Source organism: Hemiscyllium ocellatum, chromosome 5 (assembly GCF_020745735.1).
Source record: "Hemiscyllium ocellatum isolate sHemOce1 chromosome 5, sHemOce1.pat.X.cur, whole genome shotgun sequence".
Classification (NCBI taxonomy): domain Eukaryota; kingdom Metazoa; phylum Chordata; class Chondrichthyes; order Orectolobiformes; family Hemiscylliidae; genus Hemiscyllium; species Hemiscyllium ocellatum.
In genome coordinates this window covers 34,085,007-34,229,185 of record NC_083405.1, presented here as the reverse complement: position 1 = coordinate 34,229,185, position 144,179 = coordinate 34,085,007, and the positions used below count along the sequence as shown (strand labels likewise).

The following is a 144,179-nucleotide window of genomic DNA, read 5'->3' as shown; positions in this document are numbered from 1 at the left end:
ATACTCGATCTTTCTTTTGTTTATTGCTCTTTTTGTGGCTTTCTGTATACCTGTAAGGTTTTCCCAATCCTCTAGATTCCGGCTGTTTTTGGCCACTTTGATTGCCTTCTCTTTCACTTTGATAGTCTGCCTCAGTTCCTTAGATACCCATGGCAGATTACCTCTCCTCTTGCAGTCCTTCCTTCCCATCGGAATAGACTTTTGCGGAGCACTTTGGAAAATTTCTTTGAAGGTCCTCCACTGCTGCTGAACTGTCGCACTTGTTTCCAGTCTACTTAGCCAGGTCCTCCCTCATCATATCACAGTCCCCTGGTATTGGATTTTATCTTCACACTATCCAGCTGTACTGTAAATTCAACCATATTGTGATCACTCCTACCAAGAGGAACCCTGACTATCAGGTCATTAATTATTCCTGTCTCATTGCATAGAACCAGATCTAGGATAGCTTGCTCCTCAGTGGTTCCATTACATGCTGTTCAAGAAAACTATCACGGATACACTCAACGAACTCCTCTTCAATGCCAACCTGACTGAGCTGGCTCGACCGTTCTACATGCAGAATACAATGCCCATAATAGTTTTACCTTTTTTGCAGGCATTAATTATTTCCTTGTGTATTTCCCACTCCAATGTGATGTTATTATTTGGTGGCCTATAGACTACCCTATCAGGTGACTTTCGGAGTCATAGAGATGTACAGCATGGAAACAGACCCTTCAGTCCAACCTGTCCATGCCGACCAGATATCCTAACCCAATCTAGTCCCACCTGCCAGCAACCGGCCTATATCCCTCCAAATGCTTCCTATTCATATACCCATCCAGATGCCTTTTAAATGTTGCAATTGTACCAGCCTCCACCAGTTCCTCTGGCAGCTCATTCCATATACGCGCCATTCTCTGCGTGAAAACGTTGCCTCTTCGGTCTCTTTTATATCTTTCCCCTCTCACCCTAAATCTATGCCCTCGAGGGCTGGACTCCCTGACCCCGGGAAAAGACTATCTATTTATCCTATCCTTGCCCCTCAATTTTTGAAACCTCTATAAGGTCACCCCTCAGCCTCCGACGCTCCAGGAAAACCAGCCCCAACCTGTTCAGCCTCTCCCTATAGCTCAAAGCCTCCAACACTGGCAACATCCTTTTAAATCTTTTCTGAAACCTTCCAAGTTTCACAACATCCTTCTGAAAGAACAGAATTGCATGCAATATTCCAACAGAGACCTAACCAACATGACCTCCCAACTCCTGTACTCAATACTCTGAGACCAATAAAGGAAAGCATACCAAATGCTTTCTTCACTGTCCTATCTACCTGTGACTCCACTTTCGAGGAGTTATAAACCTGCACTCCAAGGTCTCTTTGTTCAGCAACACTCTATAAGACCTTACTGTTAAATGAATATGTCCTGCTAAGATTTGGTTTTCCAAAATGCAGCACATAGTAACTCCATCTGCCACTTCTCAGCCCACTGGCCCATCTGGTCAAGATCCTGTTGTAAACGGAGGCATCCTTCTTCGCTGGATTCCTGAAGAAGGGCTCATGCCTGAAACGTCGATTCTCCTGCTCCTTGGATGCTGCCTGACCTGCAGCGCTTTTCCAGCAACACATTTTCAGCATCCTTCTTCACTGTCCACTACATCTCCAATTTTGGTGTCATCTGCAAACTTACTAACTATACCTCTTAAGCTTGCATCCAAATCATCTATGTAGTGACAAAAAGTAGAGGACCCAGCACCGATCCTTGTGGCACTCCACTGGTCACAGGCCTCCAGTCTGAAAAACAACCCTCCACCACCACCCTCTGTCTTCTCCCTTTGAGCCAGTTCTGTATCCAAATGGCTAGTTCTCCCTGTATTCCGTGAGATCTATCTTGCTAACCAGTCTCCCATGGGGAACCTTGTCAAATGCTTTACTGAAGTCCACATAGATCACATCTACCGCTCTGCCCTCATCAATACTCTTTCTTACTTCTTCAAAAATCTCAGTCAAGTTTGAGAGACATGATTTTCCAGGCACAAAGCCACGTTGACTATTCCTAATCAGTTCTTGTCTTTCCAAATACATGTACATCCTGTCCCTCAGGATTCTCTCCAACAACTTGTCCACTACCGACATTAGGCTCCTGGTCTATAGTTTCCTGGCTTGTCCTTACCGCCCTTCTTAAACAGTGGCACCACGTGAGCCAACCTCCAGTTTTCCGGCACCTCACTTGTGACTATCGATGATACAAATATCTCAGCAAGAGGCCCAGCAATCACTTCCCTACTTTCCCACAGAGTTCTAGGGTACACCTGATCAGGTCCTGGGGATTTATCCACATTTATGCTTTTCAAGACATCCAGCACTTCCTACTCTGTAACATGGACATTTTGCAAGGTGTCTCCATCTATTTTCCTACATTCTATATCTTCCATGTACTTTTCCACAGTAAATACTGATGCAAAATATTTGTTTGGTATCTTCCCCATTTTCTGCGGCTCCACACAAAGGCCGCCTTGATGATCTTTGAGGGGCCCTATTCTCTCCCTAGTTACCCTTTTGTCCTTAATATATTGGTAAAAACCCTTTGGATTCTCCTTAGTTCTATTTGCCAAAGTGATGGTCACGTCCCCTTTTTACCTTCCTGATTTCCCTCTTAAGTATACTCCTACTGCCTTTATACTCTAAGGATTCACTCGATCTATCCTGTCTATACCTGACATATGCTTCCTTCTTTTTCTTAACCAAACCCTCAATTTCTTTAGTCTTCCAGCATTCCCTATACATGCCAGCCTTTCCTTTCACCCTAACAGGAATATACTTTCTCTGAATTCTCGTTATCTCATTTCTGAAGGTTTCCCATTTTCCAGCCTTCCCTTTAACTACGAACATCTGCCTAACACCATCAAAATTGGCCTTTCTCCAATTTAGAACTTCAACTTTTAGATCTGGTCTATCCTTTTCCATCACTATTTTAAATCTAATAGAATTATGGTCACTGGCCCCAAAGTGCGCCCCCACTGACATCTCAGTCACCTGCCCTGTCTTATTTCCCAAGAGTAGGTTAAGCTCTGCCCCTTCTCTAGTAGGTACACCTACATACTGAGTCAGAAAATTTTCTTGTACACACTTAACAAATTCCTCTCCATCTAAACCCTTAACACTTTGGCAGTCCCAATCGATGTTTGGAAAGTTAAAAGCCCCTACCGTAACCACCCTATTATTCTTACAGATAGCTGAAATCTCCTTACAAATTTGTTTCTCAATTTCCCTCTGACTATTAGGGGGTCCATAATACAATCCCAATAAGGTGATCATCCCTTTCTTATTTCTCAGTTCCACCCAAATAACTTCCCTGGATGTACTGCCAGGAATATCCTCCCTCAGTACAGCTGTAATGCTATTCCCTTATTAAAAACGTCACTGCCCCTCCTCTCTTTCTATCCTTCCTGTAGCATTTGCATCCTGGAACATTAAGCTGCCAGTCCTATCCATCCCTGAGCCATGTTTCTGTAATTCCTATGATATCCCAGTCCCATGTTCCTAATCATGCCCTGAATTCATCTGCCTTCCCTGTTAGGCCCCTGCATTGAAATACACGCAGTTTAATTTATTAGTCCTACCTTGTCCCTGCCTGTCCTGACTGTTTGACTCGCTTCTTTTCTCAACTGTACCAGTCTCAGACTGATCTCTTTCCTCACTGTCTCCCTGGGTCCCACACCCCCACCTTATTAGTTTAAATACTCCCAAGCAGCTCTAGCAAATCTCCCTGCCAGTATATTAGTCCCCTTCCAATTTAGATGCAATCCACCCTTCTTGTACAGGTCACTTCTACCCCAAAAGAGATTCCAAAGACCCAAAAATGTGAATCCTTCTTCCATACACCACCTCCGCAGCCATGCATTCATCTGCTCTATCCTCCTATTCCTGCCCTTACTAGCTCGTAGCACTGGGAGTAATCCAGATATCACCACTCTCAAGGACCTCCTTTTTAAATTCTTGCCTAACTCTCTGTAATCTCCCTTCAGAATCTCAACCTTTTCCCTTCCTATGTCGTTGGTTCTAATGTGGACAATGATCTCTTGCTGGCCCCTCTTCCCCCTTGAGAATGTTCTGCACCCTCTCTGAGACATCCTTGATCCTGGCACCAGGGAAGCAACACACCATTCTGGTTTTTCGCTGCAGGACACAAACGTCTGTCTGTACCTTGGACCAGAGTGTCCCCTAACACAACTGACCTCTTGGAACCAGACGTACCCCTCGTTGCATTAGAGCCAGTCTCAATACCAGAAACTTGGCTCTTCGTGCTACATTCCCTTGTGAATCCATCGCCCCCTACATTTTCCAAAACAGCATACCTGTTTGAAATGGCGATCGCCACAGAAGACTCCTGCACTAGCTGCCTACCTCTCTCACTTTTCCTGGAGTTAATCCATCTATACGACTGTATCTGAGAATCACCCCCCCACTTCCTATAACTGCCATCCTTCATATAATGTTGCGGTTGCAAATTCCTCATTGCCTCTAACTGTCCCTCCAATCGATCCATTCAGTCTGATAGGATTTGCAGCTAACAGCATTTATTGCAGATATAATCCGCAGTAACCCTTAAACTCTCTTTAAACCCCCACATCTGACAAGAAGCGCATATTACTCTACTAAAGGCCATTTTTGCTCCTTCACAATCTCGACCCAGAAAATAACAACGTCTTATTCCTCTACAAAACACTGCCCCAGGTTAAATTAATAGTTATGGCTTATATTTTAAGTTTAATCGAGAGACATTTCTCAAAAAACATATAGTCAGGAATGAACCCATTCTATCACTACTGCAGACTTTCTGTAGGCCACACTTAAAACAATTCACTTACCTGTTTCTGTGCTGTGAACTTCGCCCAAACAGTTCCTCCAAGATCAGTTTCCTTCCTTGGAATTCCTAATTTCCACACAACTTCATGCTCCATAGAACCTGTAGCATCTCTCAGCACAGCGCTGATGTCGTCCTTGAATATCAGAGCTCCACCACCACCCCTTGCATTCCTGTCTGTCCTTCCGAAGAGTCTGGTACCCCTGAATATTTAATTCCCAGTCATGACCATTTTGCAGCCACGTCTCAGTGATGGCTACCAAGTCATATGCGTTCACGATAATTTGTGCCGTTAACTCACCAACCTTGTTACGAATGCTATGAGCATTCAGGTCAAGTGCATTTATGCAAGCTTTCTTACCGTCGTGATTCACAACATCTCTAATATCCCCTGAATTATCCTTCATTTTTGCTACTTTCATAGTCTGCCTTGAACTTAAACTCTCCTGCACACATGCAAACCTGCTGCTTACCTTTTCATCTATCACCATACTTCCTGTTGCTTTCCCTTTCCCCCTGAACTGTGTTTGCAAAGATTCCAGACACAACTGTCAATGTTGTGCAGACAGGTGCTACCCAGGCCAGAATGTCAGGCCAAGGCCATCTGAATATTTCAAACCTTACTGTTGCCTTCAACAGCTAGCCATCAAAAATAAAGTTCTTGAAAAATGAGAGAGAAAAAGCGAGCGTGCACGCGTGTATACATGAGCGAATGAGTGAGAGAGACACAGTTATTTGGAGAGGTAAACATTTATGATATTTTATTATAAATTGTTTAGGGTAACTAGTTCTGCATCATCACAGATAAGTTCTTTTTAATAATAAAATCAATAATTTTCAAGGTCTTAAAAAGAAACCTGGCTACTGGATCTTTTTAATCCAAATTAAAATGGAGCAATCATTCAATTGCCTACATTGGGAACTTGAGAAAAAAATTAAATTTGTGAACAGTGGGACTAAACAAAGACAATGTCCTCCATCAGTCTCAGTCGTAAAAGCCTAAAGAAGCGAATAAACTTTTACAGTTATCAACGACAGCTGTCACTGCCACCATTGCTCAGGCAATCTTGTATTCCAGGTATTTTCCCCTATTAAACTTAAATTCCACCAGCTCCTATGGTGGAATCTGAATTGATGCGCCAAGGGCATTTGGCTTGATACTCTGGATTACTAGTTCAGAAACATTACCAATATGCCATTACCATCCCAATGGAATTCAATAACCTCAGTATCATTGAATCCTCCCAATATCCACAACCTATGGTTTACCACTGACTAGAACTAAACTAGACAAGACATCCAAATTCTGTCATCTTAACAATAGATTAGAGACCAGGAATCCTGTAGCAACTAACTCTCCTCCTGTCTTTCCAATACCTGCCCACCATCTACAATTCAGGAGTGTGCTTCCCACTTGCCTACATAAGCGCAGCTCCAAAAACACCCACCCAAAAATCCTTGACATCATCCAGGGCAAAGCAACCTGCTTTAGATCAGTACGTATTCACCACCTTAAACATTCACTGTCTTCACCACTGTTGCATAGTAGCAGCAGCGTGGATCAGCTAATGGAAGCAGTCCATCAACGCACCAAATCTGCTTTGCCAACACCTTCCAAACCCATGTCCTCTATCACCTACATGGTTAAACACAGCAAACATATTGGAAACCATCACCTGCAAACTCCTCTCAAAGCCACAGACCATCACAACTACGGACTATCACTGTCACAAACAAAACTCTGGATTTCTCTTTCAACAACATTATGAGTGTACCAAACGATGAACACTTCAACTTCCCCCTCCCATTCCATCAAGAACATGCAAGTCTTGGGCCTCCTCCACCACCACCAAACCATTACCACCTGATGCCTGGAGGACAACCACCTCATATTTTGCCTTGGGACCCTGCAACCACATGGGATAAATACGAATTCAACAGCTCCTTATTTCCCCTCTTCCCACAATATCCCAGCCCCAAGCCTCCAACTCGACATAGCCCTCCAGACCAGTCCATCACTGCCCCCTTTGATATATCACCTTCTCCCTCATCTTTATCCACCTACCAAGCTATCTCCCCCAACCTCACCCCCTTCCCATTTACCTCTTAGCCTGACTCACAACCCTCATTACTGATGAAGGGCTTATGCCCAAAACATTGACTCTCCTGCTCCTTGGACGCTGCCTGACTTGACTGCTTTTTCAGCACCACACTCTCAACTCTGATCTCCAGCATCTGCAGTCCTCACTTCCTCCCACCAATAGTTGCAATAGTTCAAGTAGGTTCACCACCATTTCCACAATAGCAATTCGGGATGAGTAACAAATTCTAGCATTGACAGTGATACTCATGACATCAATAAGAAAAGAAAAAGCTTTTAAGTACATCAATGATCAGGGAAGAGCAAAAGACCACAAACAGAAACTTAATGGTGAAGTGGTAAAACTCGCTTAGAAACCATTGGATGTTTGTACTTAACCACGTATCGCCCCCTTACCCTAAAATTGCATAAGTAACAGTGAAAACAATTAATCTTATCATTATTTTGAAAACAAAATTTTGGCCTCAATGAAGATGATTTAAACTGACACAACTGAAAATAAATCACACAACATTCCACAAGAAATCCTGCTTGCAAGTAGGAAAAACACTAAAATCCATTGTATTTAAAAAGCTAAAAAATGATCAGAAAAAGGAAATTACAGTTGTCAAATGACCACTGTCATTTACGTCTTTTTTTTTTAAAGTGTGTCAAAAAAAAATCAAGTGTTGTTCACAGCAGTTAATGGAGTGTAGTTTGACAAGAATAATTAATCTTGCTTACCAATTGCCCTTAGCTTCAGGCTGCTGAATTCTGATTTACTCTTCCAATAATTTCAACTATCAAATAAACCAACTCTGTTCTCTCTACTTGGACAGAGCCATCAAGGCAACAGATGCTTATTCACTGTAGTAAGAGAAAATATACCCTTACAAGATATATGTATAATGCTTCTATTTAAATAATCATTAAATGTCCTCTTGAATGCCTCAACTGAACCTACTTCCTCCACATTTCTTGACCTTAACTAATTGCTGTATTGAAAAAAATTCTCTTTTCATATTTGTTTCTTCTGCAGAACATTTTAAAACTCTGATCTCTCAAATCATTTTCTCCCAATCCATTCTTTCTACTGTGCTCATGATTTTGGAAATGCCCGTCAATTCTCCTTGTAGTCTTCTCTCAAAGGAAAATAGTTCCAATTTCTCCAGTATTTCCTCTTAACTAAAGTTTCTTGCATCTGGAAGCACTCTCAGAAACCACTTCTACACTGACTCCAATATTCACATGCTTCTTATAACTTGGTACCCATAACTGTAAACAATACTGCAGGTGAGGTCAAAATAATATCATGTTCATCTTAACATCCCAGCTCTTGCCCCTATTAATGAATCCTAGAATACAAATACAGTTTATTAATAGCTCTGTCTGCCAATGTTCCCTCTCGACTGTACACATGCACAGCCACTCCACAGGTTTCCACATACAGCAATTAGTGTTGGCACACCAATCAAGTCATTGGCTTCCAGTTGTGGAAGTTGCTACCATCCACACGGGTCAGAAATCGATGTAGTTTCTGTACCACATTCAATGAGTTACGCACATATGACTTTCGTACATACATACCCAGATGTCTCTGCTCCTGCATATCCTTTAGAATAGCCCTCGTTTTATTGTTGCCCCATGTTCTTTGGACCAAAGTAAATATTTCCCCATTGAACTTGATTTGCCCGCAACCCACCAATACGTAAATATCCTTCTGAAGTTCTACACTGTCGTTCTCTCAGTTTACAATTCTCCCTAGATTTGCGTCACTTGCCAACTTGATAATTGGAAATTTACATACCAAGATTTGGAACAGTTTCAAAATGCCTTTTGGAAGTCATCAACTGGTCTTGCCTTCATTAACCCTCTCTGTTACCTCTTCAAAAAACTCCAGCCTGTTAGTTCGTCACAATTTTCCCTTAAATCCATGCTGACCCGTACAGGTGAAGCAAGCCTCCATACTATTTACAATCCACCTGACAAGTTTATTTCAAAGAGGATCAAATATCAACTAAACAGAAAACTCTATCCTGAATTTGTGAATCATGACAATGTTGCTGCTCACTCAGCACCAGGTTTGCAAGGCACTCTCACTCTGATCGATGTTGCACACAAAAGATTCAGCCTGTCCTCAAATGTCACCAAAATAAAACTCTCATCAACCAAACCCAGTCAACTAAATATACATGTTGAAGAAAGAATCTTTGGAATAAGTTGAACACTTCCTATTCTTTGGCAGCCCCCTCTTACAAAAGGCCACCATTAATAATTTGTCATTTATATACATGATTTGGATAAGAGTAAGTGGAATGGTTAGTACATTTGTGAATGACACCAAAACTGGACAGTGAAGGTGGTTATCTAAGATTACAAAGGGATCTTGATCAATTGGGCCAATGGGCTGAGGATTGGCAGATAGAATTTAATTTAGATAAACTTGAGGTGTTGCATTTTGGTAAGACGAACAAGACTTGCACAGTTAATGGGGAGTGTTGTTGAACCGAAACACCTAGGGGTTCAAGTACATAGTTTTTCTGAAAGGTGCATCACAGGTAGACAGGGTGGTTAAAAAGTCAAAAAGTGTGGCGCGGCAAAAGCGCATTCAAGGAGCAGAAGAGTCAACGTTAAGCCTAAGCTCTTCATTAGGAAGAGCTTATGCTCGAAATGTCCTCACTTTCTCCCAGGGTGGTTAAAAAGGCGTATAGTATGGTTGCCATCATTGCTCAGACTATTGAATATAGGAGTTGGGTTATCATACTAAAGTTGCACAGGACATTGGTAAGGCCACTTTTGGAGTACTGTGTATAGTTCTGGTCTCCCTGCTATAGAAAGATATTATTAGATTGGAGACGGTGTAAAATGATTTACAAGGATGTTGTTGAGATAGGAGGGTTTGAGTTACAAGACGAGGCTGGATAGGCTGAGACTTCTTTCATTGGAGTGTAGGGGCAACCTTATAGAGGTTTATAAAATCATGAGCAGCATGAATAGTGTGTATATCAGAGGTCTTTTCCCTAGGGTGTGGAGGTCAAAACGAGAGGGCATAATTGTAAGAGGAGAGGAGAAATGGGACCTTAGGGACAACACTTTCACACAAAGGGTGGTTCATATGTAGAATGAAATGTCAGAGGAATTGGTAGATGCAGGTACAGTTACATTTAAAAGACATTTGGGGAGGTACACAAATAGAATATGGACCAAATGCAGGCACGAGGAATTAGTTTAGTTTGGGAAATTTGGTTGGCCTGGATGAACTGGACTGAAGAGTCTGCTTCCATGCTGTATGACTCTATGGAGATCTACATTAGCTGAGTCTTTTATAAACTATGGCAACAAGTGTCAGTAACCAAGATCTCCAGAAGCCTTAACAGTTGTCAGCACTGTACTCCTGAACTGCAGCACGACCTGGACTGTGTAGCAGGAGCTTGCAAGAAAGAGAGAAACTCCACCAGCTGTGCTTCTGCCACATTCTCGATATTCAACGAGAAGACAGTCAGACAAATATCAGCATTCTTCACAACACATTCAGGCCAACCTCCTACAAAAACTAATTCAACAGACTGCACATTGCACCCTTTAATCTTTCATGAGTTATAGATGCACTGGCAAGACATGAATTTGTAGCCCAAAATCATTGCCCAAGAATGGAATTTCTCACTGAACCTTTTTAGTACATAATTAAAAGTCACCTATATTGTTTTGGGTCTGGTGTTACCTACATGTGACTCAAGGGAAGAGGGCATATTTCACTCTGTAAAGAATGTAAGTAAATCTGGTGAATATTTATAATAATTAATTAATGGTCACTGAAACTAGTTTTCAATTCTAGATGTATTGCGAATTCAATTGTGGTAGGAAATGAAGACATGCCCTCAGAGCACAAGCTTGACTATCTGAATTACCAGGCCAGTGATATGAACATGACGCCATTTCCAATAAATGCTTTGATGTTCAAAAAATTTTGCTGCCAGTTTCTGTTCTCTCAACTATTGAACTATCAACATTAATGGGGAGGAAAAAAAAGCACTTCAAAGACATTTGAAAGCTCTCTCTGAATATCAAGACAGATAGTAAGAGCTTCTTTAAATATATCAAAAAAGGAAGAGAGAAGCTAAAGTGAACATGGACCCCTTGGAGAACAAGGCTGGGGAAATAATAAATAGTAAACCTAGAAATGGCAGAGCAGTCGATGAACAGTTTTCATCAATATACACAATAGAAGACACTAATAGCACTCCAAAATTACTAAATATTCAACGGGCAAAAAGGAGGAGAGGAAATAAAGACAGTAACTATCATTACAGAGAAAGTGCTTGAGAAACTCATAAGGCTAAACAATGATAAGTCCCCTGGACTTGATGGGATGCATCCTCAGATGCTAAACAAATAAGCTGCAGAGATAATGGATGCACTGGTAATAATCTTCCAAGAATCCTTGGATTATAGAAAAGTCTTTTAGGAGAAAGTGAGGACTGTTGTGGTTCTGTTCGCCGAGCTGGAAGTTTTTGCTGCAAATGTTTCATTCCCTGGCTAGGGAACATCATCAGTGCTATTGGAGCCTCCTGTGAAGCGCTGCTTTGATGTTTCTTCCGGTATTTATAGTGGTTTGTTCTTGCCGCTTCCGGGTGTCAGTTTCAGCTGTAGTAGTTTGTATGTGGGGTCCAGGTCGATGTGTCTGTTGATGGATGTTCTTGCCGCTTCCGGGTGTCAGTTTCAGCTGTAGTGGTTTGTATATGGGGTCCAGGTCCATGTGTCTGTTAATGGAGTTTGTGGATGAATGCCATGCCTCTAGGAATTCCCTGGCTGTTCTCTGTCTGGCTTGTCCTATGATGGTAGTGTTTTCCCAGTCAAATTCATGTTCCTGGTTGTCTGAGCGTATGGCTACTAGGGATAGCTGGTCGTGTCGTTTTGTGGCTAGCTGATGTTCATGGATGCGGATTGTTAGCTGTCTTCCTGTTTGTCCTATATAGTGTTTTGTGCAGTCCTTGCATGGTATTTTGTAAACTACATTAGTTTGGCTCGTGCTGGCTATTGGGTCCTTTGTTCTAGTGAGTTGTTGTCTGAGTGTGGAAGTTGGCTTTTGTGCTGTTATGAGTCCTAAGGGTCGCAGTAGTCTGGCTGTCAGTTCTGAGACGCTCCTGACGTATGGTAGTGTGGCTAGTCCTTTTGGTTGTGGCATGTCCTCGTTCCGTGGTCTATCTCTTAGGCATCTGGTGATAAAGTTGCGTGGGTATCCATTTTTGGACTAATCAGGAGTGATCCGGACCATAAAACAGGCCATCACTATAGGACAGAACAGGACAACACTTCGCAAAAAAACGGCACTAAAAGAAAAAATGGACAAACTAACCCACAAACAGGAGGACACTACAACACACACCTGGGTTAAAAACCTCTCCCACAGACAGCTCACAGACATGGAAAGAACTATACTGGCCAAGGGACTCAAATACAACTACAGGGATGCCAACACAGCAGACTTCCTAGCAGCACTAGAATGCACACTCAGGAACAATGGACTGACAGAAGAGACACAACAAACAGTGAGACAAACGGTCGTACCTATGATGATAAGAAAACGACATACACATAACCTCAACACCAAGGAAAGGGAAGCACTGAAAGCACTGAAAATTGACAAGAACATAATCATACTACCGGCAGATAAAGGCAGAATGACGGTCATCTTAGATAAATCAGACTACATCAATAAAGCACAACTACTACTCGCAGACACCAACACCTACCAAATGAAGGATTCCGACCCCACACCACAACTCACCAATAGAATAATCAACACACTAAGGAATCTACAAAAGAACGGACAGATAACTAAAGCGGACCAGCAAAGAATGAAACCCGAAAGCAACAACACCCACAGATTCTACTGACTACCCAAAGTACACAAACCAGACATCCCACTCAGACCCATAGTATCACTACCAGGGACACCAGCATACAAACTGGCCAAAGAACTACAACAAAAACTGAAACACCAAGTCAGCGGATCCAAACACTCCATACAATCAACACAGGAATTCTTGGACATCATCAGGAATACACACATAGACAAAGAAGAAACCATGGTATCATTCGACGTGACGGCACTGTTCACATCAATTGACAAAACCCTAGCCAGAGAAACAATAGCCAACCTACTGGACATACATAACAGAACACAGGAGGCCGAACCTATCAACAAGGACGGCATACTACTAGACCTGTGCCTCACCACACACTTTATATTCAACAATCAGATATACGAACAAATCAACGGAACACCCATGGGATCACCAATCTCGGGACTCATAGCAGAGGCAGTTATGCAAAGGTTAGAACATACAGCCCTACCACAAATCCAACCCAAACTCTGGGTCAGATACGTCGATGACACCTTTGTAATCATCAAAAACACAGAAATAGAAAAAACACACCGAATCATCAACGCCACACTCACAGGAATACGATTCACGAGAGAAGAGGAAAAGGATAGCCAACTCCCATTCCTAGACGTGTTAGTAGAGAGAACACCCAACGGAGAATTCACCACAAGGGTACACAGGAAACCAACACACACAGACCAAGTCCTAAACTATGAAAGTAACCACCCCAACACACACAAACGAAGCTGCATCAGGACACTATTCAAAAGAGCCACAACACACTGCAGTACACCAGAACTGCGAAAAGAGGAAGAGGAACACCTATACAAGGTATTCGCCAAAAACGGATACCCACGCAACTTTATCACCAGATGCCTAAGAGATAGATCACGGAACGAGGACATGCCACAACCAAAAGGACTAGCCACACTACCATACGTCAGGAGCGTCTCAGAACTGACAGCCAGACTACTGCGACCCTTAGGACTCATAACAGCACACAAGCCAACTTCCACACTCAGACAACAACTCACTAGAACAAAGGACCCAATAGCCAGCATGAGCCAAACTAACGTAGTTTACAAAATACCATGCAAGGACTGCACAAAACACTATATAGGACAAACAGGAAGACAGCTAACAATCCGCATCCATGAACATCAGCTAGCCACAAAACGACACGACCAGCTATCCCTAGTAGCCATACACTCAGACAACCAGGAACATGAATTTGACTGGGAAAACACTACCATCATAGGACAAGCCAGACAGAGAACAGCCAGGGAATTCCTAGAGGCATGGCATTCATCCACAAACTCCATTAACAGACACATGGACCTGGACCCCATATACAAACCACTACAGCTGAAACTGACACCCGGAAGCGGCAAGAACAAACCACTATAAATACCGGAAGAAACATCAAAGCAGCACTTCACAGGAGGCTCCAATAGCACTGATGATGTTCCCTAGCCAGGGAATGAAACGTTTGCAGCAAAAACTTCCAGCTCGGCGAACAGAACCACAACAACGGACACCCGAGTTACAAATCTTCAACCAGACTTTAAAGTGAGGACTGCAGATGCTGGAGATCAGAGCTGAAAATGTGTTGCTGGAAAAGCACAGCAGGTCAGGCAGCATCCAAGGAGCAGGAGAGTCAACGTTGCGGGCATGAGCCGTTCTTCAGGATTCCTGAAGAAGGGCTCATGCCCAAAACGTAGACTCTCCTGCTCCTTGGATGCTGCCTGACCTGCTGCGCTTTTCCAGCAACACATTATAGAAAAGTCCCAGAGTATTATAAAACTTAAGAAGAAAAGAACTGGGAAGAAGAAAAAGATAATCACAAGCTAGTTGTTAGCTTAAATAGCTATCATTGGGAACATTTAGTCTATTATAAAGAATGTAAAAGCAGAGCTTTTAGAAATACATAACACGATCAAGCAGATTCAGCATGGTTTCCAGAAATGGGTGGGATGCAATCAAGTGGAATGCTTTGTCCTGGATGGTGTTGAGCTTAAGAGTGTTTTGAAGCTGCACTCATCAAACAGGTGAACAGTATTCTATTATATGCTCGAAACGTCAAATTCCCTATTCCTGAGATGCTGCCTGGCCTGCTGTGCTTTGACCAGCAACACATTTTCATCTATTATACTCCTGGCTTGCGCCTTCTGGTCAGTGGATAGAATTTGGGGAGGTAGAAGGTGATTGAATCTTGTCAGAATTCCCATCCACTGAACTTCTTTTGTGGTCACAACACTCATCTGGTTTGATCTAGTTCAGTTTATGGTCAATAGCATTCCCGAGGGTTTCAAAGTGGTCTCCATCCAAAGGAAAATTTCTCCTTTTGATTCCTATTTATTTCAATTTCTCAAGGGCTTCTTGATGAGATGCTTAGACAAATGCTGCCTTGATATAAAATCAGTGACTTATGCCTTCCCTCTGGAATTCAGTACTTTTGTCCATAAAGCCATACAAATATAGGAGCAGAAGTAGGTCTTCCAGCCCATCAAGTCTGCTCTACCAATGAGATCATGTCTGATATTATCATCCTTTACTCCACTTTCCTGTCGTCTCTAAACAGCATCCAATACCAATATATCTTTCTTGAATAAGTGGCCCAAAACTATTTACTGTATGCTAGGGGTCTAGTTTTAGCAAAACTTCCCTATTTTTACACTCCGTTCTCTTTGCGGGGGGGGGGGGAGAAGGCCATCATTCCATGTACTTCACTATTACCGGTTGAACTTGGATGTTATCTTTGTGACTCCCAAACTTCTCTATGCTGTCATTTTCTGTCTGTTTCCTCCATTTAAATAATATTCAGCTGGTCTATTCTTCCTAGTAGACAAGCAGGAGGCTGGAAGAACACAGCAAGCCAGGCAGCATCAGGAAATAGAGAAGTCAATGTTTCAGGTGTAACCTTTCTTCAGTCCTGAGGAAGAGTTACAGCCGAAACGTTGACTTCTCCACCTACTGATGCTACCTGGCTTGCTGCATTCTTCTAGCCTCCTGCTAGTCTACCTTGGATTCTAGCATCTATGGTTTTTTTTTCGCTCTATTCTTCCTGACAAAGTACATAACCTCACATATTCCTTCTGCAAAGCTTTCTACTCACTCACTAAACCTATCTATAATCCCTCTACAGATTCTTTGTATCACACTCATCACTAGCTTTCCCATCTATTTTACTCATCAGCAAATGTGGCTATTGTGCAATTACTTTCCTCATTCAAGTTGTGAATATATATTGAAAATAACTGGGACCCTGATGCCTGTGGCACTTCATTAGTTAATGTTTGGACCAAGACTGCAATGAGGTCAGGAGCTGAGTGGTTCTGGAAGAGCCCAAACTGAATCTTAGCTTGGCCCAGATGAAAATTGAATAAACTCAGAAAAGAGAGACGTGATTTCTTTGAAGCATTCTTAGGGTACTTTATATTTTAGATGCTTGAAAGATGTCTGACTGGGGAATCTGGAACTAGAGAGTCTCAGTTTCAGAAAAAAACAACTTGATCAATAAAGGCAGAGAGGAGAAGAAATTTCTCCTAACTTGGAAGTATAACAGACGTTTGAAACACTATTCTGGAAGCTATGGCTCATCAGTGGTATTTTGGTACTAAGGGAATAACTCATTTTTTAATAATTTGCTCATTGCATGTTGATATAATCGCTGACTGGACAAGCATTTATTGCCTGTCCTAGAGAAGGTGGTAGTGAGCTGCGTTCTCGAACTGCTGCATTCCTTTCTTTCTGTTAGAGATATATCCACAACACTGTTGGGAACTTAGTCCCAAGATTTTTACACAGTGGTTATGAAGTATTGGTGATACAGATTAAAATCAGGACAGTGTACAGCTTAGACAGAAACTTACAAGTTAATGATATTGCCAAAGGACTCAATGTAAGAAGTTTTGAAACATAAAATGGATTTCTGTGCTATTAAAAATTAATTGCAACTTTATTTACCAAAAATTACTGTGTGGTTAAGAAACGCAGTGATAAACCCATGAACTGAGTATGATGCAATAAATTTTGGCATAGAAAAGTTGCAGAGCATGAGACCAGACCAGCCTTCATTTTTGTTCGTTATACTTCATAAAAATTTTCATTTTGTGAGGTAGCCTGTAGGTCCCAATTAATAGGAACTGCTCATAAACTAGACACTGTGTCACTATTAGATCAAGACTAGGGTCAGAGTGAAGGTCTCTAGGACCTACTCCTTATTCTATCTTTTGCTTGTTCTTTTTTCTCCTGGTCCTTTACCCCATGAAGAATACAGTTGCTAAGTGATTCTAAAAGTAAGATCAGGAATTTGCTTGGAGTTAAATCACACTTAGACTACTTTATTCTCAGAAAAGAAAATCAAACATTTTGAAAGGCCAATCTGTATTCATTCTGCAAAGAATGTAATTTTTCAAAAAAATGGTTTTCATAGATTTACAACAATCCCACAGGCGTGTGTTTTGGGCAAGTTCTTGTACATAATTTAATGTTAGTATCTTTTTTCTTGCCCTTCCTCAGTTGTCACTGCTTTTGAATAATAGTTGGCCAATATGTTCACCATTTTTAATTTTCACCTTTCCCTCAAATCCACCTTCTGTAGCTTTCTGCAGTCTTTGTCCATTTAAAAATATTTATCTCCTCTATTCTTCCGACCAAAGTACATACTCTCTCATATTTTCCCACATTATATTTCATCTGCCAAGATATTGTCATCTTACTGGACCTTAGTCTGCGAAGGCACATAGTCTTTTTCACCACTTGCCCTCCCACCTATTTTTGTGTCCTCTGCAAAACTGGCCATTGTATGTTCATTTTCATCATCCAAGTAATCAACAGATATTGTAAATAACTTTGGCCCCAGCACTGATCCCTGTGGCACTCTCAAGAGTTACAGATTGCCATCCTGAAAATGCTTTTTTCCCTACTCTCTGTATTAATCAGCCAATCTTCTATCTATGCAAATATATTACTTCCAACGCTATGGGTTCTTATCATAAGCCTAATGTATAGCTAGAGAAGAATAAAATGGGAAGTCACATTTGTGGGACTTAAATATATTGAAATAGATATTAAGCAAAGTAGGTTTAATTTGAAATCAATTCTATTCAGGGAGTGTTACAACCATCCCAGTTAATTGTACTACATCACAGAAAGATGACATTTTACTGAAAGAGATAGAGTAACTGAAAAACTTGATTGTGCACAGCCAGTTCAATTGACCAATGACCAGGCTGGACGCTTGTTTTAGTGATGTTTAGTTCCTCACTAAAATATAGTTAAGTAGACGTTTTAAGGACAAGCAAACCATTTTAAAAATTAAATCCAGAGAAATGTATATTTAAGTTCCCATCCTTAGGTGACCAAAAGGAGCATGAAGCTCATCATTTTTAGCAGTGATTCAAATATTAATCTTCCTCATGAGTATTCTTGTACATTATAAGGATGAAAGTACAAAATGTCCTTTAGTTTGTGAGGCTGATTAAGTGTCGTTAAAATCACTCTCACTGCTAGAGCACAAGATCTCATGGAGCCACAAGATATGGGATTCTATTTGCCAAATATTTTTGAGACATTCTGGGAAAATGGGTCTTACTTACAATAGTTTACACATCAAACATAATGCAGATAACCTTTCTTCGTAGCAGAATATCCAGCTATAACAAATGAGAGTCAGAAAAGTGGCATGGTGACTCTGTGGTTAACACTGCTGTCTCATAAAGCCAGGGGCCTGAGTTCGATTCCAGCCTCAGGCAACTGTGTAGGTTATGTGCATTAGTCAGAGGCAAATGTAGAGTAATGGGGAATGGGTTAGGGTGGGATACTCTGAGGGTCAGTGTGGACTTGCTGGGCTGAAGGGCCTGTTTCCACACTGTAGGGACTCTATGATTCAAAACCTGGAATCCTCACAACTCTGGGACATCTCTGCAGGAGTTCTTCAAGGTAATGTCTGGACCGCAATCATCTTCAAATGTTTCAATGGCATCCCCTCCGTCATAATGTCAGAAGTGGAGATATTCACTGATGACCTACACAATATTCAGCACCACAGACAACTGCTCAGATACTGAAGCAACCCATACCAAAATACAGTAAGACCTCAACATTATTCAGGTTTGAACTGATACGTCAAGTAACATTCACCCTACACAAGTGCTAGGCAATGACCATCTCAAACGAGATAATTTATCCACATTTAATGGCATCACCTCACTGAATCCCTCATCATTAACATCCTGGGGGTAGCACTGACGAGAAACTAAACTGGACTAGTCATTAGTACACACTCGTGCTGTTCATATCTACAAGATACACTGCAGAAATTCAAAGGTTTCTTACACAATACCTTACAAATACAACCATTGCCACCGAGGGGAGTAGATACATGAAGACACCACCAATAAGTGCATCTCTAAGTAAATGCACCATCCAGGAAATATACCACTGCTCCTTCAGTACCTCCAGTCACAATTCAGGAACTTGCAGCTCAACAATACTGAGTGTCTACCAACAGTAAATAGACTGCAGTGGTCCAAGAAGGCAGCTCACCACCACTTTCTCAAGGGAAACTGGGGTCAGCAATAAGCGAGCCTTGCTCACATCCCAAGAATGAATGAATTAAATAAAATATAATTCAGAGGTAAAGATACCCCAAAGCTCATTTTCTTTCATTGCTTTTCTATTCCTGCAGCGCTGTCTACCAACCAGAGACTCTCAATGTGGGGAATAGCACAGCAAGTTGCAGAGCTCTGAAGACTGGTGTTCAAGTGTTATAGTGCTTGGGATCATAGTTCTGCTTTAAACATTTTTTTTACAGTTAATTTTGCACTAAATATAGAAAATTATGTATTTTATACTATGAAAGCAATTCGTGAATGATTTCAATGCCAGAGAATCTGAAATGGTGAAAAGAGCAATAACATGTAGAAGTTTCACTAAGTTTCCTTACTTGATGGATGTGTGCTTCTACCAACTGATCTCTATCCAATAGGTATTTTGTCATTGCTGTGAAAATCTGAGCTCATTTCAGCAGCAATATTATAAATTCTGTAGGACGTAACCATTTCAAAACCAACACTCCCTAGGACCTTACCATTAAGTGTATAAGTCCTGCTAAGATTTGCTTTCCCAAAATGTACCACCTCGCAATTAAACTCCACCTGCCACTTCTCGGCCCATTGGCCCATCTGATCAAGATCCAGTTGTAATCGGAGATAACCTTCTTTGCTGTCCACTACACCTCCAATTTTGGTGTCATCTGCAAACTTACTAACTATACTTCTTATGCTCACATCCAAATCATTTATATAAATGACAAAAAGTAGAGAACCCAGCACCGATCCTTGTGGCACTCCACTGGTCACAGGCCTCCAGTCTAAAAAACAACATTCCACCACCACCCTCGGTCTTCTACCTTTGAGCCAGTTCTGTATCCAAATAGCTAGTTCTCCCTGTATTCCAGACTCTAAAACCACCACCCACCCAAAGATCTTTTCAACCTACTTCTGGAAAAAACTTTTTTCATGTCATCAACTCAAACAAACATCAGGAAAATATATGTTTCCTGACCCACCAGAGACCCACACATCTTTGACCATTGCTACACAACCAAGACACCTAATGCTCCATCCCCTGCCCGCATTTTGGAAAAATCAAACCACAAGACTGAGCTCCTCGCCCGGCTTACAAGCAGAAACGGAAGCAAGAGAATCCAGAATAGAAAGTCATACAGTGTTAGTCTAAAGTAATGTATGACCTCCTACGTGACTGCATATTCAAGAACTCAGCAGCCAACCTAAATGAGTATGCCACTACTGACACAGGCTTCAAAAGCAAGTGCGCAGAGGATTCTGCTCCAAAGAAATTAATCAGAGTGCTTCCCAACCAGAACATCTACTCCCTACTGAATTCCAGGTCTGAAGCGTACAACTCAAGTGACCCTGACCTACACAGGAAATCTAGATACGACCTTTGCAAAGTTATCAGGAACACCAAGAGACAATACCACACGTAATCTGTAGCAAGGTTGTCATGCTACATAAAACATGCTACAAAGCAAAGTCAAGCAGAATCTCTGAAAACAATGCATCCCTCCCCATTGAGCTCAACATATTTGCTGATCATTTTAACAGAAGCTCAATGAAATAATGTTGCCTGCTCTGACAGCTTCAGGTGCACCTGTATCTGCAGTCACCACCACTGACATCAAATTGGCCTTCTTGAGACTGAACCCACAGAAAACAACTGGCCCGGATGGAATCCACAGCTGTGCACCCAAATCCCACGCCGGCCAGCTGGGGGGAATATTTGCAGACATCTTCAATTTCTCCTTAATCCAATGAGTTTCTCACCTGCTTCAAGACCATCATCATCCTGATGCCAAAGAAAAATCAGGCAGCATACTTTAAGGACTACAGCCTAGTGGCTCTGACATCCATCATTATGAAGTGTTTCAAGACATCAGTAATGGCATACATCAACTCCAGCCTCCCAGACTGCCTTGATCCACTACAATTCGCCTACCGTCACAACCCATACAGACTCATATTCAGGGCAGATGCAGATTATAAGTAGAAGGGATGGCACACCCATCTGTATCAATGGACTGATGTCCTCCCGTTTTCCCCCTCTCAGTCAAAGCAAAACGTTTCATCTTTATCCTAAGCCCGAAGGGAGAGAGAACAGTCACCCATGTGCACAGAAACAGGAGTTCAGTCTTCTCTGGAATAGCAGTTTCTCAATGAATTATATAGTCATTTTACAGGAAGGAGCATCCAGACAAGGCAACATACGTATTAATTGAGTGACCATTACAATCAAGGAGTATCAACAGCAGAGACCAAGTCCTTTACTGTTATACAATGAATGCTCTTAACCTTGTTAACTGGATGCATACAATGGATACTCTGCCCCTTGTTAGCTGACCTGGCATACTGAATGCTTCCAATATTGTTAAATGGCTCTACATAATGACTGCTTTTCCACCTTATTAACTCATTACCCTTGCCTCCAGCACCCTATTGTTAACTGTAAGTTCTTAATCTGATCTGAGTCATGCTCAGCTGAACTTGTTTCACAAAACTCAGAACTTCACTCTTTCCCTGCCCTGCTTATACCCCAGACACATTCTCACTGAGGTGGAGATGGTCAAGTGCTTCAGGTTCTTAAGAGTAAATATCACTAACAAGCTGTCCTGGTCCATATGACTTAATGCTCCGGTCAAGAAAAAGTGTACCAATGCCACCACTTCCTCAGAAGGTTAAGGAAATTTGGCATGTCCACAATAACCCTTACCAATCTTTATCAGTCCACCAAAGAAAGCATGCGATCCGGATATATCACAGTTTGGCATAGCAAATGCTTGCCCAAAATTGCATGAAATTATTGGGAGTTGCGTACGTAATCCAGTCCATCATACAAACTAACCTTCCATTCGTTGACTTACTTCATACTGCCTTGGAAAAGCAGCCAATATAATCAAATACCCCTCCCACCCTGGTTTATACCCTCATCCACCTTCCTGTTAGACAGAGGATATAGAAGGTTTAAAACACATCAACAGATTAAAGAACAGCTTCTTCCCCATTTATCAGATTTTTGACCAGATCTCCCATATTAAAGTTGATCGTTCTCTGCACCTTGTCTGTAGCTATAAAACTAAATTCTGCATTCAGTTCTAAATATCCTGATATACTTCTGATTTGCCTGGATAGCACACAAATCTTTTCACTGTATCGTGGTACATGTAACAACAATAAAATCAAATCATTAGACATCCAGAATATCTTATTTTAGTAATCCAAATAACAATGGCAATAGCACACATTTTACTTTCTATTCATTTTTGCAAAAGACTAAGTGAACTGGCCTATTATTCAAAGTCCAGTAAATATAATGGACACGCCATGTGTAGACTACACCAGTTTGAATAAATTCCCCAAAGACATCAGTGAACCAGGTACTTCAGGCAGATCCACGCTCACTTTTGCTCATGCTAGCCCACAAATCACCGAAGTTATTCGATTCAATTCTTCAAATTACTATGTTGAAATCAGAAACAGTTCTAATGCTAGATCATAACTACATGTTTGAGTATTTAGTCCATTCAGTACTTTAAGCAATTAAGATGCACAATGCATACTCTAAGGCATCTGCCCAATACAGGTAGTGACATTTCTACTTCAGATTATTCCACAATCCAAGCAGCATTCATCCAAATAGATACTGCGCTTCTTTCAAAGAACAGAGAACACAGAAAATTTACAGCCCAGGAACAGGCGCTTCGGCCCTCCAAGCCTGAGCTGATCCAAATCCACTGTCCAAACCTATTGCCCAATTCCTAAGCATCTGCATCCCTCTGCTCCCCACCTACTCATGTATCTGACCAGACACATCTTAAATGAATCTACCATGCCTGCATCTGCTGGCAATGTGTTCCAGGCACCTTCCACCCCATATAAAGTATATCCTCCTCAAACTTTCCACCTCTCACCTTGAACACATGACCTCTCGTTATTGAATCTTTCACCCTGGGAAAAAGCTTCTCTCTATCTACCCTGCCTATACCCTTCATGATTTTGTAGACCTCAATCAGGTCCCCCCCTCCAAATCTCCTTTTGTCGAATGAAAATAATCCTAACCTACTCAACCTGTCTTCATAGCTAACACCTTCCATACCAGGTAACAGCCTCGTAAACCTTCTTTGCACCCTCTCCAAAGCCTTTTGGTAATGTGGCAGCCAGAACTCTACACAATATTCTAAATGCGGCCAAACCAAAGTCTTGTACAATTTTCACGTGACCTGCCAGCTTTTATAGTCGACACCCCGTCTGATGAAGGCAAACATACCATATGCCTTCTTGACCACTCTATCCACCTGTGCAGCCACCTTAAGGATACAATGGACCCTTTCCATTCCCTTATTTAAGTCACTTTTGTTACTAGTTATGCTGTCACAATATACAACTGGAATTAAAGAAGCATTGGGTATTGTCTACATGGCAGTATCATTATCACAATGTTTTCTTTACACGCTGGTAACCAGTTTGTCACATCTGTGTCAGCTCTCTGCAACATCAACTCGACTGGTTCTTCTCTGCTGCCTTTTCCCTCTAAATGCATACCTTTTCTTTCTTCAGAGAATTTCCTTTGAAAGACAGAAGTAAATCAGCCTCCATCATACTGTCAAGCACAGTGCATTACAGGTCCTAATCACTGTCTGAATAAAATACTTATTCCTTGGATCACCACTCCATTTACCAGAGTCCTCTTGTTCCTTCTACCAATAGGAATAGTTTCTTAATATCTAACTACATTGTCTAGACTCCTTATGACATGGAACATCTCTATCAAATTTCAGCTTAAGCTTCTCTTCTCGAAGATTTGAAAAGCTGAGGCTGTTCTCCTATCGACATAACTGAACCTCTCCATCCCTGTGAATGTTTTCTGCACACTCCCTTCACATTATTTCTAATAAGTGACTGAGAACTGGAAGTAATACTCCAATTGAGACTGAACCAGTATTTTAAAAATGATCATAACTTCCTTATTTTTGAAATCTATACCACTACTTATGAAAGCTGAGGATCCCATATGTTTAATTAAATTACTATCTTAATTTGGTCTTCCACGTTCAATGATTTGTAGACATATATCCACAGGTCCCTCAGCTCCTGCATTCCAAGTATTACAGCACTCCGTTTTAGATCACTTCCTCTCATTCAAATGAAATAAATAATTTCACACGTGTCAAATTTCACCTGCCAGTTGTCCACCCTTCCCAACAAACTATGCTTTTGAAAATTAACATTAAAATTAGTGCATCTTCCAATGCAACAATACACCCTCTCATAACTAATAACTTGGAATCATTGGCTCAACAACCACTTTTCTAATAAGGAATATTTGTATTTACGTTAATAAAAAGTCAGCTAGCAAATCACTGAGTATATGAAAATGAATACAGCTGTGTACATTAAAGTGAAGTTATAAACCTAGGATTGAAAAATCCAAAGAAACAGACGTGGAAAAAGGAGCACTCTGTTTCATATGTAGCATAATTTAAGATGTACATCACCTAAATAAGTAGAACAGAGAACAAGTTTAAAATCTAAAACAAAAGCAAACGTTAATTCGACTTTGAAGAGAAAGTGAGGTCTGCAGATGCTGGAGATCAGAGCTGAAAATGTGTTGCTGGAAAAATGCAGCAGGTCAGGCAGCATCCAAGGAGCAGGAGAGTCGACGGAAGGGCTTATGCCCGAAACATCGATTCTCCTGTTCCTTGGATGCTGCCTGACCTGCTGCATTTTTCCAGCAACACATTTTCAGCTCAGGTTAATTCGACTTTCCCTAGGTCTCCATAAACAAAAAGGTTGAATTTTGAGACACTAAAGTATAAGCCGCCTCAGTGTCTCAAAATTCAACCCTTTTGTTTATAGAGACCTAGGAAAAATGTAATTAATGTTTGCTTTTGTTTTAGATTTTAAACTTGTTCGATTTTGTTGCAGCTTATGCTTTAGTCAGCTAGAAAGTTTAGTTCTTCCCTCCAGTAGTTTGTAAGTTCTCATTAGCATCAAAGAAATTAGGTTTCCTCCACTCCTGCCAAAGTTAACTGAGAGCAGGAATAGAGCAAGACAATGTGGATATCAAATAAAAGACATCCTCAGACACAGTGAAAGGATGAATGTGGCACAAAAAAAACTTTATCTATTTATGAAGTTGTTTTCTGGAAAACAGTAGAATAGCCAGACAACAAAAGCCGTGTTGTCAAATTGTTCCATCCATCCCAGCCAGATGTTATGGACTGAGTGCTCTCGCCGGCCTGTGCAGGCTCAGCCTCGGCAGCAGTGAATCCTGAGGGGTGGGAGATCTCCACGGTGCTTTTTCACGACCCCCACCCACCCAACCCTTCCTCAATGAAATGCCTCTGCTCACAGCGCACACTTACCACCCAAGTCAAGCCCCCGGACTCTCCGTCTCCCTTGGACATCTTTGCGAAGGTTCCCTTTCCCCCTACCCCGAGGGATTCACTGAGCTTGCTGCGGCTCGGGGATCTGGCGGTTGTGCTCTGAACAAGGGTATCGTCACTCTCCGGGAAGGGGGCTCGGCGACTCCTCCGAACCGTCGGTGCTTCCGAGGCCTTCGGCCGTTACATAGATCCCGTCCTGCCACCCGTTTCTCGACGGATCCGGGAGGGCCCCCTCGGTTTAAAAGGCCGAGTTAATTTAAAAATCCTGGAGGAAGAGAAAGGATGGCGGCGGCGGCGGCGACGGCTCCTCCCGCACAAGGAGAGGCCTCCCGTCTGTCTGCCTGCCTGCCTGCGCCGGCTCTCCTGGTCCTCGGTGGTTTGCACTACCACCTCGGGCCGGCCGGTGACTCGGAGCAGGACGGCGAGGAAGCGGCTCCGCTTTCTTCTCGCTCCGAGCTCTTCGTCGTCGTCTTCCAGGCCGAGGTCTTGCAAACACGTAAACAAAATGCCCGTATTGAGATCCTACTGCCGCTACCGCCTCCTCACACTGAAACGAAGCATCGTTAAGCGCGGCGTTTTGTTTCGAAAACCCACGAACCTCCGGAGCGAGACAGCCGTTGACTTTCAATATTGAGACGGTTAGGGCTCGCAGTTCCCCCCCCCGACCGCGCGCCCGCTCGCGCACCGGCCACAAACAATAGGAGAGCGAGGAAACTGCCTCCGACTGACAACCAGCCGCCCCTCCCCCGTCCTCCAATCACCTCCTCCCGTCTTCACAGCCCGACACGTCCACCAATCGGCGGGGCCGTTCCGGCCTGACGTCGCCCTCTTCGCTTTCAAAAATGATCCGGAGTTGAGAGTGACGGCATTCGTTGCTCGCTGCTGTGGAGGAAACCGAAGGTTAGGGGGTTTTTGGCCACCTTTCTTCCTATCCAGCTTCACAGGAACCCCGCTCAGAGCGTATTAGAATCTCAGGGAGGCTCGGGATGTTCAATTCGTGAGAAGTTAATCGGCCCGTTGTCGACTTTGTATGTGAGCAACTGGGTCACCTTTTCTCCCAGCTGATCATCCAGCTCCTTTTTGAATGCTACAATTGAATCTGTTTACACCACAGTCAGACAGTTCTTTGTGAACCCTAACCACTTGAAAATGTTACCTCCTGTCAGTTTTTTTTTACTTCTGCTAATTGTCTTTTATCCGAGTCCTTTGCCACCTGGAACAGTTTCTTGCTGCCTATTCTATTGAAATGATTTTGTACACCTCCTTTGAACGGTCTCTTAAAAAGTAACTACTCCACTCCATGTAACCAAAATCCCTCCACCACGAAGGCATTCTCATACAGAGTCATAGAATTATACAGCATGGAAACAGACCCTTCAATCCAACTCGTCCATACCAATCAGGTATCTAGTCCATATTGCCAGCATTTGACCCATGTCCCTCTATACCCTTCATATTCATGTACACATCCAGCTGCCTTTTAAAACGGTGTAATTGTACCAACCTCCACCACTTCCTCTGGTAGCTCATTCCAAACACAAAATACCCGCTGCATGAAAAAGTTACCTTTAAGCCCCTTTTAAATCTTTCCCCTCTCACCTTAAACCTACATCCACTAGTTTTGGACTCTTCTATTCTGGGAAAATAGGTTATAAACCATAATCTATGCACCTCATGATTTTATAAACCTCTTTAAAGTCACCCCTCTGCCTCTGATACTCTAGGGAAAACAGCTCCAGCCTATTCAGCCTCTCCTTACAGCTCTAAGCCTCGCAACACCCTTGTAATTCTTTTCTGAACCCTTTCAAGTTTCACAACCTCCTTCCAATAGGAGGGAGATTAGAATTGCACACAATATTCCAAAATCAGTATCCTATATAGCCACAACATGACATCCCAACTCCTATAGTCAACGCACATTCCAACAAAGGCAAGCATACCTAAACACCTTTTTCACTATTCTATCTGCTAGCAACTCCATTTTCAAGGAACTATGCACTTGCACTTCGAGATCTCGGTGTTCAGCAACACTTGCCAGGACCTTATCATTAAGTGTAAAAGTCCTGCCCTGATTTGCCCTACCAAAATACAGCACCTCACATTTGTCTAAAATTAAACTACATTTGCCATCCTTGGCCTATTGGGCCCATTTGATCAAGGTCCTGTTGTATTATGATATAACCTGTACACTACACCATCAATTTTGGTGTCATCTGCAAGCTAACTAACCTTACCTCCTCTATCCACATCCAAAGCATTTACATAAATTACAAAAAGCAGTGGTGGACCCAACATCAATCCTTGCAGCACACTGCTGGTCACAGGCCTCCAGTCAATCTTTTCTATATCCTCGTTAAAGATTTCACATTCTTCTTAGTGGTATGTCCAATTCTGGTCATTATTCATTGTGTAATAAAGATTCAATTTAACTTGTTTGCCTTAAAACTTGTCTTTTTAAAGACAAGTATCCTGTCCATTCCTAATCACTATCTATTGCACTCTGAACATTTGAATACATAACCCCAGTCTCTCTTGCAGCTCCTTTAGAATTTTACCCATTATGTTTTCTCCCCTTGATCTTTCAGCAAAATGTAGCACTTCACCTTTCATTAAATTTCAACTGCTACAACCAACCATGTTTTTCCAACATCCTTTTGACATTTTATCACAGTAATTTTCCCTCATGTTGATTTTGCTTTTATTTTATTATCACATGTACTGAGACACAGTGAAAAGTAGTATTCTGCATGCTATCCAGACAAATCATACCATAAGTGCATCAGGGTAATAGAAAAGAATGCAGAATATAGCGACTTCAAAATATGCCTTTCATACCCATATCAAGAATAGCACTGTTGTGAGTGTATCTATAGCTGAGGGACCCTACTAGATAAGGTTCTCCAGTCCTCAACAACCATATACCACAACTCTCGTTCATATAATTCCCTCAGACAGTCCCTCAGAGTCAAGGATAACTTGCTTCTGCTCCTAGTTGAGGGATTCAGAAATGGCTGGTAAGTCCAATATATGATCTGCAGACTCTTATGTACTTAGTAAGTAAGTGATAATTGAATGGTTAGGCTGTTGGGTTGCTTGGTGATTAATATACTGCTTTGAATATCTCTAGTTTATCTCTGCACATTTTAGACAAATATTTTTGATGTGGTCGGTGTCTTGCTGAATGAGTCTTCTTCACTTTTGTGATCAACCAAAGATCTGCTATAAATTCTTAAGTCTGTTTCACTACTTCAGGAATACTTTGAGAACATCCCTGCGGTGTTGTCTTCTTGAGAGTCTCCTGCTGTTATTAAGTAGAGTTCCAGGTAGAGCAGATGCTTTGATGAAAATTCTGTTGGCAGAATTAGTTTTGAATGATTTGCAGTTTGATGCTAGTTAAGTCATAGCGGTATACACCATGGAAACAGGCCCTGTAGCTCAATTTGTCCATAGCAACCAGGTTTTTTTGAACTGAACTAGTCCCATTTGCCTGTGTTTGGTCCATATCCCTCTAAACATTTTCTATTATGTAGCTGTTTTAATTAAATCCAGCTGCTTGGGAGCATGACCTTTATATCCTGAGGTGGAACCTGAACTCAGATTTTCTGGCTCAGAGGTAGGGATGTTACATGGTACTATGTCATGAGACCTTTTCCTAAGTCCCTTTATTTGAATTTATCATAAACACCAGCTAACTGAAATTTGAACTTGGATCTTCTAGTCCAAAGGGAAGATCATTACCATGGAGGCACAAGAACCCTCTAGTGGTGATGGTGAATGTGTTCTGATCTGGTCTTACAATTAAGCCAGGCAGCAAATGCATTATTTCAAGGAGAAAATGCATTCAAGACTAAACAGCAAAGACAGCCTTCCCAGCACCATCAACATAGCAGGGAGAAGGAACATGAAAGTGAAATAACTCCAAAGAGGCCAGTTTTCCATCACCAAGACGCCTTTTATTTACATATGAAAAGTCCTTGACTTGAGTACTGCCTCTTCAGAGTCAGCATCTCTGACACTCTTATTTTATTAAGCAATTACAAATACAAAAAAAAGAGTCAACATTTACAGCTGCATACAACAGCAATTTTACAAGAGAGAGGAGCAGCAAAGCTAGGCCCCAAACCATACCGTTCATGCAGTTTACAGGGAAATGAGGACAAACCCCACATCCCAGTTTCAAATATGAAAAGACAGTAACAATGACAATTGCACACAAGACAATCCTATTACATAAAAAGTGCAGACAGACCCAGCAAGCCGCCATCCCTCCCACCTTCCGGCCACTTTAAGGCAGCCCACCCCTATACACTTTCCAGCTCTGTCCACCTCATGCCCCTTCCAGTTCTCAGTCCGCCCTGACACACCTTCTGGCCACCTCTAGGAAAGCCTGTCCCCTTCCCCAGGGACGACAGCATGCAGGGTAGCCCACAAGCCTTCCAGATCTCAGCCTGCCCCTACGCGCTTTCTGGCTCTCAGCTGCTCCGAGACCTTCAGACCACTTCTAGGACAGCCCGTCATGATCACCCCTTCTCAGGACGACAGCTCTCAGAACGGCCTACCCACCTTCTGGCTCTTGGGACAACTGGCATCAGGGTGGCCTACCCACCCCCTGGCTTTCAGGACAGCCTACCAACCTTCAGGTTCACAGGATAGCCTACCCACCCTCCAGCTTTCAGGACGACACGTGAGCCTCCCAGCTCACAGTAAGACCTGCCAGACTCAGGGACACAAGACAGTGCAGGTGATAGACCCAACACACACAATACACTTAATTACCAAAAAAAAAATGAGTCCTTTCTCGTACACAGTCCAAATACAGAGTCTTCAAAATATAGAGTCCATTCCCTGGAATGGAGTCCAGTCCAGTCTTTGAGGTGCATTGTCCAAAATGGAGTCCACACCTAACTGCAGTGTCCATTTCTGAAGGCAGCAAATGCACTGCACGTGTTCAGTCTCCATGGAGTCCTGGCCTAGCCTCAGAAAACCAGGCCCACTCACAGGAACACAGTACATTGTACAGGTGCAGTTAATTCACAAGGGTTTGATCCGTTCCCGAAGGCAAGGTCTTCACCCAAACCCTAGGATACAGCAAGTGCTCACCATCAGCACACACCCAGGTGTTCAATCTTCATATGCCCAGGCCCAGGGCTAGGCCTCCCCACAGGAGCAGCTCCTCTGGTAAAATGTATGTCTTCCGCAAGGACTCAGTCCAAACACCAAAACCAGTGAGAACACATACATAAAACAAAGGAAACTAGAGAGTCCAAGGGCTAAGCCCTACCACAAGATTAACATAATCTTTTCTCAAAAAAGTAAAAAGAGTAACATACAGGCTGTAACCAGCCAGTGAAACAACAATCCCCTAATGAGAACTGAATTACACCTGAAACACATTATGTGCATCAGGAGTTTAACAATCAGTCCTAACTAAAAGGAATGCAGTTAACAAACTGGCTAAATAATTCAGCCAGTTCAGGAATCAGGTTTCCCCCTCCAAAAATAAAAAGGGAAGCAGAAACTAACAGTAACACACTGACTATAACACTAGCCAGCACAGTCCCCTAAACTGAGGAGATGCTGAACGTCCTTTTTCCTGTTTTTTTTATTTAATTAAATAATTACAAAACAGTTTACCAAAAACAGTTAATATTTACAACTGTATACAACAGCAATTTTACAAGGGAGAGGAGCAGCAAAGCCAGGCCCCGAACCCTACCGTTCAGCCAGTTTACAGGGAAATGAGGACAAACCCCAAATCTCAGTTTCACATATGACAAGACAGCAACAATGACATTTTTACATAAAAAGCTAATCTAGTTACATAACCAGTGCATACAATACAGACCCAGCAATCCCCCGTCCCTCCCACCTTCCGACCACTCTAAGGCAGCCCGCCCCATACACATTCCAGCTCTGTCCACCCCAAGCCCCTTCCAGTTCTCAGTCCACCCTGACAACCTCGAGGACAGCCCACCCCGTTACCCGCCTGGAGTGACAGCAGTCAGGTCGGCCTACCCACCTTCTAGCTCTCGGTCTGCCCCTATGTACCATTGGGCTCTCACCCACCCTGATGCACCGTCTGGCCAGTGGGCTATCCTGACACCTTCTGACCACCTCTAGGATAGCCTGTTCCCTGGGACGAAAGCATGCAGTGTAGCCCACAAGCCTTCCGGACCTCAGCCTGCCCCTACGCACCTTCTGGTGCTCAGCTGCTCTGACACCTTTCGACCACCTCTAGGATAGCCCGTCCCGATTACCCCTTCTCAGGGCGACAGCATTCAGAACAGCCTACCCACCATCTGGTTCTCGGGGTGACTGGCATCAGGTTGGCCTACCCACCCTCCTGCTTTCAGAACAGCCTACCAACCTTCAAGTTCACAAGATGGCCTACCCACCCTCCGGCTCTCGGGGTGACAGCTTTCAGGATGGCCCATGAGCTCCCCAGCTCACAGCAAGGCCTGCCAGATCCAGGGATACGCAAGACAGTGCAGGTGATAGACCCAACAAACGTCATAATACAGTTAATTATCAAAAAACCACACAGAGTCCTTTCTGCTACACAGAATCCAGATATAGAGTCCACTCTCAGGAACGGAGTAAGAAGTGAGGTCTGCAGATGCTGGAGATCAGAGCTGAAAATGTGTTGCTGGTTAAAGCACAGCAGGTTAGGCAGCCTTGGATGCTGCCTAACCTGCTGTGCTTTAACCAGCAACACATTTTCAGCTCCACTCCAGTTTGCGGCATGCATCGTCAGAAGTGGAATCCACTCCAAATTGCAGAGTCCACTCCCAAAGGCAGCAGATGCCCAGCACACAGGTGTCCAGTCTCCATGGAGTCCTGGCCAGCCTTGGAAAACCAGGCCCACACACAGGAACACAGTACATTGTACAGGTACAGTTAACTCACAGGGGTTTGATCCAGTCCTGAAGGCAAGGTCTTCACCCAAACTCTAGGATACAGCAAGTGCTCACCTCCCAGCACACACACAGGTGTTCAATCTTCATATACCCAGTCCCAGGGCTAGGCCTCCCCACAGGAACAGCTCCTCTGGTAAAATGTATGTCTTCCACAAAGGCTCAGTTGAAACACCAAAAACAGTGAAGACACATACAAAAAAAACCAAAGGAAACTAGAGTCTAAGGGCTAAGCCCTACCACAAAATTAACATTATCCTTTTCTCAAAAAGTAAAAAGAGAAAAGAGTAACACACAGGCTGTAACCAGCCAGTGAATCAACAATCCCCTAATGAGAACTGAGTTACACCTGAAACACATTATGTGCATCAGGAGTTTAACAATCAGTCCTCACTAAGAGGAATGCCAGTTCAGGAATCAGGTATCCCCCCTCTTAAAAAAAGGGAAACAGAAACTATCTGTAACACCAGCCAGCACAGAGTCAATCCCCTAAACTAAGGAGACTCTGAATCTCCTCTTTTTATCCGTCAGCCAGGGCTCCCTGGTTGGACTACATTAACAGCTCCAACCAGGGAACTCATTCTATGATATCCAGCTGGCTGACCTTGTTACAGTCACTACATGCCTCCTTGTTCGAGTCTGAGGATATAGACTCATACCTGGTCCTTTTTCTTGGAGACCTTCCTGGGGCATTTTAGCGCCGGGTCAGTTTCCTCTGACTTGCTGTCTGATATGGATGATGTGTAATGCACAGGAGCTTGCCAATTACGCCAGGAATGCTCATTAGAATTTCACTCTCCTCGACCAGCCACAAAGGTATCAATGCAGCTACATACTTTATGTCCGTCTTTGATTCTGAGGACTCGTCAATGCTTGATAGAAAGGGTGAACCCACAGGATTTGGCAAACTTTCTAACTGTTCAGATGAGCAAGGGACATTTTACTCCTGCACTACTCGTGAATTTGTGACTTTCATATGTTCTACATGCTTGTTCAGGACAGTTGCATCTACCTGAGGTTTATACGTTACTAGTCCTGACCTTACGTCAACCATGCCTCTTACCCATGTGGGGCCATTTCTATGATTCTTACACCAAAGTTCATCTCCCCTCTCTCTCTCTCTCTCTCTCTCTCACACTTGGTGGAGTCTTGTGTCTGGCATTGGCATTCCCGATGCATCCCCACATCTGGGAGGAACATTCTTAATCTGGTGCAAAACCTTCCAACCATTAGCAACTCTGCCAGTGCTATGCCTGTAGTTGCATGTGGGATGGTTCCATATTCAAATAAGAACCGTGACAGCTTAGTATCCAGCGAGACTGGAGGCTATTTCTTCAGACCATCCTTCAAAGTTTAGTCTGTTCTTTCTACCAGGCCACTGGATAGTGGATGATATGGAGCTGTCCTTATATCAAATCCCATTCGAATTTGGGAAATACCCAAATTCACTTCTGATAGACAATGGCCCCTTATTTGTGACCAACTCTTCCGGGACTCTGTGTATTGAAAAGGATGTATACAGTTTCCCTATGGTCATCCCTGTGTTTGTCAACTGGACTCTATGCACGTCCAGCCACTTTGAGAGGGCATCCACAATCTTGACTAAGAACATTGAGCCCATGAAAGGACTTGCATAGTTGATGTGCAACCAAGTCCAAGATTTACCTGGCCATTTCCACAGATGTGGGGGAGCTATTGGCAGTAATTTTTGTCCTTGTTGGCACTCTGGGCACTGCCCCACCAACATGGTTATTGTCTCCATCAAGGTCTAGCCACCAGACATACCTTCTCACCAACATCTGCCCTGGAGATGCTTGGAAGGCCCTGATAAAGTTCAGCCAGTATTTACTGCAACCCTTGCTCAGACAATCGTTCCTGCTCTCCAAAACAGTATGCTGTCCTCTATTGTGACCTGGTCTCTCTGGGTCCAAAAAGTTTCAGTTTTAGTTGTGATGGCCCTTTGGTTTCTCCATTCACCACCAGATGTTTCAGTTTTAACTGGACTGGACCTTTCTGCGTCCAAAGTCTGATATGGTCAGCTGTGACTGCGAATGTGTGCAGAAAATATAATACCATTACAGGGAGATACTGCCGGTGGTGTATCTGCTAATAGGAGACAGCTCTCCATGCATCTGCTTTCACTACTCAGCTTCCTGGACTGTGGTTACATATTAGAGCCCACCGCTGAATGCGGCCCGAAGCTTTGGGTCACACTGCCTTATCCTCTTTAAGCTGACCAAGAAGGAGTTTGTGGTCCATTATTAACACACTTTTTCATCCATAAAGGTAATGGTGGAATTCCTGACTCTAAACGTTTCTGCCTATTCTCTTTTCTCTATTCTGGCCATATTACACTCTGCATTAGCCAAAGTCCTGGATGCAAATGCTATTGGGCATTCCTCTCCATTAGGCCACCTATGAGCTAATACTACCCAAAGCTGACTTGGGAGGGAATGCTGCTTTTTTTTTAAACCCCCACACTACCGCCTAACTGTGGTAGTGCTTATTTTTTCCCCAGCACCCATGTTGTGTGTGTGCAGGGGTGTGAGACACAGTGAGAGACACAGGGTGTATGAATCTTTATTCAATTTCCACCACCAGGAAGAAAGAAAACATCCGAGTGAGAATGCTGCTATTTTACCAACTTTACTGCCACTGGATTGGATGATCTTACGAAGTGATCAGCAGTGGGTTTTTTTCCAAATCGTGTCCAGTTAGTTAAATAACCCAAAAAGTGTTTGGAGTTTGAGATACGCTCATGGGACATCTGCAGTTCCTTATTCTTGACAGTGGCAGTCCGTTAGCTATTCATAACAGCATAAAACGTAGGAACAATGCTAGGGATTTCAGCCCCTGACTCTGCTCCACCATTCAATATGATCTAACTACATCTGAAACTACACTATATAACTGTAAACCTCACAGAAGCCCAAAGTGTTCTAAAACCCGGACCTCGAGCTGCTTGAGCTGATAACGCTTCCTAGGCGCATGGTTGTTCAGGACATCAGAAACATCCCAGAGATCCCACATGGAACAGGATATGCACTCCATGGGATTGAGATGTCCTGCCATTCATCTATTTATTTGACTAAATTTAACAGAACTACAAAAAAGTATTACTGAATACTTACCTTAAAAAAAACACCAGATACCCAACGATCAGCACTGTCCCTTGCTTTAACATCATACTTCAATTTTGTAACATCACTCCTGGTGTTCTTCTGACTGAACTGTCCTCAGATACTTTTACATCTGCACTCTTACTTTGACTTCTCGAAAAGAAATCACCTCTGCTGCGTTGGTGCAAGCAGCTGGGGCCAAATGGCTGCATTCTGCACGATTACAATTCTGTGATCTGTAATGACCCTCCATGAGGTTTTTCTTTCGTTAATTTGTTTCCAGTATTCTGTCACTACCACTATCTCATTGCCACTAGCTTTACCTGTTGGTCTCTGATACTGTTTCGCCTCAGATTCTCTCCCTCTCAAATCAGCTACCGCTTAATGTACACAAAACGAAGTGTTGTATATGTGTCAGTACATAACTGTCATCTGACTCATCATCCTCCCCAGCTGTCACCTGAAACTTCTGCTTTATTCTAACCCTAGTTTCCTGTACTTTTTTTTTATATTTCAAAAACATACTTTATTCATAAAATATTTTGATGATCTGTACAATTGATCGTGCCATACATCCATAAACATTCCATTTCTTTGCATACAGTGACAGAGTAATCATTCATATATATAGGTTTGTACGATTACTATCCACATATTTAGCTGGGGAGGGGGGGGTGGTGAGCGGAGCCCCCTTACTGCATCAGCCCCCTGTGCTTAGGAAGGTAGACGTTACACGGTGATCTTTCCCCACTCACCTTTGTGGCAGCTGCCCCAAGCTTCAGCTCGTCCCTCAACACGTAGTCCTGGACCTTGGAATGTGACAGTCTGCAATACTCAGTGGGGGTCAAATCCTTCAGCTGGAAGATCAACAGGTTTCAGACTGCCCAGAGAGCGTCCTTCACCGAGCTGATGATCCCCCAGGCACAGTTGATGTTCGTCTCGGTGTGCATCCCAGGGAACAGATGGTAGAGCATGGAGTCCTGCGACACGGCGCTGCTTGGGATGAACCTCAACAAACAACACTGCATTCCTCTCCAGACTACCTCTGCATAGGCACATTCCAGAAGCAGGTGTGTCACAGTCTCGCCCCCCACAGCCGCTTCGAGGGAAGCGTGTGGTGCAGCTGAGAGTCCAGGCGTGCATAAAGGATCTCACAGGCAGAGCCCTTCTCACCACCAGCCAAGCCATGTCTTGGTGCTTGTTGGAAAATTCTGGCGATGAGGCATTCTGCCAAATGGCTTTGACAGTCTGCTCAGGGAAACGTTCGATAGGATCCGCCCTCTCCTTCTCCTGAAGGGTCTCAAGGACAGTACGTGCTGACCACTTCCTGATGGATTTGTGGTCAAAAAGGTGTTTTTCTTCACGAAGGACAAGTGATACGGAACGGTCCAACTACTCGGAGCGTTCCGCGGCAGCGAGGCCAGGCCAATCCTTCGCAACACCGGGGACAGGTAGAACCGCAGTACGTAGTGGCACTTGGTGTTTGCGTACCGGGGATCCACGCACAGCTTGATGCAGCCACACACAAAGGTGGCCATCAGGGTGAGGGTGGCATTGGGTGTATTTTTTACCCGGTTGTCCAGATCTTTATACAGCGAGTCCCTTCGAACCCGGTCCATCTTTGACCTCCATATAAATTGGAAGATGGCCCGGGTGACTACAGCAGCACAGGTTCTGTGAATAGGCCAGACCTGTGCCACATCTAACAGCAATGACAGTGCCTCACACCTGATGACCAGGTTTTTTCCCATGATGGAGCGAGACCGTAGCTTCCATCTGCCCAGTTTCTGTCTCACTTTGCTGATACGCTCCTCCCAAGACTTGGCACATGCCCCAGCCCCCCGAACCAAATACTCAGCACCTTCAGGTGGTCGGTCCTGACGGTGAAGGGGATCGAGGATTGGTTGGCCCAGTTCCCAAAGAGCATGGCCTCGCTCTTGCCTCGGTTTACCTTGGCCCCCGAGGCCCGATCGAACAGGTCACATATGCACATGAGTCTGCGCACGGACAGCGGATCCGAGCAGAAAACAGCGACGTCATCCATGTACAGGGAGGCCTTGACCTGCAGGGCCCTGCTGCCAGGAATAGTCACCCCTCTTAGGCTCGCATCCTTCCTGATGGACTCGGCAAATGGCTCTATGCAGCACACAAACAAGGCAGGAGAGAGAGAGCAGCCCTGCCTGACTCCAGATCTGACTGGGAAGCTATCTGATTTCCCACCCATTGATTGTGACTGCACTGATAATGGTGTAGAGCAGTCTGATCCAATTGCAGATTCCCTCCCCAAAGCCCATTTTGGAGAGAACATCTCTCAAATACGTGTGTGATATCCTGTCAAAGGCTTTCTCCTGATCCAGGCTGATGAGGCAGGTGTCCAACCCTCTGTCCTGCACATAGGCGATCGTGTCCCTGAGGAGTGTGAGACTTTCAGCGATCTTTCTGTCCGGTACAGCACAGGTTTGGTCAGGGTGAATCACCGACCCCAGAGCAGACCTGACCTGGTTGGCGAAAACCTTTGACAGAATTTTGTAATCCACATTCAACAGTGAGATTGGTCTCCCATTTTTGAGTTCCTCCCTCTCCCCCTTCCGCTTGTAGATGAGGGTGATGATGCCTTTGCTCATGGATTCACTCATGGTACCTGCCCGAGGCATACTGACGTACACCTCCAGCAGGTCCTGGCCAATCAAGTCCCACAGAGCAGAATAGAGCTCAACTGATAAGCCGTCGCTTCCGGGAGTTTTATTCATTTCGAAGGACTCGAGGGCCTTGGTCAGCTTATCCAGAGATAGTGGCTGGTCCAGCCTCTCGTGTGTTCTGTCGTCTAAGACCTCCGTGATGGAGGACAGGAACGACTGGGAGAGTGCGCAGTCAGTTGGCTTTGCCTCATACAGACTGGCATAGAAGGATTTGCTGATCCTTATGACGTCAGCCTGAGATGACGTTATCGAGCTATCTTCTTCCTTCAGGCTGCTGAGCACAGAGCTCTCTTTGTGCACCTTCTGGACGAAGAAACGTGAACACGTCTCGTCCTGCTCCACCGAGCGGACCCTGGACCGGAAGATTATCTTGGTGGCCTCTGAGGCAAAGAGCGAGGCTTGCTGGCCCATCACCTCCTTGAGGTCTTCCATGACATCGACCCCCATCGTCTGCAGCAGGAGCAGGTTCTGCATACTTTCCTGGAGCTGGGACAGTTTTCCCCACCTCTCTCTTGCCTCCTAAACACCTTTGAGGATTCAGAACCTCTTGATGTTCCCTTTTACTGTTTCCCACCAGTCTGCTGGGGACTCAAAGAGGGGCTTCACGGTTCTCCAACCTGCGTAGTCCATCTTGAGCTCCAAGAATGTTTCCTGGGGTCAACAGCTTTGTGTTCAGCTTCCACATTCCCTTACCAAGCCGCTGCTCATCCTGTAGGTGACAGTCGGCCAGCAGGAGGCAGTGGTCAGAGAAGAACACCGGTTTGACGTCGGATCTGACCGAGAGCGTTCGGGACAGAAACAGGTAATCTATCCTTGAGCGGATAGACCCCTCTGCCCGTGACCAGGTGTAAATACGCTGCGTTCCGTCTGCAGGGGTGCTAAAGACGTCGTGCAGCTTGGCATTTTTTACCATGTCCATCAGGGCTCTGGACGTGGCGTCCAGTTTACTGTCCCCCCCGCCGGATTGTCCATCTGCATCAATGATACAATTGAAGTCTCCGGCCAGAATGACCGGCCTGAACGTAGCCAGCAACAGTGGAAGCTGCTGCAGGACAGCCAACCGTTCACTCTTACCCACTGGGGTGTACACATTAATCAGTCTCAGGGAAGTATTCCTGTACATGACGTCGGTGACAAGGAGGTGCCCGCCCACCACCTCCTTAACCTCGGAGATGGTGAAGTTGCCTCCTCGCGACAGGATACCCAGGCCGGAGGCGCAGCTATCGTTGCCCCCTGGCCAAACTGACGGGGGGCAACGATAGCCTTTCTCCTTTCTCCCATGGGCCCACAAGCTCAACCATCACCTGTAGCTGCTGAGGTGCAGAAACAGGATGTCGGCTTTAACATTGGCCAGGAAGGCCATCATAGAAACACATCGCATAGCCAATTTGATGTTACGCACATTGATGCTGGCAATTTTTAACCCCATTTTAACAGTTTACGAGGTTACCAGTGTCCATTTGCTGCTGGTCTTGCTCTCTGGGGTAGCTGTGTGCATCCCCGTGGTGACGGCAAACTGCTGGACCCTCCCAGGGCTGAGGTAGCTGTCTGGCTCCATGTTGGGGCCATTTCCCTGCTCGGGTGTCTTCGGGTCAGGCCCAGGGTCCGCACAGTCCAGTTCTCCATCTGACAGCGGGGCTGTCACAGGACCGCTGCTTCCAGTTACCTGGAGCTGTGGGGCGGTGGGTACCTCTTGGTTCTCACGGGGTGGGGAGAGGCCTTTACCTATCGCCTCAGAGGGATCGTCTTTTCCTGTTTGGACGGTGCTGCCCTCCTTTCTCTCCGCGGCGCTCTGTCTCATCCTCTAGTGCCGAACCTCCTTGCGCCCATCCTCACTGTTGGAAGAGCTGCCTGTACCCTCGTCGTGTAGGTGTCACTTCCCCCTTTGCTGGGTGACTTTGGGGGCCTGGTGAGGTTTTCTCTTCCTGCTTGACAGTAATCCAATCCTCTGCCTCCTTTGTTCCCTCCTCTTCCATTTCCTCCGTCTGTCTTGAAGGAGTTTGGATCGGCTGCTGCACCTCCCCGCTGTCTGCAGTCTGCTCCGCTACAGCCTGCCCTTCCTTCTGGGTGCCTCCAGATACTGTTCCCGTGCTGTTTTGTGGTACCTTGCTGATCTTAGGCGGTCCACAGCTCATGTTGCCACCTCCGGTCGTCTGTGGGTAGGTGGCGGCTCCTCGTCTTGGGCAGGCCTTGTACATGTGGCCCGCCTCTCTGCACAGATTACAGTTCTTGGCCTCTTTACATTCCTGAGTTGGATGGCCTTCCTTCTTGCGGTTTCGACAGACGGCCACCTGACAATCCGCCACCATGTGGCCTGACCTCCCGCAGGTTTGGCACACTTTCGGCTGCCCTGCGTATGCAGGTAACCTCTGCTTCCTCCGATGGCAAAGCTGGAGGGTGGGTGGAGGATGTTCCCATTGGCGTCGACCCTTAGGGCTACCCTGACCTGTCGTTTGCTGGTGCAGAACCCAAAAGGATCGTCCACATCGGTGCTTTCTCCCTCAACCTGGACATATCTTCTCAGGAAGGTCAGGATGCTGCTGGGATGTGGGGGTTGTACATATAGATTGTTACAACCCAACTCCTTTGCGCAGGAAGCACCCACAACGGGACCGCTGACAAGATGGAGAACAGAGGTTCCCCTTCCTCCTTGAAGACCTTCAGGACTTGTGGTCAAAAGGTGTTTTTCTTCCTTGATGCTTGTTCACAACTCAGACTCCAGCTTACCAACTCTAAGCCAAAGTTCTTTGAGCAGCCAACACTTGTTAGATGTGTTCACCATGAATCACACCTGTGTCCACCAGTTGCCACATAGTTTAGCTGCAAAATATCACCAGCCAAGCTATCTAAAACTAGCTGATTTATTAATTTAGATGTTAAATATTTTAAAAATGTATCTCTTAACTGCAGTCTTCAGCTATAATAACATTTCCGCATTAAAGCCCCTTGGCTAATCAAAAGACACATTGCAGCAATACTCACCAATCACCTCCATGTTTTCATGTGATGTCACACTTCAGCTCTGACAGGTAGAAGTAGATTAGTAGGCTCCAAACAGCCGGTTCTTCTTTCCCGCTGTTGTCTGCTCTTTTCTTTGTGGTCTGCTGTCTTTTTCTGTTTCACAAATGTGCTGTGAATCTATTCCAGTCTGCTTCACAGTGATGTTGACCTGCTGCACACTCCTCCTAGTCCAAAACATAACTTGTGCCTTTGTACTCCATGCTCCAATTTACAAAGCCTATGAATCCAAATACTTTATTAACTGCACTCTAACTATCCTGTCAATTTCCAATGATTTGTGCACAGATTTCTGTATTCCCAAACACACTTTAAGATTTTACTCTATATTCTATATTGTCTTTCCTCATTCTGCTAACCAAAACAAATCACTTCACACATTTGTCTATATTTAGCCACCTATCCGATTCCATTTTGTCTTTGTCTTCTTGAAGTTTAACACTATATTCCTCAAAATTTACAATACTTTCAAGTTTTGAAATGATGCATCACAGAGTCAAGTCTGCATCATTAACATAGTCAGGAAAAGCAGGGATCCAAACACTGCTACCTGGATAATCTCATTTCAAATGTTCTTTCAGACTAAAAACTGTTCATCATCATATTCTATTTCCTGTAACTCAGCCAATTTTGTATCCATGCCACTACTGACTATTTTATTCTACGAGTTCTAACTTTATCATTAGCCTCTTATGAGGCCACTACTTTATGAAGACCACCACATCAATTACAATATCCTGATCACCTGTCACATCAACATGAACCTCGAACAAAGCCTTTCAGGCCTTCTTCAATACATATTTACCCAAGTGAATATTAATTTTTTTCTGAACTATTGTTAGAAAAACCTGCCCAGCTGACTTGGCTTATAGTTTCTGGCTTATTTAAGCCCTTTTGGAATAGGGTTATGATATTTGCAATTCTGAAGTCATCTGACACCACCCTGATATCTAAGGATAATTGGAAAGTATTGGCTAGTGCCTGTACAGTTTCCATCCTCAATTCAGTATCTTTGAATGTTTCTCATCTAGTTGCAGTTTAACCTATTAAAGTTAACTACAACCAGCCTATCCAATGTTTACTACTCTTTAACAATGTTTCGCCTGTGAAGTATCTAGACCATATCCTTCTTCACACTACTTATGTTGCATCATCTTCCCTATTAAAGACAGATGTAAAGTACTCAGTTAATACTTCAGATATGTGCACGACTTAATTGCATAAATCCTTTTTTATGTTCCCAATAGCCCCATTTCACCTTTTACTATTGCTTTACAATTTAGATACCTACAGAATATTTTTAAAATCCATTTTTGTTAGCTGCTAGTCTCTACATTATTATCTCTTTGCTTCTCATATTTATTTATTTCACTTCCCCTTTTATTCTTCAATATTGAGCCTTGTTCACAATTGTATTATTTATCTGACACTTATCATCCAGGGAACTCTGGATTTGTTTGGCCAACCTATCCCCCTCATGGTAACGTGCTTTGACCATAGCTGAATTATTCTTTCTTTAAAGGTAGCCTGTTCTTCTGCTACCTATTTGCTTGCCAATTGTGATTCCAATGTGTCTTTGCTAGATTAATTTACAACCCACCCTCAATTAATTCTTATTCTAAATTGACCTCTACCCTTTTCCAAGCCAATCTAAACTTTTTGGCACATCAGTTATTATTCATTAAACGTTCTTTTGCTGATACTTGATCCTCGACTCACTTCTCAATGTCTCATTTGCTATTGCACTGCAAACCTACTGATGAAGAAAATTCTTCTGAGCGCACTTTCAAAACACTTTCCCTTTGCATGATTTTCATCTTGTGTCTAGAATTATTCTATAATTCTTGTACTTCTCTGTAATTTAATTGCAAATATGTTCCCTATAACTCTCACTAGTTGCTGGCCTATAAGATATACCCAGCAATATAATTGTACTTAGGTTGTTTCTTAGCTTTAACAAAATAGTTTCAGCCCTTAATCCCTTTTGAACGTCCTGTTTCTCTCGCACTATAATGTTATCCATAATCAATACTGTTTACTCCTTTCATCCCTTGTATCCAGGAATAGTCACCAGTCCTCTTTTTCTTTGAGACATGTCTATTATTACCACAGTATCATATTTCTATGTAGCCATCTGTCTCCTGATTCCCACACCACTAAATTATAGTCTTCTTTCTTGGACATGTAATCTCAGCTCACAGAATATACGTATGTACTTTTAATCTTTTGTATGCTTGTTCATAAAATGGAGAGACTAGCAGAGTATGCAAATATTTTTGATCGTTGAATGTGCTCGTTCCTTGCTTTCTGCTTATTTATTAACTGCAAAATGCTGTGCAAGATGGGTGAAAGCACCAGTAACATTACATGGAGTGGTGAGTTGTGTTTATGATCAGCTCAACTAATCTGACTAATTGCTATAATACCAGTAGCAAAAAAGTCTCACTAATAATAAGTAGCTGCTGCAGGATATTCATGGGAAACATTAAGCAGCACCGGGTTAGTATTGATTAAGGGCAAAGCTGAAGAATGACTTTGGTACAAGAAAACGGAAATGATGGAATTTCTTTCAAAATATTTACATTGCTTGATGCAGCAGTGGAGATTAGGGAAACATTGCTTAATGAATAGAACAGTTGTTGAAAATGAAGACTTCACTTTAGCTTTTTTGCGCAATGTGGTTTGCCGAGCATATGACAGATAATTCGCAAATAATTATTCTGAAATTAACAGAAAATTTACAGTGATTCGAAGGATGGTCTGGCATTTTTCAACTGGAATCAATATCCAGTTAGCATAAAAAAGTTCTAGAGTACTTTCTGTGGCTATAAACCTGCTTGAATTCTCATCCAGAAAGGATGGAGGAGTGATGAAGAGAAGGTCAATATACTGGATAACTACCACCTGAAAACTACATGCTGCAGAAATTTAAAAAGTAATTGATCCATCTATATTTTTAGCATTTTCTGGATCTTTTTGACAGAATCAAATCTCAGCTAAAAGCTAAACTAAATGATTCCCTTGCATTTTCGTTTGCACAAAATGAATCCTGCAGCCCAGCAGTTAGTGTTCTGGTTATTATTTATAAAATATAGTCAGAAGGGAATTTCCCTTGGAGAGCTCAACATGGACTCTGGACCCCATGAAGTATCATGGCATCAAGTCAAAGATGGGCAGCTGATGAATCAGTATTCCTCCATGTTGAACATCATTTGGAGGAAAAACAGGGTGGCAAGGGCACAGAATGTATGTTGGCTGGGAGACTTTGATGTCCAGCATCAAGGCAGGCAGCACAACTGATTGAGCTCGCTGACTCCTAAAGTACATTGCTACATGACTGGGTCTGCGGCATATGGTGAGAGAACCAACAAGGGAGGAAAACATACTTGAACTGATCATCATCAGTCTATTTGCTGCAGATGTATTTGTTCATGAGAGCATTAGCAAGACTGAGCATCAGACAGTCCTTGTATAGCAGTATCCCCACGCTATCCCGACCATCAAGATAGAGTGATCAACCCTGGTTCAATGAAGAATGCAGGAGGACATGCCAGAAGGAGCACTAGACTCACCCAAAAACTGACTGAAGCTTCAAAACAGGACAACTTGCAATCCAAAGAGTATAAACAGTGAGTGAGAGACAAAACTATGATTCCACAACAAATGGATCAGATCTAATCTCTGTAGGCCTGCCACATCCAGTTGTAAATGGCAGTGGACAATTAAACAACTCAATTTAAGTAGGCATTCCATAAATATTCCTGCATCCTTAATGAAGCATTTGCAACAATCTTCACCCAGAAGTGCTGAGTGCATGATCCATCTCAACCTCTTCCAGCAGTTCCCAAAATTCAGTTTTCAGCAAATTAAATTCACTTCATGTCATGTCATGTCATAACTGGAAACACTGGATACTTCAAAGCTATGGGTGCTGACAATAATGCTGAAGACGTGCCCCAGGACGTGCTACACCCTGAGCCACGTTGTTCCATTACAGCTACAACACTGGCATCCACCTGTCCAGATATGTCCTGTACACAAAAAGCAGGACAAATCCAACCCATCCAATTGGTACCTTATCAGTCTACTCTCTATTATCAGTAAAATAATGGAATATGTCATCAACAGTGCATTCAAGCAGCATTTACATCACAGTAACATGCTAACTGATACCCAGTTAATTCCACCAGGGCCACTCAGCTCCTGACCTCATTAAAGCCTTTGTTCAAACACGAACCAAAGAGCTGAATTCCAGACATAAGATGAGAGTGACAGTCCTTGAAATTAAGGCTGCATTTGACTGAGTGTAGTATCAAGGAGCCCTAATAAAACTGGAATCAATGGGAATCAGTTGAAAACTCTCCACTTGTTAGAGTCATACAAAGGAAAGTAGTTGTGAATCTTGGAGGTCAGTCATCTCAACTCAAGGACACTTTTGCATGAGTTCCTCAGTGTCCTTGGTGCAACCAATTTCAGTTGCTTCATCAGCCACCTTCTCTCCATTATAAGGTCAGAAGTGGGGATACTCACTGATGAATGCACAATGTTCAACAGCATTTTGTGGCTCCTCAGATAATGAAGCAGCCCATGTCCAAATGTAGTAAGACCTAGACAATATTGCGGCTTGGGCTAAGACGTGGCAAATAACATTTATGCCATGCAAATGCTGGGCATTAAATATCTCCAACAAGAGAGAATCTATCATTCCTTGACATTCAGTGATATTACCTTCACTGAATCCCAATTCCTACTATCAACATTCTGGGGGCTACCATTGGCCAGAAACTGAACTGCACTAGCCATATAATAAATAAAAGTAGCTACAAGAATAGATCTGACACTAGAAATCATGTGCAGAGTACAAAACTTAGGTAAAGTACAAGTCAAGATTGTGATGGAATACTCCCCAACAGCCTGGATGGGTGCAGCTCCAACAACACTCAAGAAGCTTGACACCATCCAGGATAAAGGAGTCTGTTTGATTGGCACAAACATCAAATCCCTCCACTATTGATTACCTGTGGCAGCAATGTGTACCATCTACAAGATGGACTGTGGAAATTCACCAAGACTCCTTAGGTAGCATCTTCCAAGTCTATTCCACCATTCAATGAGATCATAGCTGATCTGATAATCCTGAACCTCATTTTCTGCCTTTCCCCACAGCCCTTGATTCCCTGACTGATTAAAAATGAGTCTATCTCAGCCTTCAATATATTCAACAACCCAGCCTCTACTGCTGTCTATGATAAAGACATCCAGAAATTCACTACCCTCAGAAGAAATTTCCGCTGATCTGTTTTCAAATGGCGACTCCTTATTCTGATATTATGCCCTCTGGTCCTAGACTCTCCCATAACAATAAACCAACTTCATGAATTTAACCTTTTAAGTCCTCGAAGAATCCAGTAAGGCTCATTATTCTTCTAAACTCCTACTGAAGCTGTCCGCATAAGACAATCCCTCCATATGTGGTATCAGCCTAGTGAGCCTTCTTCTATTAAACTGCCTCTACTGCCAGTAAATCACGGCTTACATAAGTGACCCAAACCTGATCACTATATTACAGTTGTGATCTGTCTAGAGCCTTGTATAGTTTAAGCAAGACTTCCCTATTTTTATACTCCATTCCCTTAAAGTAAAGGCCAATATTCCATTTGCCTTCCCTATTACCTGCTGAACTTGCATGCTACATTTTTGAGATTTATGCATGAGAAACCACAAATCTCTCTGTTCTGTAATTTCTGCAGTCTTTCACCATTTAAATAATATTTGGCTCCTTTATTCTTTCTGTCAAAGTGCAGAATTTAAATTTTGCCAAATAATATTTCATTTGCCAGGTTTTGCCCAGGTGCTTAACCTATTTATATCCCTCTGCAGACATTTCCTACCATCCTCACCACTTGCCTTTTCATTTATTTTTTCATCTGCAAATGTGGCTATAGCGCATTCACTTAATATTCATGAATTGATATGTAATTTATTGTCACCTTAGCACTGATCCCCATGGCTGTCCACTAGTTACAGGATTGCCATCCTGAAAATGCAGACTTTATTCCAACTCTCTGTCAACTATGGTATAGCTAGTCCATGCCAATATACTACCTCCAACACCATGGGCTCCTATCTCATTAAGAAGTTAATGTCTAAAGTATTATTAACATGGCTTCTGAAAATTTATAACAAGCACTGCTCTCTTTTAACTATCCTGCTTGGTACCTCCTGAAAGAATTGTAAATTTGTCAGGCATGATTTTCAATTTGTGAAGCCATACTAACTGCTTCATCATATTATGTACTTCTAAATGCCCTTCTGTCAGCTCCTTTATAATAAATTCTAACATTTTCCCAAAATAGTCATTAAGCTAACTGGCTTAAAGTTACCTATTTTTATCTTCATCCCCTTTTATATAAAAAATATGCTACATTGGCAGCTTGATAATTATCTGGGACTTATCCACAATTTAAGGATACTTGGAATATTACTACCAGCACATCCATTATCTCTGCAGCTACTTTGTTTCACATCCAAGGATATATTCCATCAGGTCCAGGAGACTTACTTGTCTTTAGCCTCATTAGTTTCCAGATTGCATTTTTTCTATTGATAGTTATTGCATTTATTTCCTTTTGCCCCTCATTTAGTAATTTTGGAATGCTAATAGTGTATTTTACTGTGATGACTTATGCAAGGTATTTATTCAACTCCTTTGCCATTTCCTGGTTCCCCATTATTATTTCCTTGTTCTTTAAAATGCTGAAATAACTCAAGGTTGTTAATGTATCACCAATTCACCCTTTATTTACATATGAACAGTTTTTGACTTGAGTCAGGTACCACAGAGTCAGTATCTCTGACACTCCCCTTTTTTATCTGTCAGCCAGGGCTCTCTGATTGGATCAGATTAACATCCCAGTCTGAGAAATCATATTCTATGAGATCCAGCTGGCTGATCTCGTCAGAATCACTATATCCTTCCCCCTCTCAGTTCAAGTATAGTCCTTTTCTTTGGAGGTTAGTTATTTTGATTGGAGAGCTTCCTGGGATGTTTTAGCACTGATCAGGTTCCTCTGACTTGGTGCTTGATATGAGTAGTGTATAATGCACGGGAGCTTGCCTTTTGTGCCAGGAGCATTTCAGAAGAATTTCATCCTCTTCTTCTGGCAGCAAAGGTATCAAGGTGGCTACATCTGTATGTCCATCTCTGATTCTGAGGACTTGTCAATGCTTGACAGAGAGAGTGAGCTCACGTGTGACAGCAGCCTTTCCGACTGTTCCAAGGGGCAGAGTACATTTTTCCCCTCGAAACCATTTGTGAATTTGTAGGTTTCATATGGTCTATGTACTTATTCAGGACCATCACACCTGCCTAAACTTTCAACGTCAGTGTTCCTGGCCCATACTTCGACCATGCCTCTTAACCCACAGGGTCATTCTCATAGTTCAAAATGTGTTGCTGGTCAAAGCACAGCAGGCCAGGCAGCATCTCAGGAATAGGGAATTTGACGTTGAGCATAAGCCCTTCATCAGGAATGAGAGAGAGTAGCCAAGCAGCCTTTTATCTTAGCCTGCTTGGCAACTCTCTCTCATTCCTGATGAAGGGCTTATGCTCGAAACATCGAATTCCCTATTCCTGAGATGCTGCCTGGCCTGCTGTGCTTTGACCAGCAACACATTTTCAGCTGTGATCTCTAGCATCTGCAGACCTCATTTTTTACATTCTCATAGTTCCTATAGTAAACTTCATACCTGTATCAAACTGTCTCTCTCGCGTGGTGGAGGTTTGTGTCTGGCATTGGCATTCCTGATGGCATTTCATGCTTTCCCTCCAGGTTGGGAAGATCAAACTTAACCTGGTGTAGACTCTTTTACCCATTAGCAACTAATTCAATGCTATCCCCCAGTTGCATGTAGGGGAAGTCCTATAATCAAATAAGAACTGTGACAGCTTGGTATCTCATGAGGCTGTAGGCTGTTTCTTCAGGTCAGTCTTCAAAGTTTGGATAACTGGGTATGCCAGGCCATTGAATGATGGGTGGTGTGGAGCTTATGTCGAATCCCATTTGACTTAAGGAAATAGTCATATTCCCTGCTGGTAAGTAATGGTGCGTTATCATGGATGTGGGGAAGCTGCTGATGGTCATTTCTGTCCTTGTTGGCACTCTGGGCACTGCCTCAGCAATAAATAAATGTGTCTACATTCATGCCTGGCATTAGACATTTCTATTCATCAACATCTTCATTGTAGAGACTCTGATGGCTGTGGTAGAGTTCAGCCAGGATTTGGCAGTGACCTTTGCTCAGGACAATCACTCTGGTTCACTGTAATAATACGCCATCCTCTACTGCAGGCTGAGCTGGTCTCTCTCGGTTCAGAAAGGTTTCAGTTGTTGTGTCACGGCCTTTGGTTTCCCCCATCACCTCCAATCATTTCAGTTTTGAAATACCTGGATCTTTCTGCATCCAAAGTCTGATATTGTCAGCTGTGAGTGTATCCAGAAAATTTAATTTCATTATAGGCTCTTCCACTGAAGGTACCACCGCTGGTATATCTGCTAATGGGAGGTGGCTCAATGCATCTGCATTCATCACTCGGCCTCCTGACGGAGTTTTCATGTGTATTTGTAAACATGTGGTATTAAAGCCCACGCTGATCATGGTTGAAGCCATGGGCAGCACACCTTATCCTCTTTAAGTAGACCAAGTAGGGTTTGTGGTTAGTGATTATCTCACATTTTTATTCATAAAAGGTATTGGTGGAATTTCCTAACTCCAAATATGATAGCCTATCTGGGCATATTTACACTCTGAATTAGCCAAAATATTGTATGCATACATTGTTGGGCACATCTCTCCATTGGGCCATCTATCGCCAATACAAGGAGACCAGGATAAAAGCCAGGTTATGTATGAACTTTTCAGAATAATTCACCAGCCCAAAAAAATGACCTGAGCTCCTGGACAGACGTGGGAGCCATGCCATCTTTTATCGCCCTCACTTTATCTTCCAACGGGTGCAGTCTAGTCAACTTGGGGTGACGGAAAACACATTTTTCCCTTCTTAGGCCTATATGCACATTGGAAAATGCCTTAGGATTATATCCAAGTTCTCGGAGTGTTCCTCATCAGTTTTTCCTGTTATTACAACATCATCTAGCTTAATGGCGACCTGAGGTAGACCTTGCCAAATGTTCTCTATCCTCTGCTGAAAAATTGAATATGCTGATGATACCCCACATGGCAGTCTCATATCAGTACAAGCCCTTATGGGTATTACTGGTAGCATACATGTGGGAACACTCATCTCAATGCAATTGCAAGCAAGCGTGGCTCATGTCCAGCTTCACAAAGGACAAACACCCCCTTCCCCCACCCCCAAAACCAGCTTCGCGTACAAATCCTCCATCCAAGGGAGTGGGTATTTACCCAGTTGCAAATAGTGATTTACCATTTGTTTAACATTCTTACAAAGGTTAACTGATCCATTAGGCTTCAAAATCAGTACGACCGTACTGCCCAATCCACAAATTAGATTGGTTTGATGATTTATTTACTTTCCAGTCTTCTTATTTCTGCCTGTACTTTGCCCATAAGGTAAATGGCTCAGGGCAGGCCTTGCTGAATTATGGAATTGCTTTCTGGTCAACATGCAAGGTGGCCTTTGCTCCTTTGACAGTCCTGAATCCTTTCTGAGGACTCCAGATATTTAATTAGGACTTCACTCTGGCAGCCATTTTTAATTGAAAACTGTTGAGCCAATCTAGGTGAACCTCTCACCACCAATTTCATCCCATCAAGCTTGGGCCCAAGCCTTTTACTACAATCACTGGTAACCGAACCAGCTGTTTTTCGTAAGAGGCTGGAACCAAATTTGTACCCTTACTCTATAAAAGTTCCCCAGTATAGGTTCTCAGCCTAGCTGAGGTCTTATGCAAACTTAATGAGTCCAGAGCGAATTTTGTTAAAAACTAGTTCTGTGATCACTGATACAACTGCACTAATGTTGACCTTCATTAGAACCGGATGACCATTTATCCAGATGTTTAGTTTGATTGGTTCTGATTTTGATATTGCTAAGCAATTTAACTCCTCCAAGCCAGATGTAGGTTTCCAGGGTATGAACTCTCCTGGATACCCTCCCAGATACCAATCTGAGTTCTCTTACTCTGATCAAGATATGTCCTGATTGAGGCTGTGCAATTGCCTGACTCAGGTGGTATTCCCCAAGCTCAATCAGACCAGCAAAGGTGTCCAATTCCAACAGAATACCCTGCAATTCAGATGCTCCACTTGCCGCATTTTTCCAATGATAAAGCTGGTTGTAGTGTCTGTTTGAAATCCATTTGGGCTTCAGTTAGTAGGCCTTTTTGTATAGTTACATAATTAATTAATGCCACATACCAAATGATCTCTAAGCATTTTATTTAGGGTTAAATCAAAATCACAGGCATCTGCCAGTCTTAATCTAGTAAAAAAATCTCAACATGGATTCCCTGGTTCTTGAACTGCCGAGTTAAAACGATTGCATCCCAGAATTATAGGAGACTTGGGGCCGTAATATTCCTTAACTGTGTCCATCAATTCTTGAAATGTTTTAGTATCTGGTGCCTTGGGGAAAGTTAGGCTCCTAATAATAGAAAAAGCTGCTCCACAATTGGTCAGGAGAATTACTTGTTGCTTTTTGTCTGCCACAATGTCATTTGGCCAGAAAAAAAAATGCATCTTTCCACATACTAGACCCAGTCCTTGATGGTTGAGTCGAACAAGTCAAGTTTCCAAAACTTGACTTAAGAAATATGATTTAAGGAATGCTTACCACAGCTCAAAGATGACTGTTGTGAACGAGTTTCTTCAGGAACATGCTTTACTCTCATCCCCACAGATCCTGGTATCATATCACCAAGTCACTTTATTTACACATAAACAGTACTTGATTTTAGTACTGCCTCATTCAGAATCAAGTACCAGAGAGTCAGTATCCCTGACACTCCCCTTTTTATCTGTCAACAGGCACCTTGATTGGACCAGATTAACAGCCCCAATCAGGAACTCATATTCTATGAGGTCCAGCTAGCTCATTACAATCACTACACAGGCCTGTTCACTTGGGATTATCTCTTCCTTTATATAAACTTAAAGATGCTCTTGCTGTCTATCTTGATATTACTTGCAAGTTCACCCTCAAAGTTTATCTTCTCCCTCATTGTTAATGTTTTGTTTGCCCCACTAATGTTTGTCACATTGAAATAAAAAAAAGTTTCTTGCTAGCTTTAACTTCCTTTGTTAACAATGGTTGGCTTATCTTCTTCATCGATTCTTTTTTTCTCATTGAGATATATTTTTGCTGTGAGCCATGAATTATTTTCTTAAATGTGTGCCATCTTTCCTCAACTGTCTTTGCTGGTAAACTGCTTTCCAAGTTAACGCCAACTAGTTTTGCTCTGAACCCTGTGTAATTATCCTTATTTAACATAGTTGTTCCTACACAAGCACCTCTCTCTTAAACTGATGCTAATTCTCCATTTTAAAAATCACACAATACCAGGTTATATTCCAACAGGTTTATTTGGAGGCACTAGCCTTCGAAGTGCTGCTTCTTCTTCAGGTGGTTGTGAAGCAGGACCATAAGACACAGAATTTATAGCAAAACATTACAGTGTCATGCAGCCTAAATTATAAACCTTTAACAGATCATTGTTCACAGCAAACTGCCCAGCCTTCAGGACAACATCGAACAAAACACCGTATAACCCTATCATGGCAACCGCTGCAAGACGTGTCAGAGTGTCGACACGGATACTACCATTACACATGGGGCCACCTCCCACATGTACGAGGCAGGTACTCATGTGACTTGGCCAACATTGTCTATCTCACATGCTGCAGACAAGGATGCCCTGAGGCACGGTATATTGACAAGACCAAGCAAGCACTATGACAACAGATGAATGGACACTGTACAATGATCAGCAGGCAGGGGTGCTCCCTCCCAGTTAGGCATCATTTCAGCGGTGCAGGATATTTGGCTTTGGACCTTCCGGTAACCATCCTTCAAGGTATAGGCAACAACGCAAAGTGGCTGAGCAGAGGCTGATAACCAAATTTGATACCCATGGGAATAGCCTCAACCGGGAACTTGGATTTATGTCACACTACAGATGATCTCACTGCACTACACACACACATACTCACGCAGACCCTCTCTCATACACAACCTCTTTCCCATACAATTACATCCTCTCAGAGGCTTATACCCCATCACACTCACACACATACTTTACCAAGCTTACACACACATAAACACACACTCTATCGCATGCACTCACACCCATATGCCCAAACTCACTCTGTTTCTCCTGCACGCATGCACATATAAGTTTATGTGGTGAATTTGTAACTGCAGAATTATATTTGCAGGTACATTCTATTTTGCTCACAAAATGCATAACCTACAGTCAATCCATGTAATATCTGTAAATCCCACTTGAGAAATAGAACCAGTCTGACTTAAGATTGGGACAGAGACAGACTTTAACCTCACACCTTTAATGCATTGTCTGAGCTGAGATGGCACCTTTTAGAAAACCTGAAGTGATCTTGCAAACGTGACTTAAAATAAGTTCTAGGATTTACATATTGAAGAACTGAAATGAGTAAACCCCTTTTAAAAGGTGAAAGATTTAATCTAGATTTTTCATTTCAGCTGCATGACACGGTAATCTTTTGCTATAAATTGTGTCTCATGATGCTGCTTCACAATCACCTGAAGAAGGAGCAGCACTTTGAAAGCTAGTGCTTCCAAATAAACCTGTTGGACTATAACCTGGTGTTGTGTGATTTTTAAATTTGAACACTCCAGTCCAACACTGGCTTCTCCAAATCATAATTCTACAATTTCATGGTTATTGTTTCCTTGGGTATCTTTTACTCTGACATCATTTATTAAAGCAGTCTCATTACACATCACCAGGTCCAAAATCGGCTGTCCTGAACACACACACACACACACATAAACTGAATTCTTCCTCATGGCTACCTTTGCCAATCTGGCTGTCCCAATCTACATGAAGATTAAAGTCATCCATGATTGATATACTGCCTTTTTAATATGGTCTCATTCTCTCTTGATTTATTGTCAATCCTACAGAATAGCTGCTGTTAGTGGACCTATAAACTCTCGAACCAGTGTGTTCTGATCCTTGCCTTTTGATATATATTTCAAACTACTTATACTCTACAAATACTTTCAACTAGAAGATCAAGTTTACCTCCAAGCCACTCACCATCTTGTCTTTGAAATATATTGCTGGGTCACAATCCTGGAACTCCCTCACTAGCACCATTATATGCCTACCTATGGCACACAGACTGCAGCTTTTCAAGAAGGCAGCTCACCACTGCTCTCTAAAGGACAACTAAAGATGGGGAATAAATGCAGGCTCAGCTAGCAACGCCCACATCCCCAAATGATTTTTTTTAAAAACAGGCTTAAAACTCCGGCTCCCAATTCATATACTTCAATGGTTAGAAATTAATCTATGTGTTTATTCTTACTTTTTAAAGTGATATTATTAACTTAAAACTTTATATTAATTGAAGTATTTATCCATACCCATAGATGCTAAAAATTAGATTTTTTAAATCACAGGATATGGGCCTCACTGCCTTGTCCAACATTTATTGCCTGTCCCAGGTTCCCCCTTGAGTGGTGATATGCTGACTTCTTGAACTGCTGCAACCCATTTAATGTATTTATTCAATAATTTCTGAGGATGGGAAGATAGCAAACAAAACCTGAATATTTATATATAAGGGATAGAGGAAACAAAGGTACCAAAGACAAGTTAGGCTGACATCAGAAATAGGCAAAATGTTATTATTTATTATTAAAATCATGACACATAAAATTATCCTGATCAGGAGGGTCGGAAGACTCTGCTTCCTCCTTAAAAATAGATCTGCACAGTCTCCAACCACCACCACCCTCCTTCACATGCCTGAACTGGTCTTCACTTTGAACAACTTTTCCTTGAACTCATCTCATTTTCTCCAAGTCAAATCTGGCTCTATGGGCACCTGCAGAGGTTCCAACTATACCTATCTCTTTGTGGGGTATGTGGAATATTCCTTGGTCCAATCCTACTTGAACCCCACCCACAGGTCTTTCCCCGAAACATCAATGATGTATTTGGTGCTACTTCCCGCCCTCATCTGGAGTTGGAAAAAATAATTACAGAAGTATTGAGGCATTTTTAAAGATGAAATTAATAGGATGAATAAGAGGAAACCAGTCAATGTTGGATTTTCAAAAAGCATTTGACACAGTGCCACAGAAGAGATTATTACATAAAATTAGGGAACATGGGATCAAGATTAATATGTTAACATGGATTGAGGATTTGAGTTAATGAACAGAATGTGATATGATGAGAGGCCCCTTTCGGTCATGGCTGACCATGGGTTGCATCCTCATTGTTCTGGCTTTCTGCTTTCCTGAAGCAACGTCGCTTGTGAGTGAAGAGATCAATGCTGGAGTGACAGTCCTGGTCGCAGAGGTTATATCTGTATTTGGTCATTGATCTGCTAGAGCTGCTGCACTCCTTTCTTCATGCCTGCTTGCCTGCTGTAGCACTTATTAGCTTCTTTTCCCCTGTTTTGAGCTGTTGGTTCAGGGTACTTCTCCATCTCTTACAGTCAGCTGCAAGCTGTTCCCAGGACATCAAGGGCCTTCATGTCCTCATGCAGATGTCCTTGTAGCGCAGCAGGGGATGCCCAGTGGGTCTGTTACTGGATGGAAACTCTCCATAGGGGATATCCTTTGCGATGTGGCCATCCTCCATGCCCAGCCAGAGCAGTGTCCGCTGCCTGAGCATGCTGGGAAGGCTAGTGTGAGATAGGACCGCTGCATTGGACATGGTCTTGCCAGGATAAACCCAGGATATGGCAGATACTCAAGTGGAAGTTGTTTAGTCTTCTCTCCTGTCTTGCATATGTAGTCTACATTTCACTGCAGTACAGCAGTGAGCTTATGATGCAGGCATTATAGACTGGCATTTTTGTCTTCACTGTCAGCTTGGGAATTGTCCATACTCAAGTTGTGAGGCAAGTAAGAGTTGAGGCTGACCTGAATGTAATACATTTCTTGCTACTCTCCATTCTGTTCACTCAATTCAGCCTCAATGAACAGAATAGAGCATAACAATAAATATATTGCATTCAGGTCAGAAGGCTATAACAAATGAAATACTTAGGCTTAAAGTATATACAATCTATGTTAATGACGAATGAGAGGACAAATGTCAAGTATCCAAGTTTGCTTATGTTATAACATTAGATGGGAAAATAAGCAGGAAGATAGCATAAGGAGGCTGCAAATGAGCACTGATAAGTTGGGTCTGGGATGGATTTAAAAAGAACTTTACAGGTAACTTTTTCATGCAGAGGGTGATGTGTGTCTGGAACAAGTTGCCAGAGGAAGTGGTGGAGGTGGGTACAATTACATTTAAAAGGCATCTGGATGGATATATGAACAGGAAACATTTAAAGGGATATGGGTCAAATGCTGGAAATGGGACTAGGTCATATTGAAATGGCTGATTAGCGTGGATGAGTTGAACCAAACAATCTGCTTCTGTGCTGTTTGACTCTGTGTGGGATTTGGAATACCATGTGAAAGGAATGACATTAACCACTTTGGTTAAAAAATTGATGCTATTTTGAAATTGTACCAATAATATTTTTGAGTCACTTATAGGAAGTAGGCAACACTGGCTGGGCCAGTATTTATTGCCAGTCCCTAATTGCCCTTTGAGAAGGTGGTGGTGGAGTTACCTTCTTGACCACTACAATGCATTTGGTATAGTCCATCCTCAATGCCATTAAAGCGAGTCCAGGATTTTTATCTCACACCACTGAAAGAATGATGGCATATTTCTAAGTTGGAATAGTGAATTGTTTCAAGGCAAACTTTCAGATGGTGATGTTCCCATGTATTTACTACCCTTGTCCTTTTCAATGATAGTAGTCATGGGTTTGCAAGGTAGTATTGGACCTTGAATTTCTGCAGTTCATGTTGTAGATGGTACACAACACTGTTGGAAACAGAGCATCAGTGGTAGAAGGAGTGAATGTTCTTTGTCATGGTGTCAAGTTCCTTGAGCATTGTTGAAGCTGCACTCATTCAAGCAAGTCGTGAAATGTTTCATCACACACCTGACTTGTGCCTTGCAGATAGACTACAGGCCTTAGGGAGCTAGGAGGTGAATCACTCACTCTCTCATTCCTAGCTTCTGACCTGCTCTTGTGCCATAGCATTTATAGGACTAGTCCAGTTCAGTTTCTGATGTAACCACAGGGACAGCAAGCAGAAATCAATCAGCCTCACCATCACTGGATTTGCAATATAGTGAAATTAAGCTATACAATGACTATTAAAAATACCTTTTTTTTCAAACCAGACTTTGAGAACAGATATCAAACACCAAGTCTATAACTTAAATAGAAATTAATGACCTAAATTATAACTTTAGCACAGCAAAGCTAAACAACAGGGTAATCTAATTAATGTCTATGATTTTAACCCAAACTTCTTTGATCGCAAGCACTAAATCACACACACAGATAGATACACAGTTAAGGGATAAATTAGAAAAGGAAACAAAAAGTTGCAATTTGCCAATTTAACAACTGTTTCAACAATGAATACTAGATCTTTATGGAATCCTGAACGAGTTGTTGTAAAGGCTCATAGGACTGTAATTCTGAAGTCACTAATCAATGTATAAGGCTTCCAGCTGGCTCAAAGGAAAGTGCACTTAATTGTTCTCAAAACATTCAACAATTCTTTAACAGCATATAAAATGAGAGAGAAGAAAATTCAACAGACAGGCTCTGGAAGATTCTCAAAGCAACACTCTTTTTGCCTAAAAGTCCAAGCACAATCCAAGTTCAATTACTGCTCCTCTTTAGGACCAAAGAACCATAGAAATGATACAGCATAGAAGAGGGCCATTTGACCCATCCTGTCCATGCCACCTCAAACACACTAGATGCCCTTTCTAATCCCATCTTCCTGCACACAGCCCATGGCGCTGCAGATAACAGCACCTATGTTGAAGATCCAGATACTTTTTTAAAAAAAAAGTTTAAGGTATTTTCCATCAGCACCAGCTCAGGCAGTGAATTTGAGACACCTATCACCTTTTGCATAAGGAAGTTTTTTCTTATAATGCCTCTAATCCTTATGTTAGTTAGCTTGAATTTACAACCCTGGTTTCTGAACTCTGTCAAGGGAAACAGAGTCATTGAGGGGTAGAAATATTTACAACTCTATCATATTATTCCTCAGCCTTCTCTGTTCAAATGAAAATAACCCCCACTTCTCCAACCTCTCCTTATAGCTACAATTCTTAGTTCTGGCAACATTCCAATAAATCTTCTCTCCACTCTCTGCAAAGCAATTATGTCCTGCTTATAATATGATGACCAGAACTGCGCACAAACTCCAGTTGTGAGTTTACAGCTATCCTCTATACTATCAACTGCCTGGCCAATTTTTGTCAGCTGCAAGTTTTCCAATTGTGCCTTCCATGTTCAAGTCCAAGCTGTTAATGTAGAAAACAAACAGCAAAGGTCTCAACACAGAGTCCAGCAGAACACCACTTGAAACAACTTTCCACTCAAGGACACCCACTGACCATTACCCTTTGTTTCCAGCTATTAAACCAACCTTGGATCATTCAACGTGGGCTCGTATTTTTTGGACCAGTCTGCCAGTGGGATCTTTTAAAATGCCTTATAAAATCCATGCAGACAACAAAAAAATTCAATCAAATTTTTAAGGCATGACCTTTCCTTAACAAAGCCATACTATCTCCGACAAGTCCATACCTTCGTAAGTGACAAGTCTATCTAATCTCAGGATTGATTCTAACAGTTTGCCCACCACTAAAGACACACTTGATGCCCTACAATTGTTTGGCATTTCCTTTGCACCCTTTTTAAACAACAGAACCCTTGCAAACCTCACTTCTCCAGCACCTCACCTGTGTCTAGTAAAGATTGGAAAATAATCCTCAGAGCATCTGCTATTTTCTCCGACCTCTATCAACAACCTAGGGAACAGTCCATCTGGCCTTTTCATTTCTAACATTGTCTGTGGTTGGCTGGCTAACATGGGCCTCCCCAGTGCAACATCCAATCAGCTGCCAGTCTTAAGCATAACACTTTCTGATGCTGAAACATCTGCAGCAATGTCAAAACAATAACTAACCTGCAATTATCTTTCCAAGCCAGTTCCCAAATACAAACGTTTGTTTGTTCTCCTTCTTAAAATCAACATGCTGTTTAAGTTAGATTCTCAACTTCAGCTCACAGTTCCAAACCAAAACTGAGAAACAAAAACCGAGATAGTCTCAACACTGTTCAATGGTAGACCTCAGGACACTGATAGTGGCGTATTCAGTAATAGTTACGTGATTGAATATTAAGGGACAATCATCATTTTCTGACACTTGCGTGCTGCTGGCATTACTTACCACTTGTCAGTCCAAACCTGGATATTATCCAGATTTTGCTGCATTTGGACATAGACTGCCTCAGGATCAGAGGTGTCACAAATGGTGAGCTTTGTACATTAGCAAACCCCCTACCTCTGATCTTATAATTGAGAGAAGATAATTGATGTATCAGCTGCAGATGGTTGGGTCAAGGACACTATCCTAAAGAACAAAAAAGGCTCCTGAAGTGCAGTTGTAGTGTCCCTACATCTGGACCAGGACTCGTGAGGTATATCATATAACCTGCTCCTGAGGTAGATCATAACATCCCTGAACATGTTGATTGGAAATTATCTATCATGGAAAACTCCGGCAAAGATGTCCAGGAGCTGAGGTGACTAACTATCTCCAATCACAACTGTCTTGTTATAGGCCAAATATGACTAATGAACAGGAAGCTTTTTGTAACCCACCTTTCTCTGCATCTGTCCACAACATCTTAAATAGCAGTGTTTGTTCACAGTATATTTAATTGCTCATATTTAGTTTGTTAAATTTTTTTTACTTTTCTAATCTTATGTAGTGATATTTTGTTTGTTCAAAACCCTAGAATTGCAGTTTTATTCTCTTACACAGTACCAGAGGTTTCAAACTTTATCCACTTTAAATAATCAGCCCTAACTAAATCATAACATAAATTTAGTGATCTTGTCAGTGGTTAGCAAAACAGGAAGGATATTGATTTAATATTTCAGGAATGAATGAGCTCAAAAGAATGTCAACTGTGAATAGGGGATGCAGCACTTGCACAGTTCAATGTCAAGGAAAGCTGCATAATATTATCAATATGCCATAGAAATGGAATGCAATAATAATAGATAATTTCTGTACGCCTCTGTGTGTCAATTCAAATTACCTAGGTAACAGGTGGTTAAAGATACAGTCAAGACCATATGATTTTTTTTTTCTCCACTAAGAACGAATAGGAGTTGTTGAATCCTAATGAAAAGAAATCCAGGAGAGGTCCCAAAATACTCATATATATAAAAAAAAATACATTTGACTAACATAGGTTAATATTATGGTGTGTAATAGTAATTTAAAAATGTAAAACTAAAATAAAACCCTGTATTTCTATATTGCCTCATCATATTCTGAAGATAGCTAACCAAAGCCAATATCTAATTACTTTCTTTTAAGGTGTGGTCACACAAATATATGGAGAAGCTAATCTGTGCTGCAACATTTTTAATTTGAGAGGCCTTTAGACACTACATCAACACTTAGAATGGTACAAAATACAAAGTTATAATTTTTATTCACCACATAGTACAAGTATTTTTCTACAGGTTATCCCATCACAAGTTCTAATAAAGAATCAGAAAATCTCAACAACATCCAAGAGTACGGTCATAAAAATATTGTTTTAGTGCAAATACTTCTATTGAATAATATAAAAAATACATGGTTTGAGTAATTTGAAAACTATGCTAATGATAATTCACACAGTCGAAATATCCTTAAAAGTTATAATGATTTCCATGGGATATTCCTGACGATCAGTCAAACTTTGCCTGAAGAGTTGGGTGTGCTGCCATGCAACATCGCCTTCTCCACCACTTAGCTCTGCCTCCAAAATTAATTCAGTCGATCCATCAAAATCAGGAAATGAATATGTATTTTCATCTAATTTCAAGAAAGACATGTAAAAATTAAGAACTTGTTACTGTACTGCACTTGTAAAAATAAATTGTCAAACTCAATAATAGTGCAATACAAACCTCCATTTAAGTCTACGCTGACCAAATTTGAACTTAGATGCCATTGAACATTTCCAGTTTGAAATGTCTGGCTTCTGGATCGAATTGAGACATTGTCAATCCTTAGACCCATTGAACCACATTCAATCTTCCAACTGACTCTGGCACATGATGACCCTTCTGTGCGAGCTAAGTACACCTGGGCAAGACAAAGAAAAATACTGCATCAAGTAGTACACAGTAAAAGCTTTTGTAACCAGTCGGATTATGCTTATATTACAGAAGGAGTCATGTTCAGCTATAGCAATGTTAAGCATCAACTGAATGACCAAATAATTCAAAAACCTTTTCACCAACCTATACCATTGACCTGTAAATAAAGAGGTCAATTTCCATTAACTACCAATTAAACTTTGATACTACTTTGGTAAAGCTGAATTATTTAGTAATTAATTATTTAAGAGTAGGTGGTGGCTACTTGGCCATTCAAGTCTGCTCCACCATTCAAAATTTAGTGAATGGTAGCCATTAACTGGTCTGGTGGTGGTCTCAAATTCAGCTTTGTGCCTACACCTCCACCCATGACCCTTAATTCCTTTGTCTATCAACAGTCTATCTAACTTAAACACACCCTCCATTCCTTTCTGAGGAAGAAAATTTCACAGAATAACAATGCTTGGAGAGGAGAGAAATTATTTCCATCTTAAAAAGGAGACTTAATAATCTTAAAACAGCATCACCTAGGTTAGTAAGGGGATAGAGGTCCCAGGTGGGTGATAGGGTATAGTTGCCAATTAAGTAAGTCGGAAGACTTAAGATTTTGAGGAAGAGGTGGGGGATGGGAGTTAGATTGGTGATGGCAGAAGAGTCAATCTTATGGTTGTCCAGGAATCAAAGCAGGCTTTAATCCCTACAACCTTTCCTGGCTAGCTAATAATAGAGTCATAGAGATGTACAGCATGGAAACACACCCTTCGGTCCAATCCATCCATGCTGATCAGGTATCCCAACCCAATCTAGTCTCACCTGCCAGTACCCGGCCCATATCCCTCCATACCCTTCCTATTCATATGCCCATCCAAATGCCTCTTCAATGTTGCAATTGTACCAGCCTCCACCTCGTTCTCTGGCAGCTCATTCCATACACATACCACACTATGTGAACAATGTTGCCCCTTAGGTCTCTTTTATATCTTTCCCCTCTCACCCTAAACCTATGCCCTCTAGTTCTGGATTTCCTGACCCCAGGGAAAAGACTTTGTCTATTTATCCTATCTATGCCCCTCAATTTTGTAAACCTCTATAAGGTCATCCCTCAGCCTCCGACACGCCAGGGAAAACAGCCCCAGTCTGTTCAGCCTCTCCCGATAGCTCAAATCCTCTAACCCTGGCAACATCCTTGTAAATCTTTTCTGAACCCTTTGAGGTTTCACAACATCTTTCCGATAGGAAGGAGACCAGAATTGCATGCAATATTCCAACAGTTGTCTAACCAATGTCCGTGCAGCCACAACATGACCTCCCAACTCCTGTACTCAATACTCTGACCAATTAAAGAAAGCATACCAAATGCCTTCTTCATTATCCTTTCTACCTGTGACTCCACTTTCAAGGAGCTATGAACCTGCACTCCAAGGTCTCTTCGTTCAGCAACCTAGGACCTTAAGTGCTGCTAAGATCTGCTTTCCAAAAATGCAGCACCTCGCATTTATCTGAATTAAACTCTATCTGCTGCTTCTTAGCCCATTGGTCCATCTGGTCAATATCCTGTTGAAATCTGAGGTAACCTTCTTTGTTGTCCACTACACCTCCAATTTCAGTGTCTCTGCAAACTTACTAATTATACCTCTTATGCTCACATCCAAATCATTTATGCAAATGACAAAAAGTAGGAGCTTACTTCCTCAAAGGTAGTGTGAAGTCAGGACTCTCCAAAGTCTGTACTGCTTACTCAAGCATTTGGGATTTTTTGGAAGTGTAACAGATGCTGGGAATTGCCCAGAGGTTTCCCAGAGTCAGCGGTATCAGGACATGCAACATGGGACCCAGCTACTTTGCTGCAACTATCTTTTCATTATTATAAGGATTCATTGGCCCAGATCTTCTAGTGAGTTGCAGCCAGACTCATATGAGGAACTTTAATTTTGTTCACACGCATTCCACAACACTATTCCAATCACACAAATCGATTTGCTTCAAAGGGAATTAAACAGAAAACACAAATACCCTTTCAGACATCCTGATGCAAAAATGCTCAGAATAAAGATTATCATCAGAGACTCTAATCGGCTTCATCCACTGAGCTTGACCTTGGAATATAATTCAAAATTTATCAGAATTTGCATTGAATCTACAAAGATATGCTCAAATGAAAAAAAACACTGTTGCAAGCCCATACCATTTTCCAGTCTTGTTCCACTTTCCGAATCACAGAATCCATTTTCCATACACCTTTTTCCCAGTCATTAATGATTTCATTATTGTTGGAAATTCGAATATAATAATTTTCTACGACATTGTACTTAAGATGAAAAGACTTTGCTGATTTTTCTTTCTCAGTAGCAACAAAAGTGAATCCAGTATTCTGTTCAGAAAAAAAAGTGGTGAAGAATCATGCCTGATAGAGTCATAGAGATGTACAGCATGGAAACAGACCCTTCGGTCCAACCCATCCAGGCCAACCAGATATCCCAACCCAATCCAGTGCCACCTGCCAGCACCCAGCCCATATCCCCCCAAACCCTTCGTATTCATATACCCATCTAAATGCCTCTTAAATGTTGCAATTATATCAGCCTCCACCACATCCTCTGGCAGCTGATTCCATACACGTACCACCCTGTGCGTGAAAAAGTTGCCCCTTAGGTCTGTTTTACATCTTTCCCCTCTCACCCTAAACCTGTGCCCTCTAGTTCCGGACTCTCCGATCCCAGGGAAAAGACTTTGTCTATTTATCCTATCCATGCCCCTCGTAATTTTGTAAATCTCTATAAGGTCACCCCTCAGCCTCTGACGCTCCAGGGAAATCAACCCCAGCCTGTTCAGCCTCTCCCTGTAGCTCAAATCCTCCAACCCTGGCAACATCCTTGTAGATCTTTCCTGAACCGTTTCTAGTTTCACAACATCTCTCCGATAGGAAGGAGACCAGAACTGCACGCAATATTCCAACAGTGGCCTAACCAATGTCCTGTACAGCCGCAACATGACCTCCCAACTCCTGTACTCCATACTCTGACCAATAAAGGAAAGCATACAAAATGCCTTCTTCATTATCCTATCTACCTGCGACTTCACTTTCAAGGAGTTTTGATCCGGCACTCCAAGGTCTCTTTGTTCAGCAACACTCCCTAGGACCTTACCATTAAGATTTGCACGAAACATATTTAATGTAGTCCACATGAAATTAGCAAAACTTTTGAAAAAGCTTAACATGGGAGACTAAAAGCTATGGGAATCCAAGGCAATGTGAGAGCAAGATCAAAAATTGGTTCAGCAGCAGCAAGTGTAATGGACAAAAGAAGTTTGTGTGACTTGAAGGCCATTTTCAGTGGAGTTCCATGGTATTGGATGCCTACCGGTTTGTGTCATGTCATTTATTTTAAACAGAGACAGCATCTTTTAAAAATTTATAAAATGTATGAAAATGACTCGTGTCATTGATATTGAAGAAAAAAATTGTAGAATGCAAGAAAATATCAATAGACAGCCTATTCAGGTGGCCAAAAATGACATTCAATCCAGAGAGATGTGTGGGAATACATTTGAACAGGTTAATGAAGAGAAGGAAATACACAATAAATAGGATATTGAGAAAGGTACAAAGACAGAGATTTTAGAGTTCATGTCCACAGATCCCATAGGATTTCAGGACAGGTAGTTAAAATGATCAAGATAAATAGGACATTATTTCTTCTATGGATTACCCAAAATTCACAAACCAGGAGCCCCCCCCCTCAGACCCACGGTCTCGCTACCTGGAACACCAACTTAACAGATTAGCCAAGGAGCTACACACCAAAGACAAACACTTAGAAGACTCATGCAGCTCCATCCACTACACCCAAGAATTCCTGAAGACCAAAGACACCAAAATAGAAGAGGATGAAATAATGGTCTCCTTTAACAGCCTTGTTCACATCCATTAACATTAAACTGGCCAAGGAAACACTGACTACGTTATTAGAAGAAGCAAAGACACATACACCAAACACCAACTTCATCGCAAGGACAATCGGCAAGCTCATATGGACCTATGCCTTTCCACCCACCTCACCTTCAACAAAACCTACAAACCAGCAGAACACCCATGGGATCTCCAATATCAGGATTCATAGCACAGGCAGTAATGCAGAAACCTGAACAAACAGCTCTGCCAACTATCCAACCCAAACTTTGGGTCCGCTACGTGGATGACACCTTTGTCATCTCTAAATGAAACAAATTAGAGGAAACCTTCAAGACCTTCAATAATACCCTTACTGGCATAAAATTCACTAAAGAGGAGGAAAACAACAACAAACTGCCATTCTCAGATGTCACAGTAGAGTGAACAGCCGAGGGGGAACTTCAAACCAGCATCTATAGGAAAACACCACATATGGACCAAATACTGAACGACATAATCTATCATCCCAACATTCACAAACAAAGCTCAGTTAGAACATTATTTCAATGAGCCACCACACTCTGCAGCACAGAGGAATTATGAAGAGCAGAGGAAAATCACCTATAAATTATTCCAGTGTATTCAAAAAGAACGGGTACCCAACGAACACAGTCCGCCGATTTCTCAGCATCAAACCCAAACAAGCAGACAAAACATGTCTAGTCACCCACCTTGATGTCAAAGACACCTCAGAAATGACTGCCAGATGACTCAGATCTCTTGGCACCATGTAGCCCACAAACCCACCAACATACTAAAACAGCAGCTAATGAACTTGAAGGACCCTATACAGACAACAAGCAAAACCAGTGTCATTTACAAAATACCTTGCAAGAATTGTAACAAACACTACACTGGACAAACAGGCAGAAAACTAGTTACCAGGATACTTGAACATCAACTAACCACAAAAAGACATGACCCACTCTCACTAGTATCTTTATGTACAGATGAGGAAGGACACCACTTCGAATGGGACAACACATCCATCCTAGGACAAGACAAACACAAGAATTCCTAGAAGCATGGCATTCCAACCAGAAGTCTCTCAACAAACACATTGACTTGGATCCCATTTACCACCCACCGAGAAAAAGAACAGGAAATGATGTCGCCACAGGAAGTGACATCACCAAAGGAAATGCAGTCACAAGTGCTTCATCCACAGGCTCACTGATGTTACCTGGTATGGTGACAAAAGGTCTGTAACTGAACCTTCCAGCTCAGCGAGCAAACCTACATCCAGAACCTCAACCTGAGCTACAAATCTTCTCAAAACTCGCTAAGATTTAAACGTAGTTGGTAAAGCTGAATTAGAAAAAGAAAACAATTCATCCATAGGGTGGTCAGCATCTGGAAGTCAACTTCTAAAAGGGTGATAGAAGCAGAATCCCCAAATGTATTTAAGGAGTATTTGAAAAACACTTGCTGTCATCTACAGGTCTGTGGATCAAGATTGACAGCATTGACATGAGTGAGATGACTTGGCCCAATTAAACTTGTAGTTGGGGAGAACAAAAATCAAGACAAGGGACTAGTTTATATTTCTGTGTTCCTATATGTGAGAGAAGCACATATCTTAATACAACTGCTATTTTTCATCCACACTCCCAGCTAGGGAGGCTAGCATCTAGTCAGAAGAACGAACACAAAGATTAAGTAGATTTTATTCAACTGATATCCTCACAGGTAGGCCACAACAGCAACCAAAAACAGCAACCCTTTTTTTTCCTGACTCCACAGCCAAGGCATACAGACTTTTAAATCAAAATGTACAGCTTTTAATAGGGAAACACTGCTGTCCCACAGTTTTTTTTCTACCTTGGCCCGAATACCTGTGTGTAGTGTGCACATTCTCCCCTTGTATGCATAGGTTTCACCCTGGTGCTCTGGTTTCCATGCACAGTCCAAAGATGTGCAGGTTATGTGAATTGGCCTAAATTATCCATAGCATCCAGGGTTTGCAGGGTAGGAAGGTTAGCCATGGTAAATGCAGGGTTACATGGACGAGGTAAGAAGTTGGATTTGGGTGGGATGAGCTTTGGAGGGTTAGTACAGACTCAAAAAGCCAAAAAGAGGGTTTAGATCAGAGTGGTACTGGAAAAGCACAGCAGGTCAGGCAGCATCCAAGGAGCAGGAAAATCGGCGTTTCGGGCAAAAGCTCTTCATCAGGAATAGACACTTTTGCCTCAAAGAGCCAAAAAGCCTCTTTCTGCACTGTAGGGATTCTATGATTCTAATAATCTGAATACAATGCCTTGAATTAGAAGTTGAGCTCAAGCAGCAACTTAAATCATTACCAACCTGAACAAGGGCTCCAGTTTCTCCTCTGGCTACTCTCCAAAGTACAGAGCCTGATGTCCTCCCACCAAGTTCTCCTGGTTTTGGGGTCTTTGGTGAAATGAATTCTACAAGTTCAACAATCTGCCTTTCCAAAAGCTCCTGTTTCCTGTCTTGTGGAAGGAAGTGTTTTCTCTGAAATTATAAAACAATGTATATGGAACCAAGTTTCAACTTAATCAAACAGATTAGTGGTGTTTTCCAAACTGTTTCATTCATTTTATACAAAAAAATTTATTAAATAAATCCCATTCAATAAATATCTTACTGATTAGGTCTAATGCAGGAATAGCAAGTAATTTGGAATGCTAGTAGTACATTAGCTTAATTGCAAGGGGGTCAGAGTAGGAATAAAGAAGTCAGATGTACAGCACGGTAAACAGACTATTAGGTGCAACTCATCCATGCCGACCAGATATCCCAACCTAATCTAATCCCATTTGCCAGCACTAGGCCCATATCCCTCTAAACTCTTCCTATTCAAATACCCATCCAGATGCCTTTCAAATGTTGCAATTGTACCAGCCTCCTCCACTTCCTCTGGCAGCTCATTAAATACACGCACCAATCTCTGAATGAAAGAATTGTCCCTTGGGTCCCTTTTATATCTTTTGCCCCTCACCCTAAATCTACGCCCTCTAGTTTCGGACTCCCCCGCTCTAGGGAAAAGACTTTGTCTATCCATGTCCCTCATGATTTTATAAACCTCTACATGGTCACCCCTCATCCTCCGACGCTCCACGGAAAATAGCCCCAGCTTATTCAGCCTCTCCCTATAGCTCAAATCCTCCAAATGATCCAATTATGGGCTTTTGAGGTTAGTTTTGATCTTTTTACTTAAGATCAGAAATACTTGTCTTAAAGGAAGTGCAACTGAAGTTCACTGGACTGATCCCAAGGATCGGAGGACTGGCCTCAGTGAGAAGTTAAAATTTAATTGTCTTCCATTCTCTGGTGTTTAAGAATGCATCTGTAAGAGACCTGGTTTGAGAGCAGGAAAGGAAAGACGTAATTTTTGGAAGAGTACCATAAATCATTGAACTATTAGCAACATTACATTTATATATTCTTAAGATATTGAATCAGTTTCAGTTGATTCAAACTGATTTTAACAAACAATGCTGTAACTTATATTAAGCAATACAAACAGCAAACTGGAAAATTAATGCTCAAAAGTTCAAAGTCAGTTAATTGCAAGAATTGACTTTGAATCAAGAGTTCATTGTATATATTACTTGCAGGAACCGGTGGCTTGTTACCTTTTGCATAGACAATTTGTATATCATTTCTCAAGAAAAGAAAATCATGAATACACATGTGCATTCACACATAGCATTCAAATTAGCGTACAAAGTGAGACACTGACCTCAGAATTTAACTTATTAATAGTTTCTCGCAGTAATCCCTCATAGAGTTTGGTTCTGCGAGTCAGAAGCTCTTTATGCTTGCAGGAATATCTCCAGGTAACATCAACCACCTGAAATGATATAAGGAACTGCATTGTTAAAGAGGAAAGTTTTACTGAGAGACAAAGGAGAGAGAAGCTTTGGAAGGGAATGCGAGAATCCTGGGTCTGGATAGATGAGATCTGGCCACCAAATAGTAATGGTAAAGAAAGGTGGGTTGCACAAAGGTCTAGAGTTCAAAAGAATAAAGAGTATTCTTGGAGGTCTTTAGGGCTGGTAACAGTAACAGAAACAGACAAGGGCAAGACCACAATTGAACTGAAATTAATTTGCACATGAAGATGAAAAGTTTAAATTTGAAACATGGTTGGACTGGCAGACATGACAAGGTGGTTGAGGACAGTAAAGTTTTCAATAAGCTCAAGTTTATGCAGGGAAAAAAAATGTGAGAATGACCAGCAACGCATTGGAACAGTTGAATCTAGAAGTGACAACATAGATAGTAGCTTCAGTGGTAGATAAGTTTAGACAAGATTCAAACTCAGCAATTTAAGTCATGGAGGTCATGGAGATGGAGGAGATAAAGATGTAGAAGTTACAAATGACTGCAGATTGCAAACAGTCTACGGCTTCAGACATTGCAAGTAAGGTCAGGGTCGAGCATGTAATGAGTGAGACAGAACAGAATTTGCAGTGTGGTCAGAGCTTCCCAATATTGAAAAGGAGGAAACCATAGCTCATCCAAGTCTAAATGTTAAATTCACAGGCAATAGAAAAGTTGAAAATTGGAATTGTTGAGGGCGAGTCAAGTGTTACAAGTTACACTTGGAATCTGGCATCATATCTTGGCTGATAGTATGTAGCAGCATGTAACTTACAACTAAGTAAAGAGGCATAGATGGCTAATTGATTCTGTGCTATAAACTTTGAGGTCTGCGAACCTTTACCTTCAGAAACTGAAGTTGAGATTGCAGCAAGACATTATGAGTGTAAATATTTCACAAGAGTCAGAGATATGTACAATGCAGAAGCAGACCATTAAGTCCAACTTGTCCATGTTGATCAGATATCCCAACCTAAACTCGTCCCACTTGCCAGTCCTTGGCCCATATCCCTCTAAACCCTTCCTATTCATATACCCATCCAGATGCCTGTTAAATGTTGTAATTGTTCCAGCCTGCACCTCCTCTGGCACCTTATTCTATACACACACCACCCTCTGCTTGAAAATGTTGCCCCTTAGGTCCCTTTTAAATTTTTCACCCACTCACCCGAAACCTATGCTCTTTAGTTCTGGACTCCCTCACCCCAGGGAAAAGACCATGTCAATTTACCCTATCCATGCCCCTCATGATTTTATAAACCTCTAGAAAGTCACCCCTCAGCCTCCGACACTCCACAGAAAACAGCCCCAGCCTATTCAGCCTCTCCCTATAGCTCAAATACTCCAACCCTGGTAATATCCTTGTAAATCTTTTCTGAACCCTTTCCAATTTCATATCATCCTTCCCAGAATTGCACACAGTACTCCAAAAGTGGCCTAACTGATGTACTGTATAGCCGCAACATGACCTCCCAACTCCTGTACTCAATGCTCTGACCAGTAAAGGAAAGCATACCAAACGCCTTCTTCACTATCATATCCACCTACGACTCCACTTTCAAGGAATTATGAACTTGCACTCCAAGGTCTCTTTGTTCAGCAACACTCCCCAGGACCTTACCATTAAATGTATAAGCCCTGCTCGGATTTGCCTTTCCGAAATGCAGCACCTCATATTTAGCTAAATTAAATTCCATCTACATTCCTCAGCCCAGTGGCCCATCTGATCAAGATCCCATTGTATTCTGAAGTAACCTTCTTCACTGACCACTACACATCCAATTTTGGTGTCATCTGCAAACTTACTAAATATGCCTCCTATGTTCACATCCAAAGCATTTATATAAATGACGAAAAACAGCGGACCCAGCACCGATCCTTGTGGCACACCACTGGTCACAGGCTGCTAATCTGAAAAGCAACTCTCCACCACCACCCTCTGTCTTCTACCTTCGAGCCAGTTCTGTATCCAAATGGCTAGTTCTCCCTGTGATGTAACCTTGCTAATCAGTCTACTATGAGGACCCTTGTCGAATGCCTGACTGAAGTCCACAAAGATCAAATTCTCCACTCTGCCCTCATCAATCCTCTTTGTTACTTCTTCAAAGACCTCAGTCAAGTTCGTGAGATATGATTTCCCATGCACAAAGCCACATTGACTATTCCTAATAAGTCCTTACATTTCCAAACACATGCAAATCATGTCCCTCAGGATTCCATTCAACAACCTGCCTATCACCGATGTCAGGCTCACCGGTCTGTAGTTCCCTGGCTTTTCCTTACCACCTTTCTTAAATAGTGGTACTACAGTAGCCAACTTCCAGTCTTCTGACACCTCACCTGTGACTATTGATGATACAAATATCTCAGCAACAGGCCTAACAATCAGTTCCCTGGCTTCCCACAGAGTTCCAGGGTACACCTGATCAGGTCCTGGGGATTTATCCACCTTTATGCGTTTCAAGATATCCAGCACTTCCTCCTCTGTAAAATGGACATTTTTCAAGATGACACCATCTATTTCGCCACACTGTATAATCTTCCACGTCCTTCTCCACAGTAAACATTCTTGCAAAATACTCGTTTAATATCTCCTCCATCTCGTGCTGTTCCACACACAAGCTGCCTTGCTGATCTTTCAGCGGCCCTATTCTCGCCCTAGTTATCCTTTTGTCCTTAATGAACAGACCTTAAAGCAAGTTTGCCAACAATTATTTGATTACAGCGACGCTATTCGACTAATTTTGAGAGCTGTTTGAAGCTGTATAAGAGAAAAAAAAGTCCTAATTGATACAGCGACCCTGGATATGCATTAGTACATTAGAATTGAGATGGCTACAAAATGACATGTTGCAGTGAAAGTTTGAAATTAAGTAACCCTTGCACAATAACTTTGATGAAGTCTATGCCTCAATGGTTTACAGTAATGCAGAATATTCTTAATGCTTGACTCATTTATGAAAATTGGAGGGATAGATCAGCTGAATGACACTAGTATTGTTCAAACAGATCTTCAGATAAAAGAAAGTCCTTGCTATCCTACTCCAGATTTGTGTCATAACATGTTTGAACAGGTTGTTTAAAAATATCTTTGTTGAACTGACAAAAACTACATTGGAGGCAAATAGAAATTGGTTGTGTGCTTTGCTGAGTTGCCATAATCCTCGTGTCAATGATGTCCTCACAATGGTGATAGTTTGGGAAATCCTGGGATGGAGGAATGTTAATTTATGTTAAATCAGCCTTGGAGATGAGGTGTTTCCACAATATCAAAGTTCTTGTCTTACTAGAAGTCAAAACGTAGGACCGTGATGAAGTGGTTACATTGAACACTGTAGACGATTCATTAAAATTTGTGTCCAGTAGCAGTGATTGAAGGTATAGATATTACTCAAATGACAAAGGCACCAATGAGTTACCCTACTTGGAACGGCTTTTGAAATGGTGCAGTTAAACCCACTCCGGAAATAACCCATAGTCCACCACATTCCTGAATTGAGCCTTGTATATGATCAAGAGCCCTTGTGGTGAAATTAGACACTTGCTGAAGCTTTTACCCTCCTTTTGGTAGTTATATTGATATGATTGGTACAAATCAGGTCCCTGTCAGTTGGGCCATCAAGGTGCTAGTGGTGACAATTTTGGACACCATGGTGCTATTGAATTACAGGAAGATAAGTGAGCTTCTCTTGGTTAGAGCAGGTTTCCTGTCATTCATGATATGAGCTTATCCCTCATTATATTGCTAAATGCGATAGCTCAAATAGTTTAACATGTTTCCATATTCTTATAGACTGATTGGGAAAGTCAACCAAGACTACACTTCCAGATACAATAAATGAAAAAATTTAGATGTAGGGTCAGGACAGAACAAATTTAAAATGTGAACATAAATAAAGATAGATAAATAAAGTCATAGAATCATAGAGATGTACAGCACGGAAACAGACCCTACGGTCCAACCTGTCCATTCCGATCAGATATCCCAACCCAATCTAATCCCACCTGCCAGCACCCAGCCTATATCCCTCCAAATCCTTCCTATTCATATACACATCCAAATGCCTTTTCAATGTTGCAATTGTACCAGCCTCCACCACATCCTCTGGCAGCTCATTCCATACACGTTCCACCCTCTGTGTGAAAAAGTTGCTCCATAGGCCTCCTTTATATCTTTCCCCTCTCACCCTAAACCTATGCCCTCTAGTTCTGGACTCCCCCATCCCAGGGAAAAAACTTTGTCTATTTATCCTATCCATGCTCCTCATAATTTTGTAAACCTCTATAAGGTCATCCTTCAGCCTCCGACGCTCCAGAGAAAACAGCCCCACCCTGTTCAGCCTCTTCCTATAGCTCAAATCCTCCAACCCTGGCAACATCCTTGTAAATCTTTTCTGAACCCTTTCAAGTTTCACAACATCTTTCTGATAGGAAGGAGACCAGAATTGCATGCAATATTCTAAATAAAGTCACATTGTGAATATCAAGTACGTTTTTTACTTAACTGCTAAATAAGATTTTAATCCACTGATGAAAAAGTAAACAACTGATTCAAATAGTATTTATTAGTACTTTGCTATTGCCATGTCTCCCCTTATTCCCAGAACCTGCATCATATCAAAGACCAGAGGAACACAATTCACAAATCCTTTATATTATCAAGCAATAGATTCAAGGGATTGTCATCTAATCAGGATTTATTTAAACACAAACTTACCTCATCCTTTGAAAATGCAAAAACATAAGACAGCTTTTTTCCCCATCCAACTTCATACAGGAGTGGTTTATCACAGACATTTTCACAGGGATCACAATGCAACCACCTCTTCTGGGAGTTTGAGTATACCTCAGTCCATACATGATCTGAAAAGACAACGAATATCGAGTTACATTATCAAAACTAGCCTTCTGCTTACAACTGCAATAACGAACTGAACTAGGTGAGAGGACTTTCGAATATTCCTGTTGTTTTCTTACTTCACACATCCAACATTGTGGATGACCCCACCTCCGCAGTTCATTCAGAACAATGCCAAAAGGAACCTATGAACTACACCTGATAGAATTTAAGTTGCAGTTAAAGCAGATAGCTGTTGAGCAATTATTTTATATTATCAGATTTTGGTTAATTTAACAAAAGGCTGATGCCAGGGATTGGGGTGTATTAGAATTTGCAAGTATTTGTGTAGTTTTCATTCTCAATGTCTTTAAAAATTAGTAATTAACATGGCCGTGAATTAAACACAGTTTTAACTCAGAGGCAAACATGCAGAGTCAAAATTGAATGGACATGAAAAAAACCCATAACCAAATAAAGAATATAACAATTAGTATTAGACATTTATGCATAGGACATTTGTTTTTTTAGGAATGGTATCAGGTAAATCCAAAAACAAGTCTATGAATAGAAGAAAGTGTGACAACATTACACATTATGGGAAAGAAGGGTGATTAGCAAAAAAAAATCCATTTTCTCGGCACAGACTACAGCAAGATTAAGAAATGAGGAAAGTAATGATTCTGTTACAAGTCCATTTATTGGAAAGGTTAGAAATTAATTTTGAGGGTGTGGCTTAATTATAACAATGTTATAATTAACTCTATATTCGCATAAATGATAACAGATGTTTGAGCTTTCTCTTTATTTTAGCAAGTGTATATTTTTCAGCAAAATATGTATACATCAAAAGCTTAAAACGGCATGATGTTATGCAGAAAAGTGAAACATTATGTTTGTCCTGTTCTGCCGTAAATTAACTGTCTGAATGTTGGAAAACCACTGCTCAGTTATTCCGATAATTTCTTGAAATTAGTACAAAATAGCTGTCATTTTGAAAAGTAAACACCATCTTCACTATTAAATTTGCATTTTACAAATACACAGTATTTTACCTGTTGTACACCAAACATATCTAGCTTCAAATCCCATGGCTCTGCAACAAAGTGTGAAACAGTTGGCCCACTCTCCACAACGTCCCCTCCTGGTTTCCAATAACTTCTCAGCATGATTATATCTACATATTTGAGAGCATAAGAGACAAAGTTAACATCCTGTCAAACTTGTGTAAACAAATTTGACAGAGAATAACTTTCAAAAAAAATTTTCACGTACACAAAAGCAGATTACAGAGGAACCTTGTTAGCTAAAGGACACTGGCAGGGAATATTTTGTTCAGTTAATTGAATACCGGATAACCAAATGCCAGATAACATAGTTTAGCCCATCACCAGGACCTTGTGATCTTGCCAGATAATCCGATATTCAGATAATCACATGTCAGATAATCGAGGTTCCTCTGAATAACAAAGTGAACGGTTAGAATTATTTCAACTTCCTGAAAATGGAGGCACATTGTGTCTTTATTACTAGAGTGATCCAACATCAGTCCAGTCAACGTAAATCAACGTTCAATTTACTATGTGGGAAAAGCACAAGTAGTAAAATCAAAATCAACATGTAACATGAGCAACTAATCTTCTGCAAATATTCTCTTTTTATGTACATTGTTCTGCTGTCCTTCCTGAATCTGCCCCTTCCTATAAAACTTCCTTGTCGCTGTTCATGGCTCCATCTTGAGCCTTACTATTTTACAGTCTTGATCCTAATTACAAGGAGGCCAATTCTAGTCATTTTCATACATCTATCCATTATTTCATTTCACATTTCAAACCCTGAATAAAATCCCTCCAAGTCATTAACTTCCAACTGTCTTGCCTTAATACACAACATTGGTTAGGCCAGTTTTGGAATAGTGTGTGCAATTCTGGTCTCCCTCTATCAGAGGGATGTTATGAAACTTGGAAAGGTTCAGAAAAGATTTACAAGAATGTTGCTAGGGTTGGAGGATTTGAGCTATAGGGAGGGGCCAAATAGGCTGGGGCTCTTTTCCCTGGAGCATTGGAAGCTGAGGGTGACCTTATAAATTCATGAAAGGCATGGATATGGTAAGTAGGCAAGGTCTTTTCCCTGGAGTGGCGGGGGGGGGGGGAAAGAGGCGAAGAGGAGGGAGTTCAGAACTTGAGGACATAGGTTTAGGGCGAGAGCGAAAAGATTTAAAAGGGATCAAAGCGGCAGCTTTTTCATGCAGAGTGGTGAATGTCTGAAATGAGCTGCCAGAGGAAGTAATGGAAGCTGATACAATTGCAACATTTAAAAGGCACCTGGATGGGTATATGAATAGGAAGGGTTTAAAGGATAGGGGCCAAATGTTTCTGTATTGTACATCTTTATAACTCTAGTTCTTCCATTAGGAATGATACTCCTGCAGTTGAAGTATTCTCATTTGCTTCCTCGCCTACTCCATTAATCCTATCACTCTCCTTTACCGGTGCCAATGATACTCTTTGCTCAAGAAAATTCCTGGTTAGCCATTCAAGCTCAAGGGTTGCAGATTTCAATTTATCTTGCACACAACTAGTTTGATCATTCATTGAGAGATCTGTCTAGGCCATATCATGTGATAGTGTTCCGTTGCCTTCACCAAAAGCTAAGCACCATATATCATGGTAAAGTGTAAACATCCACCTGACTTTTCTTCACCAGTAACAACTGTCCTCTTAAACCCATCGCTCCCTGCCCTTTCAACAAATAGAACTTAGATTTCTTTGTAACTAAGATCAAGATCACCTACTCAGCTGCCTTCAGCACAATCAGCCTTCCCATTACCAACAAAAATTAAGTTTCTATAGATCCCCATCCTGAACATGTCCATCATTAGTTTTTCTCCAGTCTTCCTTAGCATCTTTTGGAGAGTACTGCCTTTCTGCGGAATCCACCCGCGCTCTCCTGAATTGGGGACCATTCCTGAATTTAAATAGCCAACAGCATAAACAGTTTGCTCACCTTTAACAGCAACACCTTCCCACACATTTCTATTATTGTCACCTCTTCCTCAAAAAAAAAGTTAGTCCTCAGTCCATGTAACTTAGATGGAAGAAGGTTTGAGTGAAGCACAAATGGTGACATGTACTAGTTAGTGAAGTGGTGAGTTTCTGTGCTGGTAAACAATTCTATGTAATCCTATTCCAGCATCCCTCTCGCACTGTGAATTTTATGGGATGGGGTTTTCTCTGCTTTGTTCAATTCAAACTTATTTAATCATAGTTACAACATCTCATGTGGTAATTCAACTCCAACTCCATTATTCCTGAACCCTCCAAGATCAATTTTTCATATGCAGCCAATTCTTGCAACAGGCCCCAATAAAAATTCTAATGCCTCATTACTTTGAGCTGAATAAAACTATTACCAATCTCAACTTCCTCTTTGACTCCGAGCTGAGCTTCTGATTACATATTTTCTTTAGCACAAGGACTACGGAGTCATCCATAGTTATTCCCACTGCCGCTGCAACACACATCGATTGTTTTTAATCACTTCCAAACTTGACAACTGCAAGCCTTGTCTCGTTGAACTCCCAAATTCCACCTTCCATAAAATTACATTTCATTCATAATTATACGACAAGTATAATAAGCTGCATCAAGTTCCTCTTCCCCATCTCCCCTAGGCCTGCTGTATCAACACCTCAACTCCAAAATGATTACATTCAAATCCATTCAAGGTCTCCCCCCTTCAGCCCTACAACCTTAAGAACGCGATATTCCTCAATTTCTGGTATTTTAGCCTGTGACATTGCTTTCTTTTCACCTGCATGGACTTTATTTTCTATCTTCCACTTCATGGATTTGGTTCCTGAATTTAGGGAATTCTGGAAGATCAAAAGCAATGTGTTCACCATTTCTGTAACAATCTCATTTACAGCCTAGAATGTAGATAACAAGCTACGAGTGCTTATTGATAAGTTCACAATGAAGTAGCTTTGGAAGTGGAAATCAAAATTTAGAAATTCTATAGGAGACACGCTGGAATTATGGTTTTTTTTTGCATTTTATTTGTGACACTTAATGTGATTTGAACAATTCTGTAGTTAGCTACAAGCTGATTTAATTGGGAAAATAAAGCAGAACTGCTGTTGGAAACAATGACGTTTAACACAATTAAATGCCAATTGCTTAGAAGCAGTTAATTCTTGGCCCACTTTTAATGGCATGAGAACAGGACAGAATAAAAACAAAAATCAAAACTACAGCACAGGAACAGACCCTTCAGCCCTCCAAGCCTGCGCCAATCCAGATCCTCTCTTTAAACCTGTTGCCTATTTTCTAAAGGATTTGCATCCCTCTGCTCCCTGCCTATTCATGTCTATGTCTCGAGACATCTTAAATGACACTATCATACCTGCATCTACCACCTCTGCTGGTAGAAGTTTTGGGCACTCACCATCCTTTGCGTAAAGAACTTTCTTTGCACATCTTCCTTAAACTTTTCCCCTCTCATCTTGAACCTGTGACTCCTAGTAATTGAGTCCCCCACTCTGGGGAAAAGTTTCTTGCTATCCACCCTGTCCACACTGCTCATGATTGTATAGAGCCCAACTAGGTTCCCCACCCCCCAACCTCCGTCTTTCTAAGGAAAATAATCCTAATCTACTCAATCTCTCTCGATAGCTAACGCCCTTCATAACAGGCAACATCCTGGTGAACCGTCTCTGCACCTTCTCCAAAGCATCCACATCCTTTTGGTAATGTGGTGACCAGAACTGTACGCAGTATTCCAAACGTGGCTGAACCAAAGTCCTCTACAACTGTAACATGACCTGCCAACTCACCCAATACCCCGTCCGATGAAGTAAAGCATTAGTAATATCAATTAAATTTGACTGCTTATATACAGTCCTAAAACATGAGTGCAAATACAATCAGAAACAATGTTCAATTCAATGTTGTGAAATGATACTCTTTGAAGCAAGAGTTTTTAAAAATTTCTTCATGGCTTTATCAACAGCATCCATATCCCAACATTTATTGCCTATTCTTAGTTGCCCTGGAAAAGGTGTTGCGAGTTCTCCTTTTGAATCTCTGCAGTCCATTTGCTGTGGGGAGACTAAGTGTTTTTAGGGAAGGAATTCCAATATTTTGACAACTTGGCAGCACGGTGGCTCAGTGGTTAGCACTGCTACTTCAGTGTTAGGGACCAGTGTTTGATTCCAACCAGGGCCGACTGTGTGTAGAGTTTACACATTCTCCCAGTATCTGCATGGATTTCCTCTGGGTGCTCTGGTTTCCTCCCACAATCCAAAGATGTGCAGGTTAGGTGAATTGGCCAAGCTAAATAGCCCATAGTATTCAGGAATGTGTAGGTTAGGTGCATTAGTCAGGGGTAAACATAGGGTAGGGTATCGGTCTAAGTGGGTTACTGAGGGTTGGTGTGGACTTGTTGGGCCAAAAGGCCTGTTTCTACACTGTAGGGATTCTAATTAGACTTAACTTCTAACACTGAAGGAATTATGATATTTCCAAGGCAGAATGGTGAGTGGCAGTAACTTTCAGGCAGTAGTGACTTCATATCTGCTGCATTTGTCCTTGTAGACGTTAGTGATCATGAGTTTGGAAGGTACTAAGGAATGCTGATGAATTTCTGCAATGCCTCTTGCATATACTACACAGTACTGCTACTCAGCTCAGTATTGGAGGGAGTGACTGGCACTGTATCCACAAGCATTCAATCAGATTGCTGGGTCTTGGGTAGCACATTAAAAACCTGAAGTGGGCATCAGGGACAAGATGATTAGGCCAAGGAGAAGACAAGGGACAGTAAAGTTTGTAACTATCAGACTCGACAGAGGGCAGTATCAGACAACGGCGATAGAAGAAGATACCTTCTCTGAAAAATGTTTGCCTTTTTCAATGTCAAACAAGCAAACAAGAATAAAACAATGTCTTGAGCAACTAAGAAATAATGAGGCTATTTTGGATCTAGCTTTGTGAAAGAGACCACATAATAAGTAATTTCACTGGTAACAATTCCTTCGTGAAGAATGATTGGCATGTGATGAATTTCATAGAATTTTAGTATCATGTGGTTGAGACAAAAATTAAAAGGCGTGGGATTCGAACAAAGCCAATTAGAGGAGCGAGGGCAAATTGGACAATGTAGATTTGGAAACTGGATTAAAAGATAATGACATTTAAGCAGTAAATAAATCATTCATAATTTTTAAACAAGCGTTTTCATTTAATGGAAGAAAATAATCCATGGGCAAAAAGTGGTACAATCAGGACCAGCTAGAAGAGTAGTTTTAGTTTAAATGATCCTTACAATATTGTTACAAAGGGCAATAAATTTGAAGACTGCAAATTTTAACAAAAACAGCATGTTCAAGAAACAGACAGAGGAAACAGACTGAAAGCAAATTATACAGTATTTTGAAAAGATCATGAGTTTTTACAACATAGAAAAGATTAGCGAAAATGTGGGTTCCTTAGAGACAAATACTGGAAGTATTTATAACAGGAAGTAAAATGGTAGACATTAAGTATTTTATATCCTTTTTCACACCAGAAGACTCAAAGACATAATCAAAGGTACAGTGCCAGAAATACATTCTGTAAACTGTTACAAGTCTTTTGAGAATAAACAGGGATAAAAGCTGATAAATCATTATAGACTGACAGCCTACATTCCATAGTTTTAAAAGTGACGACTTCAGTTTTAATGAATACATTGGTCTTAATCTTGAATTGCCTAGATTCTAGAATAGGTTCACTTGATGGGAAGATAGCAAAACAGCTGACAAAGATTACAGAGGTTCAAGAACATAGGTGACCACACTTTCAAGGATAACAGGGACAGGAAATAAATGCTAGCTTTGTCAGCAATGGCCACATCCTGTGAACAAAAATTTAATCTCATTACTTAGGTCAACAGCAGTAGGAAATGTGTGTGAATACAGCAAACCTTGTTTTAACCAGCACTCAAGGAACCAGCAAAAATTATCTGCCTGGAATACCGGACATTTACTACGACGATGATGATCCAAGTAGTCAGTTCATGGTCCGAATGAGAAAGATTTCTGCGGATAAGTTTTATTTAAATGTTTTATACTGTAAAAGTGTGTATACTGATGTGTATACCCTCTGCAATACCCTTTTCTTAGAGGGTTTAAATGGACCTTTTGATCAACTGGAATATTCAATCAACCAGTAAACTTCTGGTCCCATAGGTGCCAGTTAATAAAAAGCTTATCATAATTTGTTAGGGACAGTCCCAAGCCCAATAAGGCAAGATCTCATTTCTGAACTAACTATTTAGTTTGTATTTTGTTGAGTATTTTCAGAAGTTTCTGCTTTTATTTCAGATTCCCAGATGTTGTGCTGTAATGTAATTGCTGGTGGATGAAACTCCAAGATTGTAATCATTTCAAAGACAAACCTACTTAAAAGCAGTGTGCAATACAGTGGAAAAAGTTTGTGTGTCTTATTTCTGAAACTACTGGGACTTATTTATATTCTATCAAACAATCAAGGAATACAAAAGATTCAGGAAGGGTAGCAAACTGCTTTTATTGTGAAAACAATCCATAAAAAAAAACGTTCTTATTCCTCTCCCTAATATAAATAAGAACAAATGGAAACTGCTAATTCTTAAATGTAAATTTGGCTTCAAGTACTTATTACATGCTGCACTTTTTAGCTGAAGATTTGAATGGCAAAGGCATTTTAAAAATTAATACCTAATGTGCCCTAAACAAAGTACACTGTCTCAGTCAGTGTACACACGATTATAGTACACAAATCAGAAAGTGAATTCTGCTGGTTGAATTATGTTAATCTTCTACACAAACCTTACTTTATAGAGATGTGTACCTTGGAAATCGATTGGAGGTGTGACATTTATTGCAAAGATGATTTTCAACTCTTTGAGCACCCCATCTTAGATCTTCACTGGATGGTGAAAGTGAACCTGATGTCTGTGTTGCTCCTCCACAATTGTTACAGGGCAAAGCATCTACCCATTGGAAAAAGTCCTGTTTAAACCACTGCAGAAGCTCTAATAACAGAAAATCTTCCAGCTTTACTGTGGCCCCTAGACAATAGATAGATATTAAATTTATATGGGTTCTTTTGTAACCTCAATATTTTACAAGATAGCTCTACAGCAAGAATCAAGATCGGCTACAGGAGACACTAGGAAGAGGGTTCCCTGCAAAGTAAATCAGAGTTATGGCAGAAGGCAGAATTATCACATAGTGCTCCTCTTGCTGGTCCATGACAAATCAAGAAAACGACAATACCAAGCAGATAGCCAAATGTAATCCATGCAATTGCTTATCACACAGAGAGGTAGATTCCCGGAAACAATGCCTTCGACTAAAATTCATAAAAAAACCCACCTAGGTTAAGGTACACTTTCACGATACCTTTCTTTTCCTCCCAGGCTATGACCGAGCTAGAATAATTAGCTTATCTAGTTTCTTAAATGAAATAGAGAAGATTAAAAGTCCTTGGAAATGATATAGTGCCAATATTGGCATAAATTTGTCAATATTTCATAGAATTTCTATGCTATCACACTTTGGTGTGGCGAGAAGGTTTGCACTCTCATGACTCTGAAAGTGAAGCTGGTAACAGCATAAATTCTAGATACGACCATCCAAACTACATAGGACCAAAAGTAGAAACCTGGAGAAAATCAGTTTACCAGTCTACCATTAAGGGGGTTGAGATTCAGGCAAATGACATGTAGAAGGATTTTTTTTTCAAAAAGCGCCTCTTCCTACTGAAACATATCGGAAACAAGTTGTGTCTGTTACAAACTTACAAATATGATCAACTGCAGAATATCAACACTAAATGCGGCAAAATCATACTGTTTCTCTGAAATATCATGCCTTTAGATAGACAGTAGTGGAAAAATGAAAAGAAAAAAAAAAAGTGATTATCAAAATTGTAGGCCAGGCTACTAATGGTGCAGTAGTAGCTTTGATCTGAAATTGGTGAAGACCAAAAGAGTAACGGTGAGCATGGAATAAAGTATACAAGGATGTCCACCAGGGGTCAGCAACTGGACCACTTCTAAACAAATTATCTACAGTTAGGCAAATAGGTCTGAATTTAAAACATCACATATGGCACAATGCCCAAAAATATAGCAAATAGTAAAAGGGGGAGAGCAAGAGATTCCAACAAGCTGGGCAGAATGACGTAATGAGGAGAAACATGACTGAAGTGGCCTCACAGGCCACAAATTACATTCAGAAAAGTGGCTCTCCAACACATATAAGGTCAATTAGGGACAGAAAACATATGCTGACTTAACTATGCATGCTGTCATCCAAATAATGAATTATAAAAAGTAAAGTAACAGACAGCAGAAATAAGACACTCACCTTGTGGAAAAAAACCTCATATTTTACTGAGCAAAATGAAAAGGCAAAATAAGCTCAATCGTATAATTTTGAAATTAAAAGAACAAAAATACCTGGTTTGTATGTTTTCTATCTTCAAAGATTAGTGCAATTTGAGAAGGATGGTTTTAAAAAGCCTATAGATCTTGCCTTTAATACCAAAACAAACAGTACAAAAAGCAAACATTTTATGCTCAATCTTAATGAAACATTGCTCAGGCTCAACAGACACCCAGAATGGAGGGTCGGGTGTTTTATTGTACAAGAAGAGGTTGGATAGTTGCAGGCTGCATCCTTTGGAATTTCAAAGAATAAGAGGTGATCATATTTAAGCACATAAAACCCAAGAGGTCTCGAGGGGGTTGATATTGAAAGGATGTGACCCCTTGTGGGAGAAAAAGGAAGGTAAATTTCATTCTATTAAGTCTCCCATTAAAGATGGAGATCAGGAGGAACCCTCTGAGGGTTGGGCGTTTTGGAACTTGCTTCCCTGGAGAGCTGAGGTAGGGTCATTGAATACTTTTAAAAGCACAGGTAGCCAAATTCCTGGTTAACACTGGAGTCAAAGACATGCAAGCACTCCCAAGGTTGTACCATCAGCACACCAAGCACAGCACTGACTTCTGGTTCCAAATGTTTCTGCCATACACAGGCCTCAAACACAAAAAAGGGAGGATACTGCTCCTGCTCCTAATTCAGATGTTTTGATTTAATCTAATTCTTGTTATTGACACCTTAGATGGGGGTGCAGAGGAGATTTCCGAAAATGCTACAGGGGATAAAGGACTTTGGTTAAGTGGACAGAGTAAAGCAGGTAAGTTTGCTCTAAATAGAGCAGAAATGTTATGTTGAAGAGATTATTAAATAAATAAATTAAATAAAGAGTTCTGATAGTGTAAACAAAGAGAGACTGTATCCAGTGATAGATAGATTAAAATATTTAATTAAACAGATTTAAAATAATTGGTACAAGTATTAGAAACTTTCTTAAAAAAAAACAAATTTGGGATACCCTATCATATGGAATCAAATTTACTTATAACCTTCAAAATGTAAAGTATAAATTTACAGAGCTACGAGGAGAGTGTACTAATTGGATAGCTATTTCAAAGAGTTGACACAGATAAATTGGGCCAGATGACCCCCACCTGTGTTGGATTATAAATCTCAATTCAGATAAAGGAGTTTAACACCAAAATAACAGATTGGTCTTGAATATATTATAAAATATGCATTCCAGAGCTAATAAATGAGAACATTCCATCATTTTGGTTCGTAAACTCATACACTAATGAATTAAATACACATTCAGGAATGGGAAAGCGACTTCTCTTAAATACAACCAATTTTACAAAACATTTAACAGAGAAACAAGACAGACATTGTACAATCAAATACCTTAAATTCACTTGCCCATTTGGAAACCTTGGGATAGAAAACTGACATCCCAAGTGACTGAATATCCCAGGGATGTTAAACGGTGGCAGCCATGGAAACAGTGGATGTGTACTTTGTCAACTTCCAAACTTCTGGAGATTTTGGAAGTCCCAGCAGGTTGGAGGGTGGCAAATATAACTTGACATTTAACAAAAAAAAAGGAAGAAAACCAGGAATTGTAGGTAGGTTAGCCTAACCTCAGTGGAAGGGAAAATGCTGGAGTATTATAACAGTGATACTTAGAAAATATCGACAGGATTACACAAAGTCAACAGGGTTTATAGAATGGAAATCAGGTTTGACAAGAGTTGCTTAAGGATGTAACTAGAAATCGATGCAAGGGGAGACCATAAGAAATAGGAAAAGGAGGCGGCTACTCATCTGTTCAAGTTCACTTTGCCATTCAATAGGAGCATGGCTGATCTGACTTTCCTCATTGTCACTTTCCTACATTTTTCCTATTACCCTTGGTCCCCTTATTGAACAAGAATCTATCATAGTGTTAAATATACAGAAGGACTCTGGCCCCAAGAAGTTTTAGAGTTATACAGCACAGAAATAGACCCTGTGGTCCAACTTGTCAGTGTTGCCCAGACATCTCAATCTGACCTAGTCTGATTTGCCAGCATTTGACCCATATCCCTCTTAACCTCTCCTATTCATCTACTCCTCAAGATGCCTTTTAAATATTGTAATTGTACCAGCCTCCGCCACTTCCTCTGGCAGCTCGTTCCATACATGCACCACTCTCTGCATTACCCCTTAGGTTTAAGGTGAAAACGGAAAAGATTTTAAAAAGGACTTATGTCCTCTAGTTTTGGACTCCCCCACCCAAGAAAAAAAAACCTCGTCTATTCCTACCAATGTTCTTCATGATTTGAAAAACCTCTATAAAGGTCACCCCTCAGCCTCCGACACTCAAGGGGAAAAAACAACCCACCCTACTCAGCCTCTACCTATAACCCAAACCCTCCAGTCCCAGCAATATCTTGATAAATCCTTTCTACACCCTTCCATGTTTAACAACATCCTTCCTGTAGAAGGGCGGTCAGAATTGAAAGCAATATTCCCAAAGTGGCCTCACCAATTTCCTGTACAACTGCAAAATGACATCCCAACACATATATCAAAGTGTTCTGACCAAAGAAGGCAAGTGTGCCAATTGCTTTCTTCCCCATCCAATCTATCTGTGACTCCATGTTCAAGAAACTATACACCTGCACCTCTAGGTCTCTTTGTTCAGCAACGCTATCCAGAGCCCTGTTTGCCATTCCAAAATGTAACAGCTCACATTTATCCAAGTTAAACTAAATCTGCCACTCTGGCCTATTAGCTTCTCTGATCAAGGTCCCATTGTAATCTGAGAATCTTCTTCACTGTCCACATCACCATCTATTTTGGTGTTACCTGCAAATTTACTAACCACACCTCCCATATTTACATCTAAATCATTTATATAAATGATGAAAAGCAGTGGATGCAGCACCAATCGTTGTGGCACATTGCTGGTCATAGTCCTCCAATCCGAAAAACAAACCTCTACTCTCATGCTAGTTTTGTACACAATTGATTATCTCCAAGAATCCCATGTGATCTACATGCTTTGATGCAGTCCATAGAGACAAGATCGCCTGGCCTGCCTTCAATTTTCTTTGTCACCTCTTCAAAAAAAAACTGAGACATGATTTCACACACACAAAGCCATGCTGACATCCCTAATCTATCCTTACCTTTCCAAATGCACACAAATCCTACCCCTCAGAACCCCTCTAACAGTTTACCCACCATTGACTCAAGGCTCACCCGTCTGTAGTTCCCTGGCTTTTTTGTGGCAAAGAATTCCAAAGCTACTCATTCGGAGAAGAAATTCCTCCTCATCTCAGTCTTACATTGACAGCCCTTTGATCCTAGACACTCCATGACAGGAAACATTCTCACAGCATTAACCATTTCAAGCCCCTTAAGGTTCAATGCTATATGCTTCAATGAGATCACCTCTCATTCTTCAAAATTCCAGTGGGTACAGTCCCAATCTGTGTAGCCTTTACTCAGACAATCCCTCCATTCAAAAGGATCATTCTAGTAATTTCATCGACAGATTGCCTCCAATGAAATAATGTCTTTCCTTAAAACAAATTCGGCGGGTCGGTGTGGACTTGTTGGGCCGAAGGGCCTGTTTCCACACTGTAAGTCTAATCTAAAAAAAAGGGAACCAAAACTGCTCAGAACTCCACATTTGGTCTCACACTTTGTATAGTTCCAGTAAAATCTCTCTACTTATATTCCAACTTCCCCAGAAATAAGGACCAGCATTCCGTTAGCTTTCTCTGCTTTCAGCAGAAGTATTCCCAAGTCCCTTTGTTTTTCACCTTTTTGCAGATTTTCTCCATTTAAATGGCACTGTTCTTTTGTTCTCGCTTCCAAAATGAACAATTTCACATTTTCCTACATTATGCACCATTTACCAAGTTTTTGCCCACATAACTTATCAACTGCTAGTATCCCTCTTGTAATATGTCTTTCTATCGGTTTTTTGGTGTTGTCAGCAAATTTGGCTAGAGTACATTCACTTCCTTCCTCCAAGTCATTAATATTGTAAACAGATGCATTCCCAGCACAGATGCCTGTGCAGTCCCATTGGTATAGGTCACCAACCTGGAAAAGAACCTCTTATTTCCATTTGCTGTTTCCTGCCCATTAACCAAAATGCTATCTCTAACACCATAGGCTCTTACAACTTATCTTTTTGTGAAGTATCTTGTTGAACGGCTTTTGGAATTAAAAATACAACACGTCTACTAGTTCTCCTCTATCCATCCTGGTCGAGAGACTCAAAAACTAAAGGCTAATAAATTAAATATACACTATTTCCCTTTCATGAAGCCATGCTTGCTCTGCTTGTGTTATGATTTTCCAAGTGCTGTATTACTCCCTTAATAGTTGAACCCAATACTTTCCAATAAGCAGCAAATAAATGCCTGCTTTTTGCCTGCCTCCCTCCCTTTTGAATATCGGAGGCACATTGGCTGTTTTCCGATCCTCTGGTAGTTCCCCAGAATCCAATGATTTTTCAACACCAATGCATCCTCAACACCATAACTACCACTTCTACATCCTAGGATGCAAATCATCAGTGCCACTAGATTTATCTACCTTTAGTCCCTTAGAAGATAGAGGCAGTACAATGTGGATAAATAGTAGGAAAAACAATTGCAGAATATTATTTAAATTGTGACAGATTGGCACAGGTAAAATGTCTAAAGCCGCCTGAATGTCCTGTATAAAAGTCACTGAAAGCAAGCTTAAAAAAGGTACAGCGAACAGCTAGGAAAGCACATGCCTCTATTCCAAGAGGGTTTAAGTACAGGAGCAATGACAACTTACTACCACTGTACAGGGTTTTGGTGAGACAACATTTGTCTATGTGGAGTTTTGGTCTCCTCATCTATTAAAATATATACTTGCCATAGCGGAAGAGCAGTGAAGATTCACCAGACTGATAACTGGGAAGGTATTTTATCATATGTAGAGATTGGATTGACAGGGACAGTATTTAAGTAAAAAATGAGGTCTGCAGATGCTGGAGATCACAGCTGCAAATGTGTTGCTGGTCAAAGCACAGCAGGTTAGGCAGCATCTCAGGAATAGAGAATTCGACATTTCGAGCATAAGCCCTTCATCAGGAATAAGAGAGAGAGAGCCAAGCAGGCTGAGATAAAAGGTAGGGAGGAGGGACTAGGGGGAGGGGCGATGGAGGTGGGATAGGTGGAAGGAGGTCAAGGTGAGGGTGATAGGCCGGAGTGGGGTGGGGGCGGAGAGGTCAGGAAGAGGATTGCAGGTTAGGAGGGCGGTGCTGAGTTGAGGGAACCGACTGAGACAAGGTGGGGGGGAGGGGAAATGAGGAAGCTGGAGAAATCTGAATTCATACCTTGTGGTTGGAGGGTTCCCAGGCGGAAGATGAGGCGCTCCTCCTCCAGCCGTCGTGTAGTTGTGTTCTGCCGGTGGAGGAGTCCAAGGACCTGCATGTCCTCGGTGGAGTGGGAGGGGGAGTTAAAGTGTTGAGCCACGGGGTGATTGGGTTGGTTGGTTCGGGCGGCCCAGAGGTGTTCTCTGAAGCGTTCCGCAAGTAAGCGGCCTGTCTCACCAATATAGAGGAGGCCACATCGGGTGCAGCGGATGCAATAGATGATGTGTGTGGAGGTACAGGTGAACTTGTGGCGGATATGGAAGGATCCCTTGGGGCCCTGGAGGGAAGTGAGTGTGGAGGTGTGGGCGCAAGTTTTACATTTCCTGCGGTCGCAGGGGAAGGTGCCGGGGGTGGAGGTTGGGTTGGTGGGGGGTGTGGATCTGACAAGGGAGTCACGAAGGGAGTGGTCCTTGCGGAACGCTGATAGGGGAGGGGAGGGAAATATATCCTTGGTGGTGGGGTCCGTTTGGAGGTGGCGGAAATGGCGGCGGATAATACGTTGTATGCGCAGGTTGGTGGGGTGGTAGGTGACAGTATTTACCAGAATTTTAAATTAAAATTCTAACAGGGCTGAACAGTTTGGATGCAGGGATGATGTTACCCCAGGTTAGTGAAGGCAGAACAAGGAGTCACAGTCTCCGTGTATACAGTAGATCACTTTGAATGAAGATGAGGAGAAATTGCTACACTCACTGTCGTGAGCTCATGAAATTTTCTACTACAGAAGTATGTGGTAACCAAGTCACTGAATTCATTTAAGTATGTTGATTTTGGAAGCTAGAAATCTCAAGGGGTGAGAGTAGAGAGTGACAATATGACAGTGAGATACAGGGTCATCATGTTGATCGGTAGAGTTAGCCCTATTTTCTGTGTTTCTTTCACAATACAGAAAAGTTATTATTTTATAGTAATGACCTCAGAATGGATTGAATCATTTACATGTGGCCCAAAAGTAAAAACAGACATAACTTGGTGATTGACACACTTAGGACAAGCAGTAAAATGGTCACACAGATGACGCATGCTGGACTGTTAAAACACTGCATACTGTAACAGTAACATTTGATTGTGAAAACTCCCAAAGTGTAGAGTTTTAGACTTTTCATCAAGACAGAAGAATGGTATGTAATAGGTAATTCAGCCCTCAAGCTTGCTCCACCACTCTAATATCATAGTTGATCCAATTCTGGCCTCAAATTCCACTTTTCTGTCTCCATAAACCCCTACCCAACAAGCACGAAAATATTTACTGACCCAGTCTCCATTCTTTGCAGAAAATAATTCTACAAAATATGCATCAGTAAGCACTTTGCAATTAAGATTAAACAGTGTTTATTTGAGACTGCCATTTTTCAATCAATTGTTACAGTCAAAGTTTTAAAATATGAAATCTTGTCATGCTTTGACCTATTAACTCAGAGTTCCAAACTCCTATTTTAAAAAGTTATAAAGACTCTTCTGGAATTGTAATAGTCATTTTCACATATCTTTTCCAATATAGAGATTGGATTTGCAGAAGTAGGCTCCCAAACACTTCCTTCTAGCTCAACGAGTGTGGCACGGTACAGGAGTCATTCTTTCACTCAACCACAAGAAAAAAAAGGATAAATTTGGACTTTATTTTAAAACAGAACATACCTGAATCCAATTTAATGGCATGCAACAGCTTTTCATTAGCTCTTTTCCTTAGTTCCTGAGAAGGAATACAAGCCAGAGCTTTTCTTTGCAATGTAGTATCCTCATACATTAAGACGTCCTGAAAATGTGTTTGTAACGTTGCCAAGAAACTCCTTGATGATGGCTTTAGGAATACAAGTAACATTTTTTTAAAAATTCATCTTGTATTCAAAATGCTATCAAACATGCAAATTAACTAATTTTAAATTACTTCGTACACATTTTTCACTTTTTTTATTTTGAGTTTTGTCAAACACCCATCTTTTCAGACTTGCCATAATCATTGAGATATCACTGATGTCACAAATGGCATCCTCTACTGCTGAGTATAATATACTATTCTTCCATCCCTTTCTCTCTCTATAACTTTTGACAACCATCTTTCAAGAGATATCAGTCACCACAGCAATGGGGTGCATTGACTTAAGAGGTCTAGATCAATAGTCACTAAGAGAATACATAATGAAAGTGAGAAACAGACTTAGCAGAGCAATTTCATAGATTTTACTTTACAGATGATTTACAAAGCATTCAGTGTTGCTAAATGACTCCTCAACTAGTGATTTTAAGTTATTCCATTAGTTTGTTCTAAACTATTCTAGCCATGTTTTATAATTTTGTTTAAAAATCTTACCACAGTCACTGGCCTCAGTAGCTGAGAAGGAATTTCATTAAAAAATGGCATAGCACGGAAGGAGGCTCCAGGATCTCTTGGCTGGGCTTGGGCAGCTGCAGAAAGTGGTTGCGATATAGATTTATCGACAGTTGTCCTACGATTTCTTTCAGCAGCAATTAAGTCTCTTACTTTTTGCAGCTTTTCCACTGAACCATTTTTAGGAAAGACAAGATGGGTTTCCTCCTGTAGATTGAAAGATCATAAATAAATTTAATTTATAGCATGTTTCATAGGAATTCATTTTTTTGTTAAATGACAAATACTGTCATATACTAATTTACACAATTTGGATATTTATTCAAACCAATTAAGAATACACAAGTACATAAAAAACAGTTCGCCGCTTCCCCTTGAAGATTATCCCTAACAAAAACAAATATCAGTCAATGTATTATACAGTAACTAATTACGGATTTTAAAAGCTTGCAATTTCAAAGTCATTCTCATTCCTTACAAAAATCTTCTATCACATTAATATATTTATTCTGAATAAAAGAACATTATACTCAAAAGCGCAATGCATAACGTATTTATGTTCTTGTTTTCTGTTCGAGTTTTGTAGTCTATTCCTATCAGTTCACTTGCTACTGTGACTATACCATGACTAGTCCAATTTAAGTCACTTTCAAATTCAAGTTTCAAATGCTTTGTTCAGAACAGTACAAAGACTGATGCAGAAAGTTCATGTGAAGAAGCCTCAGACATGCTGTACTCTGTCCTTCGTTACCATTTGTTAATGTGAGAGTAGGCCTAGACCAAAATGCAAATAAAGTCAGAGCTGTACAGCACAGAAACCAACCCTTCGATTGAACTCATCAAAACCAACCAGATATCCTAAATTAATCTAGCCTTATTTGCCAACATTTGACCTCTTAAACCTTCCTACTCATGTATCTATCCAGATACTTTGTATTGTGTTGTATTACAACTATATCGTAATTGTACCAGCCTCCACCACTTCCTCTGACAGCTCATCCTGCATGAACCACCCTCTTAAAAAGTTGCCCCACAGGTCCCTTTTAAATCATTCCCCTCACCTTAAACCTATGCCCTCTAGTTTTAGATTCCCCTACTCTGGGAAAAAGACCTTGGATAATCACCCTATCCGTGCCCCTCATTTTATAAACCTCTATAAGATCACCACTCAGCCTCAGGCACTCCAGAGAGAATTGCTGTAGCCTATCCAACCTTTCCTTGTAGCTCAAACCCAGCAACATCCCTGTATATCTTTTCTGAACCCTTTTAAGTTTCACAACATCTTTCCTATATCAAGGACACCAGAATTGGATGCAGTATTCCAAAATTGGTCTAACTAATGTCCTTGTTATAGAGAATGAAAAATTGAAATCACAGGTGCAATCTGAAATAACTCCACGGCAGCTGGTATGCTGCCACCAAGTCACCCTTTATTAACATGAGGAAAGTCCTTGACATTGAGCTAACTCCTTCGGCGACAGAATGTCTGATAATCCTCTTTATCTGTCAGTTAGGGATTCCCGACTGCAGCTGTTAATCTGGTCCAATCGGGAAGCTTATTCTAGGAGGTCCACCTGGTTGACTTCGTTACAATCACTACATCCCTCCCAAGTTAGGGGACACTGGCCCAGTTCTTTTTTTTGTAGCTCCTGCTGGGGCTTTTACATTTTCTGGACACCTTTCCAGTCACAGCTGACAATATCAGACTTTGGATGCAGAAAGATCCTGTCCTAGTAAAACTGAATCAGCTGGTGGTGATGGAGGTAACCAAAAGACCATTACAGCCAGAATTTTTAGCTGCCTCGAGCCCACATACTGGCAGCAACTATAATGGCTTGTAGCCCAGATCCTGAAGAAAATTTTAAAATATTCCACATCTCGGTTACATCATCTTGACCTACTCCTGCTAGCTTAGTGTACTGCATCCTTAATAATACTTATTTTATTTAAGAAATTATTAGCTTTAATTAAAAAGTATTACCGCACCTCTTGAAATCCCATTTCAAAGAGACACTCAACAGCTCCCTTAACAGGAAGCAGTCTGTTTGAAAAGGTTTGATTCCCAATCTTAATTGATTTGTACTTGTCTTCATTCGGGTTCCTGTTAAAGAGAGAGAGTTTCATGTGACAAGCTACAGGAAGTATTGAATATGTACATTCCTAATTTGAATAATGAATTACTTTTCAAAGTTTTCAAATATCACTTATTCTACTTTTGTGGAGAATGTTTCATGGCATTTGGTGCCAGAGTGTCATATTTATCCAATAACCAGCTTCCCTTTTAAGGGCTACTGCTCAGATCCAGTATTCCCTGTGGGAATATTACCAATGTCTAAGCTCAGAAATGGTTAGCGTTTATTTTGACAATTTCTCTAGGCTGATAGTAGTCTGCCTTCTTTTGGCAAGAGTATCTCCCCCACACCCTCCCTGTAGAAGGGGGCAGTAGGAACCAATTTCTGCATTGTCTTCCATTTTGTTTTCAAGTCTTGTGCCAATTGTGATTCCTTGATGTTTTATGAAAGTACATCATTTGGAATCTGGTGGATGCAACAAACTGGCTCTTTTGTGGTGTGGCTTACTGTAAACTAGATAATATGCTGTTTGAAAAAACGTCTTGAAATGCACAATGCATTAAATAATTCATAAAGACAAAATATCTAATGGGAAGGAAGACTTTTAGCAATTTGTTTTCACTTGCTCTCTCAAATTGGCCAGAAAAACTGTAATGAGCCTTCAAGGCAGAGATATGTTAGGTACTAACCAAGCAGCTTCCTATAAAGGTGAAAGATGGAGCATCCAAAGTTATTGCTGTCTGGATGATAAAAGAAAAAGTGGTTAAAAGGGAAAGGTTTATGACAAATGCCAGCCAGGAAATAAAATTAAAATTAGATGAATATGGGCAGTAGAAGGGAAAAATAAAAAAAATCTAAAAAAGGCCAAATAGATAAAAAGGTTAGCAATTAAATTAAATTTTTAAAAATTGTATCAACATACTACTATGATCCTATGATCAAAAGGTTTATTTTTGCAGTAGCTTACCATGGCGCAGTCACTTGAACATATTCACTCAAAGCCGTCAAGGTTCTTTTAATAAAAGAACTCAAACTTATTAAAAGTTTGGGCGGCACGGTGGCACAGTGGTTAGCACTGCTGCCTCACAGCGCCAGAGACCTGGGTTCAATTCCCGCCTCAGGCGACTGACTGTGTGGAGTTTGCACATTCTCCCCGTGTCTGCGTGGGTTTCCTCCGGGTGCTCCGGTTTCCTCCCACAATCCAAAGATGTGCGGGTCAGGTGAATTGTCCATGCTAAATTGCCCGTAGTGTTAGGTAAGGGATAAATGTAGGGGTATGGGTGGGTTGCGCTTCGGCGGGTCGGTGTGGACTTGTTGGGCCGAAGGGCCTGTTTCCATACTGTAAGTAATCTAATCTAATCTAAAACAAAATACCCATATAACAATTTATTTTAAAAGTTAACATAAACAGCAAAACAACACTTCAAAGTTTCCCAGCTATTATTTATAGATATTCACTGTTTAATATAACCCCTAGCCTAACTAATTTCTTAGCTAACTCACTCCCTCCAGTTCTGATGGCCTAGGGGCTTCCCTCCAGCTTCAATGGTAATACTAAAACTCCGACAGCTAGGAAACTTCACAAAATAAAAGTCAATCATTCTGCTGTGATGAAACTGAAACCTGATACATCTGAACTCAACTCAAACCCAAGCACTAGTTCTTCCAGATCATTTGCTTTTCTGCATGCCATAAACTCATCAATGTAGACACCTCAAAAAGTAACATCACCGGTATCGGGCTTGGCACTTACTCAGTCACATACTTCCTTAAAAATTCTACTTAGATCACTTTTGCAAATGACTTTGACTTCTCAAAACAAAAACAGAACTGAAACCCAAATCCATTTGCCTTTACTTTAGGAATTCAAATTTCCAAATGGTAAAAGTGCACAACATTTTTTTAAAAAGTCAGTTGAAGAAATTATGAATTTGGTTAAGGAGGGATAAAGTTGAAATGAGGCACTCTCAAAAGAAAGGGATAACATTAAACTTGGGAGTGAGGGGGCAGTCGAGATGCTGAATTTAAGAAAATAAAGCTAAATAAGTTAGCAAAGTTACGGAGACAACAAAAGCTCTGATCACAATCAATTCCTCTTTGGATATGAAAGTACTGGCAGAAGGTTTAAATGTTATGACTGTCACCTCTTGGTTCAACAACATTTGAGGAGAAACCTGGTTACTGCATCAGTGGTAGGAAAGCTAATTGAGATAATTCTCAAGGCAAAATCAAAGCTAACTAAACTGGACTGAGTTACTTGACAAACTAACAAAGGGCTGTTGAAGCTGATGTGACATATGAACTTTCAAAAAGGCATTTGATAAAGAATTATCTAATAGACCTGCTTGGAAAATATAACTACACGGAATAAAGGGACAATGAATATAGGTTTGCTCATTGAGCTGGAAGGTTCATTTCCAGATGTTTTGCCTCCCTACTAGGTAACACCTTCAGTTGACGTCCAGGCGAAGCGCTGTTGATAATTCCTTCTTTCTATTTATATGTTTGAGTTTCTTTGGGACGATGTCATTTCCTGTGGTGACACCATTTCCTGTTCTTTTTCTCAGGGGGTGGTAGATGAGGTCTAACTTGATGTTTTTGTTGATAGAGTTCCAGTTGGAATGCCATGCTTCTAGGAATTCTCGTGCATGTCTTTGACTCGTTCTAGGATGCATGTGCTGTCCAAGTCGAAGTGGTGTCCTTCCTCATCCGTATGTAAGGAAACTAGTGAATGAGTGGCTAGTTGATGTTCATGTACCCTGGTGGTTAGTTTTCTGCTTGTTTGTAACAAACACTTTGTACAATGTAGCGTTTGTTACAGTCTTTGCATGGTATTTTGTATGAATATCAACTAGCCACAAAACGACATGACCCTCTCTCACTAGAATCCTTACATACAGATTGGGACAACACATCCATCCTAGGACAAGCCAAACAGAGAGACGCACGAGAATTCCTTGAAGCATGCCATTCCAACCGGAACTCTACCAACAAACACATAAGAGTTAGACCCCATCTACCACCCCCTGAGAAAAAGAACAGGAAATGACCTCACCACAGAAAATGAAGTCACCACAAAAAGTGACATCACCAACCCAAAGAAACCCAAACATCTAAATAGAAAGCAGGAATTAACAACAGAGGCCCACTGATGGTGTTACCCAGTATGGTGACAAAACGTCTGGAAATGAACCTTCCAGCTCAGTGAGCAAACCTACATCCAGAATTTCAAACAGAGCTACAAATCTTCTCAAAACTCCCAAACGGGACAATGATAACTTGGATATGAAATTGGTTAAGAGATAGCAGGCAAAGACGGAGTTACTTTTCTGATTGAAGAAACCATGCAGGAGGGCGGCCAACTGCTCACCTGTCCACATTAGGGTCGGTATTAGGACTGCTACTTTTGTGATTTGCATAAATAACAATTTTGATGTTTGCAATTGCTATATATGTTTCAGTGCAATACACAGTAAACAGTAGAGCCAGATTTTATCAGGACATTGACTGATGAAATGATCTCACCCAACTTAAAACCAGTAGGATGCACTTTGGCAGAAATGACCTGGACAGGCAGCATGATATAAATGATACGATTCTAAAGGATGCAGAAATTAGGATCTGCAGGTTCTCAGTGGCAGGAAAGGTCAATTCGGTAAATTAAAGCATGGATGCTTGTTTTAGTGAAAACGAATACGAAACTGAGGGAAGTTACTCTCAACCTTTACAGGTCTACAATTAGACTTCAGCTGCAGCACCTCAAACTATTCCGGGAAATACACCTTAGGAAGAATGTCACAATCTTGGGAGAGCTTCAAAAGGACGATTCCCACACTGTGGGTCTCGCCGATACGCAGGAATGCGAAGGAAAATATCGGGGGGGGGTCACAGTCCTGGGCAGGAGGAATTTGGGCTGATTCCTGAGGAAGACATTCCTTGAAACCCTCTCTGGAGTGTCCCTCTCCCCCCGCCTCGGTGTTGTGGTGGTGGTGGTGGTGGAGGGGGGCTTTCCGAGTTCTGATCACCGCCGCCGAAGTGAACAAGCCTCTGAAACCGTGTCGAAAACAACAGCCGAAATCTCCCACGTACTCAGCCCCCGGGACACAACATCCGAAACGTTTCCTTCGAACTAGGAAGAATTTAGCAAATCTGGGGGGGGGGGCGCACTGACCCACCCGGGGGGGGGGAAAGAGATCATCTACTTTACCCTGGAACCCAACTTCCCCATCGCCCAGGGCGATCTGAACCCCCGCCGTGACTTTTAGCTTTCCCCGCCCTCACCTCAGGATGTTATCGGCGTATTTCAGCAGCAGCTCGGAAGCGTCCAGGAAGATGTGCTCGGGGTTCTGGCTGAGCTCGCTCACGGCCACCGACACCGACACCGACACCGACACCATGGCGCCCGCGCTGAGGGAGGGGGGGGGGGGGGCGCTCAGACAGCGGACAACCCACAAGCTCAAAAGTAAAAGGCCGCCTCTTTTTAAAAAAAAGCGATAAATAAACCCCGCACGTCGATTAAGACGCTCCAAAACGATGACGCCGCAGTTCTCCTTTCCCCAGCCCCCCCCCCCCCGAGCGCCGCTCTTGCCCTCTCGGCGTTGACGCTCTTCGGTGTTGGAGGAGGGGAGAGGACCTCCAGCCCCACCCACTCCCTAACGTCACCACGCGGCTGGGCGCAACGGCAGGTGAGTCACGCCTGCGCGTCAGGGAGCCCGCGGGTGAGTCTGCTCCCCTGAGCTGCAATGTTACCTCGGCTTCTCTGTTCATGAGTCCTGCTTCTCAATGTTTCCAGTGTTTTGTTTTTTTAGGGTGCTTATGTTTCCTTGGAAGGACGGTTCCTTCCCAGCCTTTCTTACTTTAGTAACTAAAAATGTTAGTGCTGACCCAACTCAGAGGAGATTGGGGGCCCAAGTGTTTCTGCTGTCTCCAGGTTCCTTCTGTTGTTAAAAATAAGTCCACATTTGAAACCCACCATCTTAACCTGACAGCTTTTTTCTCTCCACGCGAAAAGATGCTGACTTGCTGAGCTTTTCCAATACTTCTGGGTCCTATTGGATCTTCCAATATTTCCAATATATTGGTGGTCTTCCAAAAAATTCTCAGACTGCTTGTGAGCTTCTCTTTCCTTTTTAACAAGGATCATAGCAACACCTACCTGAGATCTGTTTCGGGTATAGAAAAGGAACAATTTACCCAACAAATTAATTAATTTATAAAATAATAAATTGATTGTTCAAAAGGGTGTAATTCATAAAATGACCATTTAAACACTGCCAAGAAGATAAATAAGCCTGGTTTTTTTTTGCCTTTTCACTTCACTTCAGAAGCAGAGCTAGAGAGAGATTGTCATGGCTCCAAGTCTTGACCAATGAGGAAGGGAAGGAGACAGGGGATGACATTGGGACTTGTCATAGAGATGTACAGCATAGAAACAGACCATTTGATCCAACTCATTCATGCTGACCAGATATCCTAAATTAAACATTAGACCCATATTCTAGATGCCTTTTAAATGTAATTTTAGCAGCCTCCACCACTTCCTCAGTAGACAAACGGGAGGTTGGAAGAACACAGCAAGCTGGGCCGCATCAGGAAGTGGAGAAGTCAATTATACCTGAAACATTGACTTCTCTCCTTCCTGATACTACCTAGCTTACTGTGTTCTTCCAGCCTCCTACTTTTCTACCTTGGATTCCATCATCTGCAGTTTTTGTGTCTCCACCAGTTCATCTGACAATTCATTCCATACATGCACCACCCTTTGCTTGAAAATGTTATCCCTTAGGTTACTTTTCAATCTTTCCTCTCTCACCTTAAACCTGTGCCCTCTCTGATGTTGAGTTGGTCTTGGGTGGCATGCACTCCAGATTAACTTTGGTGGAATTCATAGGAAAGTGTTGGAAGTGGTTTGTCTTTCATTCTCTCCTGGTTAGGAGATGTGGTGTTGGACTGGAGTATATGAAGTTAAAAATCACACAAAACCAGGTTATAATCCAACAGATTTATTTGGAAGCACTATCTTTTGGAGCCCTGCTGCTTCATCAGGTGGTTATCAGCCACCTGATAAAGGAGTAGTGCTCTGAAAGCTAGTGCTTCCAAATAAACCTGATGGACTATAACCTGGTGTTGTGTGATTTTTAACTTTGTAATCCTCTCCTGGTTTATTGTGTAAATAGACGTTTGTGGAGTGAGGCGGAGGTTGGGTGTATGTGTCTGCAAGAGTATCCTCTGTCTTGTGTGTGTGTCTGGTTCGCTCCCAGCCTCCGGTATTTTCTCTCTCTCGTTCTCACGCACTTTCTGTCACTTTCTCACATATACCCGCCCCTCACTTGGACTTGGCGGGGGCAGGCAAAGCGTCACACTGCGCTGATTTCTGATTGGGGACAAAGTCTCACATGGAAGCAACTGGAAATAAAGCATCACACTGAACCATCTCAGGCAAAGTGTCTCTCAAATTATGATGACTGCAGGGAAAATCATCCTGGGTCTATAAATACAGATCTGAATTCAAACTGACGCTGCTCCTGCACAATAAATGGGAAAGGTGAAGGCTGGGATATTTGAACTATTTGAGGAAACTGGCTCATGATGGTATCTCATGCATGGTGTCTTCTCCCCCTCTAGGTCAGTGCACACTGGGAGTTGGTGTCTAATATTTCTGGTCTACAGCAGTGGCCACCTTATTGTGTAGTCAAACTAATTGGAGCAAATTTAAGAATGCTTTACAGCTTGGTTACAAATTCACAACATAAGATAATGATTCCTTAGTTGTAATTTTGCATTCAAGAAGCACAATTAAAAGGTGAAATAACAAATCACATTGTTAATATCAGCCTGTAGCTAATAAGTGGGCAATTTGTTGCAAAGATTAGTTTTAATGAATAAATTTAAATATTCATTACATTTTGTTTAACTGAATCAGGATCAAACCTAAATAGCCATTCTGAATAATATCGACACCTATATTGTATTAAAATGTATTTTGTTTATTTATATTACCAATCTAGTTAAAACTTTGTGTAAACTTTCCTCATTATAAATTCCTATATCCTTGTTTATTAATGAGAATTATCTTTGTAAATGTGTCATTTAAATTATACCTTTCATACAATAGTGGCATTGTGGCCTCTCCATCATAGAGATGTACAGCATGGAAACAGACCCTTCGGTCCAACCCGTCCATGCCGACCAGATATCCCAACTCAATCTAGTCCCACCTGCCAGCACCCAGCCCATATCCCTCCAAACCCTTCCTATTCATATACCCATCCAAATGCCTCTTAAATGTTGCAATTGTATCAGCCTCCACCACATCCTCTGGCAGCTCATTCCATGCACGCACCACCCTCTGCTTGAAAAAGTTGCCCCTTAGGTCTCTTTTATGTCTTTCCCCTCTCACCCTAAACCTATGCCCTCTAGTTCTGGACTCCCTGACCCCAGGGAAAAAGCTTTGTCTATTTAGCCTATCCATGCCCCTCATAATTTTGTAAACCTCTATAAGGTCAACCCTCAGCCTCCGACGCTCCAGGGAAAACAGCCCCAGCCTGTTCAGCCTCTCCCTGTAGCTCAAATCCTCCAACCCTGTAGCTCAAATCCTCCAACCCTGACAACATCCTTGTAAATCTTTTCTGAACCCTTTCAAGTTTCACAACATCTTTCCAATAGGAAGGAGACCAGAATTGCATGCAATATTCCAACAGTGGCCTAACCAATGTCCTGTACAGCCGCAACATGACCTTCCAACTTCTTTACTCAATACTCTGACCAATAAAGGAAAGCATAACAAACGCCTCCTTCACTATCCTATCTACCTGTGACTCCACTTTCAAGGAACTATGAACCTGCACTCCAAGGTCTCTTTGTTCAGCAACACTCCCTAGGACTTTCCCATTCAGTGTATAAATCCTGCTAAGATTTGCTTTCCCAAAATGCAGCACCTCGCATTTATCTGAATTAAACTCCATCTACCACTTCTCAGCCCATTGGCCCATCTGGTTCAGATCCTGTTGAAATCTGAGGTAACCCTCTTTGCTGTCCACTACACCTCCAATTTTGGTGTCATCTGCAAACTTACTAACTGTACCTCTTATGCTCGCATCCAAATCATTTATGTAAATGACAAAAAGTAGAGGAACCAGCAGCGATCCTTGTGGCACTCCACTGGTCACAGGCCTCCAGTCTGAAAAACAACTCTTCATCACCACCCTCGGTCTTCTACCTTTGAGCCAGTTCTGTATCCAAATGGCTAATTCTCCCTGTATTCTATGAGATCTAACCTTGCTAATCAGTCTCCCATGGGGAACCTTGTCGAACGCCTCACTGAAGCCCATGTAGATCACATCTACTGCTCTGTCCTCTTGAATCATTTTTGTTACTTCTTCAAAAAACTCAATCAAGTTTGTGAGACATGATTTCCCATGCACAATGCCATGTTGACTATCCCAAATCAGTCCTTGCCTTTCCAAATACACGTACACCTTGTCCCTCAGGATTCCTTCCAACAACTTGCCCACCACTGAAGTCAGGCTCCCTGGTCTATAGTTCCCTGGCTTGTCTTTACCGCCCTTCTTAAACAGTGGCACCACGTTTGCCAACCTTCAGTCTTTCAGCATCTCACCTGTGACTATCAATGATACAAATATCTCAGCAAGAGGCCCAGCAATCACTTCTCTAGCTTCCCACAGAGTTCTCAGGTACTTGATCAGGTCTTGGGGATTTATCCACCTTTCCCCATTTCAAGACATCCAGCACTTCCTCTTCTGTAATCTGGACATTTTGCAAGATGTCACCATCAATTTCCCTACAGTCTATATCTTCCATATCCTTTTCCACAGTAAATACTGATGCAAATATTCATTTAGTATCTCCCCCATTTTCTGTGCTTCCACACAAAGGCTGCCTTGCTGATCTTTGAGGGGCCCTATTCGCTCCCTAGTTACCCTTTTGTCCTTTAATATATTTTTAAAAACTCTTTGGATTCTCCTTAGTTCTATTTGCCAAAGCTATCTCATGTCCCCGTTTTGCCCTCCTGATTTCCCTCTTAAGTATACTCCTACTTTCTTTATACTCTTCTAAGGATTCACTCAATCTATCCTGTCTATACCTGACATATACTTCCTTCTTTTTCTTAACCAAACCCTCAATTTCTTTAGTCATCCAGCATTCCCTGTACCTACCAGCCATCCCTTTCACCCTGACAGGAATATACTTTCTCTGGATTCTTGTTATCTCATTTCTGAAGGCTTCCCATTTTCCAGCCATCCCTTTAGCTGCGAACATCTGCCCCCAATCAGCTTTCGAAAGTTCTTGCCTAATACCGTCAAAATTGGCCTTTCTCCAATTTAGAACTTCAACTTTTAGATCTGGACTATCTTTTTCCATCACTATTTTAAAACAAATAGAATTATGGTCGCTGACCCCAAAGTGTTCCCCCACTGACACCTCAGTCACCTGCCCTGCCTTATTTCCCAAGAGTAGGTCAGGTTTTGCACCTTCTCTAGTAGGTACATCCACATACTGAATCAGAAAGTTGTCTTGTACACAATTAAGAAATTCCTCTCCATCTAAACCTTTAACACTATGGCAGTCCCAGTCTATGTTTGGAAAGTTAAAGTCCCCTACCATAACTACCCTGTTATTCTTACAGATATCTGACATCTCGTTACAAGTTTGTTTCTCAATTTCCCTCTGACTATTGGGGGGGGGGAGGGGTATTATATAATCCCAATAAGGTGATAATCCCTTTCTTATTTCTCAGTTCCACCCAAATAACTTCCCTGGATGTATTTCCGGGAAGAACCTCCCTCAGCACAGCTGTAATGCTATCCCATAACAAAAATGCCACTCCCCCTCCTCTCTTGCCTCCCTTTCTATCCTTCCTATAGCATTTGTATCCTGGAACATGAAGCTGCCAGTCCTGCCCATCCCTGAGCCATGTTTCCGTAATTGCTATGATATCCCAGTTCCATGTTCCTAACCATGCCCTGAGTTCATCTGCCTTCCCTGTTAGGCCCCTTGCATTGAATTAAATGCAGTTTAATTGATTAGTCCTGCCTTGTCCCTGCCTGCCCTGACTGTTTGGCTCACTTCTGTTCTCAGCTGTACCCATCTCAGGTCGATGTCTTTCCTCACAATCTCCCTGGGTCCCCCCACCTTACTAGTTTAAATCCTCCCAAGCAGTTCTAGCAAATTTCCCTGCCAGTATATTAGTCCCCTTCCAATTTAGGTGTAATCCGTCCTTCTTGTACAGGTCATTCTACCCCAAAAGAGATTCCAACGATCCAAAGATGTGAATCCTTCTCCCATACACCAGCTCCTCAGCCATGCATTCATCTGCTCTGTCCTCCTATTCCTGCCCTCACTAGCTCGTAGCACTGGGAGTAATCCAGATATTACTATCCTTAAGGACCTCCTTTTTAAATTCCTGCCTAACTCTCTGTAATCTCCCTTCAGAGCCTCAACCTTTTCCCTTCCTATGTCGTTGGTTCCAATGTGGACAATGACCTCCTGCTGGCCCCTCTCCCCCGTGAGAACATTCTGCACCCTCTCTGAGACATTCTTGCTCCTGGCACCAGGGAAATAACACACCATTTTGGTTTTTCTCTGCTGGCCACAGAAATGTCTGTCTGTACCTTCTGACTACAGAATCCCCTAACTCAATTGATCTCTTAGAAGCCGACGTACCCCTCATTGCATTAGAGCCAGTCTCAATACCAGAAACTTGGCTGTTCGTGCTACGTTGCCCTGAGAATCCATCACCCCCTATATTTTCCAAAATAGCATACCTGTTTGAAATGGGTATAACCACAAAAGACTCCTGCACTAGCTGCCTACCTCTCTTACCCATCCTGGAGTTAACCCATCTATATGACTGTAAGACTTTTCCCCCCTTCCTATAACTGCCATCCATCACATACTGTTGCTGTTGCAAATTCCTCATCGCTTCTATCTGTCTCTCCAACCGATCCACTCGATCTGATAAGATTCGCATCCAACAGCATTTATGGCAGATATAATCCGCAGTAACCTTTAAACTCTCTTGAAACTCCCACATCTGACAGAAGTACATATCACTGTAAAGGCCACTTTTGCTCCTTCACAATCTACAGACCCAGAAAATAACACCATCTTATTCCTCTACAAACACTGTCCTAGGTTAAATTAATAGCTGTGGCTTATATTTTAAGTTTAATCAAGAGACTTATCTCCAAAAACATATAATCAAGAAAGAATCCACTGTACCCACTACTGCAGCCTTTCTCTTGGACAGACTTAAAACAACAATTAACTTATCTGATTCTGTGCTGTGAACTTCACCCAACATTTCCTCCAAGATTAGTTGTGAATTTCTCTTTGTTAATTTTCCCAGGTACACTCTGATGTCCACCGATACACAAATTCAAACAGCAAAGGCAGCAACTGTGCAGGTTCTCTCTATCTCTCTCTGTCTCCTGCACTGTTCTCACCATGTGCTTCCTTTGTCTACTCTTCTCCCTTTTAAACTGCTGTTGTTTTGACTTTTTCTGTCACCAAGCTCAGGCTTTATGCCAGAGTAATATCACTGCAGCAACTAACTCTGCCTGTATGCTTTGAGATTTGTCATAACAATCATGAATAATATAAACTCAAAGTATACAAAATAAAAACATAGCGTTTGACTTTGTGAGAACTAGGTTATGTTTATGCCCCAGTTTAATTTCCCTCAATAGTATTATTTGACCAATTATTACACCTCTAGATATTCAAAATAAGATTTTAAAACGCAGAATCACTTATTTTTGCATTCATGGATTAATTTAAACATTGTCTGCTCTGGGAAGTTCAGTCTCATAGAGCTGAGAATGGGTGACAGATGAGGATGTATTGGTCAATAGTACTGAACAACGTGAAAAATCCAATGATAAACCATATCTACCACAGTCACGTAGAACTGAGATCGTTTGTGATATTGGCCAATGTGCTCTTGTTGACTTTTGCCACACTGCAGGGATTCACATAGAAATTCCCAAAGAGTTATAAGGTAGTGGCATGTTTGACAACCTTAGAAACTTTAAAATTGGGCTAGTTTTGATAGTATCAAACATTGTATGACATTTGCATGTCAGAAAATTTAATGAATTAGAAGGGGCAGTTGAAGATGGAGGAATTAGAATGTTGATTTCATGAAAAATCTAAGTGGAGAGCTGAAACAGAAACCACAGTATTAATAAGGAATTCAAATGGGGTGAGGAGTAACTGGCACAGCGATGTTGAATAATTCCAGCATTTTAGATGTTTGAATCCCATATACTTCTTGCATTTGATTGCAGTGAGTGCAGATGAGCAGTGGAGGAAAGATATGATTTGTGATGGGCAAAGGCTGAGGGTTGTCATGTCTTCCAAGATGACCTTTTAATTTTTTTTTCCTTATTCTTCCATGGAATATGGGTGTCACTGACGTCAGGCGACTGACTGTGTGGAGTTTGCACATTCTTCCCGTGTCTGTGTGGGTTTCCTCCGGGTGCTCCGGTTTCCTCCCACAGTCCAAAGATGTGTGGGTCAGGTGAATTGGCCATGCTAAATTGCCCGTAGTGTTAGGTAAGGGGCAAATGTAGGGGTATGGGTGTGTTTCACTTCGGTGGGTCGATGTAGACTTGTTGGGCCGAAGGGCCTGTTTCCACACTGTAAGTAATCTAATCTAATCTAATCTAATCCAGTTAAGAGTCAACCACATTGCTGTTGGTCTGGAGTCACATGTAGGCCAAAGCAGGTGGGGATAGCGGATTTTCTTATCTAAATTACATTAGCGAACCAGGTAGGTTTTTATGACAATTGTTTTCGCTAAGATTAGCTTTCACTTCTCGATTTTTATTCGTTGCATTTGAATTCCACCAGCTGTTCTGATGAAATTTAACTGAGAGTTTCCAGACCATGAGTGCGTGCCTCCAGTGACATTATCACTCTGCCACCGTCTTCATGAAGTATGAATATTTGGCTGAGGAGATTGGGGTGGATGTTCAATCAGCATTGTGCTATGTTCCCAATTGTGACTGATTTCCTAAACAGAAAGAAAATTAAATATGGGGTCATAAATATTAAACATTATCCTGTATCTGTCAACAACAAGATATTAGGAGAAAATGAGGACTGCAGATTCTGGAGATCACAGTCGAAAAATATAGTGGTGGAAAAGCACAGCTGATCAGACAGCATCTGAGGAGCAGGAGAGTTGACGTTTCAAGCATAGCAACAGATGAAGACCTTCTGCTCGAAGCGTTGACGCTCCTGCTCCTTGGATGCTGCCCGACTGGCTGTGCTTTTCCGGCACCACACTTTCGACATCAATAAAATACTAAATGGTATGGCTATATCACAACCCCCCCAATTGATATGGCCAAGCAGGTGGAACATTGAAACGTACTGATGCCTTTTTCTTTAAATTACATTTTTGCAATATATTTGTTGAAAAAATGATTTATAAATTTGAAAATGAATATTATTCATATCATTGGAACCTAGGAGAAAGTGAGGACTGCAGATGCTGGGGATCAGAGCTGAAAAATGTGTTGCTGGAAAAGCACAGCAGGTCAGGCAGCATCCAAGGAGCAGGAGAATCGACATTTCGGGCATAAGCCCTTCTTTCGGGCTTATGCCCGAAACGTCGATTCTCCTGCTCCTTGGATGCTGCCTACCCTGCTGCGCTTTTCCAGCAACACATTTTTCATATCATTGGAACCTACCTGATACATTTATCCTGAAAAATACGCTTAAGGTGCTGTAACTTCAGAATTAATGGTTGGGATTTTAATTCACTTAAAATTAGTGTGGCATGGTGGCTCAGTGGTTAGCACTGCTGCCTCACAGCACCAGGGTCCCGGGTTCAATTCCAACCTCGGATGACTGTCTGTGTGGAGTTTGCGCATTCTCTCTGTGTCTGTGTGGGTTTCCTCCGAGTGCTCCGGTTTCCTCCCACAGTCCAAAGATGTGCAGGTTAGATGAATTGGCCATGTTAAATTGTCAATTAGGTGCATTAGTCAGAGGGAAAAGGTGGGTTACTCTTTGGAGTTTCGGTGTGGACCTGTTGGGCCGAAGGGCCTGTTTCCACACTGTAGAGAATCTAATCTAATCTAATCAAGATTCCTTCACTCGCATCATTAAAATCTGACCCAAAGTGATAAGGCAAACTAGCCTTGGGCAGACTGTACTATATGTTTCCAACAAATTATTTCAAAATGGTATTTTGCTTTAATAGTCTTTTTTTGCAGATTATAACAATACATAAGTATTTTAGACTAAACTGTATTCAAGTAAGAGAGCCTTTTATGCGTTCTGTCCTAGAATAACGAGACATAACACAACACCATGTTCTGTTAGGACAGATACTGAATACGGATTAGGGTGTGGTCCACATATTCTCAATGTTAAATTAAAAGGTAAATTAATCAGCTGCCTGTCTCCTCCCACCACTACCATCACCTTAAAAAACGTTTTAAGGCAGCATTAAGGGAGGTAGAGGACTGCATTTGAGTGCTCCGTAATTTTTGTCAGGAATGGTGATCTTGGGGGGGAATTAAAAAAAAAGAGTTGCATAAAAAATAAACACAACAAAATAAATACAGAAAAATGAGAGGCAATATAACATTCAAGGGTGACTTTATTTCAATGTTACTTCGAATTGAACTTGAGCTCTTATTAAATATTCAGTCACAGTTTAAAATGGAACAAGTTACTGCAGTTTGTAATTAGACATTATTGTACAAAGTATGCATTCTGTCCACCAGAAAACTTAAAGTGCAAAGATTTGAAATATAATCTTTTACAATGACTACTTGCTTACCTCTTTTAAAATGATGTTTCAGTGCATCTTTACTGCTTACAGTGAAATCAAGTGTATTTTCTTTCCAGAGTCGTGGATAAGTTGTGGTTAAAACCTATCAGATATGTTGCTGCAAAGCAACAAGCTGTTCATGAAGGTTTTCTGGTATCAGCTATTGACTCTCAAGAACACAAGACCAGAATTGAATACACGATGTTTCACAAGCACTAACCATCCAAAACGTCGAAGGCGAGTTGTGATTACTGGGGTTGGCCTAGTGTCTCCACTTGGAGTTGGCACTCAACTAACGTGGAGCCGCATCCTGAAAGGAGAGAGTGGTATTATTTCTTTGGATAAGTCACAATATAAAGACTTGCCTTGCACTATAGCTGCTTGTGTGCCTCGTGGTGACAGGGAGGGAGAGTTCAATGAAGAAATGTTTGTTTCAAAATCTGAAAGAAAGTCTATGTCAACTGCTACAGTAATGGCAATAGGAGCAGCAAATCTTGCACTCGAAGATTCTGACTGGTATCCTCGGTCTGAACAGGACCAGCTCAACACTGGAGTTGCTATTGGTATGGGTATGGTCCCGCTTGATGAAATCAGCAATACGGCTGTGATATTAGCAACCAAAGGTTATAAAAGAGTGAGTCCCTTTTTTGTTCCCAGGATTCTTCCCAACATGGCAGCTGGACATATCAGTATTAAATATAAACTTAAAGGTCCAAATCATGCAGTATCGACTGCATGTACCACAGGAACTCATGCTATTGGGGATGCTTCAAGATTAATTCTCCACGGGGATGCAGATGTGATGCTAGCTGGTGGAACCGAGGCCTGCATTAACCCATTATCTATCACAGGCTTTGCAAGAGCACATGCTCTCTGCACCAGCTTCAATGCTACCCCCAAATTGGCTTCACGTCCATTCCACCCTGACAGAGAGGGGTTTGTAATGGGAGAGGGGGCGTCAGTGCTGCTACTGGAGGAGTATACGCATGCTACAATGAGAGGAGCACGAATCTATGCAGAGATACTTGGTTATGGACTCTCTGGGGATGCCAATCATATAACCTCTCCCAGCGATGGAGGAGATGGAGCAATCAGGTAAAGTTTAATATTCTGATAAAGAATGTGGACACATCAGGATCAGAATTGGAGGTACTAAACTGCAGGTTTGAAAACTGAAGATTTTAAATATTCTAAATTCCTCAAAAATTGATGTTTAGATCATAGACTATAGAATCAAAATGATTGATTTACGGAATCAATAGAATTAAGGAAATTGATTCTCATAATACTGGTAAATATTCCTGAATTCATTTAACCAAAAAAGACTCAAAAAAAGTTCTTTTCAATTAGCAAATTAAAATATTGGGTGTAAATTTCTGAACAGATTCTTCTGCTTCCATGGATGTTTCCAGACTTCCATCATGAAGTATGATGAAGACCAAGATCAATAGATTTCTAGTAATTTATGACATCAAAAGATATGTGGCAAAATTGCATTGAAGTCATTATCTAGTTGGATGGCGAAACAAGCTCGAGAAGTCAAATGGACTTTTCCTGCTCCTATTTCTAGTGCTAAAATATTTCTGTGATACCACACTGGCCAAAGAAAATTATATAATTGCTAATAAACAATAAATAAACAAATAAATTATAAAATTGCACTGGGTTTCCATGGCTGTTGTGCTAGAATTACAGAGGAGGATCGGGAGGACATAATGGAAAATCCTCCCCCTCTCTCCCCCACCAACCCTGCCCCCACTCCCAGTCCTTTAAATGTTTTGTAGAACAAACTTCATGTACTTAAATGTAGTCTTCTAGGATAATTTCGGAAGCTTGAATTATTAGGAAAGACTGGAGAAACCCGGTCCTTACAGCTTGAAATTTTATAGAAGTCTACAATATCGAAACTTCAACCTAGTTTGTGATATGAAGGCAAGTGAATCCAAGTTCAAAGTTGTAAAGAGGAATGTTTGCAGAGAGGAAAAAACCCTGGATTGGGCAGTGGCATGGAGTGGGGGTGGTAGTGGTAAAAATTGGTAACCATAACAGCTAACTGTAGGATCTTTACAGGCAGACAAATTAAGATAAGTTACTTTGTCTTGCTTGCTGATGTGAATTTTGGTGTACTGCAACAAGATTACCTTCCATTTTCATGCAGCAAAATGTCTGAAGACACTAGAAGGAAAGCAGGAAATTTAGGTATGAATTATGGCATGATCATAGAAGTAAATTGTAAGGATGCAGTTGAAGGTGGGGAAAGATGTAGCTGATTGGAAGTAAGTTTATAAAAGCAATTCCAGCAGAATAGGGGATGACAGTTCTCTTATCTATATCAATGAGAAACTGGAATATATTAAGTCATTTGTAGCTTGATGTGAGAAAGCACAGCAATAAAAAAACATGTTAGAGAGGTAGAGTTGTGTGTAATCAGTGAACATATGGCAAATGTTCATTAACTGGCATATGACCTACTGGTTTTCTTTTAACCATTAGCTAGGCTCCATTATTTATACATGGCATGGGTGTTCTGTTTATTACCTTGATTCTCTAACATGATGTGATGCTATATATGTGAACACTGTACTGTGGGAAATATCCATGGTTCCCCTTACTCCTGATCTGAGGATAGAGAAAGAAGTTGGCAGCAGAGAAAGTCTATGGATCGGCGCAGTGGCCCAGTAGTTAGCACTGCTGTCTCAGCGCAAGGAACCCGGGTTCAATTCCAGCCTCGGTTGACTGTCTGTGTGGAGTTTGCACATTCTCCCTATGTCTGCATGGGTTTCCTCCAGGTGCTCTGGTTTCCTCCCACAGTCTGAAGATGTGTGGTTAAGGTAGATTGGCCATGCTAAATTATGCGTAGCACTAGGTGCATTAGTCGGGGGTAAATATAGAAATTAGTCTGGAAGGGTTACTCTTCGGAGAGTTGGTGTGGACTTGTTGGGCCGAAGGGCCTGTTTCCAACGCTGTAGGGAATCTAATCTATTCCCTCCTTGAAGCTGGAGTGCCATTCTGGATTCTCTGAGTTAGCTAAAAAAATCTTAACGATCTCTTATGCCAGTTTTGCCACTAGACCAGTTGTCTTCTAAGTTGCAGTAAAAATAAATATCAATACTGCAAGTAGCGGTGATTTCTACTTTATGATTAATCACTGATCTGCTTGTGACAGTATTGTGACCCAGGGCTCGTAAGCAAACTTAACTAGCTTTGATCCCTCCTACATTTTCCACATGCTGAGGGTTAAAATTGACCTCAATGATTTAATTAATTCAAATGAGTTGCTGTGACTATGAAGCGCTTGACATTGTCATTATGAAATAAACAACCTGTTCAGACTGCCCTAATGTAGAAGCACACAGGCTGCTGTCAAGTTCACACACTAATTATGCATATCCATCTGCTTAAATGTGTTGCCAGCCCAACGTAGCAAGCAGAATTTTTAACTATCCAGTTGAAATTACTTCAGGGTGAGTGGTTGTATATGAGGACAAATATTGCCATTCTAGCCAGCTTCAAAATCCTGCGACAGTGCAAGCCTCTTCTCTCTGGAACAGATGATCTGGCAGAGGTACAACACCGGCATGATGATGATAAATCTGAAACATTCCAGGATTTCTGTTTACAATCTCTCATTCTCAGCATCTGCAGTATTTTTCTTTAGTACTGTGCTAGATCGTTCATGCAAAGTTCCCTGAGTATAACTCGTTACTTGAGTTTGAAGGACAAGTCAGGGAATCAGCATGCAGCGGACATAACTGCTGAGATGCCATGTTTCATTTATTTCCTCAGTCTTCCCTCCCCCTGTAATTAAGACAGCCAGCTCCATGTAGCAACTGATGCTGTGCTGACTACAAATTTTCATATTAGTCAGCACAGCCTTCTCCTTAAAAAACAGATGTTGTCAGTATAATGACATAACATGAAATGCATCCCACAGACTGGCCAATATTTCACTTGGTGTACAGTGTACAGTGCACGACAGAGACTCTGCGCTCAATATCTTCATTTTCATTTCAGTAATCACAGTTTGATTCAGCTAAATAATTGGGATCTAAGAAAACAGTGAGAAGATTTGGTTCTGAATTCATATTATGTTTCTTTGTCTGGTATTTTAGAGGGCAGTACCTATTGTATTGTGATACTAATTGCATCAGGTAAAAGAATTCAAGCACACTAAGCATTCATATGCTTAACTTTACACATTATGAATTCACGATCTTTGAACATGATGAATGTAATTTACACACACACAGGACAGAGCCACAGAAGGTGTTCGCAATTTCTATGCTGGCTTTTGATCTTGTTTACTCATGCAGGGGATGTGAGCATCATTGGCATGGTCACCATTTATTGCCGATCCCAAATTACTTTTGTGAATTACAGTGGTGTGTTCCTTGCTTGAACCACTGCAATTTATGTGCTCCAAGTACGCCTTCAGTTTTTTTAGGTAGTGAGTATTAGGATCTTGATCCAGTAACGATGAAGGAATGGCAATCTATTGCCAATTAGAGATCGTTTACCACTTGGAGGGGAACTGAGAGGTAGCGGTGTTTCCATTCACCTACTGCCCTTGTACTTCTAAATGGTGGAGACAATAGGTTATTGAGGTGTTGTCTGAGAAACCTTGGTAAATTACTGCAGTTTACCTTCTAGATCATACACATGGCTGCCACTGTGCAGCATTGGTGGAGGTAATGAATATTTAAGGTGGTGAATGGATTTTAACCAAGCGAGCTGCTATTATGGTCTGATGGATGATAATAAGCTTCTTGAGTGCTGTTGGTGTCACAGTCATCCATGAGCGTATTCCTTCATGGTCCTTGTATGCTCTTTCCATATCTAGCCTGTCAGGTCCCCAAAGAATCTTGTATGTCTCAATAAGATCACCTCTCTCCTAAATCCCAGTGAGTACTGGTCTAACCTACTCAACCTATTCTTGTAAGACAGTCCCTCCAAACCTGTATCAGCCCAGTGAACATTCTCTAGACTGCCTCAAATGCCAGCATATCTTTGCTTAGGTTAAGGGCCTAGGACTGTTCACAATATTCCACCTGTGGTCTGACTAGAGCCTTGTATAGTTTTAACAATACCCCTCAACATTTTAACTCCACTTCCTTAAAATTAAAGGCCAACATTTTATTTATCTTCCATATTAACTGCTGAGTATTCAGCTCCTCTAATCTTCCTGCCAAAGTGCATAACCTCATATTTTTTTCCACAATATATTCCATCTGTCATATTTTTGCCCGCTTGCTTAATCCCTCTGCAAACTCAGTCACCCTGAGCACTTGTGTTTCCATGTATTTTGATGTCATCCATAGTGCATTCACTTTCCTGATGCATGTCATTAATATATATTGTAAATAATGGTGGTCCCAGCACTGATCCCTGAGGCATTCCACTAGTTAGAAGTTGTCATGCTGAAAATGACCCCCTTTTATCCCAACTCTGTGTTCTGTTAGTTAACCTGTCCTCTATTCATCGAAATACATTACCTCCAATACGTTGGGCTCTTAATAAGTAGCTTAAAACGCCTTCTGAAAATCCAATATATTACACCCAGAGATTCCCTTTTATCTATCCTGCCATTACTGTCTCTCTAACCTTGTTCTTTCAGGGGCCTACATTCACTTTGGCTCCTCTCTTCCTCTTTATAAATTTAAAGAAGCACTTGTTTTCCATCTTAATATTATATGAAAGTTTATCCTCAAAGTTTACCTTCTCCCTCTTGAATAATTTTTTCATTGTCTTTGCTGGTTTTCAAAACTTCCCCAATCCTTTGACTTATCACTAATCTTTATACATTTTATATTTTCTTTCCATTTAATAATAGCACAAACTTCCCTGATTAGCCCTTCGTCACCAGGATATGTCTTTGCTGTAAGCCCCAAAGTATTTTTTAAAATGTCTGCCGTTGTTCTTCAATTGTCTTTGCTACTAAATTCCTTTCCAAGTCCACACCCAAGCAGCTCTGCTCTCATTCCTTTATAATGACTTTTATTTAAGCTTAGCAGGGTTGTTTCTGACCCAAGTTCCTCCATCTCAAACTGAATGGTAATTCCTATTGTGGCAGGGGCACAGTTTTCTAAGAAATCTTTCACTCTAACATTATTTACTAAAACTGTCTCATTATATATCACCAGGTCTAAAGTAACCTGTTCCATGGTTAAATCCACAGCTTATCACCTTAGGAGACCGTCCTGAATATACTCTATGAATTCTTCCTTGTGACTACCTCTGCCAATCGAACAATTTCCAATCAGCATCTATTTACACCAAACCACTGAAATTCAGCTCAGTTGAATTTCATTTGAATCAAGTGTGGTGATGTCTCTGATTAAGTGGCTGAATCCTGCCATCACTTTGATTATGAGCAACCTTGGGGAACCGTAATTGGCCCAATTGGATTTGTGCTTTTTGTTTATTTTTCATGACATGTTAGGTATCCCTGGCAAGGTTTGTTTTTCCACCCAAATTGCCCTTGAGTGGCTTACTAGGTCATTTACAGAGGGCAGTTCAGAGTGAACAACATTCCTGCAGTTCTGGATTCTCACAGTTAGCGAGACTGGCTAAATATGGAAAATTTCCATGCCTAAAGTATATTCGTGAGCCAGATGAGTTCTTACAGCAATCAACGATGGTTTTGTAGTGACCATTACCGAACTAGTTTTCAATTCCAGGTTTTTAAAAGTTGAATTTAACTTGTACCAGCTGCTGTGCTGGCATTTGAACATGTCCTCAGAACATTAGCCTGGATTTCTGGATTATTGTCAAAAAGTATGGCAGTGGAAAAGCACAGCTGGTCAGGCAGGATCCGAGGAGCAGGAGAGTTGACGTTTCAAGCATAAGCTCTGCGTCAGGAATGTTAGTGGGGGGTGGGGGTGCGGCAGGGGGTGCTGAGAGATATATGGGAAGGGTGGAAGGTAGCTAGGAATGCGATAGGTAGATGAAGGTGGAGAGTGATGGTGATAGGTCAGAGCTGAGGATGTAGCGGATAGTTGGGAAGGAAGATGGACAGGTAGGACAGCTCAAGAGGGCAGTGCTGAGTTGGAGAGTTGGATCTGGGATAAGATCAGGTAAGGTAAGGGGAGATCAGGAAACTGGTGAAATGGATGATTGGTGCAGTGGAAGTACCTTTAAGGATACTACATCCTCACAAAAATAGGTCACTAACCTTTCACCAGAGAGGAGCCACTTTACATCAAGCATGACTCACCAGGAAACCTTTCTCATAGAATCCCTACATTATGGAAACAGGCCCTTTGGCCCATCAAGTCCACACTGGTCCTCCGAAGAGTAACCCAGCCAGACCCATTCCCATACCCTATTATCCTATATTTAACCCTGACTAATGCACCTAACTGACACATCCCTGAACACTCTAGGCAATTTAGCACGGCCAATCCACCTAACATGCACCTCTTCGGATTGTGGGAGGAAACCCGTGCAGACGTGGGGAGAATGTGCAAACTCCACACAGCCAGTTGCCTGAGGCTGGAATCAAACCTGGGTGCCTGGCACTGTGAGGCAGCAGTGCGAATCACTGAGCCTCCGCACCACTCTCGCCATTTACCACAGAAGGATTTACAAGTTGATGATAGAGCTCTTTAACTATGTTATCAATATACATTCCATGGTCATCAAGTCCTGGAGGAGGACTTGAACCTATAGTTTCTGGCTCAGAAATAGGGATACCATCACTGTGCAATTAGACTTAGAAATTTTTGTACTTATGCTTCAGTCTAGCTCTCATTACAACTAATTAATTGATGCAGTACCATCTGCCTTTGCTTGGAATCTGTTCAGTTTATTCATTAGTTTGAGCAGAGGAAAAAAAACCTCTGTTTCCTCCAGTATTTATACTTTGGTATCTTATGTAGTTGAGCATAGAGTTCATAGATTAGAGAAATTGGAAACAGCCGAGTGACAACATGCAAAAAGAACTCATGATTAATATTTGAAGAGGAATGATTTCATTATTGGAATTTAGATTCCCTGTTATCATACGGAGCCATCCAGTCTGAGAGCATAACATCTTACAAACAAGAAAGCTGTCCAGATGTCTTCAAGTATGATTCAATAGCACAGATCCCGAATGATTTAAATGGTCAGTGTATCGGGTTCTCTCTTTATGGTATGAGCTTTTGGGAGTGGGACAGCTAATTGCATTTTTAAATTGGCTCCTGCTTGCTGAGATCAACCTATCTAGACATTTTTAATCAACCTGTTCAGATGTGTTGTGGCTTTAACCCAGGTCTTCTGGCTCAAAGGTATGGACAATACCGCTGTGCCACAAAAGTGCTTAAAGATCAGCCGTTATATTTGAATATGCAGACTACTCAGCTCTGTTCAAGTAGACTATTATAATTAGTGTCAAATACAAAACTGACTTTGAGGTAGATAAGTATTGGTTACTCCAGTTGTTGCTTAATGAAACTGCTTCCTCAGGCATTTGAATAAGCTGAGATGAGAAACTGAATTATAATGGTTCAATGATAATGTTTTTCTTAAATGTGTCTTCAGAATTTTAAGATCCTTATAACAACAATTAATTTATGTAATATTTTACAGTAGTATAAAAGTCCCAAATCTCTTCATAGAAAAATGACCAAACAGAATATAAAGGGCATTAGGACGGATATGCAGAGTCTTGGCCATAAATGGAGACTTTAAGGAGTATCTTAAAGGAAGACAAAGGATGGAATTCCAGACCTTAAGGTCTTAGCATCCCTTAAACTGAAGGGAAGGTGGTAGCATTGTGGTAGTGTAATTGGAATTGTAATCCACAAGCCCAAACAAAAGCTATGAGTACATGGGTTTAAATGTCACTTTTGCAGTTGGTGGGATTTTAGTGAATTTGAATTGTTAATAAATCTGGAATTGAAAGTTCGTCTCCTCACAAAATACAGGGTATAAAACTCATTAACATTTCATTTAAAACTTGTCCTTTTGTTTGGTTCTTTTCCCAAAGTTCCTTACACGATTTGCAATTCGCCCACACCAACTTCTGCAAACAGTTAAAATTTATTAAAGCCTATACAAGCTAGGTGACCCCCTTTGAACCTCATTGCAGTCACGCAAAGTCAAGTCAAAAGATGCCCCAAACCAAGGAAACACATCCCCTTTATACAGGTCAGTTGGTAATGCTCACAGGTACTCCAACCACTCCACCCCCCCCAACTTGCCCCAGCCACTCCTTCACAGTCACTTACCACTCAAGATACAATGTAGTGACCACCTCACCTCCAGAGACAATGTAATGCAAATCATCCCTTAATGGTCAAATCTGGTGTGAATTGTATTTTTTGTGTAACTATAAGGTGCAGGTGAAATTTTAATTGCAATGTTCCAACTGATTTCTGAATAGGTGTTGATGATGCAAATGGCCCTGAATGGCAAGGAATGGGAATGTAAACCTCGCACATTTCACTGATAAGACAAAGACATAACACCCTACCCCCGGGGCATTCCATTTCTTGCAGGTCAGCAGAGCAAATTAACTCTTTAATATCACACTTTAGGAAAATATTCTGCAATCCTTACCTTGTCTGGCCGACATGTGACTCCAGACTCAGAGAAATAATTCTTAAATGATTCTGGAGTGGCCTTGTAAAACCACCTAATCCAAGGGCAGTTAAGGGTGAGAGATATGCTGGTTTTGCCTGTGATGTAATCGTTCTATGGGGAAAAAAACACCATGTAAAGGTACAGCCACCAAATATAAAGTGATTTAAAATTGAAAGCATGCAGATGTTTCCATCGTTGTTCACCGAGATGGGTCTGCACTTTCCGGGGGATTTTCTATCCCTATTGATTTAACGAAAGCCTTTGTTACAAGAGTCATACAGTTTAACAGCACAGAAATTGGCCCTTCAGCCTGTGTTGTCCACACCAGTCATCAAACACCCATCTATTCTAATCCCATTTTCCAGCACTTGGCCCATAGCTCTGTATGCTTTGGTGTTTCAAGTGCTTATCTGAATATATGTTAAATATCTTGAGGGTTCCCACCCCTATCATCCTTTTAGGCAGTGTGTTAAGATATCCACCACCCTCTGGGTAAAAACATTTTTCCTCAAATCCTCTCTACTCAGGGGTCCATATGAACTCTTTATATTCTATCCAAGACACTCATAATTTTTAGTTCTCAATCAGGTCCCATCTTGGGTTATTCGAAGGATAACAACCTCAGCCTATCTAGTCTTTCTTCATAGCTGAATTACTCCAGCTCAGTCAACACTGAATCTCCTCAATACCTTCTCTCGTACAATCGCATTCTTCCTATGATATGACAATGAGAACTGCGCTTAGTATTCCATCTGTGGCATAAAGTTATATACAGCTCCATCATAACTTCCTTGCTAAACAAAAGACTAAGAACCACGGAAGCTGGAAATCTGAAACAAGAACAAAATTGCTGGAGGAACTCAGCAGTTCTGAAAATGTGTTGCTGGAAAAGCGCAGCAGGTCAGGCAGCATCCAAAGAGCAGGAGAATCGACGTTTCAGGCATAAGCCCTGAAGAAGGGCTTATGCCCGAAACGTCGATTCTCCTGCTCTTTGGATGCTGCCTGACCTGCTGCGCTTTTCCAGCAACACATTTTCAGCTCTGATCTCCAGCATCTGCAGTCCTCACTTTCTCCTCAAACTCAGCAGTTCTGGCAGCATCTGTGAACAGAAAGCAGAATTAAGGTTTCTGGTCCAGTAACCTTTCTTCAGAATGCTCAATGTGGGGAAACGCCAATGGTTTTCTAATCCATCACTTTAACCCACTTCAACTACTGTTCTGAAGAAAGGTAATCTGGTTAAGACCAACATTCTATTTGTCTTCCTGATTACTGTACCTGTATGCTGACGTTTTCTGATTTATGCACAATGATACCCAGATCCCTTTCTACTGCAGAGTCTGTCCATTTAAGAATATTCTGTTTTTCTCTTCTTGCCAAAGTGAACAACCTCAAATTTGCATCATACTCTATCTGCCAATATTTGTCTACTGATTCAACTCATCCATATCATTTTGGAGCCTCCTCATAACTTGTTTCTCTACCTATCTTCATTTAATCAATAAATCTGGTGACAAATTTAGTCAGTTCCTTCATTCAAGACATTTAGTGTAGACCACAAACAGTTGAGGCCCCACAATGATCCCAGTGGCACTCCATGTATTGAAAGTTTCCATCTGAAAATAACACATTTATCCCATTGCTGTTTCCTATTAGTTAGTCAGCCCTCTATCCAATATCTGTAATATGTCACCACCAAAATCATAAGCATTCATCTTTTTTTAATAATCCTTTAGGGGTATCTTATCAAATGCTTTTTGGAATCTAATGTGTTACATTTATGAGTTCTCTTTATCTATCTTTCTTGCTCTATTCTCAAGAACTTCAGTAAATTTTCGATACAGAAAAACATGTTGACCCTGCTTAACTGAATCACAACTTTTTAAACGTCTCTTTAATAATTGGTTATAGCTGTGACAAATGTCAAGCTAATTGGCAAATATTTTCTTGCTTTCTGTCTCTCTCCTTTCTTGATTCTGACCAAACTGTTGGTCATCTCCCTTACCATCTCTTTGAGGATCAGTGTCAAATTTCGTTTGATAATATTCCTGTGAAGCATCTTGGAATGTTTTACTATGTTACAGACACTATATAAATGTAAATTATCATTGTAGGTCTGAAAGAGAGAACTGATGCATGTAGCCCAGGAGATTTGTAAACTGTCTGTTTGATCTTAGAATCATAGAATCCCTACAGTACAGAAAGAGGCCATTTGGTCCATTGAGTCCCCACCAACTCCTTGAAGAACATCCCAGCCAGACTTAGCCCCGCCCCCCTGCTAATCCACCAAGCCCACATATCACTGGACAGTATGGATAATTTAGCATGGCCAATCCACCCAACCTGCACATCTTTGGACAGGGAGGAAACCTACAAATTTGAATGAGCAGACTCCACATAGACAGTCGCCCGAAGCTGAAATCGAACCTGGGTCCCTGAGCCACCATGCCACCCTACTACGTTATTTAAATCTGAGATGTTCACTTTGCCAAGTTATTATTTAAGGACATAAGAAATATGAGAAAGAGTAGGCCACGTGATTCAGTGAATGTGATCTGGTATGCAGTGTGAACATGGCTGACAGTCTAATCAACTTCACTACTCGGTGCCTTAGAATGCTTGAGTTCATTGGGGGAGACATTTCCAACATTTTATACCCTGCCAGGGAAGAATTGCCTCCTCATTTCAATCTAAAGCATTTGACCTTTTCTCTGGATTCTGCAGCTTGGACAATCAGCCTCTCCGCTATCATGTGAAATATTTCAATTAAGTATCCAAAATTCAAATCATATAACAGTTCAGATTGGGTTTCAAACTCCTGTTTTCTCTGGACTTTATCCCACATGATCAGAGCTGATGAATAAGTCTGTTAATTAGAGATATCATGAGGCATGTTATAGCATTGTAATTTATCAACCGTGTAATAACTTAACTGTTTATCCTAAAATACAATAGGATACTAATCTGTGTGAATCAGTGGCTGTTAGGAGTGGTCCTTTGTGCTGGATGTAGGGAAAATTGTCTGGTGACATCCCAAGCTGGAGTAGCCATTAACAGTTTATAAAATCATTTTGTTGTGCCAATTAACATTTTCAATATCGGCAGCTTATGTAAAATCTGGCTACCCAGAAACTGGAACTGTCTGAAATCAGGACAGTTTTTGTCTCAATTCAAATTCAATAAAAGTTTTTTTTTAAATTCACTTGAACAGTTCAATGAGGTGCTGTGTTTGGATTCAGACTCATTGTTCAGTTTGTGCACTGTTCTATCCTGTGCTGAAAGCCAGTTGACCAGAGTACAGGAGACTAGCATGTTCCTGTGAGGATGAAAGATAAGGATGTCAAGATCTCAGAACCATGGATGATGAGAGATATTGTAAGTTTAGTTATAAACAAAAAGGAGACAATGTAAGATTTAGGAAGGAGAAATCAAACAAGGTCCTTGAGCAGTATAAAGGAAGCAGAGAAAAGGAATTAGATGGGTTTGAAGGAGCCATGAAATGTTCTTGGCTAGTAGGATTAAGGAGAATCTCAAGGCATTTTATTGAAATATAAGGAGCAAGAAGCTAACTAGGCAAATCGTAGGTCTGCTCAAAGACAAAGGATGGAATTTATGCGTGGAACCAGGGAAAGTGAGTGAGGTCCTTGATGAGTAATTTGCATTGGTATTCATCAAGGAGAAAGACATGGATGATGATATGTTTAGAGAGGTGTTAGTTGGTACTCTAAGGTATGTCAATACGAAGAAGGAAGTGGTATTGGGTATCTTGAAAAACATTACGTTAGGGCCTGATTGGATCTATCTACTGAGGGAGGCAAAGGAGGAAATTGCTGGGGCCTTGAAGATCTTTGTATCCAGTTTAGCCATGGACAAGGTCCCCAAAGACTAGACAATAAATACCAAGTTCCTTTGCTCAAGAAAGCAACAGGGATAATCTGACTGGTTTATAGACTGGATTCCTGATTCCTGATGAAGGGCTTGTGCCCGAAACGTCGAATTTCCTGTTCCTTGGATGCTGCCTGACCTGCTGTGCTTTAACCAGCAACACATTTTCAGCTCTGATCTCTAGCATCTGCAGACCTCACTTTTTACTTATAGACTGGTGAGCCTTACATGAGTGGTAGGGAAATCATTGGAGAAGATTCTTAGGAACAAATTTACATGGATTGGAGAAGAATCAACTTAATAGGGATAATCAGCATGACGTTTTGCAGGCAAAGTCTTGTCTTGCAAACTTGATGAAGTTTTTTGAGGAAGTGACGAAGATTGAGGATAAGGCACTGTAAATTGATTATGTGGACTTTACTAGAGCATTTGACAAGGTTCTTCGTAGTGGGCTGGTCCAGAAGATCAAAGCACGTGGAATCTAAATTGGCTTGGCCAGAAAAGATAGAGGGTAGGTGTGAAGGGATGTTTTTCTGACTGGAGTGCTATGATCAGTGGTGTTCTACAAGGATCACTGCTGGATTCCCTGTCGTTTGTAATGTATATAAATGATTTGCACGAAGATGTAAGTGGTCTGATTAGTAAGTTTCCAGATGAGATGAAAATTGGTGAGTTGTGGATAGTTTGGAAGGATATTGAAGGATATGGATCAGCTAGAAAGTCAGGCAAAGAAATGGCAAATGGAGTTTAATTCTGACAAGTGCAATTGATGCATTTTGGGATGTCAAATGCAAAAGGAAAGTACACTGTAAATGGTTGGATCCCTGGAAGCATTGATAGACAGAGAAATCATCAGGTTCAATTCCATAGCTCCCTGAAAGTGGCAATACAAGTGATTAAGGTGATTAATAAGGCATACGGCATGTTTGCCTTCATTGGTCAGGCCATTGAATACAAAAGTTGGCAAGTCATACTGATTAAGGATAGTCAACATGGCTTTGTGCATGGGAAATCATGTCTCACAAACTTGATTGAGTTTTTTGAAGAAGTAACAAACTAGGATTGATGAGGGCAGAGTGGTAGACTTGATCTATATGGACTTCAGTAAGGCATTCAACAAGGTTCCTCATGGGAGACTGGTGAGCAAGGTTTGATCTAATGGAATACAGGGAGAACTAGCCATTTAGATACAAAACTGGCTCAAAGGTAGAAAACAGAGGGTGTGGTGGAGGGTTGTTTTTCAGATTGGCGGCCTGTGACAAGGATCGGTGCTAGGTCCACTACTTTTCATCATTTATATAAATTATTTGGATGTGAACATAAGAGGTATAGTTAGTAAGTTTGCTGATGACACCAAAATTGGAGATGTAGTGGACAGCGAAGACAGTTGCCTCAGATTACAACAGGATCTTAATCAGATGGGCCAATGGGCTGAGTGGCAGATGGAGTTTAATTTAGATAAATGTGAGGTGCTGCATTTTGGGAAAGCAAATCTTAGCAGGACTTTTACACTTAATGGTAAGGTCCTAGGGAGAATTGCTGAACAAAGAGACCCTTCATAGCTCCTTGAAAGTGGAGTCGCAGGTAGATAGGATAGTGAAGAAGATGTCTGGTACGCTTTCTTTTATTGGTCAGAGTATTGAGTACAGGGGTTGGGAGGTCATGTTGCAGCTGTACAGGACATTGGTTAGGCCACTGTTGGAATATTGTGTGCAATTCTGGTTTCCTTCCTATTGGGAGGATGTTGTGAAACTTGAAAGGGTTCAGAAAAGATTTACAAGGATGTTGCCAGGATTGAAGGATTTGGGGCTGTTTTCCCTGGAGTGTTGGAGGCTGAGAGGTGACCTTCTAGAGGTTTACAAAATCATGAGGGGCATGGATAAGACAAATAGACAAAGTGTCTTCCCTGGGGTGGGGGAGCTCAGAACTAGAGGGCATAGGTTTAGGGTGAGAGGGGAAAGATATAAAAAAAGACCTAAGGGGAAACGTTTTCACACAGTGGGTATGTAAGGAACGGGCTGCCAGAGGAAGTGGAGGAGGCTAGTACAATTACAACATTTAAAAGGCATTTGGATGTGTATATGAATAGGAAGGGTTTGGAGGGATGTGGGCTGGGAGCTGGCAGGTGGGACTAGATTGGGTTGGGATATCTAGTTGGCATGGACAGGTTGGACGGAAGGGTCTGTTTCTGTGCTGTACCTCTCTATGACTCTATGCTACAGGTATATGAGACTTTGATCAGGCCACATTTGGAGTACAGTAGGCAGTTCACCACCCGACGCCTGGAGGAAGAATGCCTCATTTTCCGCCTCAGAACACTTCAACCCCATGGCATCAATGTGGATTTCACCAGTTTCTTCATTTCCCCTTGTTCCACATCACCCCAGCTACCTGCCTATCTTCCTTTCCACCTATCCACTCCACCCTCCTCTCTGACCTGTCACCTTCATCCCCACCCCAATTCACCATTGTACTCTATGCTACTCCCCCCCCCCCCCCCCCCCCCCCCCCCATTTGTCTCTCCACTCTGCAGGCACCTGCCTGTATTCACGATGAAGGGCTTTTGCCCGAAACATCAATTTTCCACTCTAATCTAGGATCTGGTCACCATATTATTGGAAGGATGTGGAGGCTTTGGAGAGGGTGCAGAAGATGTTTAAAGAGAGGTTGGGCAAACTTGGATTGTTTTCAATCGTGAGTGTGGTGCTGGAAAAGCACAGCAGGTCAGGCAGCATCTGAGGAGCAGGAAACTCGACATTTCTGGCAGAAATCCTCTATCAGGAGTGAGGCTGAGAGTCGAGGTGGTGACATGATAAATGGGAGACGGGGGTGCAGGTGGGGGAAAAGTAGCTGCGAGTGCAAAAGGTGGAGCTGATGGTGATAGGTCAGAGGTGAGGGTGGAATGGATAGGTGGAAAGGAAGATGGATGAATAGGACAGGTCATGAGGGTGGTGCTGAGTTGGTAGCTTGGATCTGTGATAAGGTGGGGAGAGGGAAAATGAAGAAACTGGTGAAATCCACTTTGCCACCGTGGGGTTGGAGGATCATGAGGCGGAAGATGAGGCATTCTTCCTCCAGCCGTCAGATGGCTACAGATTGGAGGAGGCCCAGGACCTGCATGTCCTTGGCAGAGTGGGAGGGGAAGTTGAAGTGTTCAGCCACAGGGTGGTGGGGTTGGTTGGTGTTGGTGTTCCAGGAATGTTCTCTGAAGCACTCTGTGAGTAGGTGTCCTGTCTCCCCAATGTAGAGGAGACTGCATCAGGAGCAAAAGATACAGCAAATGATGTGTAGAAGTGCAGGTGAAGCTTTGGTGGTTGTGGAAGACTCCTTTGGGACCTTGGACGGAGATGAGGGGATCGATGTGGGCGCAGGTTTTGCAATTCCTGTAGTGGCAGGGAAAGTGCTGGGAGGGGAGGATGGGTTGTTGGGGAGCATACACCTGACAAGGGAGTTGCGGAGGGGATGGTCTTTACAAAAAGAGGATGGAGGGAAATATATCCTTGGTGGTGGGGTCCATTTGTAGTGCCGGAAATGGTGGAGAATGATGCAATGTATATGGATGTTGGTGGGGTGGAAGGTGAGGATTGGGAGATTCTGTCCTTGTTGCGGTTGGAGGGGTGGGGTTTGTGGGCGGAGGTGCGGGATGTGGATGAGATGCGCTGGAGGGCATCATAGCCACATGGGAGAGGAAATTGCACTCTTTAAAAAAGGAGGCCATCCGGTGTGTTCTGTGGTGGAATTGGTCCTCCTGGAAGCAGATGTGGCGGAGGCGGAGGAATTGGGAATAAGGGAGAGAATTTTTGCAGGAGGCAGGATGGGAGGAGGTGTAGTCTGGGTAGCTGTGGAAGTCTGTGGGTTTGTAGAAGATGTCAGTGTTGAGTCAGTCCCCGTTGATGGAGATGGAGAGGTCCAGGAAGGGGAGGGAGGTGTGTAGAAGATGTCACTTGTTTTCACTAGAGCATCAGAGGCTGACTTGATAGATGTTTATAAATTGAGAATAGGGTAGATAGTCGGAGTTTCTTTCCCAGGATGGAAATGTCAACCACTAAGGGACATAGGTTTATGGTGGGGTCAAGGTAAGTTTACAGGAGATGTGCAAAGCAAGTAATTTTTTACACAGTTGGTAATAGGTATATGCTGCTGGGGATTTAGTTGAAGCAGATATGATAGCAAAGTTTAAGGGCGTTTAGACAGATACAAGAACATGTAGACAATAGAAGGATATGGACTATGAGCAAGTAGATGGGATTAGTGGGCCAAAGGGCCTTTTCCTGTGTTGTACTGTCTATGTTCTTAACTCTTGACCCAATGTACCTTGAACTGCACCACCCGCAACTCATCACCCAAATAGAAATCTGGAAATATCTAAAATCTGGGAAGGCCTCGATCCTGAGGTTGCCAGATTTGAGGTGACCTACCTGTACAGTTTTAAGATATTAAAGTATAATATATTAGCTTGTCCCATAATTTGTTACTGAGATATTTTTAATCAATCTGTTCAGAGGTCATCTCTCACATCTCTGAAACAGATGGGTCTTGAACCCCAGGTCTCCTGGCTGAGAGGTAAGGATATTACCACTGAATCACAAGAGCCCTAAGAATTTGTAACCTACATTAAACTGTTTAATAATAAATTAAAAGTATACCCCTATTGGGAAAATATAGCAGGTCAAGCATTTTGTAGAGAAACAAAACAGAGTAACTTTTCAATAATGAGTTTTAATTTAGTGCATTACATGCATTTCCTTGTAGGTTAATTTTTTTAGTTTAACCTTATTTGAGGCTTGTGTGAATATAATTTGGTATTAACTTGACTTTCCTCAGATGTATGTCAGCTGCAATGAATGATGCTGGAATAACACCAGAGGATGTTACATACATCAATGCCCATGCCACCTCCACACCACTAGGGGATGCAGCTGAAAACCAAGCCATCAAGAGATTGTTTAAAGAACATTCACGTTCCCTTGCTGTGTCTTCCACTAAAGGAGCCACTGGTCATCTCCTAGGGGCAGCTGGAGCCATAGAAACTGCATTTACAGCCCTGGCCTGCTTTCATGGGATCGTTCCTCCGACATTGAATCTTGATAAGACTGACCCTGATTTTGATTTGAATTATGTTCCTATAACAGCCCAAGAATGGATAACTACGAAAAGGCGTATTGCACTGACTAATTCATTTGGATTTGGAGGCACTAATGCAACACTCTGCTTGGGGAGTGTCTAATCATGTTTTATATTAACAAATAATGGAAAAGTGTATTGTCTAGCTGTACATTTCAGAAAGTTCGGAACATCTGAAAAAGCCGTGAAACGTTGGTCCAGGAATATCTATCACTGGGACTCCGTCATCATAACAAGGACATAGAGTCAAATGTTAACAACAATGAGTGACAATGCTATTCTGGATAACTTCATTCATTTTTTTTCCATTGGCAACTGTAAACATCTTCATCCATGAATCAAAAGAACAAAAATGGCGTTCCATGCTTTGTGTTTATCATTATGGCACTTTTGTTAAACCCAGTGAGTGAAATTTATAACTTAAAAATGTTTTGCTGCTAAAGCTTGAAAAAAGACATTACAAAATATTTCAATTTGAATGTTTTAAAAGTGCTATAGAATTAAACTACCTTTGATACAGCATGTTCCAGTCTGAGCTGTCTCAATAAAATTTCAAAGCCCTTTGTTGTTCACAATCTACCTACCATGTCCCATAGCCCCAGAGGTGTTCTACAGCTTCCAGACCCTCAGTGCACTATGGGTGAAAGCCTTAGACAGAATTTTGCAGCCACTGTCACAAGCTTGAAGCATGAAATGTGTGAGTCTGCAACACTTTGTTGAGGACAATACATTGGAAGACGAGCAAGTCTTGGGCAGAACACAAATTATGTTTGGACAGTTCGATGGATCTCCAGGCACAGTTTTGCTTATCTTTGTGTGCCCCAGGAACTGCCAGTTCAGCGTTCACCCTACTTCAATTTATCTTGGCTCCCAAGGCCTGTTTGAACTGGACTCAGATGGTTGTCAGTCTGAGCAGAAAATGATAATATCTTCCAGATACAGAGACTTTGACCAGCATGCCTCTACTGCCTGGATACATTACCCTTTTGATTGACTCGATAAAAGCATATGAACAGGACAGTGAACATGGGCAACCCTGCCTGACTCCAGATTTGATTAGACTGTTTTCTGATATATACTAATTAGAGTCATAGAGAAGTACAGCATGGAAACAGACCCTTCAGTCCAACCTGTCCAGGCCGACCTGATATCCCAACGCAATCTAGTCCCACCTGACAGCACCCGGCCCATATCCCTCCAAACCCTTCCTATTCATATACCCATCCAAATGCCTCTTAAATGTTGTAATTGTACCAGCCTCCACCACATCCTCTGGCAGCTCATTCCATACACGTACCACCCTCTGCATGAAAAAGTTGCCCCTTAGGTCTCTTTTATATCTTTCCCCTCTCACCCTAAACCTATGCCCTCTAGTTCTGAGCTCCCCGACCCCAGGGAAAAGACTTTGTATATTTATCCTATCCATGCCTCTCATAATTTTGTAAACCTCTATAAGGTCACCCCTCAGCCTCCGAAGCTGCAGGGAAAATAGCCCCAGCCTGTTCAGCCTCTCCCTGTAGCTCAGACCCTCCAACCCTGGCAACATCTTTGTAAATCTTTTCTGAACCCTTTCAAGTTTCACAACATCTTTCCGATAGGAAGGAGACCAAGATTGCACGCAACATTCCAACAGTGGCCTAGCCAATGTCCTGTACAGCCGCAAAATGACCTCCCAACTCCTGTACCTCCATACTCTGACCAATAAAGGAAAGCATACCAAACGCCTTCTTCATTATCCTATCTACCTGCAGCTCCACTTTCAAGGAGCTATGAACCTGCACTCCAAGGTCTCTTTGTTCAGCAACATTCCCTAGGACCTTACCATTGAGTGTATAAGTCCTGCTAAGATTTGCTTTCCCAAAATGCAGCACCTTGCATTTATCTGAATTAAACTCCATCTGCCACTTCTCAGCCCATTGGCCCATCTGGTCCAGATCCTGTTGTAATCTGAGGTATCCTTCTTCACTGTCCATGACACCTCCAATTTTGGTGTCATCTGCAAAATTAATAACTATACCTCTTATGCTCGCAGGCAAATCATTTGTGTATATGACAAAAAGTAGAGGACCCAGCACCAAACCTTGTGGCACTCCACTGGTCACAGGCCTCCAATCTGAAAAACAACTCTCCACCACCACCCTCTGTCTTCTACTTTTGAGCCAGTTCTGTATCCAAATGGCTAGTTCTCCCTGTATTCTATGAGATCTAACCTTGCTAATCAGTCTCCCATGGGTAATTGAAGCTATGCCTTTGATACCTCTGCAGAGCATTTGGATCTAAAAATGAGGTCCTTCCTCCAACTAAATCTTAGAAAGAACATCTGTTATGTAGATGTGGGAGATTCTATAAAAAGCCTTACCTGGCTCATGAACTTGGACCAAGAAGTCCAAACCACTGGCCCTTAGAAAGCTGCAGACTGTCAGAAATCTGCTTGTCTGGTACAGTGGGTCAGGGTCATTCATCTCTTCCAGAGTAGGCATGACCCAACTGGCTGAAAATGTGTTGCTGGAAAAGCACAGCATGTCAGGCAACATCTAAGGAGCAGGAGAATCAACGTTTCAGGCATGAGCCTTTCGTCAGGAATGAGGAAAGTGTGTCCAGCAGGCTAAGATAAAAGGTGGGGGGGGGAGGGGCGTTGGAAATGCGATAGGTGGAAGGAGGTTAAGGTGAGGGTGATAGGCCGGAGTGGAGGTGGGGGCGGAGAGGTCAGGAAGAAGATTGCAGGTTAGGAAGGTGGTGCTGAGTTGGAGGGTTGGGACTGAGACAAGGTGGGGAAGGGGAAATGAGGAAACTGGAGAAATCTGAGTTCATCCCTTGTGGTTGGAGGGTTTCCAGGCAGAAGATGAGGTGCTCTTCCTCCAGCCGTCGTGTTGCTATGGTCTGGCAATGGAGGAGTCCAAGGACCTGCATGTCCTTGGTGGAGTGGGAGGGAGAGTTAAAGTGTTGAGCCACGGGATGGTTGGGTTGGTTGGTCCAGGTGTCCCAGAGGTGTTCTCTGAAACGTTCCGCAAGTAGGTGGCCTGTCTCCCCAACATAGAGGAGGCCACGTCGGGTGCAGCGGATGCAGTAAATGATGTGTGTGGAGGTGCAGGTGAATTTGTGGTGGATATGGAAGGATCCCTTGGGGCCTTGGAGGGAAGTAAAGGGGGAGGTGTGGGCGCAAGTTTTGCATTTCTTGCGCTTGCAGGGGAAGGTGCCGGGAGTGGAGATTGGGTTGGTGGGGGGTGTGGACCTGACAAGGGAGTCACGGAGGGAGTGGTCTTTTCGGAACGCTGATAGGGGAGGGGAAGGAAATATATCCCTGGTTGTGGGGTCTGTTTGGAGGTGGCGGAAATGACGACGGATGATACGATGTATATGGAGGTTGGTGGGGTGGTAGGTGAGGACCAGTGGGGTTCTGTCCTGGTGGCAATTGGAGGGGTGGGGCTCAAGGGCGGAGGAGCGGGAAGCGGAGGAGACACGGTGGAGGCATCGTTGATCACGTCTGGGGGGGAAATTGCGGCCTTTGAAGAAGGAGGCCATCTGGGTTGTGCGGTATTGGAACTGGTCCTCCTGGGAGCAGATGCGGCGGAGACGAAGGAATTGGGAATATGGGATGGCATTTTTACAGGGGGCAGGAAGGGAGGAGGTGTAGTCTAGGTAGCTGTGGGAGTCGGTCGGTTTATAGTAAATTTCCGCGTTGATTCGGTCGCCTGAGATAGAAATGGAGAGGTATAGGAAGGGGAGGGAGGAGTCTGAGACGGTCCAGGTAAATTTGAGGTCGGGGTGGAAGGTGTTGGTAAAGTGGATGAACTGTTCAACCTCCTTGTGGGAGCACGAGGCAGCGCCGATACAGTCATCGATGTAGCGGAGGAAAAGGTGGGGGGTGGTGCCAGTGTAGCTGCGGAAGATGGACTGTTCCACATATTCTACGAAGAGGCAGGCATGGCTGGGGTGCATGCGGGTGCCCATGGCTACTCCTTTGGTTTGGAGGAAGTGGGAGGATTGGAAAGAGAAGTTGTTCAGAGTGAGGACCAGTTCAGTCAGTCGAAGGAGGGTGTCAGTGGAAGGGTACTGGTTGGTGCGGAGGGCTTTGAGTCCTTCGTGATGGGGGATGGAGGTGTACAGGGACTGGATGTCCATGGTGAAGATAAGGCGTTGGGGACCGGGGAGACGAAAATCATGGAGGAGGTGGAGGGCATGGGTGGTGTCCTGAATCTAGGTGGGGAGTTCTTGGACTAAGGGGGACAGGACCGTGTCGAGGTATGCAGAGATGAGTTCGGTGGGGCAGGAGCAGGCTGAGACAATGGGTCAGCCGGGGCAGTCAGGTTTGTGGATTTTGGGCAGTAAGTAGAAACAGGCGGTGCGGGGTTGTGAGACAATGAGGTTGGACGCGGTAGATGGGAGATCCCCTGAAGTGATGAGGTTATGGATGGTTTGGGAGATGATGGTTTGGTGGGGTCATGTTCAAGGGGGCAGTAGGAGGAGGTGTCCGCGAGCTGGCATTTAGCCTCAGTGGTGTAAAGGTCGGTGCGCCAAACTACTACTGCGCCTCCCTTGTCTGCCTGTTTGATGGTGAGGTTGGGGTTGGAACAGAGGGAGTGGAGGGCTGCACGCTCCAAGGGTGAGAGATTGGAGTGGGTGAGAGGGATGGAGAGGTTGAGGCGGTTAATGTCGCGGCGGCAGTTTGCCATGAAGAGATCGAGGGCAGGTAAGAAGCCAGCACGGGGTCTCCAGGTGGACGGGGTGTGTTGGAGGCAGGAGAAGGGGTCGTCAAAGGGTGGACGAGAATCCTGGTTGAAGAAGTTGCCGCGAAGGCGGCGGAAGAATTGTTCAATGTCTCGCCACGTGTTGAACTCGTTAATCCGAGAGCGGAGGGGAATGAAGGTGAGGCCTCTGCCAAGGACTGATCTTTGATCCTCAGAGAGGGGGAGGTCTGGAGGGATGGTGAAAACACACCAGGGCTGGGAGCTAGGACTGGTGTGGGGCTGGAGTTGGGAGTGAGGGCGGGGTTAGACGTGGAGGCGGGAACAGAGATCGGGGCAGGGTGGGGTTAGGCGTGCGGACAGAGATCGGCATGGGGGCGGGTTAGGCGTGGTGACAGATCAGCGTGGGGCGGGGTTAGGTGTGGTGATGCAGATCAGCGTGGTGGCGGAGATTGGCGTGGGGACGAAGACTCATGTGGCGTGGTCGTTGTGCAGGTGAGTGATGTCACTGGGGGCAGAAGTGGCTGCGGCGACGGCAGAAAGGTGTTGTTCCCAATAGCCATGCACCCTGTGGAGGCCGCAAATCTGTTGGCGATGGTCTTCCTGGTGATCGTGGAGGCGGTTGTCTGGGCGGTGATCGCAGAGGCTGCAAGGTCAGTGGGGGCGGAAGTGATGTCATGGTTTGCGGCGGCGGATGCTGGTTAATGGCGTCCGAGTGATTTCGGAGGCCGATTGGAAGATTCTGGAACAGTTGAGGAACCCAGAGTGTGGGGGTAAGTACATGAAAGTTTTTGGTACTTACTGTATTTAATTTCTGTTATAGCTAGGAAGAACTGTTTCTTTAGTGTATCGATTCTTCTGTGGATGAAGAACAGTAGAGGTCCTTTGCAGGTCTGTGAGAGTGTTGTCCTGAGCTGGGGTAGGGCTGACAGCAGGGAGTGTAGGTAGCGGCACATAGCTGCAAGCGTGGAGCGGAGGATCCGGAGGGAGGTCTGTTGCTGGAGGCTTCGGATTTTTTGTAGGTACTGGTTGTCTTGGTTGGGTCCAAATTTTGTTGGTCTAAACGTAGTCCGGAGTCTGTGCAGGGTCAGTCGGTTCCATAGGCAGGTGCTGAGGAAGGAGATGTGGCTGCGGTAGCGAGTCTGTTTGAGAACGTGGCTGAAGAACGTAGTCCGGAGTCCGTGCGGGGTCACCCAACTGGCAGTGATTTTGCATAGAATGTTCTATTGCTTGTTCAGTAGTGAAATGGGCTGCTGATTTTTATTTTCCTCCTGGGATGTTGCTGGGATGTTGATGCCTTTCCTCCTGGATTCTGACATACTGCCATCCAGAAATGAGCAGATCTGTAGCTGATCTAGGCTTATCTGGACTCAGAGAGCCAAATCCAACTTAGCAGGTGAGGTGTTATTCTTGGGAGTTTTACTTTTCGCAAAGGACTGGAGGATCATCTCATGCAAAATTTGTGGTTCACCCAGACTCTTCTATATTCAGTTATCCAAGAAATTTATGGTAGAGGACAAGCATGACTGAGAAACTCTCATTCATGTCATATAGGGCAGCATGAATAGATTTGCAGATCCTCAAAATGTCAATCGGTGATGATGTCACTGATCAGAGAGTTCTCTGTGTGAACCTTCTGAAAGGAAATGCAAGCATCTTTCATCTTGCTGTGTGGAACAACCACTAGATTGGAAGCCCCTTGATATTTTGTCTGTCTGTCTGCCTCTCTCTCCCTCTCTCTCTCTCTCTCTCTCTCTCATATCTTTTTTTTAATAAAGCCCTTGTCCATTTTTATCTTATTTGCTAGTTTGTTCTCAGTTTATTTTTTCCCTGTTTTTATTTTTTTTGGCCATTTTTCCAAATCCTGTGATTTACTACTAATCTTTATCACCATTCCTATACGGAACGAAACGTTAACAGAGAGCTTCAAACCACTGTCTACAGGAAAACAACAAACACAGACCAAATATTTCAGAAGCAATCATCCCAACACCCATAAACATATAATCAACCTGAGCTGCAAATCTTCTCAAAAATCACTAATCTTTATCACCTTGTATGGTTTTTCTTTCGATTTGATACTGTCCTTAAGCTCCCAGTTAACCGCGGTCAGTGTCTGTCTTTCCAAGAACTCTTCTACCTTACTCGGGTATACTTTTGCTATGAATCATGACCTTTTGTTCTTAAACATCTGCCATTGCTCATCAAAAGGCTTTTCTCCAAATCCACCCCACCATCTTTCTTCTCTACCTGTGCTTTCGAATGGTTATGTATCTGTAATATTTAGTTCTGAGCTTCTGTTTTGTAAGCATGTCTCCATAATGGATATAAGATTATATGCATTAACCTTTACTTTTGCCATTTATTCATTTATTTTGTTTCAAATACTATGTGCACTCAAGTAAAAACTCATTCATTTTGCCTTTTTACCTTTTATTCCCCTTTTTCTACTGTTTCTTCAAGCTTGTATACTCTTTCCCTTCTAGTCCCATTCTGGGTATCATTGTCAAAATAGTTGTTCGTAAATGCTGCCATATCTTTTTGCCTTGCAAGCTGAGTTTTATCACTGCCTCTCCTACCCTGCCAATTATTTTAAGACCTTCTGTACAGCACTATCTTTCAATTTGCCAAGACACCTGTCCTTGAAAGCTTCAAGTGAACCCCATCGAGTTACGACAGCTCCCTTCTACCCTAGCACTGGTAGGTGCCAGAGTCCCTTTCTTCCCATTCCAGTCTTTCAGCATACAATTAATTCCTTTTATTCATCATCTGCCAGTGGTTCAGGAAGTAATATGAGATTATTACCTTGGAGTTTCTGCATTTTATTTTAGCTCCTAACTTCAAAATCTTTCGGTAGAATTTCCTTTCTAGTACTTTCAATGTTGTTAATACTAAGTAGATGACCACTGGATCCCTCTCCCTCCTGCTCCAAGTTCCTCTTCAGCTGTGAGAGGATGTCCTTTACCCAATCACCAGACTGGCAGTCCTTCTCCTCCCCCCCTCCCCAAACCTCCCCCAACTGCTGAATGACTTCCTGTCAGTTAGGTCACTTGTCCTTCCTGCAGCCCCCAGTGTCATCCACACAAGTTGCAAGAACCTCATTACTTTGCCTCACCTACATTCACATTCTCCTATCCTTGATCATGGACCAAATTTGAGTCAATTAATTTAAAGAGTATTTAAAAGGTCCAAATATCTTTCCCCCTTCCTTGATGTAGTGCAATGTCTGCAGCTCAGACTCCAGAGCAATCAGTTGTTCAAGCCACAAGCACTTACTACCAATAATTTTTGTTGTGGATCACCTTGGTTATCAGCAGCTCCCAGAGACGGCAGCTGCATGAAATTGTCTAACCTGCCATCTCTATTGTATTTAATTATTAATTAAAATCACTCTCGTGTCCCTGCTCTTCACACTTCACTGTATTTTTCCCTTTTTTTAATGTATTTGTATTAATTTTATACTTAATAAGCTTTTAGTTTTAGTAAAAGAAAATAAACTGGAGACCTGAACACAAACTGAAGACATTGCTTTCACTTTATAGACTGGAAATACTCACCGGGACATTAACCGCCTCAACCTGTCTACCCCCCTCCCCCACTCTAACCTCTCACAACGCGCAGCCCTCCAATCCCTCTGCTCCAATCCCAACCTCGCCATTAAGCCAGCGGATAAAGGGGGTGCAGTGGTAGTCTGGCGCACTGACCTCTACACCACTGAAGCTAAACGCCAACTCGAGGACACCTCTTCCTACTGCCTCCTAGATCATGACCCCACTCCCCATCAGCAAACCATCATCTCCCAGACCATACAGAAGCTCATCACCTCAGGAGATCTCCCACCCACACCTTCCAACCTCATATTCTGGGAACCCCGCACTGTCAGGTTCTACCTCCTTCCCAAGATCCACAAGCCTGACCACCCTGGCCAACTCATTGTCTCAGCATGCTCCTGCCCCACTGAACTCATCTCTACCTACCTCGATGGATACCACCCACACCCTCCACATCCTCCAAGACTTCCGTTTCCCCGACCCACAACGCCTCATCTTCACCATGGATATCCAATTCCTCTACACCTCCATCCGCCATGACCAGGGCCTCCAAGCCCTCCATTTTTTCCTCTCCAGATGTCCCCAACAGTACCCTTCCACCGACACTCTCATTCGTTTGGCCGAACTGGTCCTCACCCTTAACAATTTCTCCTTTGAATCCTCCCACTTCCTCCAGACCAAAGGGGTAGCCATGGGCACACGTTTGGGCCCCAGCTATGCCTGTCTCTTCGTTGGCTACGTAGAACAGTTGACCTTCCGTAATTACACCGGCACCACTCCCCACCTCTTCCTCCGCTACATTGATGACTGCATTGGCGCCACCTCGTGCTCCTTGAGCAATTCATCAACTTCACCAACACATTCCACCCTGACTTTAAATTTACCTGGACCATCTCTGACACCTCCCTCCCCTTCCTGGACCTCTCCATCTCCATTAATGATGACCAACTTGACACAGACATTTTTACAAGCCCACCGCCTCCCACAGCTACCTGGATTACACCTCTTCCCACCCTATCTCTTGCAAAAATGCCATCCCGTATTCCCCATTCCTCCGCCTCAGCTGTATTTGCTCCCAGGAGGACCAGTTCCACCATAGAACACACCAGATGGCCTCCTCCTTTAGAGACCGTAATTTCCCTTCCCACATGGTTAAAGATGGCCTCCAACGCATCTCGTCCACATCCCGCACCTCCGCCCTCAGACCACACCCCTCCAACCGTAACAAGGACAGAACGCTCCTGGTGCTCAACTTCCACCCTACCAACCTTCGCATAAACCAAATCATCCGCTGACATTTCCGCCACCTCCAAAAAGACCCCATCACCAGGGATATATTTCCCTCCCCACCCCTTTCCACCTTCCGCAAAGACCGTTCCCTCCGTGACTACCTGGTCAGGTCCACGCCCCCCTACGACCCACCCTACTATCCTGGCACTTTCCCCTGCCACCGCAGGAACTGTAAAACCTGTGCTCATACCTCCTCCCTCACCTCTATCCAAGGCCCTAAAGGAGCCTTCCACATCCATCAAAGTTTTACCTGCACATCCACTAATATCATTTATTGTATCTGTTGCTCCCGATGCGGTCTCTTCTACATTGGAGAGACTGGGCGCCTCCTAGCAGAGCGCTTTAGGGAACATCTCCGAGATACCCGCACCAATCAACCACACCGCCCCGTGGCCCAACATTTCAACTCCCCTCCCAGTCTGCCGAGGACATGGAGGTTCTGGGCGTCCTTCACCGCCGCTCCCTCACCACCACATGCCTGGAGGAAGAACGCCTCATCTTCCGCCTCGGAACACTTCAACCCCAGGGCATCAATGTGGACTTCAACAGCTTCCCCCACCTCATCCTAGTTTCAAACTTCCAGCTCAGCACTCCCCCCATGACTTGTCCGGACTTGTCCAACCGGCTTATCTTCTTTTCCACCTATCCACTCCACCCTCTCCTCCCTGACCAATCACCTTCATCTCCTCCCCCACTCACCCATTGTACTCTGTGCTACTCCCTCCCCACCCCCACCCTGCTCTAGCTTATCTCTCCACGCTTCCAGCTCTCTGCCTTTATTCCTGATGAAGGGCTTTTGCCCGAAACGTCGATTTTGCTGCTCGTTGGATGCTGCCTGATCTGCTGTGCTCTTCCAGCACCACTGATCCAGAATCTGGTTTCCAGCATCTGCAGTCATTGTTTTTAACCTGGAAATACTCACCAATCAGCTATTTTGTTTCAGCAAAAGTCAAACCAATGCCTCTTGCCTTCCTCTGCTTAACACCTTGAGACATTTAACTCAAGTGCTCTGTCACACGGTTGGCCACTTAAATATGTTCTCAATGCAGAGGGGCTAGCTCAGTCCGTAATGAGGATCAAGTTTCAGTTGGGAGGTTTGCTTTAATTGCTTCCCACCAAAGCATTGCGGACTCATAGAGGATTTTCATAGTTCTCCAGCTTTCATAATTGTTGGTTTCTAGCTTTTTAAAATTTATCATTGAATTTTGTTGTGGTGTGAGTTAGAGTATCTGAACAATAGAATGGCGCACTTCTTAACTCAAATATCAAGTACCTTCACCTTCAGGTCAGACATATTGCTGATGTGGTAAAGCACCCAAGGTTCAGAAAAGATTTACAAGGATACTGCTGGGGTTGGAGGGTTTGAGCTATAGGGAGAGGCTGAATAGAGTGGGACTATTTTCTCTGGAGGGTTGGAGGCTGAGGGAAAAGTTTATTGAGGTTTACAAAATCATGAGCGGCATGGATTGGGTAAATAGATAACTAAAACTAGAGGGCATAAGTTTAGAGGGAAAAGATTTAAAAGGGACCTAAGGCGCAAACTTTTCACACAGAGGGTGATGTGTGTGTATGGAATGAGCTCCGAGAGGGAGTGGTGGAGACTGGTTACAATTATGACATTTAAAAGGCACCTGGATGGGTATATGAATAGGAAGGGTTTAGAGGATATGGACCAGGTGCTGGAAAATGGGACTAGATTAGTTGGGATATCTGGGCGGCATGGACGAGTTGGACCGAAGGGTTTGTTTCCGTGTTGTACATCTCTATGACTCAATGATTTTGCTCTGTCTCATGATTTCCTGCTTCCTCCAACTTGGGGGTGGGGGGGAGGTGGGGGGTCAATCTTTTCACACGAAATCAGTACTTTCCAATTCCCCATCTACTATCATGTACTTCATTCTTGAGGATTATCAATTTAGTACAGGAATTCATCCAATTACAGGTTTGTCTCTTATCTAAACTCATTTCACAGTAGGTCCTTGAAGAGCTATCATTATTCATCTAAAGTGGTCACTAGGGAATATCCCAGTTTTGGGGAAAAATACCCTGTTCAATACTCAGGCTTTAGGCTCTGATCTTAAAATCAAGGGACAAAAGTTTTTCAGTTGCTCAGCTGAAACCAACCCCAGCCAACTGAGACATTGACCACTTTTTCGGTGCCATCAAACTGGCTAGGGAGGCAATGGCATCATCCGGTTAATAGCAGAATCCATTGGAGGGCAGTTCACACATTGTACAATGTTCATAGAATCCCCACAGTGTGGAAGTATTTGGCCTATCTGATCCATAACGACCCTCCTTAGAGCATCCCACCCAGACCAGCCTAATCCCTGTAACCCTGCATTCCCCATGGCTAATTCACCAATTCTTTGACTGTGGGAGGAAACCAGAGCACCTGATGAACACTCACGCAAATACAAGGAGACTGTACAAACTCCATACAGTTACTCGAAGGTGGACTCAAACCCATGTCCCTGGTGCTGAGCGGCAGCAATGCTAACCACTGAGCTATCATGTTGCCTCGATCAGACGTTCCCATTATCCCACAGTACAATGTAGACATAGGACAGAAAACAATACAATTCAAACAAAGCTTCTGTGCAGGAAATCAATTGGGTAAACGTCTGTTTTCATGGGCTGAGTCAATCAGCCAGTGAAAAGTATAAATGTGGAGACAACATGTGGAACAAAAAACAGAGAAAGGAAGAAATATGATGGCAGCCAGCTACAAGGTTGGGACTTCAGAGCAGCTCCCACTCTCTTTCTCTATAACCAGGACCAAAAGAAGTCCCCTCAAGTAATGAGTACACCCCGAGGACATTGATCAGAGAAGGGTGAAGGTTTCGAAAGCAGGAAGTGCTGGAGAAAGTCAGTAGATTTGGAACCATCTGTGAAGAGAGAAACAGAGTTAGTATTTCAAGTCCAATGACCCTTCCAAGATCAATTGTGACCAGTAAGGCTGAATGAACCTCACACAATCGGAAATGCCCTACATTCCATAATCTAGAATCTGCCCAAAATTGGTTATGACGCTGTTGAAAGTTTAAAATATCATGACGACATGTACACCACAGAGGGAGTGCACAGTTACCTTTGCCTGCTCATTTGCATTTCCCAGCCGCAGGTATTGTGAAAAGCCTGTGTAAACAAATGAAGCATGTGGAAATACATGCACTCTGTAAGGAAATTTCTACTTCCATACTTCAGTGCAGAATAAAAAACAGTAAGAAACTTCAAATAGCATCTATGGAGAGAAAAACATTTAATATTTCAGGTTGATTATTTTTTGTCAGAAACTTAACCCTAAAATAGCTTCACTGGCTGATTTATGCATATTTTTGTTCTATCTCATTCAATAAAGTTAACTCAGTGTCTGTGCCTATAGTGCTGTGGGACAGGAACATACCCGGAAGAACGCAAATGTACAGACAAATTATCTCTCATTCAGTGAAAAGGATGAAATTTAAGAAACAATATCACAAAATATTGACAACAGGTGGTGGCCAGAATTTTTTCAGATTGAATATTTCACATTATAGGCAAAAGTGAGGACTGCAGATGCTGGAACCAGAGTCTAGATTAGAGTGGTGCTGGAAAAGCACAGCAGGTCATGGAGCATCCGAGGAGCAGGAAAATCAACACTTTGGGCAAAATCCCTTCATCAGGAAGGGCTTTTGCCTGAAATGACAATTTTCCTGCTCCTCAGATGCTGCTTAACCTGCTGTGCTTTTCCAGCACCACTTTAATCCTGTCTCACAGTATAGCCCATTGGACTTGTTCCGATGCCTTTAAGCTCAAATGTATTTCTGGTCAGTACATTATTAGCATTGTGTACTGTTAAAGGCATAGTCATGATATCTGGAAAGTTGGAAAAACACTGGAACAATAGGATATCCCCTGAATGAGCTTAACAACTTAGAAAGTTAACAGCAGGATTGTGAAGAAACAACAGAAAAACTTGCATGTATATGCAAGTTTATATGACCAGCTGAACCAGAAACATTCCTCATCACGATGGACATTTCAGCACTCTGCACCAGCATCCCCCACAATGACGGCATCACAGTAGCAACCTCAGTACTCAACACCAACAACTGCCAATTTACGAACACCATCCTACAACTCACCCTCTTTATCCTCGACCACAACATTTTCACCTTTGACAACCAGTTCTTCATCCAGACGCACGGAACAGCCATGGGAACCATACTTGCACACCAATATGCCATCATTTTCATGCATAGGTTCAAACAAGACTTCTTCTCTATGCAGGACCTCCAACCAACATTATATACCAGGTACATTGACGACATTTTCTTCCTCTGGACCCAGGGTGAGGAGTCATTGAAACAACTACACAGTGATATCAACGAGTTTCATCCCACTATCAAACTCACCATGGACTACACTTTAGTATTTGTCTCATTCTTGGACACATGCATCTCCATCAAGGATGAGCACCTCAGTCTACCGCAAACCCATGGATAACCTCACAATGCTACACTTCTCCAGCTTCCACCCAAAACATATTAAAACAGCCATCCCCTATGGACAAGCCCTATGCAGGATCTGTTCAGATGAGGAGGAACGTGATGGACACTTTGAAATACTCAAGGATGCCCTCATAAGAACGGGGTACGATGCTTAATTCATTGACCTCCAGTTTTGACGTGCCACAGTGAGAAATCATAATGACCTCCTCAGGAGACAGAGATGAGCTGCAATTGATCAGGTATCCTTTATTGTACAATACTTTCTGGGAGCTGGAAAACTATGCCATGTTCTTCGCAGCTTGCAACACATCAATGAGGATGAACAACTTGCCAAGACCTTCCCCACACCTCTATTTCTCGCCTTTAAACAACCACCAAACCTCAAATAGATCATTGTTCATAGCAAACTGCCCGGCTTTCAGGACAACACCATACAACCTTGTTACAGTAGATGCTGCAAGACATGTCAGAGTGTGGACATGGATACCCCATTATGTGTGGGGACATCTCCCATTGTGTATGTGTCAGATGTTCATGTGACTTGGCCAACGTTGTCTATCTCATACGCTGCAGGCAAGGATGCCCTGAAGCATGGTACATTGGCAAGACCAAGCAGAGGTTATGGCAACGTATGAATGGGCACTGCACAACAATCAGTAGACAGGAATGTTCCCTCCCAGTTGGTGAACACTTCAGCGGCCCGGGACATTCGACCTTGGACCTTCGGGTGACCATCCTCCAAGGTGGACTTCGGGACAGGCAACAACAAAAAGTGAGTAAAAAGTGAGGTCTGCAGATGCTGGAGATCAGAGCTGAAAATGTGTTGCTGGTTAAAGCACAGCAGGTTAGACAGCATCCAAGGAACAGGAAATTCGACGTTTCGGGCCAGAGCCCTTCATCAGGAGCCCTTTCCTGATGAAGGGCTCTGGCCCGAAACGTCGAATTTCCTGTTCCTTGAATGCTGCCTAACCTGCTGTGCTTTAACCAGCAACACATTTTCAACAACAAAAAGTGGCCAAGCAGAGGCTGATATCCAAGTTCAGTACCCATGAGGATGGCCTCAACTGGGACCTGGGGTTCATGTTACACTACAGGTGACCCCATTGCACTATGCACCCTCTCACACATACACACACATGTGGGCACATGCGTGCACACACACACACGCAGACACATGCACACAGACACTCCTCCAGAACCATACACTCACACATACCCTCTCTCATACACAAGCACCCTCTCATAAGCTCACATGTACACTCTCCCACTCTCACACACACGCACCCTCTCGCAGACTTATACCCCTTTACACTCACACTCACATGTATACACATAGACACACTTTTTACACTCATAATCTGCCGCCCCCCCCCCCCCCCCCCACACACACACTCACACACACACACACACACACACACACACACACACACACACAAGTTTGTGGGGTGAATTTATACTTGCAAAATTACATTTTATTTTGTTCAAAAGCTGCATGAATCCATGTAAGATTCTGTAAATCCATTTTTTAGATTTGAATCAGTCCGGACATTGGGGTACAGATAGCCTCGCACAGGGCACCTTGGATGCATTATATGGGCTAATATGGCACCAATTATTAATATTCACTTGAGAATGTAACTTTAAAAAATTTCTGGAAATTACATATGTAAGGACTGAAACCAACATGTCCATTCTAAAAGATGAGAGACTTGACAAACAATCCAAGTCTTTTTCAATATATAATTTCAGTTACATCACACTGTAAACCTTTGCTATAAACTCTGCGTCTTCCGATTTTAAACTCCACAACCAACTGATGAAGGAGCAGCGCTCCAAAAGCTAGTGCTTCCAAATAAACCTGTTGGACTATAACCTGGTGTTGTGTGATTTTAACTTTGCATTTATGTTGTACTTTTCACAATCAGAGAGGGCCTTATAGCCAACAAAATATCTTCTTATGGAGGAAACAAGGCAGCCAGTTTGCAAAAAAGCAAGATCCCACGACCAGCCACATCAAAATAAGCAGGTAATTTGTTTTTTGTTTTGTGTGATGATTGAGGGATAAATAGTGTTAAGGACTTCAGAGCTCACTTCTCATCCCTTCTTCAAAATAATTGAATCAGCTTTATTATCACATGTACTCATTCATCTTAGGTACAGGCATAAATTCATGAGTACACATCCTTCGAAAACAAAAGAGAAAAAACAAAGAAATAAGTCCAGCATTATGGAAATTCAAAAGTACAAAATCATAGCAATAAATTAGAGGAAAGAAAGAAATAAAAAGTTCAGAATAACAGTGCTTCCACCAGAACATAACAATGAAAAAAAAGTTTTAAAAATTTTATACTGGCATATACTAACTTGTATCTGCACCCACAGACAGCCCAGCATTCTCACACTTCAGTGCAAGAGTGTCGATCTTGATGTTGTGCTTCAGTTTTGAAGGGTGAGTTAAATCCACAATTTTCTGACTCGAGGAAAGAGTGTTGCAGGATGAGCCACAATCAACACTACAAATTGCCTACTGAAGGAAATTAAGGGGAAGGATGAAAGGTTAGACTAAGGGAGAAAAAAAGACCGGAGAAGGAAGAATTTATTTTTAAAACGTAGCATGTTAAATATATTCAACAATTTGTTACTTGTGGTTCACTTTAGAACTGAGCTCCACATTTTAAAATTATTTACCTGCTGGGCTTGAGAGCTTAATTCATGGTCATTAACAATTTTATGTCAGTAAAGTAATTCTTTGCTATTAGTTACTAGACTTAAACTTCTCTGGCGAGTTTAGCAAGCAATTATTCTGAAATCCACCAGTGAAACTTACAAGGGCATTAAATGTGAGACAGCATTTCTGAGGAACTGATGGTGGAATGGTGCACATTAGTTACTTGCAGAGATTCACAAATTATGGGATATCTGTT

The 144,179-nt window shown here is 42.2% G+C and overlaps 3 protein-coding genes across 4 annotated transcripts in view; 1 reads left to right on the top strand and 2 right to left on the bottom strand.

The window, feature by feature from the left end:
- The window catches only part of LOC132815654 (DNA topoisomerase 2-beta-like), a 179,750-nt gene extending 153,794 nt beyond the window's left edge, over nt 1–25,956 (bottom strand). The window contains exon 1 of the mRNA XM_060824642.1: nt 25,765–25,956. Within this exon, the coding sequence (XP_060680625.1) occupies nt 25,765–25,806 (42 nt within the window). The 5' untranslated portion in view covers nt 25,807–25,956. The remainder of the gene's footprint in view (nt 1–25,764) is intronic.
- A 35,388-nt stretch (nt 25,957–61,344) lies between these two features.
- Nucleotides 61,345–98,442, bottom strand: ngly1 (N-glycanase 1). Of its 2 annotated transcripts, XM_060825395.1 has the most exons (13): nt 98,142–98,226; nt 94,550–94,600; nt 93,775–93,889; nt 91,771–91,995; nt 91,098–91,260; nt 82,515–82,734; nt 75,699–75,820; nt 74,524–74,669; nt 69,664–69,774; nt 68,262–68,432; nt 64,191–64,376; nt 61,814–61,991; nt 61,345–61,718 (listed from the first exon to the last, which is right to left on the bottom strand). In XM_060825395.1, the coding sequence occupies exons 3-13, from the start codon at nt 93,787–93,789 to the stop codon at nt 61,534–61,536; spliced, it is 1,722 nt and encodes a 573-aa protein (XP_060681378.1). In that variant the 5' UTR covers nt 93,790–93,889; nt 94,550–94,600; nt 98,142–98,226; the 3' UTR covers nt 61,345–61,533. The 2 variants fall into 2 exon arrangements, with proteins under 2 accessions (XP_060681378.1, XP_060681377.1); XM_060825394.1 differs by lacking the exon at nt 94,550–94,600 and having other exon boundaries at nt 98,142–98,442.
- Nucleotides 98,443–98,561: 119 nt separating this feature from the next.
- oxsm (3-oxoacyl-ACP synthase, mitochondrial) lies at nt 98,562–127,630 on the top strand. Its single transcript, XM_060825393.1, has 3 exons — nt 98,562–98,578; nt 108,744–109,761; nt 126,937–127,630. The coding sequence occupies exons 2-3, from the start codon at nt 108,779–108,781 to the stop codon at nt 127,337–127,339; spliced, it is 1,386 nt and encodes a 461-aa protein (XP_060681376.1). The 5' UTR covers nt 98,562–98,578; nt 108,744–108,778; the 3' UTR covers nt 127,340–127,630.
- The last annotated feature ends 16,549 nt before the right edge of the window (nt 127,631–144,179 follow it).

Excerpts from the sequence above, each read along its gene's own strand:
- oxsm (XM_060825393.1), top strand. The coding sequence starts at position 108,779 with ATGTTGCTGCAAAGCAACAAGCTGTTCATGAAGGTTTTCTGGTATCAG. Across the intron at positions 109,762-126,936 it reads GGAGGAGATGGAGCAATCAG|ATGTATGTCAGCTGCAATGA; the intron begins GTAAAGTTTAAT and ends GACTTTCCTCAG.
- ngly1 (XM_060825394.1), bottom strand. The coding sequence starts at position 98,257 with ATGGTGTCGGTGTCGGTGTCGGTGTCGGTGGCCGTGAGCGAGCTCAGC. Across the intron at positions 91,261-91,770 it reads TACTGAGGCCAGTGACTGTG|CCATCATCAAGGAGTTTCTT; the intron begins GTAAGATTTTTA and ends GTATTCCTAAAG. Across the intron at positions 74,670-75,698 it reads ATATGTTTGGTGTACAACAG|ATCATGTATGGACTGAGGTA; the intron begins GTAAAATACTGT and ends TTGTCTTTTCAG.